The 143,394-nt window shown below is 50.6% G+C and overlaps 2 protein-coding genes across 9 annotated transcripts; both read right to left on the bottom strand.

Annotated features, from left to right (window-relative positions):
• Positions 1 to 9,141: 9,141 nt before the first annotated feature.
• Positions 9,142 to 9,558, bottom strand: LOC138291655 (uncharacterized protein slr1851-like). Its single transcript, XM_069230325.1, has one exon. The coding sequence runs from the start codon at positions 9,556 to 9,558 to the stop codon at positions 9,142 to 9,144; it is 417 nt and encodes a 138-aa protein (XP_069086426.1).
• Positions 9,559 to 10,807: 1,249 nt separating this feature from the next.
• LOC138246648 (zinc finger protein 271-like) lies at positions 10,808 to 66,759 on the bottom strand. Of its 8 annotated transcripts, none has more exons than XM_069201604.1 (4): positions 66,690 to 66,759; positions 54,047 to 54,108; positions 21,324 to 21,472; positions 10,808 to 14,363 (listed from the first exon to the last, which is right to left on the bottom strand). In XM_069201604.1, the coding sequence occupies exon 4, from the start codon at positions 13,936 to 13,938 to the stop codon at positions 12,358 to 12,360; it is 1,581 nt and encodes a 526-aa protein (XP_069057705.1). In that variant the 5' UTR covers positions 13,939 to 14,363; positions 21,324 to 21,472; positions 54,047 to 54,108; positions 66,690 to 66,759; the 3' UTR covers positions 10,808 to 12,357. The 8 variants fall into 8 exon arrangements, with proteins under 8 accessions (XP_069057705.1, XP_069057644.1, XP_069057514.1 ...); XM_069201543.1 differs by having other exon boundaries at positions 54,047 to 54,193; positions 66,690 to 66,748; XM_069201413.1 differs by having other exon boundaries at positions 66,673 to 66,735.
• Between the last annotated feature and the right edge of the window lie 76,635 nt (positions 66,760 to 143,394).

The raw sequence follows: 143,394 nt of genomic DNA on the forward strand, positions 1-143,394 counted from the left end.
AAAAAGAGAAAAAAAGTTTTCAGAACTTTTTGGAAAGACAGAAAAAACTTTTTAAACTTTTAAGAACTTTTTGAAAGTTTTAGAAGTACTTTTCAGCACTTAGAAAAGAGTGAAAAGAGGAAATGCAAAACTTTTTGGCTATGTGTATATACACTGACCTTGTTTTGTATATTTTTCTCTTATGAAAAGTACAATGACAAGAGTGGTAAGTAGTCTCAAAGCACTTATCCCACCGCTGCACAACCAATGTAGGAGGCTGGTCTGGCTTGTAGTGAGTACCAAGGGGTACTTGCACCTTGCACCAGGCCCAGTTATCCCTTATTAGTGTATAGGGTGTCTAGCAGCTTAGGCTGATAGATAATGGTAGCTTAGCAGAGCAGCTCAGGCTGAACTAGGAGACGTGTGAAGCTACTACAGTACCACTTAGTGTCATATGCACAATATCATAAGAAAACACAATACACAGTTATACTAAAAATAAAGGTACTTTATTTTTATGACAATATGCCAAAGTATCTTAGAGTGTACCCTCAGAAAGAGGATAGGAAATATACACAAGATATATATACACAATAGCAAAAATATGCAGTATAGTCTTAGAAAACAGTGCAAACAATGTATAATTACAATAGGATGCAATGGGGAAACATAGGGATAGGGGCAACACAAACCATATACTCCAAAAGTGGAATGTGAACCACGAATGGACCCCAAACCTATGTGACCTTGTAGAGGGTCGCTGGGACTATTAGAAAATAGTGAGAGTTAGAAACATAACCCTCCCCCAGACCCTGAAAAGTGAGTGCAAAGTGCACCAAAGTTCCCCTAAGGACAAAATAGTCGTGTTAGAGGGAAAATGCAAGGAAAACACAAATCAGCAATGCAACAACGATGGATTCCTGTCTGAAGGTACCTGTGGAACAAGGGGACCAAGTCCAAAAGTCACAAGCAGCTCGGAGATGGGCAGATGCCCAAGAAATGCCAGCGGTTGGTGCAAGGAAGCTCTTACTAGGCTGAAGAACTGTGAATACTGCAGGAACGACAAGGGCTAGAGACTTCCCCTTTGGAGGATGGATCCCCCACGCCTTGGAGAGTCGTGCAGAAGTGTTTTCCCGCCGGATGGACGCCAACAAGCCTTGCTACACGCAAATCGTGCGTTTGGCGTTTTTGGACGCTGCTGGGGCCCAGGAGGGACCAGGAGGTCGCAAATTGGACCTGCAGAGAGAGGGGACGTCGAGCAAGACAAGGAGCCCTCACTGAAGCAGGTAGCACCCGGAGAAGTGCCAGAAACAGGCACTACGAGGATGCGTGAAACGGTGCTCGCCGAAGTTGCACAAAGGAGTCCCACGTCGCCGGAGACCAACTTAGAAAGTCGTGCAATGCAGGTTAGAGTGCCGTGGACCCAGGCTTGGCTGTGCACGAAGGATTTCCGCCGGAAGTGCACAGGGGCCGGAGAAGCTTGCAAAGTCGCGGTTCCCAGCAATGCAGCCCAGCGAGGTGAGGCAAGGACTTACCTCCACCAAACTTGGGCTGAAGAGTCACTGGACTGTGGGGGTCACTTGGACGGTGTCGCTGGATTCGAGGGACCTCGCTCGTCGTGCTGAGAGGAGACCCAAGGGACCGGAGATGCAGCTTTTTGGTGCCTGCGGTTGCAGGGGGAAGATTCCGTCGACCCACGGGAGATTTCTTCGGAGCTTCTGGTGCAGAGAGGAGGCAGACTACCCCCACAGCATGCACAAGCAGGAAAACAGTCGAGAAGGCGGCAGGATCAGCGTTACAGAGTTGCAGTAGTCGTCTTTGCTACTATGTTGCAGGTTTGCAGGCTTCCAGCGCGGTCAGCGGTCGATTCCTTATCAGAAGGTGAAGAGGGAGATGCAGAGGAACTCGGCTGAGCTCATGCATTCGTTATCTAAAGTTTCCCCAGAGACAGAGACCCTAAATAGCCAGAAAAGAGGGTTTGGCTACCTAGGAGAGAGGAAAGGCTACTTACACCTGAAGGAGCCTATCACAAGGAGTCTCTGACGTCACCTGGTGGCACTGGCCACTCAGAGCAGTCCAGTGTGCCAGCAGCACCTCTGTTTCCAAGATGGCAGAGGTCTGGAGCACACTGGAGGAGCTCTGGACACCCCCCAGGGGAGGTGCAGGTCAGGGGAGTGGTCACTCCCCTTTCCTTTGTCCAGTTTCACGCCAGAGCAGGGGCTAAGGGGTCCCTGAACCGGTGTAGACTGGCTTATGCAGAATTGGGCACATCTGTGCCCAACAAAGCATTTCCAGAGGCTGGGGGAGGCTACTCCTCCCCTGCCTTCACACCATTTTCCAAAGGGAGAGGGTGTCACACCCTCTCTCAGAGGAAGTTCTTTGTTCTGCCATCCTGGGCCAGGCCTGGCTGGACCCCAGGAGGGCAGCTGCCTGTCTGAGGGGTTGGCAGCAGCAGCAGCTGCAGTGAAACCCCAGGAAGGGCAGTCTGGCAGTACCAGGGTCTGTGCTACAGACCACTGGGATCATGGAATTGTACCAACAATGCCAGGATGGCATAGAGGGGGCAATTCCATGATCATAGACATGTTACATGGCCATATTCGGAGTTACCATGGTGAAGCTACATATAGGTAGTGTCCTATATGTAGTGCACGCGTGTAATGGTGTCCCTGCACTCACAAAGTTCAGTGAATTGGTTCTGAACAATGTGGGGGCACCTTGGCTAGTGCCAGGGTGCCCTCACACTAAGTAACTTTGCACCTAACCTTTACCAGGTAAAGGTTAGACATATAGGTGACTTATAAGTTACTTAAGTGCAGTGTAAAATGGCTGTGAAATAACGTGGACGTTATTTCACTCAGGCTGCAGTGGCAGGCCTGTGTAAGAATTGTCAGAGCTCCCTATGGGTGGCAAAAGAAATGCTGCAGCCCATAGGGATCTCCTGGAACCCCAATACCCTGGGTACCTCAGTACCATATACTAGGGAATTATAAGGGTGTTCCAGTAAGCCAATGTAAATTGGTAAAATTGGTCACTAGCCTGTTAGTGACAATTTGAAAGTAATGAGAGAGCATAACCACTGAGGTTCTGGTTAGCAGAGCCTCAGTGAGACAGTTAGGCACCACACAGGGAACATTTACATGCACACCTATGAGCACTGGGGCCCTGTGTGACAGGGTCCCAGTGACACATACATATAGGCCACAAACCTATGAGCACTGGGGTCCTGACTAGCAGGATCCCAGTGACACATAACAACCATACTGAAAACATGGTGTTTTCACTATGAGCACTGAGGCCTGGCTATCAGGATCCCAGTGAGACAGTGAAAACAGTGACAAACACCCTGACATACACTCACAAACAGGCCAAAAGTGGGGGTAACAAGGCTAGAAAGAGGCTACCTTCTCACATTTATCCACTGGAAAGTTGCCTAAAAGTAAAGCAGTTGCCTAGAAGCCCTGCTTTGCATTGCGTTGCGTTGCTTAGCTCCAAAGGGGCGTTACATGGGTGGTACATGCGTGTTCCCGTGCAACCACCATGCTTTTTGATGCAAAACCCCATCTACCAAAATTGTTTTGATACATTTTTATTGTTTTATTAAAGGTGAAACTATCACAGTAAAGCCTGACACAAAGCCACAGTCCTCAACTGATACCTTCACTAGCACAATCAACGTAGTCGTCATCATTCCGTAGTGGACACAGGGGCTTTGCCACATCAACGTTTTGACGACATGTCAACAACGGTGGTCTCACACCATTTGTTCCCAGTTTTACCACATTTGGCTGGACCGCCCGGGCCTCAAAGACTGTTGTTTCCTGCTGGGAGCACCAGTCCACCCCGCGTTTCCACTGCTACAACATTGGGAGTTTGGAGACTTTCCAGTGCGCTGCAATGTCTCGTTTAGCAACCAGCAGGGCTGTCCCCATGAAGGCACGATCCGCCAAGGTACCCCCAACCCCTTGAGTGCGCCCAGAAGGATCAGTAGCATGGACAGTTCAGTCTCAATATTCAGAACATAGGAGGCCTCAGCTACCACAGTCTCCCAATATTGTGTTATGATTGGACAGGACCACATAATGTGCAAGAAGTCAGCTGGGACCCGCGAGCAGCGAGAACAACGCAGGGCCAGCTGGAAGTCCAGCCTTGAATAACCTGTCAGGAGGGAGGTATGCACAGTGTACGTAGTACGTCTGCACAAGACGAAGCCGTGAGGACATTGTCAATACTCTAGGGGCCATCAGAGCACCCCCCAATCATCATCATCATCATCATCTAGCTCTCTCAGCCACCCCTCCCGAGATCGGAGGGTTGTCGGGGTGTCTGGAGCATGGATCATCAGGGTGCAATACAGTTGGGACACGTTTCCTTTGCCTAAGGTGCCCATCATGACCTTGGTCCCTACTGGGCTGAACTCCAGGATCGATGTGTCCAGTGGAACATATACTCGTAGAGTGTGGCGCAATTGCAGGTATTTGTTAAACTGCGTTCTAGACAAGGGGTATGTCTGTTGGAGCTCTTGAAAAGAAGACCTATGTGTGCCCTTCCAAACCTCTACTAGGAGTGTGATGCCAATGGCATCCCACCGACCTAACCCCCCCAACACCGCTACATGGCTCAGTCAGGTGCCATGCGACAGGGGAGTCTGTTGAGTGAGTTTAGTCTACCATCCAGAGTGTTGGGTCACTGTACAGCCTTGCCATAATGCAGGGAAAACCCAGGGTTAGGAGCTCTAGTTGAAAGGCTGGGTCGGCTCACACACCACTGAGCAAGTCGATATCTATGAGAAGTTGTGAAGCCAGATAACACAAGTATAAATTGGCCATGCCAAGGCCGCCGTTACAAGGGGCACATTGATAGGTCGGGAATGCTAAACGGGGTCACATGTCATCATGCCACAAGCACCTTTTCGTCATAGAATCCATTTCTGTGAACCAGTGTCTGGAAATTATTTGTGAGACATTTTGTGAAAGGTAAAGAAATCTGGGCAATATCATCATTTTATATAGCGCTATCATCCCCATGATGCTCAGTGGGAGTGTCTGCCATTTCTGGAGTCCTCTTTGATCTTGCAAGTGAGGGGTGTAACATTGAGGGACCACATCAGTGTGGGGTTCAGGGCCACTCAGATGCCTAGATACGGGAAACTGAGGCGTTGAATCGGAATTGTGGTTTGCCAGTTTGTGCAGTCCTGCAAGGGCGTTAGTGGGACTAGCACTGACTTGGTCAGATTAACAGTAAGACCCGAGGCCTCTGCAAAGAGACCCAGGAGCTGCAGGCATGGAGGGCCGCTGCTAGCTGGGTCTGCAAAGTACAAGGGGACGTCGTCCGCATAAAGTGCAATGCAGTCTTTCAGTCCAGTGGGCCATGGCCATCCTTTTATTTGCGCATTGCATCTCAGGAGCCTCACCAAGGGTTTGATGGCTAGTGCAAAAAGGAGCGGGGACAGGGGACAACACTGCAGGGTCCGTTGTCTTATATGGAATACAGTGGAGACCACCCCATTAATTTCAACTTGTGTGGATGTAGTGGAGTATCCAGGCCAGGCCATGAAATAAGGGTCCAAATCCCACTCTCTCCAGCACATAGGTCAGGTAACCCCAGTCGACTCTATCAAAGGCTTTTTCAAAGTCTGTGAGGAGTAGCGTGAGCTGGGGTGATGAGATGATGATGAGACAGAGCCACATGGAGTCATCCTAGACAATGTCTTGTACTGGTAGGCACAAAGCCGCATTGGTCTGGGTGAATTAAGGACCAGAGGACACAGCACAGACGAGTAGCTAGGATGGTGGAAAAAAATCGTTATTTCCACGTTGATAAGGGATATGGGTCGATAGGCTGCCAGGAGACTGGCGGGGGAGCGTCTTTTGTATTACTACAATCATAGCCTGATCGAGATGTTATGGTATGTTATGTTATAAAATTTGTAAAGCGCATGGCTACACTAGGGCTTCCCAGGGCTTCCCAGCGCTAACAGACAGCGACCAGACCTCAGCAGTGAAAACGCCAGATCTAAAACAGCCAAGTTTTCAGTGCCTTGCAAAAATTGTATTCATGGCTTACAAGCCGCAGTCTGGATGGAAGGGAGTTCCATAACTTAGCTCCCAAATATGCCATTGTGGCACCACCCCATCTGGCTTTTTTTACTCTGGGTAAGGTTGCCAGGGCTGCTGAGGCCGATCTAAGATCTCTATTAGGCCTGTAGAAGGAGACAAGGTTCTTTAGAAGCGGAGGACCTCTATTGTACAAGGACCTGTGTATACAGCACAAAGCTTTAAAGTTTATGCGCTGTTCCACAGGCAACTAGTGTAACTCAACCAGTCCTGATTTTACAGAGGTGCATCTGGGGATACCTAGGAGAAGGCGGGCTGCTGCATTTTGTACCCGCTGCAGTTTCTTCTTTACGTATAACGGAGAACCAAGGAATAGACCATTGCCATAATCAAGTCTGGAGAGAATAATAGCCTGAATAAGGAGCCTTCTTGCTAGAGATGGGAGAATATTAAAGATCTTCCTCAAAAGTCTCAGTAGGCCAAAACAAGTGGCCGATACATGCCTAGCATGCTTTTCCATTGTTAACAGGGGATCCAGCCATATCCCTAAACTCTTGATATGTTTCTTTCGGGGGGGAGAGATGTTCCTCCAGGGCGTTGGGAAACTTCAATGGCTTTCCTGGACCCGATTCCGGGCCCAAGATCATTAGCTCCGTTGTATCCTTCTATAATTGCAGCCTACTGTCCGTCATCCATCCTGAGACTGCTTGTAGACAGGAGGCCAGTGAGGCGCCTTCCAGAGCAAAGTTTGATGAGACGGAGACCACCAATTGGGTGTCATCTGCGTAAGACTCCAATGATTGTCCAAAAGACTCCACCAGCGTGGCCAGAGGGGCCATATATATGTTAAAGAGTGTAGGGCTAAGCGAAGAGCCCTGTGGTACGCCGCAATTATAGTGGAGTATGTCTGAGAAATGAGAACGGTCAAGGACCTGAAATGATCTGCCCTCTAGAAAGGAGGTAAGCCATGCAAGGGCCGGACCCACAATTCCGCTATGCCTCATCCTTTGACCTAACACCTGATGGTCTACGGTGTCAAAAGCTGCACTCAAGTCAAGCAATATAACAACTGTGGTCCGCCCTGGTCCACGCACTTCCTAGCTTCTTCCATAACTGTGATAAGCACTGTTTCTGTACTCTGGGTGGGGTGAAGGTGGTTGTTTTCGTCTAGAAAGGTGGAGAGTTGAGTGTTGATATGCTTGTCTAAAAATTTAGCCGGAGTGGGCAACAGGGAAATAGGTCTGTAGTTCTTAAGTGCTGCTGCATCCACAGTAGGTTTCTTTAGCAACAGCTTAACTATGGCGGGCTTCCACTGACCGGGAACTACTCCCTGGATATTGATTCATTCAGGATTTCCGTTAAAACCGGGACTATTGCTACGATCCTCGGGCTAGTATCTGAGGGGGGGCTGGATCCAGAGGAGATCCTGACTTAAGTGAATTAAGAAGCTCTGCAACCTGTACCTGGGAAAAAGGGTGAACTGGGAGATCCGGAGGAAAGGAACCAGTTTGTGCTGCCTCCTTGTTAAGGTAAATCGGTGGAAGATGAGTACGTCTCTGCATTTACTGTAGAATTCTATCGTGTAGCTGTGAGGGCCAGAAGCTTTACCCGTAGCCATCGCTGAGATGGCCTCGCCAATCTCACACACTGTGATGCGTTCCACCAGCCTTCATCACTAAGTCGGAGACAGGTGGCGGATTGGCACCTTCCCAACAAGAGGGGTTACCAGTTTGGCTGGTCGACGTGGAGAGGCAGCGTAAAGTGATGAGTAGTAGCCGTCAAAGGCTTGGGCGATAGCAGGTGATGTGCAATGGGAGTGACCCACACCATCAACTACCGCAGGTATGACTCCGCTGGCTAGCGGCAGAGATGCCAGCCAGTACAGCAATTTCTCATTTTTGTCACCTCAACAAAATACCTGTGCCATGGAGGCATGCCAGATCTGTTTTGCTGCTGCAAGGGAGAGGAATCGGATCTCTTCCTGGAGCAGTGTTATTTGTCTCGTGGTGGCGCTGCGTGGTGGGGGAAAGCTATGTTTCCAGGTGAAGGGCGTGGGTCTCAAGTCATGTAATGTGTAGGTGTCTTTCACTTCCACCATTCTCAGGGTTCTCCTGGCATAGCCCCAGTTAGTAGCCTTACATACCGGCCAATTGCACTGTCCCAACATTAGTTCGAAAACATTGTGTGATCTCTTGTTGTACATCGCGGGCGAAGGATTAGTCTTGGAGATGCCAAGCGTTAAGTTGTCACATGGGGCGCCTGGTTGTACAGGAATCGCCGATGCGCAGGAGAATCAGAGAATGATCAGATATCCCCCATAGGAATATCTGAATGTGGGACAAGGAGAGAATATATGAAGCAGGCATGAAGAGCATATCTATACAGGTGTGTGTATGGTGGGCCACATATGTGTGCATGTACTTCCGCTATCTAGGATACCAGAGTCTCCATGCGTCACAGAGACCTAGGTTGGTAACCCATTTGTGGACGATCTGGCGTGCCTCGATAGAGGACTGTTTATATAGGCTTGCATCAATGTATGACAGTTATACAGGCTTGCCTCAGTTTAAGACGCTCTATACAGACTTGCCTCAGTGTAGGATACTCCATACAGGCTTGCCTCAGTGTATGACAGTCTATACAGGCTTGCTTTAACATAGAAGGGTCTTTGCAGGTTTGCTTTAGTGTACGCTGACCTATTCAGGCGTACCTCAGTGCAGGACGGTCTATGCAGGTGTGTCTCGTATAGGAGGGTTTGTGTAGGCTTGTGTCAGGGTATGACAGTCTATACAGGCTGGCCTCAGTGTAAGACGCTCTATACAGGCTGGCCTCAGTGCTGGCTGCTCTATACAGGCTTGCCCCAGTGTAGGACGCACTCTGCAGGCTTGCCTGACTGTAGGCCACTCTATAGAGGCTTGCCTTAGTGTAGGCCCCCAGTGCAGGACCCTCTATACAGGATTGCCTCAGCATAGGACCCTCTATATAGGCTTGCCTCAGTGTAGGACGCTCTATACAGACTTGCCTCAGTGTAGGACCCTCTATACAGGCTTGCCTGCTTCAGTGTAGGACCCTCTATACAGGCTGGCCTCAGTGTAGGACACACCATTCAGGCTGGCCTCAGTGTAGGATACTCTATACAGGCTGGCCTCGTGTAGGCCACTCCATACAGGTTTGCCTCAGTGTAGGACCCTCCATACTGGCTGGCCTTAGTGTAGGATATTCCATACAGGCTAGCCCCAGTGTAGGATACTCTATACAGGCTGGCCTCGGTGTAGGCTACTCCATACAGGCTTGCCTCAGTGTAGGACCCTCCATACATGCTGGCCTTAGTGTAGGATATTCCATACAGGCTGGCCTCAGTGTATGATACTCTATACAGGTTGGCCTCAGTGTAGGCCACTCCATACAGGCTTGCCTCAGTGTAGGACGGTCCATACAGGCTTGCCTCAGTGGAGGATGCTCTATACAGGCTGACCCCAGTGTAGGACACTATACAGGCTTGCCTCGGTGTAGGACGCTCCATACAGACTGGCCTCAGTGTAGGACCCTCTATGCAGGTTTGCCTCAGTGTAGGACGCTCCATACAGGCTTGCCTCAGTGTAGACCGCTCCATACATGCTTGCCTCAGTGTAGGGCGTTCCATAGAGGCTTGCCTCAGTGTAAGACAGTCTATACTGGCTTGCCTCAGCGCAGATCAGTTTGTACAGACTTGACTCAGTGTAGACCAGTTCATACAGGCTTGACTCAGTGTAGACCAGTTTATACAGGCTTGCCTCAGTGTAGGCCAGTTTATAGAGGCTTGCCTCAGCTTAGGCCACTCTATACAGGCTTGCCTCAGTGTAGACCAGTTTTTACAGGCTTGACTCTGTGTAGACCAGTTTATACAGGCTTGCCTCAGTGTAGACCAGTTTATATAGGCTTGCCTCAGTATAGGCCACTCTATACAGGGTAGCCTCAGTGTAGACCAGTTTATAAAGGCTTGACTCGGTGTAGACCAGTTTATGCAGGCTTGACTCGGTGTAGACCAGTTTATACAGGCTTGACTCAGTATACTGCACTCTATTCAGCGTAGCCTCAGTGTAGACCAGTTTATACAGGCTTGCCCCAGAGTAGACCAGTTTATACAGGCTTGACTCAGTGTAGACCAGTTGATACAGGCTTGACTCTGTGTAGACCAGTCTATACTTGCTTGCCTCAGGGCAGAACAGCTTATACAGGCCTGACTCAGTGTAGACCAGTTTACAGAGGCTTACAGGCTCGAGTCGTAGGCCACTCTATACAGGGTAGCCTCAGTGGAGACCAGTTTATGCAGACTTGACTCGGTGTAGACCAGTTTATACAGGCTGGACTCTGTGTAGACCAGTTTATACAAGCTTGACTAGGTGTAGGCCAGTTTATACAGGCTTGACTCAGTGTAGACCAGTTTATACAGGCTTGCCCCAGAGTAGACCAGTTTATACAGGCTTGCCTCAGTGTAGACCAGTTTACACAGGCTTGACTCCGTGTAGACTAGTTTATACAGGCTTGAATAGGTGTAGACCAGTTTATACAGGCTTGCCCCAGAGTAGACCAGTTTATACAGGCTTGCCTCAGTGTAGACCAGTTTATACAGGTTTGACTCGGTGTAGACCAGTTTATACAAGCTTGACTAGGTGTAGGCTGCTCTATACAGACGTGCCTCAAATGCTGGTTCTATGTTAAATCTCTCCTTAATCAACATGATCTCTCACTGGGGGAATGTCTTGGTGGATCCAGAGAACATAGTACAAATATTTTACTGGTTTTAATATTTTATTTCTGGCTATCCCCATGAGCTTGGAGCAAAAAGGGGGCAGTGGAATACAATCAACACCTTAAACTCACACAGTGTTCTGTCACAACAAGTTGCTATTCCCAGTTGTTGAAGGTAACCGCCTGCACTAGTCTTTGTAGCTCACCGTGGCAAAGATGAGGCCTTTCTCACACTGATGGTGTCACCTTCACAGGCAGGACTTCAAAAACAGAGGTCAAGTAATTTCATGATGTTACTAGAGCCACAGCAGGTCTCAACTACATCCTGTATTCAGAGAACTTTTATACATATGAACATTATTGTATACTTTACTATGAGTAACACTAGTGTGGGGTAGAAGCCATCTGATGGGTGAGCTGTCCTCAAGTACGACTGATTCTGCCCCAACTCTATTGCCATTGGAGATGGGAGACTGGCACATCACTGATTCTTCCCCAGCACTGGAGGTGTTTCAAAGGTGGTCCTAACATGTGACGGATTCTTCCCTGCGCTAGTAATTATTTGATTACTGACATCTGACTGAATATGAACCAGCCCCACCATCCTTTCGGAGGCGAGCTGGTCATTCTTTACAGTGTGTGCTCAATCCTCCAATCCTAGTGCCAGAATAATGAACCACCCACGTCAGCTGCTATACCCTCAGCCTGTCTGGACCTTTGAGTCAGCAGCATTCTGAGACCTGCAGGACAGGGTTGGACTTCCAAGTCTGCAAGTGAAACACTACTGGCTAGTAAGGCTGCAATGCCTGGTTTGCACTTGTCATGGGACCTCATGCATATACCTGCCTGGTCCGCAGGCCTGTCAACCTTTCAGCCTAGAGAGAGGCAGTCATACATACAATAAAAGAAACAATATGGAATTAGCAGGACACATCAGACAAGTATTGCTCTATACAGCTCCTTCAACACTGCACTGAACGCTGCATTTACACGGTGTCGTCCGAGCTGTGATCTGAATCACGCCCAGCACAGACGGGCTCAGAGCCAGGTCACTGAAAGAAGGGCACAGGCTTGCATAGGTCTAGAAATTCACTGGCAAAGCAAGTTACTCATTGCTTGTGTCTAGGAGAGGTCAAACAACTGCCCTTCACTGAATAGTAGCTTCAGTAAAAGCAGGAAAGAACAATTTTCTAGGTCTGACAAGCATTTTAATATGTCCTGTTGCAACTGCAGCCTGCTGTTTTAGCCTCCTGGTGTTCAATAATCTGTTTTTAATGAGAGCAAATATCACAGAGTAGAAATGCTGTGTTGGTCATTGGCAAATTTCCATTCTCCACAGACCCTTCCTTTAATTTGCTAGCAAACCTAATTTAACAATGCAACAGAACCCTTGGCCCGTTCACCAGCATCTTTAAATCATTTTAACTTTTCTCTCTTGTGCATGCAGTCTCTGATGCTTTACAAAAAAGGGTTCTGGTTCAGAAAGTTTTTAGGATGTTCAAGGCACTCGGATGGTCTTCCTTCTGAGTGGAGCTGTCGATGCCTTTCAAGAGCTCCAATGGGGCAGAAGCCTTTGTCACATTCTGTATTTTTATAGATTTGTGGGGTCTCTCTTTTTCGTGGTCTTGAGTTGTTGTGGAGAGCAGGAATTGCCAGTGGCACATTGTCCCTGGCCACAGGTCTTACAGGTATAGGGTGCGATCCTTATGTGAACTCGCTGGTGCTTGACAAGAGACTGCGTGTTGCCATAGCTGGAGCAGCATTCCGAGCACTTGTAGGGCTTCTCGCCCGTGTGTCGTCGTAAGTGTCGAATCAGGAAGGAGCTTTTGATGAAGCTCTTCTCACATTCAGTACAGGGATAGGGTTTCTCTCCTGTGTGTAACCTCTTGTGTAAAGCTAATTCTGTAGTCCGGCTGAATCTCTTTCCGCATTCATCACACGGGAAGGGTTTTTCTCCGCTGTGCGTTTTCTGATGCGCTTTCAGCGACGACTGGACAGCAAAGCTTTGATCACATTCACTGCAAGCAAAGGGTTTCTCTCTGGTGTGAGTTCTGCTGTGCTTCAGCATTGTGCATCGGAGGCTGAACCGCTGGCCGCATTCCTCACATGAATACGGCCTCTCCTCGGTGTGCATAAAGTGATGGTTCACAAGCCCCGATTTAGAGGCAAAACACTTCGGACACTCAGTGCACTGATAAGGCTTTTCTCCTGTGTGTATTTTTAGATGTCTAAAGAGACATGAGCGGACACCAAATTTCTTTCCACATTCCTGACAAATATGGGGCCTTTCCCCTGAGTGACGTCTCAGGTGAGTCTGAAGCAGCGCTTTTTCAGTGAAGGCTTTGTCACACTGACTGCAGGGGTACGGCTTAATCTTCATGTGGAGCTTTTGATGCCGTGCCAGGGCCGAGCCGTCATTAAACCTGCGTTCACATGTACTACATGGGTAGGGTTTCACATATGAATGGACTGCCTGGTGTTTTGTAAGATAGTTTTTTTCGGCAAAACATTTCCCACATTGAGAGCACTGATGGGGTTTCTCTCCTGTGTGCAACCGCTGATGTCTTACCAAGGTTGGCTTGTCAGCAAAGTTCTTCCCACATTCACTACACACATATGGTCGTTCCCTTTGATTATGTATTCTTTGGTGCTTTAACAAAACTGAGCGAACATAAAATCTCTTCCCACATTCCTTACACAGATGGGGTTTCACTCCTTTGTGCATCATCTGATGTCGCACAAGCACTGAGCGGACTGTGAACCTTTTCCCACATTCGCCACATTCATATGGTTTCTCTCCTGTATGATTTCTCATATGGACAAGTAGTTCTGAGCTGAGACAGAAACTTTTCTTACATTCACTGCATGCATATGGCTTCTCCCCTTTATGCTTTTTTGTATGTGTTACAAGAACTGCTTTTATGCTGAAATCTTTCCCACATTCAGTACATTTATACGGCTTCTCTCCTGTGTGGTTCCTCATGTGTATAGTTAGTTGCGTATTTCGAGTAAAACTTCGCTCGCATTTATCACACTTGAAAGATTTCTCTCTAGCGTTGACTTCTGCACGAGATATATTATTTTGGCCGATGTCCACATTTTTCTCATGTCTGTTCGATTTCCCATTCTTTTCGGCTGTTGTCCTCGAGTTGGGATTTTTACGGGTACGCATTATTCATTGATTTACAAATCCTGTCACCAAACTCTACTTCAAAGATTTCCCCCCTTAACAAATTCAGATGTTTTATGAGACTAGATTTATAAGAAGATGTTTTTGCACATCCGGGCACTTCTAAGGTTGTTTGAGTGTCTCCTGGACTCACTCTCCGGAGTATTTTCTATTGCTCCGTTCTTCAACTTGGACTAAGCTCTTCATGAACTTCCTGATGTTTTATGATATCTACACTGATGGTGAAAGATTCCTATGTTCATTCTTCAGGTTGAACATTCACTCATATCTGTTTTACAGACGATGGAGGGATCGTCCCTCTTTTGACTGGACACTCCTGTTTCACATGCGACTCTCTGGATAAGAATCCTTTCCTTGGTAGGAGTTCTAGATGAGACATCTTCCGGAATCTGTCATACTTCTGTTTCCTGAAACATTTAAACATTAACATTATTACAAAGCCATATGGGCAAGACAATGATTGTCATTTAATTAATGAGGCATATTGGGTTCAACAATGATCAATCCTGAGCGGAAACGTAATTTATACTGAAAGGTCAGGTTTGCTCATTTCGGTATATACATATATATTTCGCCATCCCACTTCTATCACGTTAAGAGGGAAAATCACATTGTGAACTAGCTTAGGCAAAGCCAACAGGTCTTACATTTCAAAGGTGTTAGCTGACCTTTTGGCTTGGCCAATGCTTCCTGCTGATGTGTCCGCATCATCAAAATGGAGAAAAAGGTTGCTGCTGATGCTGAACAGCAAAAAACTAAATAGAAGAACATGAAATTGGCATGTTCCGGCACGATCACCTGTGCATACTTAGCCATGCATGTGCATACTCAACTCATCCATCGAATCAGCTACGTACCCTAACAACTGGAAACAAACAGGAGTCAAACCCCTCCTCAAGAAGCCCTCCACGACTCCAAAGACCTCAAACACTACAGACCAATCGCCATGCTCCCTTTCCCGGCTAAAGTACTTGAAAAACCTATCATATCTGGAAGACAACAACCTCCTGCACCCAACACAATCTGGATTCCACTTCAATCACAGCACTGAAATGGCGCTGATTGCCGCCGCCGCTGATATCTGAACCCTTCTAAACCAAGGAGAGTCAGCGCCCTCATCCTCCTCAACCTCTCAGTGGCCTTCAACGCAGTCTCCCACCACATCCTACTCCGAAGACCCCACCGGATCAGCATCCAAGGAGACACCCTTAAATGGATTGCCTCCTTCCCCTTGGAATGAAAACGGAGAATCCTCTTCCCTCCAAACACCTCACAACCCAAGGTAATCATCTGTGGAGTTCCACAGGAAGTTTCCCTCATCCCTACTCTCTTCACCAGCTACATGACCCCAGTGGCCAACATTGCAAGAAACCATGGACTAAGCATCATCTCCTATGGAGACAACTTGAAGCTCATCCTCTCGCTCTCCAAAGACCACGCCAAGGCCAACTTTCACCTCTGCATGAACAGCAACGCTGAGTGGATAAAGGACAACTGCCTAAAACCCTACACCAACAAAACTGAAGTCCTGCTACTCGGCAACTCCACCTCTCCTTGGGACGACTCCTGGTGGCGAGCGACCCTAGGACCCCCTCATCCTGACAGAAAACTAAACATGAAAAGCCAGGTTAACGCAGCGGTCTCTGTCTGCTTCCGCACCCTCTGCCTTCTATGCAAGATCTTCAAATGCCCCCCTCTGACACAGGCCCTCGTCACTAGCCCTTTGGACTACAACAACACCCTCAATGCCAGACTCACAACACACCTCATGAAAAGACTCCAGATCATTCAGAACGCACCAGCCAGGGTCATCCTTGACCTCCCAAGAAGAAGATACATATCCCAACACCTCAGGAACCTCCAGTGGCTCCCCGTACACAAACAATGCCAATTCAAGATGCTGACCCTCACCCACAAAGCCCTGCACAGTCAAGGACAGCCTGACTCAACCACCCGCTAAACCTTCACCACCCCCACCAGACACCTTCGCTCAGCATCCCTCACCCTTGCTTGTACACCCCGCATCCGCAGGATCAACTACGGAGGATGCAACATCTCTTACCTGGCAGCAACACCCTTGAACAATCTGCCTATCCACTTAATGTCCTCCACATCCATCCTAGACTGCATACAGCTGACACAGCACCTGGATACCCTCACGGGTGATAAGTGTGCCTAGAAATCTGAATTGACTGATTGATGTAAGGGACATGATTCTAGAGTGGTCATGTTTTTTTAAGCCACTTTATTTAGTTCTTCCATTAGAGACAACATTCACAGCCTGTCAGGCCAAACCTCATAAAAAAAGGAGGCACAAACATCGCTGTCATGTATTTCACACAACAGTATGTAAGGTATCATCAGCTCTCCTCTTCACGCAGAATGTGTAACAGAGATAAGGAAGGGGCCACATTACCACTCGGGGGCTCAAGAATATACATAGGAGCCATCCCACCATTACCCTCCTCCCTCAGAGACTAACTAACTACAGAGACATTTGCCCTATCTGAGTTTACACAGGTCCAGCTTGGAAGTCTCATGGCCATTGTGAGACCCCAACTGATTGGTGCACTTTCTAGTCACTCATTCTGCTGCACAAATAGAGGATTCCTGAGAGGACCCCTTATGTCCTGGGGTCTAGACGGCCTCTCTCAACCAGTCTTGGGTTTTCTGCATTAGACCTTTCAGCTGGACATGCACAGGGCCGCGGTTCACGAAAGGGAATAGATACTGCAGCAGATGTCTAAGCAGCTGTTGGTCGGTTCCACATATCCCAAAAGTAGTAATTTAGCGGAATACTCTATGCGCCCCCTCTGTCTCCAGTTATGTCAGCGACCTCCCCCAATTCGTGGATAACATGGACATCTCCGCTCTAGATGACAAACCTGTGCCTCAGCGTTGTTGTACCTTAAGCAGTCAGACGACTGATCAAGGTGAATGTTGTGTATAAAAAACACTTGGAGAACAATATACCCTATTAATGAATAAACAATGAATGAGTTTATATCTGTCGTTGATTGGAACCCTGGGAGTTTGCACACAGCTGTGTTTCCAGATTGCCGGCTCAATTATACCTCCAAGTTCAGATTTCCACTCCCTATTATATCAGTATAGAGGTTATACAGCCAGGATATCAGGCCCTGTTCTGTAGCGTCTGTGTGAGTAGAGTGAAGTCTAGTGGCTCATCCGGGATGGAGGATCACACTGTACCTGCAGTGAGTCTTAGCCAAGGTAGTCAAGAACGTCCGCCGGCGTCAGTGGTTTTTCCAAACCCCCAGAAAGGACCCATCGTTAGAAAGTAACGGTCCTGGAAGAGTTGGCCCACTTTTAGGAAAGCTGCTTGCGTCTAGCACCCCCCTCCCCCACACCCCTGCATCCAGCATTGGGGCGAGCGCAGGATTATCGAGTAACAATTGCTCTGGAGAGTATCTCTGAGGGAGACCACAGCGTTTGGCCACTGTTCTAAGTGACCAGTCAGTGCACGTAGTGTCTAGATCGAGGGATGAGGATGGGGATGGGAGTGGACACATTAGATCTGAAGGTTTCTGAGCATTTGTGGTCCTCATCTATCAGAAAATGTGTTGATTTACATTAAGGATGAAATCAGTCAATCAATCAAAAAAATGTATAGAGCGCGCTACGTACTCGTTAGGGTCTCAAGGCGTTTGTGGGGGGGGGAGGGGGGGGGGGGGGGGGGGAGGGGGGTTACTGTTCGAACAGCCATGTCTTGAGGTTTTTTCTGAAGAGCAGGAGGTTGACCAGTGAGTTTCACAGCGAGATTGTGCGCCTGAGAATAGCGCCCAGATCCGGAACTTCACAACCACCTTCTGGCCAACGGGTAGGCACGTTACTGAGAAGGGTAACCAGCGGAGGGATCAGTAGCATCTCGATAACAACAACCCTACCTGCTCTGGAGAGCCGCAGAGCTGCTCGCTTGCTTCTCAATGAGAAGGACACAGTTATCTTTCAGGACGCAAGGTTGTTCCCTACGGTCCAGTGATGCTGTTGTGAGAGCAAACATCTCAGATTTGTTCCAGTTAATTAACATGCCAAATCTGGTTCTCTCTTTAATGACAGGTATTAAGTTCACACCGGGGCTTTAACGACTAATAACACGCCATCAGCGCACAGAGGCAGCAGCACAGGCTTGTATGGGGGTGGGACATCTCTGTGTAGATGTTGTTCACGTAGCCAGGTCACCATAGGCTAACATAGCGAGCGTTGAGAGCTCGCAGCTCTGAGTGCCCCTAACGCCGACAATATACAGCTTTGGACAGTTGTGCCAGCCATGTCATCAGTATTAAGAACTCTGCATGACCTAAAACAGCGCTTAACCCCACTTGCATGGCACTAGGAGGCGGAAGAGCCTCTCCAATGAGTCAAACGCCGTCTCTGCGTCCAAACAGATTCCTGGGGCTTTGAACTTGGGGTGCATTCGGTGCATTGCAGCAAACAGTAATCCCAGTTTATTGAAGGTACAAAGCCGGGCTGCTCAGGCACCATCTGTGCCTTCATTAGTATCTTAAGCTTGTTCACTGCTACGCAAGCCAGGACTTTGGGAGGCATGATCTGAGTCCTGAGCAGGGTTGGGGTGGGACCGAAAACGTGCCTGGGCACCAAAATGAAAGTGTCTTCCCTTAATGAATTAGATGGCTAAAAAAACACAAGTGGCTGTTTGCAAATTGGGGCAGTGTTGAAATTGTAAAAACAGGCCGTATAGCTGCTTTGCCAGGTATGGGGGACTCCAGAGATTTGATCTTCCTCCAGGCAATGTCCAATTAAATATCAGGGAAGTCAACTGTGAAAACCAGCCCAGCAGACCACACAATATCAATCAATCAATGAATTAAATGTATACAGCGCGCTATTCACCCGTGAGGGTCTCAAGGCGCTTGGGGGTGGGGGGTCACTGCTGCTCGAAGAGCCAGGTCTTGAGCTGCCTCCGGAAGGCGAGGTGGTCCTGGGTGGTCGTGAGGTGGGCGGGGAGGGAGTTCCACGTCTTGGCTGCCAGGTAGGAGAAGGATTTCCCACCTGCAGTGGTACGGCGGATGCGAGGGACGGCTGCGAGTGCGAGGCTGGTGGAACGAAGTTGACGGGTGGGCGTGTAGAAGGTGAGGCAACGGTTGAGGTATTCGGGGCCCTTGTTGTGGAGGGCTTTGTGTGCGTGGGTGAGGAGCCTGAAGGTGATCCTTTTGTTGATAAGCCCACAAACCGCCAGAAAACTAGCCCACACTGTCTTGTCAAACCAGCCCCTGCAAGCCCGTCCAGTCCGGGTCCTGAGGGTACTTACCAGGTGCTAGGATAGCCGGAGGTATCCCTTCCCCGCCCCCTCTCCCCATTGCCTCAGACTGTTTACCAGAATTGCGCTCACACTACCAGTGGCTCTCTCGAGTTGGCTGGACTCTGACGACCGCCCACCACACCTCTCTTTGAATTTGTGATGTGAAGTATACTGTGCGAGGGGGCATAGTGGGCACTTGTTTACCTTTATGGCCAATCCTAGTGTAATGACTACATGAGTGCACGTGTTACCGAACACACATGTACGTGTGTCACAATGCATGTTCACCAATCAAGGGACAGGAAAACGACGGAGGAAAGGGCAAGGAAATATGGAAAACATAGCTCGCAGAATGTAAGCAGTGGAAGGATACAAGTCATCTAGTACAAAGGATGGTAACGAGGCTGTGCTCTGAGACCAAAGGCGAGGGAATGATTGACAAGAAAGCCCACCAATGATAAGCAAAGGTCTCACTCACAGTCCACTGTAAGAACAGGTATGGTTGTCTACAGTAAGACCTGAAAAATATACAAGTGTTTTGAGAATAGCCTACGTCCACTTAAAACAAAAGAAAAACACAACACATGGGGGGGGCCTCCTCAGATTTTTTCACAATTATTCTATTAAGTGGACAATGTTTAAAGATGTCTAGACTTACTTAAGCATTGCAGTTAAGTTCTGTTACCTTTCTAAAACTGCAATAGATATCTTTCTACTTAAAACAAAGCACTGTTATCTCAATAAATGCTTCTTTTGCCCGAGCCTGGCACCCCCCGCCCCGCCATCACTTGAGACCCCCTTATGGGGCCTGCCCCCCAGTTTGAAGACCCCTGCTCTAAAGTTACAAGTGTTGTACAAGATATGAACTACACTAGAGCTGCGGCTCCAGGTCACCCGGCCCCCCGCTACCATCACTCATCGGGGTCCGCTCAAGACTTCCAGTCCACCCGGACTGAAGGATTCCTTGAGGACGGCGGTTTCCCCCTTAGAGGTGGGGCTCATGGCCGAGTTGAAAGGATTTTATTAGGGGCCTCATTTAGAACTCGCGGACAGGTGACTCCTCACAACGGTGTCGGACACTGAAATCCTATTATTTCCTGTGGGATTTAGATTTCGGGGGGCGGGATATCCATCACTGTTGTGACGGGGTGACCCCTCCCCCAGTTCTAAATCAGGCCATAAGTTTGTGAAGTATAGATCCATGATCTTTTGATAGCCATTGCACCCCGTAAGTCCTACATGTGCTCGTAACTGTGTCCAGGCGCTGTTGAGCAGTGAGTGGCCTCTATCTAGAGAGCTCACGATGCACATGTTGGACGAGTCAGTAGGCGGTTCGTCTCTGCTTGCACATGCCTGCTTCTCTGTTCATCGGAGATGACAAGTGTCCTGGTAACGGGGTCTGATGACAGAGCTGTGGGGGGTTACATCTGCTTTAGTGCTGTGAGCACTAGAGTTCAGGGGTCACAGCAAAGGTTGAACCGTGTTGAGTCGCAGCTCAGAGACCGTCTCAGATGAGAGCAAGGGGCAGGCTGCCGCCTGTATCATCCATGAAGGGAACTGTTCAGTTAGGTAGGTGAGGTTTCAAGCAGTGCTTAATTTGTAAATACAAAGCTGCCGGTGCACAAAGCCCTCCTGTTAAACCCGCGGCTGCTGCAATTCAATGTGCGACCACTGAATACTGAGGCACCGTAATCATCAAGCCATCTCCGGCCTCTTTAATCCATATAAAGCCACTCCCTGCCCCTTCAGCTCACTCTTGCAGCTTTCTGCTTTCTCACTTTGTGACGCTTTTTCGTTTTTCCCTTCCTCCGTCTTTTTCATGTGTATCTTTTGCTCACAGCAAATGCTTGAGGCAGAAGAATAAGCCTTGGCCCTCAAAAATAAGTGCCAGTGCTCAGCACCGGAAACAACAAGCACAAATTAAGCCCTACCTTCAAGGGAAGTACCAGAGAACGCTGGTCCTCGGTACACTAGTGTCTAGATTCATTCAGACCACCGGTGTCTACAAGTTATGGAAACAGCCTTCGGAAGCCATGCAAAAACTACAGGCATCTGTATGAATAAGGAATTTCATGTAGTTACCTACCAAGGTGCGTTTGATGCTTTTACTCTATATAAAGAACTTCTATGTGATCTTTGTATTTGTATTCTCAGATATTTCCGCCGCAGCACTTGTGAACCTGCATGTTTTACGCAGGAGTAACACTGCGCACCAACTGCAGAAAGGCACTTTACCTAAGATGAAAGAAAAACATTCAAGTAAACTTTCCAATAAATTCTGCTTTATTTATTCGTAGTATCGATCACATTATGTTTATTTTCACAATCCAGAAACATTTTGTTCAGTATTTCGTAAACTCACAATAGATATTCCTTCATAAATACAGTAATGAAATACTTAGACCTAATGCATTTCGCACCAATTTCGCTTTATCAGGGGTAAATCTCGAAATCCAAACAACAATCAACCCAAAAACATCTTAAATCTTTTCCTCACTGCTGTTTTACTGCATCATGTTGGGATGTGTAAAAGTCACCTTCACCCCCAGGATAGTGAGTGGCATTACTGTCCTCCTCGACTCTTGATTCAGAGTACACCAAGGAGGACTTTACCATCACTGGGTTAACGCAAAACCATCCATAACCAGAAGTGCACTGTCTCACCCGCCACAAGTCTTGTAAACACCACCAGGTCCCTGCGCCCACAGGAGCCCGTGGGGGGCCTTCCATAACCAAAAGTGCACTGTCTCACCCGCCACAAGTCCTTGTAAACACAACCAGGTCCCTGCGCCCACAGGAGCCCGTGGGGGTCCTTCCATAACCAAAAGTGCACTGTCTCACCCGCCACAAGTCCTTGTTAACACCACCAGGTCCCTGCGCGCACAGGAGCCCATGGGGGTCCTTCCATAACCAGAAGTGTGCTGTCTCAACTCCCCCTGCCCCCACAAGTCCTTGTAAACACCACCAGGTCCCTGTGCCTACACTCGACGCGTGGGGGTCCTTCCATAACCAGAAGTGCACTGTCTCACCCGCCACAAGTCCTTGTAAACACCTCCTGGTCCCTGTGCCCACAGGAGCCCGTGGGGGTCCTTCCATAACCGGAAGTGCACTGACTCACCCGCCACAAACCCTTGTAAACACCACCAGGTCTCTGCGCCCACAGGAGCCCATGGGGGTCCCTCCATAACCAGAAGTGCACTTTATCACCCGCCACAGGTCCTTATAAACACCACCAGGTCCCTGCGCCAACAGGAGCCCATGGGGGTCCTTCCATAACCAGAAGTGCGCTGTCTCAACTCCCCCTGCCCCCACAAGTCCTTGTAAACACCACCAGGTCCCTGTGCCCACAGGAACCCATGTCCTTATAAACACCACCAGGTCCCTGTGCCTACACTCGACGCGTGGGGGTCCTTCTATAACCAGAAGTGCACTGTGTCACCAGCCAAAAGTCCTTATAAACAGCACCAGGTCCCTGTGCCCACAGGAGCCCTCTGGGGGTCCCTCCATAACCAGAAGCTTAGTTACCCGCCAAAAAGGCAGTACTATCGAGTTACACTACCTCACTCGGGTGTCCAGCCCAGACAGATTTTTTCCATAACTAAGAAAACACAGTGGTCCACAGAACCTTCCCAGTGTGCGTGATTTTCTGCGTTCAATAAGTGTTTGATTGACTGAGAATATTTCAATACAAGTGGAGATGCACAACAAGAGATGTTGGGATCAGACCTATTCCTAGATTATATAATGGCATCTTCTCAAATGCATCATTGATGACTTTACTGATTTGGTCACATGAAATCAGCAATGACGTCACTCTTGTAAACCTTTCCAAGATCATGAAATGGTTTTCCAAAGGGAATAATAAATGCTGAGCCCCTAGTGCTCCCAAACCACCTGCAAGGAACTGCTATCCAGGGCCTCAGTGCTCATAGTTTGTGGCCTGTATATGTTCCCTGTGTGGTGCCTAACTGTCTCACTGAGGCTCTGCTAACCAGAACCTCAGTGGTTATGCTCTCTCTGCTTTCCAGATTTGTCACTAACAGGCTAGTGACCAATTTTACCAATTCTGATTGCCACTCTGGAACACCCATATAATTCCCTAGTATATGGTACCTAGGTACCCAGGGTATTGGGGTTCCAGGAGATCCCTATGGGCTGCAGCATTTCTTTTACCACCCATAGGGAGCTCAGACCAATATTACACAGGACTGTCACTGCAGCCTGAGTGGAATAACGTTCACGTTATTTCACAGCCATTTTACACTGCACTTAAGTAACTTATAAGTCACCTATATGTTTAACCCTCACCTAGTGAAGGTTAGGTGCAAAGTTACTTAGTGTGTGGGCACCCTGGCACTAGCCAAGGTGCCCCCACATTGTTCAGGGTAATTTCCCCGGACTTTGTGAGTGCGGGGACACCATTACACCCGTGCACTACATTTAGGTCAATACCTATATTTAGCTTCACAATGGTAACTCCGAATATGGCCATGTAACATGTCTAAGATCATGGAATTGTCCCCCCCATGCCAAATCTGGTATTGGGGTGCCAATCCCATGCATGCGGTTTTCACTGCAGCTCCCGCTGCTGCCAATCCACAGACAGGCGTCTGCCCTCCTGGGGTCTGGACAGCCCAGTCCCAGGAAGGCAGAACAAAGAATTTCCTCAGAGAGAGGGTGTTACACCCTCTCCATTTGGAAATAGGTGTTAAGGGCTGGGAGGAGTAGCCTCCTCCAGCCTCTGGAAATGCTTTGAAGAGCAAAGATGGTGCCCTCTTTGCATAAGCCAGTCTGCACAGTTTCAGGGATCCCCCAGCCCCTGCTCTGGCACGAAACTGGACAAAGGAAAGGGGAGTGACCACTACCTTGTCCATCAACACCCCAGGGGTGGTGCCCAGAGCTCCTCCCGTGTGTCCCAGACCTCTGCCATCTTGAATGCAGAGGTGTGAGGGCACAATGGAGGCCTCTGAGTGGCCAGTGCCAGCAGGTGACGTCAGAGACCCCTCCTGATAGGTGCTTACCTGGTTAGGTGGCCAATCCTCCTCTGAGGGCTATTTAGGGTCTCTCCTGTGGGTTTCTCTTCAGATAACTAATGGAAGAGGTCACCAGGGTTCCTCTGCATCTCTCTCTTCGACTTCTGCCAAGGATTGACCGCTGACTGCTCCGGACACCTTCAAAACTGCAACAAAGTAGCAAGACGACTACCAGCAACATTGTAGCGCCTAATCCTCCTGGCTTTCTCGACCGTTTCCTGGTGGTGCATGCTCTGAGGGCTGTCTACCTTCACCCTGCACTGGAAGCCAAGAAGAAATCTCCTGTGGGTCGACTGAATCTTCTCCCTGCTAACGCAGGCACCAAACTTCTGCATCACTGGTCCTCTGGGTCCCCTCTCATCTTGACGAGCGTGGTCCCTGGAACACAGGAGCTGGATCCAAGTGACTCAGACAGTCCAGTGGTCCTTCTGTCCAGATTTGGTGGAGGTAAGTCCTTGCCTCCCCATGCCAGACAGTAATCCTGTGTGCTGCGTGAACTGCAGCTGCTAGGGCTTCTGTGTACTTTTGCAAGAAATCCTTTGTGCGCAGCATAGCCCAGGTCCCCAGCACTCCGCCCTGCATTGCTCAACTCGCTGAGTTGACCACCGACTTCGTGGGACCCTCTTTTGTAGTGTTGAGACGAACGCTGTGCTCAGATTTCTTGAACGCCTGTTCAAGTGCTTCTGCAGGGGCTGCCTGCTTCTGCGTGGGCTCTGTGTGCTGCTGAGCGCCCCCTCTGTCTCCTCCTCCAAAGGGCGACCTCTTGGTCCTTGCTGGGCCCGGGCAGCACCCATTTTTTTCAACCTTTACAGCTAGCAAAGCTTGTTTGCGGTCTTTCTGCGTGGAAACAACTCTACATCCTCCAGCACGCCGTGGGACATCTTCTGTGGAAAGGAGAAGTTCCTGGCAACTTCCGTTGTTGCAGAATCTTCAGCTTCTTCCACCCGGAGGCAGCCATTTTGCACCTTCATCCGGGGTTTAGTGAGCTCCTGCCCCCCCTGGACACTTCTGTGACTCTTGGACTTGGTCCCCTTCCTTTACAGGTCCTCAGGTCCAGGAATCCGTCTTCAGTGCTTTGCAGTCAGTTGTTGTCTTTGCAGAATCTCCTATCACGACTTTAGTGTGTTTCTGGGGAAGTAGGGTAAATTTACTCCTACTTTTCAGGGTCTTGGGGTGGGGTATGTTGGGCACCCTTAGTGTTTTCTTACACTCCCAGCTACCCTCTACACACTACACAAGGCCTGGGGTCTATTCGTAGTTTGCATTCCACTTTTAGAGTATATGGTTTGTGTTGGCCCTAGGCCTATTGCATCCTATTATATTCTACAGTGTTTGCACTACTTTTCTAACTGTTTACTTACCTGATTTTGGACTGTGTGTATATTTTGTGTATTTTACTTACCTCCTAAGGGAGTATATCCTCTGAGATATTTTGGCACATTGTCACTAAAATAAAGTACCTTTATTTTTAGTAACTCTGAGTATTGTGTTTTCTTATGATATTGTGCTATATGATATAATTGGTATAGTAGGAGCTTTGCATGTTTCCTAGTTCAGCCTAAGCCGCTCTGCTATAGCTACCTCTATCAGCCTAAGCTGCTAGAACACTACTAATCTACTAATAAAGAGATAACTGGACCTGGCACAAGGTGTAAGTACAATAAGGTACCCACTATAAGCTAGGCCAGCCTCCTACAGAGAGAGACAGTAAGAGAGGGAGAGAGAGAAATAGAGAGGGGGAGAGGGAAAGAGAGAGGCGGGGAGGGGGTGAGAGAGAGAGAGAGAGAGACAGGGAGAAAGCGAAAGGGAGAAAGAGAGGGGGAGAGAGGCAGAGAGGGAGCGAGAGACACACACACACAGAGGGAAAGAGAGAGAGAGAGAGAAAGGGGGAGGGAGGGAGGGAGAGAGGCAGAGAAAGACACATAAAGAGGGAGATATCTTCGTGTTGACCCTGCTCTTGTGTTCCTGCGCACAGGATCCGACTGCCTCCCGCTACCTCACTTTGTATTCTCACTCGGCGATGCAGAGAAACAACACAATTACGTGTTCCCTTTAGGACATAAACAGTTCCATTTTCTTAATCTCAATAATAATTTACCTCACCTGCTCCTCCTCAACTTGGTATTGTGCATCTTGGATTTCTTTGGATATAACCTCCCCCCCTGGAGCACAGCTCAGCACCTTCCTTGATACTGAAGTTGGACCTTCATGAATCGTAACCTTTAATGTTTTACCTTTTCCAACAGATTTCGTATTTCAAGGAGCAGCCCTGGCCTCTGTCCTTCAGGTGGAGTTCCTGTTTCTTCTTGTTTACATTTTAATGTCTTTAACTGCCCATCACAAGCTCTCCACATAAATCCTATCCTGTCACACCACAGGCCTCATCTGATCCTCCGGCGTGCTACCACCTCATCCTGCCATTGTCCGTTCTATCGATTGCCGCAAGGTTAAGAGGTTGGGTTCACTGCTTATGTGCACAAGTATGTAACTCAGGAGGTATTGTGTTCCATATTACCACCAGGGTGTCTCAGCAACTCTCTCTCTTTGTATATCTGGGACTAACTAGGCGGTGGCAATGTGGCTTCTGGATATGCAGCAGGCAGGTGACTCACAAGGAGGCTCTCAGCTTCGAACATTTTTATTTATTTATTTATAACATTTATAAAGTGCAACCATCACCAGACCTGGCATCCAGATGCTGAGTAGTAAGATCAGATACTGATTCTGCAGGCATAAAAGAACATGTAAGGAGGCAGAAATGTGCTAAGGAAAAAGCCAGGTCTGTCCTAACCTGTAACAGATCCAAAGACGTTCTAAGAGCCACAGGCACTTTATTCCATAGTTGACCCACCTTAATTATGGAGGCCCGGCCACGTAAGCGCACTTCCCGGAACTTATTTATACAGAAGAGGTTTACGAAGTTCGAGCGAAGGATGGGAGTGTAGCCTCTCAGGCTTCCTCGCACCTGTGCCGGACCCTTGCCTTGTAAAGCCTTGAAGACAATACACATTGCTTTCAAAATAATCCTCTGCTTCATCGGAAGCCAGTGCAGGTCCTTCAAGGCTTTGGACGCAGAGGATCTCTGGGGTCTACTTAGTTCAAGTTTGGCTGCTGCTACCCGGACTCCTAATTATTTACTAACTGAATAATCAGGAGCTCAGGAAAAACTGCATTACAGTCGTCCAGCGTACTTAGTATCACTCTTCGAACAGCAAGAAACTTAGCTTGGGCGGGAAGCAGAAGTGGAAGCTTCCTATGGCACACACTAATGCAAAGAAGATGCCAGCAACTTCCGTAACATCTTTTTCCAGGGACAGCTTATCATCAAAGAGTGCCAAGGTCCAGGACAGTATCTGACGGACCATGAGCTCCGGGTGCAGGTGAGTCCTTCTTTTGGGCTCTGATGGCCTAGCGAGGTGTGGCAGTGAGGGTGTGGCTACTTACAGTCTTCTAGACTATGCCTTTGGGAGGTTCAAAATTAAAGTTCAAACTGCATTGACAAAACCTTGCTGCTTTAATCAACTGTAGGATAATCATGTCACCCACTGTTAATGACTGAAGTGCTTATACAGCTTCCACAGGAATTTAACAAGGAATATTCTTGGCATAATCATTTTCAATCCTTAAGAGAGCACGAGGCCTGGTTGGCCTGGCTTTCCGAAACCTTTCTGATACACAAGGTCCTGTTGCAGTGGTCATAACACTTTCCTTCCATTGGATAAACACAAACTCACATCACGTGAGGTCACATGTTGCATACACCATCTATTCAGTCGTAAGCAAGCATTGGCAGATTTCAGAAGCATTTACAAGGGGCAATCAACGAAGTATGAAGGTACCTTCTTATACAAGACTTACCTAGACATTTCCTCTGGAATGAACCAACCCACATCAAGAGTGCAAAATTAAATATATCCTCCTCTGCTTAGGGATGAAGTGTTCTACACGTTTGTAACTATACTGTTGTGTCGTTCGCGACACACATGGCTTCAATTCACTCACTTATAGTGGTTCGAGAGACTCGTCGTCAGATTTTTCGTAAAGTCCTGCAGAGCTGTCTCCCAAGTTACCAGGGAGATGTGTTTGATGAGCATCTCAGCTGAGGCCCAAAAGATCATGTCTGACCAGTGTGGCCACCAACTTAGCCCCAGCACTACCAGACATATTCATCTGCATTATACTTGGAGCGACCTTTGGGACACTGTTTCTGGTTGGGGTAACAACCATACCTACAGCTTCAGAGATTTTTAAGTTTTAGTTCTAAACATATTGCTTTTAATGTAAATTTGTTTCCACGGGTTTTGTGTGTGTGTGTAGAGGGGGGGATGGGACCCTTTAACTCCCTCATTATCAGATTTTCAAGGCATGCAGACATGGAAGGTATGGATCTTCCACGCATCAAAGTAAGAGCTCCAAAAGCCTTTCCTCGCTTGTGAAACTTTCATATCACCGAGCAAGTTGCAGACACTATGAGTAAACTGTAAAATGACAGATGCAAACTGTCCAGGGTTCTGCGATGAGTCCTTTGTACTAATCAGATGCAAAATAAAATGGAAGCGCTCCTATCTCACGAACATTAATGCGAGTCTTGCAAATGCAAGGAGGGACAGCTGCAGGGTGGAGGGACGGACAGCTGCAGGTGGGAGGGACAGCTGGAGCTGGAGGGGCGGAGCAGAGAAGAGGAGAAGCAGAGAAGAGGAGAAGGATGCAAGGGAAGAGAAGGAGCGAGGGAAGAGGAGGAAGAGAGGGGAGAAGGAGTGTTGTATCTTATGATGGGTCAAATGGACAGCTTTAAGGATGGAATGTACTTGGGAGCTCCATGTGGAATGAGGAGCTTGCATAGCAATCAGTTGCTGCTGTCGCACTCTGGGGTTCAGCTGTAAATGACTTCTCTGGAGATAATAAATCTCAATATATATATAGAATACCCAATCGTGGACGGATTCTTTCAAGGAGTAGCAGAGAAGATGAGCAGAGGAGGGAGGGAGCAGAGTAGAGCAGAGAAGGAGGAGTGAGGGAAGAAGAGGAGCAGAGAAGAGGAGGATGAGATAAAGATCAGATGAGGAGCAGAGGAGAGGAGGGGAAGAGTGTAGGAGGCTGGACTGGCTTGTAGTGAGTACCAAGGGGTACTTGCACCTTGCACCAGGCCCAGTTATCCCTTATTAGTGTAGAAGATGTGTTTCTAGCAGCTTAGGCTGATAGATAATGGTAGCTTAGCAGAGCAGCTTAGGCTGAACTAGGAGACGTGTGAAGCTACTACAGTACCACTTAGTGTCATATGCACAATATCATAAGAAAACACAATACACAGTTATACTAAAAATAAAGGTACTTTATTTTTATGACAATATGCCAAAGTATCTTAGAGTGTACCCTCAGTGAGAGGATAGGAAATATACACAAGATATATATACACAATAGCAAAAATATGCAGTATAGTCTTAGAAAACAGTGCAAACAATGTATAGTTACAATAGGATGCAATGGGGACACATAGGGATAGGGGCAACACAAACCATATACTCCAAAAGTGGAATGCGAACCACGAATGGACCCCAAACCTATGTGACCTTGTAGAGGGTCGCTGGGACTATTAGAAAATAGTGAGAGTTAGAAAATTAGCCCTCCCCAAGACCCTGAAAAGTGAGTGCAAAGTGCACTAAAGTTCCCCAAAAGACTAAGAAGTCGTGATAGAGGAATAATGCAGGAAAGACACAAACCAACAATGCAACAACTGTGGATTTCCAATCTAGGGTACCTGTGGAACAAGGGGACCAAGTCCAAAAGTCACAAGCAAGTCGGAGATGGGCATATGCCCAGGAAATGCCAGCTGTGGGTGCAAAGAAGCTTCTACTGGACAGAAGAAGCTGAGGTTTCTGCAGGAACGAAAAGGGCTAGAGACTTCCCCTTTGGTGGACGGATCCCTCTCGCCGTGGAGAGTCGTGCAGAAGTGTTTTCCCACCGAAAGAACGCCAACAAGCCTTGCTAGCTGCAAATCGTGCGGTTAGCGTTTTTGGACGCTGCTGTGGCCCTGGAGGGACCAGGAGGTCGCAAATTGGACCAGGAGAGAGAGGGGACGTCGAGCAAGACAAGGAGCCCTCTCAGCAGCAGGTAGCACCCGGAGAAGTGCCAGAAACAGGCAGTACGAGGATGCGTGAAACGGTGCTCACCCGAAGTTACACAAAGGAGTCCCACGTCGCCGGAGACCAACTTAGAAAGTCGTGCAATGCAGGTTAGAGTGCCGTGGACCCAGGCTTGGCTGTGCACAAAGGATTTCCGCCGGAAGTGCACAGGGGCCGGAGTAGCTGCAAAAGTCGCGGTTCCCAGCAATGCAGCCCAGCGAGGTGAGGCAAGGACTTACCTCCACCAAACTTGGACTGAAGAGTCACTGGACTGTGGGAGTCACTTGGACAGAGTTGCTGGATTCGAGGGACCTCGCTCGTCGTGCTGAGAGGAGACCCAAGGGACCGGTAATGCAGCTTTTTGGTGCCTGCGGTTGCAGGGGGAAGATTCCGTCGACCCACGGGAGATTTCTTCGGAGCTTCTAGTGCAGAGAGGAGGCAGACTACCCCCACAGCATGCACCACCAGGAAAACAGTCGAGAAGGCGGCAGGATCAGCATTACAGAGTTGCAGTAGTCGTCTTTGCTACTTTGTTGCAGTGTTGCAGGCTTCCAGCGCGGTCAGCAGTCGATTCCTTGGCAGAAGGTGAAGAGAGAGATGCAGAGGAACTCGGATGAGCTCTTGCATTCGTTATCTAAAGTTTCCCCAGAGACAGAGACCCTAAATAGCCAGAAAAGAGGGTTTGGCTACTTAGGAGAGAGGATAGGCTAGCAACACCTGAAGGAGCCTATCACAAGGAGTCTCTGACGTCACCTGGTGGCACTGGCCACTCAGAGCAGTCCAGTGTGCCAGCAGCACCTCTGTTTCCAAGATGGCAGAGGTCTGGAGCACACTGGAGGAGCTCTGGACACCTCCCAGGGGAGGTGCAGGTCAGGGGAGTGGTCACTCCCCTTTCCTTTGTCCAGTTTCGCGCCAGAGCAGGGCTAAGGGGTCCCTGAACCGGTGTAGATTGGCTTATGCAGAATTGGGCACATCTGTGCCCAAGAAAGCATTTCCAGAGGCTGGGGGAGGCTACTCCTCCCCTGCCTTCACACCATTTTCCAAAGGGAGAGGGTGTAACACCCTCTCTCAGAGGAAGTCCTTTGTTCTGCCATCCTGGGACAAGCCTGGCTTGACCCCAGGAGGGCAGAAACCTGTCTGAGGGGTTGGCAGCAGCAGCAGCTGCAGTGAAACCCCAGGAAAGGCAGTTTGGCAGTACCAGGGTCTGTGCTACAGACCACTGGGATCATCGAATTGTGCCAACAATGCCAGGATGGCATAGAGGGGGCAATTCCATGATCTTAGACATGTTACATGGCCATATTCGGAGTTACCATTGTGAAGCTACATATAGGTAGTGACCTATATGTAGTGCACGCGTGTAATGGTGTCCCCGCACTCACAAAGTTCAGGGAATTGGCTCTGAACAATGTGGGGGCACCTTGGCTAGTGCCAGGGTGCCCTCACACTAAGTAACTTTGCACCTAACCTTTACCAGGTAAAGGTTAGACATTTAGGTGACTTATAAGTTACTTAAGTGCAGTGTAAAATGGCTGTGAAATAACGTGGACGTTATTTCACTCAGGCTGCAGTGGCAGGCCTGTGTAAGAATTGTCAGAGCTCCCTATGGGTGGCAAAAGAAATGCTGCAGCCCATATGGATCTCCTGGAACCCCAATACCCTGGGTACCTCAGTACCATATACTAGGGAATTATAAGGGTGTTCCAGTAAGCCAATGTAAATTGGTAAAATTGGTCACTAGCCTGTTAGTGACAATTTGGAAAGAAATGAGAGAGCATAACCACTGAGGTTCTGATTAGCAGAGCCTCAGTGAGACAGTTAGTCACTACACAGGTAACACCTTCAGGCACACTTATGAGCACTGGGGCCCTGGTGAACAGGGTCCCAGTGACACATACAACTAAAACAACCTATATACAGTGAAAAATGGGGGTAACATGCAAGGCAAGATGGTACTTTCCTACAGGGACACCATTACACGCGTGCACTACATATAGGTCACTACCTATATGTAGCTTCACAATGGTAACTCCGAATATGGCCATGTAACATGTCTAACATCATGGAATTGCCCCCTCTATGCCATCCTGGCATTGTTGGCACAATTCGATGATCCCAGTGGTCTGTAGCACAGACCCTGGTACTGCCAAACTGCCTTTCCTGGGGTTTCACTGCAGCTGCTGCTGCTGCCAACCCCTCAGACAGGTTTCTGCCCTCCTGGGGTCAAGCCAGGCTTGTCCCAGGATGGCAGAACAAAGGACTTCCTCTGAGAGAGGGTGTTACACCCTCTCCCTTTGGAAAATGGTGTGAAGGCAGGGGAGGAGTAGCCTCCCCCAGCCTCTGGAAATGCTTTCTTGGGCACAGATGTGCCCAATTCTGCATAAGCCAGTCTACACCGGTTCAGGGGACCCCTTAGCCCTGCTCTGGCGCGAAACTGGACAAAGGAAAGGGGAGTGACCACTCCCCTGACCTGCACCTCCCCTGGGAGGTGTCCAGAGCTCCTCCAGTGTGCTCCAGACCTCTGCCATCTTGGAAACAGAGGTGCTGCTGGCACACTGGACTGCTCTGAGTGGCCAGTGCCACCAGGTGACGTCAGAGACTCCTTGTGATAGGCTCCTTCAGGTGTTGCTAGCCTATCCTCTCTCCTAAGTAGCCAAACCCTCTTTTCTGGCTATTTAGGGTCTCTGTCTCTGGGGAAACTTTAGATAACGAATGCAAGAGCTCATCCGAGTTCCTCTGCATCTCTCTCTTCACCTTCTGCCAAGGAATCGACTGCTGACCGCGCTGGAAGCCTGCAACACTGCAACAAAGTAGCAAAGACGACTACTGCAACTCTGTAACGCTGATCCTGCCGCCTTCTCGACTGTTTTCCTGGTGGTGCATGCTGTGGGGGTAGTCTGCCTCCTCTCTGCACTAGAAGCTCCGAAGAAATCTCCCATGGGTCGACGGTATCTTCCCCCTGCAACCGCAGGCACCAAAAAGCTGCATTACCGGTCCCTTGGGTCTCCTCTCAGCACGACGAGCGAGGTCCCTCGAATCCAGCAACTCTGTCCAAGTGACTCCCACAGTCCAGTGACTCTTCAGTCCAAGTTTGGTGGAGGTAAGTCCTTGCCTCACCTCGCTAGACTGCATTGCTGGGAACCGTGACTTTTGCAGCTACTCCGGCCCCTGTGCACTTCCGGCGGAAATCCTTTGTGCACAGCCAAGCCTGGGTCCACGGCACTCTAACCTGCATTGCACGACTTTCTAAGTTGGTCTCCGGCGACGTGGGACTCCTTTGTGTAACTTCGGGTGAGCACCGTTTCACGCATCCTCGTAGTGCCTGTTTCTGGCACTTCTCCGGGTGCTACCTGCTGCTGAGAGGGCTCCTTGTCTTGCTCGACGTCCCCTCTCTCTCCTGGTCCAATTTGCGTCCTCCTGGTCCCTCCAGGGCCACAGCAGCGTCCAAAAGCGCTAACCGCACGATTTGCAGCTAGCAAGGCTTGTTGGCGTTCTTTCGGCGGGAAAACACTTCTGCACGACTCTCCACGGCGAGAGGGATCCGTCCACCAAAGGGGAAGTCTCTAGCCCTTTTCGTTCCTGCAGAAACCTCAGCTTCTTCTGTCCAGTAGAAGCTTCTTTGCATCCACAGCTGGCATTTCCTGGGCATATGCCCATCTCCGACTTGCTTGTGACTTTTGGACTTGGTCCCCTTGTTCCACAGGTACCCTAGATTGGAAATCCACAGTTGTTGCATTGTTGGTTTGTGTCTTTCCTGCATTATTCCTCTAACACGACTTCTTTATCCTTAGGGGAACTTTAGTGCACTTTGCACTCACTTTTCAGGGTCTTGGGGAGGGCTAATTTTCGAACTCTCACTATTTCCTAAAAGTCCCAGCGACCCTCTACAAGGTCACATAGGTTTGGGGTCCATTCGTGGTTCGCATTCCACTTCTGGAGTATATGGTTTGTGTTGCCCCTATCCCTATGTGTCCCCATTGCATCCTATTGTAACTATACATTGTTTGCACTGTTTTCTAATACTATTACTGCATATTTTGGTATTGTGTACATATATCTTGTGTATATTTGCTATCCTTATACTGAGGGTACACTCTGAGATACTTTGGCATATTGTCATAAAAATAAAGTACCTTTATTTTTAGTATAACTGTGTATTGTGTTTTCTTATGATATTGTGCAAGTGACACTTGTGGTACTGTAGTAGCTTCACACGTCTCCTAGTTCAGCCTAAGCTGCTCTGCTAAGCTACCATTATCTATCAGCCTAAGCTGCTAGACACCCTATACACTAATAAGGGATAACTGGGCCTGGTGCAGGGTGCAAGTACCCCTTGGTACTCACTACAAGCCAGTCCAGCCTCCTACACAGAGGAACTCTGATGAGCTCTTGCATTCGTTATCTAAAGAATTCCCCAAAGCAGAGACCCTAAATAGCCAGAAAAGGAGGTTTGTCTACCAAGGAAGGAGGATAGGCTAGCAACACAGGTAAGAGCGTATCACGAGGAGTCTCTGACGTCACCTGCTGGCCCTGGCCACTCAGAGCAGCCCAGTGTGCCAGCAGCACCTCTGTTTCCAAGATGGCAGAGGTCTGGAGCACACTGGAGGAGCTCTGGCCACCTCCCCTGGGAGGTGCAGGTCAGGGGAGTGGTCACTCCCCTTTCCTTTGTCCAGTTTCGCGCCAGAACAGGGCTGGGGGATCCCTGAACCGGTGTAGACTGGCTTATGCAGAGATGGGCACCATCTGTGCCCATCAAAGCATTTCCAGAGGCTGGGGGAGGCTACTCCTCCCCAGCCCTGACACCTTTTTCCAAAGGGAGAGGGTGTAACACCCTCTCTCTGAGTAAGTCCTTTGTTCTGCCTTCCTGGGCCAATCCTGGCTGGACCACAGGAGGGCAGAAACCTGTCTGAGGGGTTGGCAGCAGCAGCAGCTGCAGTGAAACCCCGGGAAATGTAGTTTGGCAGTACCCGGGTCTGTGCTAGAGACTTGGGGGATCATGGAATTGTCTCCCCAATGCCAGAATGTCTTTGGGGTGACAATTCCATGATCTTAGACATGTTACATGGCCATCATCGGAGTTAACATTGTGACGCTGTACATAGGTAGTGACCTATGTACAGTGCACACGTGTAATGGTGTCCCCGCACTCACAAAGTCTGGGGAATTTGCCCTGAACAATGTGGGGGCACCTTGGCTAGTGCCAGGGTGCCCACACACTAAGTAACTTAGCACCCAACCTTTACCAGGTAAAGGTTAGACATATAGGTGACTTATAAGTTACTTAAGTGCAGTGGTAAATGGCTGTGAAATAACGTGTACGTTATTTCACTCAGGCTGCAGTGGCAGGCCTGTGTAAGAATTGTCAGAGCTCCCTATGGGTGGCAAAAGAAATGCTGCAGCCCATAGGGATCTCCTGGAACCCCAATACCCTGGGTACCTCAGTACCATATACTAGGGAATTATAAGGGTGTTCCAGTATGCCAATGTGAATTGGTGAAATTGGTCACTAGCCTGTTAGTGACAATTTGGAAAGCAAAGAGAGAGCATAACCTCTGAGGTTCTGGTTAGCAGAGCCTCAGTGAGACAGTTAGTCATCACACAGGGAACACATACAGGGCACACTTATGAGCACTGGGGCCCTGGCTGGCAGGTTCCCAGTGACACATACAACTAAAACAACATATATACAGTGAAATATGGGGGTAACATGCCAGGCAAGATGGAACTTTCCTACACAACCCCCCCCCCCCCAACGAAGGACAATAAGACTAGCCATGACCTGATGAGTCTTCATTGTCTAAGTGGAAATATCTGGAGAGTCCATCTGCATTGGAGTGGGTACTCCCAGGTCTATGTTCCACTGTATAGTCCATTCCCTGTAGAGATACGGACCACCTCAACAATTTAGGGTTTTCACCTTTCATTTGTTTTAGCCAAAGTAGAGGTTTGTGGTCTGTCTGAACAATGAAGTGAGTGCCAAACAGGTATGGCCTCAACTTCTTCAGTGCCCAGACCACAGCAAAGGCCTCCCTCTCTATGGCAGACCAACGCTTTTCTCTAGGGGTCAACCTCCTGTTGATAAAAGCAACAGGTTGATCCTGGCCCTCAGAATTGAGTTGTGATAAGACTGCCCCTACCCCTAATTCAGATGCATCAGTTTGAACAATGAATTTCTTGGAGTAACATGGGCTTTTTAGGACAGGTGCAGAGCACATGGCCTGTTTCAGCTCCTCAAAAGCTTTCTGACAGCTAGCTGTCCACAATACCTTTTTAGGCATTTTCTTTGAAGTGAGGTCATTAAGAGGGGCTGTTATGAACCTCCTGTAATACCCAGTGAGGCCTAAGAAGGCTCTCACCTGGGTCTGAGTTGTAGGGGGAACCCAATCTATGATAGTTTGGATTTTCCCCTGAAGTGGTGCAATCTGTTCTCCACCTACCAGGTGTCCCAGATAAACCACTTTCCCCTGCCCTATCTGGCACTTTGAAGCCTTGATAGTGAGGCCTGCCTTTTGCAGGGCCTCCAAAACTTTCCATAGGTGGACCAGGTGATCATCCCAGGTGGAGCTAAAGACAGCTATATCATCTAGATATGCTGCACTAAAAGCCTCCAACCCTTGCAGGACTGTATTCACCAATCTCTGAAAAGTGGCAAGTGCATTTTTCAAACCAAAGGGCATTACTGTGAATTGGTAGTGCCCTCTGTAGGAGGCTGGACTGGCTTGTAGTGAGTACCAAGGGGTACTTGCACCTTGCACCAGGCCCAGTTATCCCTTATTAGTGTATAGGGTGTCTAGCAGCTTAGGCTGATAGATAATGGTAGCTTAGCAGAGCAGCTTAGGCTGAACTAGGAGACGTGTGAAGCTACTACAGTACCACTTAGTGTCATATGCACAATATCATAAGAAAACACAATACACAGTTATACTAAAAATAAAGGTACTTTATTTTTATGACAATATGCCAAAGTATCTTAGAGTGTACCCTCAGTGAGAGGATAGGAAATATACACAAGATATATATACACAATAGCAAAAATATGCAGTATAGTCTTAGAAAACAGTGCAAACAATGTATAGTTACAATAGGATGCAATGGGGAAACATAGGGATAGGGGCAACACAAACCATATACTCCAAAAGTGGAATGTGAACCACGAATGGACCCCAAACCTATGTGACCTTGTAGAGGGTCGCTGGGACTATTAGAAAATAGTGAGAGTTAGAAAAATAACCCTCCCCAAGACCCTGAAAAGTGAGTGCAAAGTGCACCAAAGTTCCCCTAAGGACAAAATAGTCGTGTTAGAGGGAGAATGCAAGGAAAACACAAATCAGCAATGCAACAACGATGGATTCCTGTCTGAAGGTACCTGTGGAACAAGGGGACCAAGTCCAAAAGTCACAAGCAGCTCGGAGATGGGCAGATGCCCAAGAAATGCCAGCGGTTGGTGCAAAGAAGCTCTTACTAGGCTGAAGAACTGTGAATACTGCAGGAACGACAAGGGCTAGAGACTTCCCCTTTGGAGGATGGATCCCCCACGCCTTGGAGAGTCGTGCAGAAGTGTTTTCCCGCCGGATGGACGCCAACAAGCCTTGCTACACGCAAATCGTGCGTTTGGCGTTTTTGGACGCTGCTGGGGCCCAGGAGGGACCAGGAGGTCGCAAATTGGACCTGCAGAGAGAGGGGACGTCGAGCAAGACAAGGAGCCCTCACTGAAGCAGGTAGCACCCGGAGAAGTGCCAGAAACAGGCACTACGAAGATGCGTGAAACGGTGCTCGCCGAAGTTGCACAAAGGAGTCCCACGTCGCCGGAGACCAACTTAGAAAGTCGTGCAATGCAGGTTAGAGTGCCGTGGACCCAGGCTTGGCTGTGCACGAAGGATTTCCGCCGGAAGTGCACAGGGGCCGGAGAAGCTTGCAAAGTCGCGGTTCCCAGCAATGCAGCCCAGCGAGGTGAGGCAAGGACTTACCTCCACCAAACTTGGGCTGAAGAGTCACTGGACTGTGGGGGTCACTTGGACGGTGTCGCTGGATTCGAGGGACCTCGCTCGTCGTGCTGAGAGGAGACCCAAGGGACCGGTAATGCAGCTTTTTGGTGCCTGCGGTAGCAGGGGGAAGATTCCGTCGACCCACGGGAGATTTCTTCGGAGCTTCTGGTGCAGAGAGGAGGCAGACTACCCCCACAGCATGCACAAGCAGGAAAACAGTCGAGAAGGCGGCAGGATCAGCGTTACAGAGTTGCAGTAGTCGTCTTTGCTACTATGTTGCAGGTTTGCAGGCTTCCAGCGCGGTCAGCGGTCGTTTCCTTATCAGAAGGTGAAGAGGGAGATGCAGAGGAACTCGGCTGAGCTCATGCATTCGTTATCTAAAGTTTCCCCAGAGACAGAGACCCTAAATAGCCAGAAAAGAGGGTTTGGCTACCTAGGAGAGAGGAAAGGCTACTAACACCTGAAGGAGCCTATCACAAGGAGTCTCTGACGTCACCTGGTGGCACTGGCCACTCAGAGCAGTCCAGTGTGCCAGCAGCACCTCTGTTTCCAAGATGGCAGAGGTCTGGAGCACACTGGAGGAGCTCTGGACACCTCCCAGGGGAGGTGCAGGTCAGGGGAGTGGTCACTCCCCTTTCCTTTGTCCAGTTTCGCGCCAGAGCAGGGGCTAAGGGGTCCCTGAACCGGTGTAGACTGGCTTATGCAGAATTGGGCACATCTGTGCCCAACAAAGCATTTCCAGAGGCTGGGGGAGGCTACTCCTCCCCTGCCTTCACACCATTTTCCAAAGGGAGAGGGTGTCACACCCTCTCTCAGAGGAAGTTCTTTGTTCTGCCATCCTGGGCCAGGCCTGGCTGGACCCCAGGAGGGCAGCTGCCTGTCTGAGGGGTTGGCAGCAGCAGCAGCTGCAGAGAAACCCCAGGAAGGGCAGTCTGGCAGTACCAGGGCCTGTGCTACAGACCACTGGGATCATGGAATTGTACCAACAATGCCAGGATGGCATAGAGGGGGCAATTCCATGATCATAGACATGTTACATGGCCATATTCGGAGTTACCATGGTGAAGCTACATATAGGTAGTGACCTATATGTAGTGCACGCGTGTAATGGTGTCCCCGCACTCACAAAGTTCAGTGAATTGGCTCTGAACAATGTGGGGGCACCTTGGCTAGTGCCAGGGTGCCCTCACACTAAGTAACTTTGCACCTAACCTTTACCAGGTAAAGGTTAGACATATAGGTGACTTATAAGTTACTTAAGTGCAGTGTAAAATGGCTGTGAAATAACGTGGACGTTATTTCACTCAGGCTGCAGTGGCAGGCCTGTGTAAGAATTGTCAGAGCTCCCTATGGGTGGCAAAAGAAATGCTGCAGCCCATAGGGATCTCCTGGAACCCCAATACCCTGGGTACCTCAGTACCATATACTAGGGAATTATAAGGGTGTTCCAGTAAGCCAATGTAAATTGGTAAAATTGGTCACTAGCCTGTTAGTGACAATTTGAAAGTAATGAGAGAGCATAACCACTGAGGTTCTGGTTAGCAGAGCCTCAGTGAGACAGTTAGGCACCACACAGGGAACATATACATGCACACCTATGAGCACTGGGGCCCTGTGTGACAGGGTCCCAGTGACACATACATATAGGCCACAAACCTATGAGCACTGGGGTCCTGACCAGCAGGATCCCAGTGACACATAACAACCATACTGAAAACATAGTGTTTTCACTATGAGCACTGAGGCCTGGCTATCAGGATCCCAGTGAGACAGTGAAAACAGTGACAAACACCCTGACATACACTCACAAACAGGCCAAAAGTGGGGGTAACAAGGCTAGAAAGAGGCTACCTTCTCACACAACCCCCCCCCAAACGAAGGACAATAAGGCTAACCTTGGCCAGTTGAGACTTTATTGTCTAAGTGGTGATAAGTAGAGAGTAGCTCTGCAATAGACTGGTTACTCCCTTTATCATCCACTATATGGTTACTTCCCTGTGGGGATGTAAACCACCCTGTTTGAAGTTTTTTAGCTAACCAACAATGTGAAGATGTATTTTCAGAGTTTCTATCAGTAAGTTTTAGTTTAGAGCAGTGGGAATTATCCACTGAACCTATTTGTAATGATGGAAATGCCAGACAGGGATGCTGTCTCAGTAAAGCCATAGCTGGGCAAAAACTTTGTCCATTTGGCTGGAAGAGAGAACAGGGATGCTGTTTCTCTTGAGTTGGAGCAGGGCAGGGATGCTGTCCTATGAGCTCCACACTAGGGCAGGGATGCTGTCCTAAGTGTTGTGAGGTAGTGCAGGGTTTATGCACTAAAGTTTCTCTGGGAGGGTTGGAGGGATGCTCCATGTTAACTAAAATGGTGCTGTTTTTCTCACCAATGTTAGTTATCCCACAGAGAGGTACTTCCACCTCAGGGAGTCCAGCTTTGCCAGCTGATGATTCCCTTGGAACAGGTGCCACCCCAGGAGAGGTTTCTCCCACCACAGGAATGGTATCCTGAATGGTAGGGTGGTTAGGGGATACTGTGATACCCTTTTTACCTGTTGATGGAGAGGGATCCTGAGTTTTCAGGCCTTCTCTCCTTTGCTTTTTCATTTCACTTGAAATGAGAGGGAACAATTCCTCAGGGATGCCCAGCATGGCTGCATGGGCATAAAACTCTACATCAGCCCAACCTGAGGCCTCTAGGTCATTACCTAAGAGACAGTCTACAGGTAAGCTAGGTGATACTACCACCTGCTTAGGGCCAGTAACTCCACCCCAACTAAACTGAATTATAGCTAAGGGAAGAAACTTAGTGGAGTTATGGACATCAATAATCTTATACTGTTGTCCAATGATGTGTTGTTCAGGAGGCACTAGGTTTTCAGTCACCAAAGTGAAACTGGCACCTGTGTCCCTGTAGGCCAAGGCCTCAACACCATTTATTGAAACTGTCTGCCTGTACTTATCCATTGTAAGGGGACAAGCAGCCAGTGTGGCAAGGCCAATGCCACTAGGTGTGACAGAAACTGTCTTGGGACTGATTACATCAGTTTCCACTATGGACCCATAAGTGAACCCAACTACACCCTTTGCTTGACTGTTGCCAGCAGTCCCACCACTAGTACCACTACTGCTAGGGGCACTAGAGCTTGATGTATTAGTGGTGGTAGGCTCAGGGGGTTTACCTGGACAGGACTTATCCCCTGGCCTATGGCCTCTGTTTTTACACACAAAGCACCAGGGCTTTTTAATGTGTGCAGGTTGGGAAGAAGAGGAAGAATTTGTTTTATCCCCATCCTCTGAAGAGTGTTTAAGATTTGAAGTGGGATCTTTGGTTTTACCCTTATCCCCATGCTTATCTTGAGATTTTTCACCATCTTTCTTCTTATTGCCATCTTTGTCACCCCCTGTATGAACTTTTCTGTTCACCCTTGTTCTGACCCATTTGTCTGCCTTCTTTCCCAATTCTTGGGGAGAGGTCAGATCAGAGTCTACCAGGTACTGGTGCAACAAATCAGACACACAATTATTAAGTATATGCTCTCTCAGGATTGTGTTATACAGGCTTTCATAATCAGTAACTTTACTGCCATGTAACCACCCCTCCAAGGCCTTCACTGAATGGTCAATGAAATCAACCCAGTCTTGTGAAGACTCCTTTTTGGTCTCTCTGAACTTTATCCTGTATTGTTCAGTGGTTAAGCCATAACCATCCAGGAGTGCATTCTTAAGAACTGTAAAATTATTGGCATCATTTTCTTTCACAGTAAGGAGTCTATCCCTACCCTTTCCACTAAATGATAGCCATAGGATAGCAGCCCACTGCTTTTGAGGGACATCCTGTACAGCACAGGCCCTCTCAAGTGCAGCAAACCACTTGTTAATGTCATCCCCCTCCTTATAAGGGGGAACTATCTTGTGCAGATTCCTGGAATCATGCTCTTTTGCAGGATGACTATGGGGAATACTGCTGCTGCCACCATGGGTATCTAAACCCAACTTCTGTCTTTCCTTCTCTAATTCTAAAGACTGTCTATCCAAATCCAGCTGTTGCTTCTTGAGCTTCAGTCTGGTTTGTTCCACTCTCAATCTATTGAGCTCCCTTTCTAACAATCTGTCATCAGGGTGGGTGGGAGGGACATTTCTAGATACAGAGGTATGATGGGAATGAACAGAAGGAGACCTGTCCCTTACAGAGGGCACCCTAACAGCTTGGCTACCAGTATAATGTGAGAGCACACCATCAGTATGGTGTGATTCAACCTCTGTACCAACTATGCTAGACTGTCTAGTAATGGGCAGGCTGAGAAGTTTCTTTCCTGAACCTTTTCCTGGGGGAGTCCCTGGATCAGATTGAGAACCATTAGCTACTTTTTCTACAGATTGGGCACTTATGGCCTTATCCTGTACTCTAAGCATGTTAATTAACAGTTCTAAGGAAGGATTCTTCCCTACACTCAAACCTCTCTCTATGCAGAGACTCCTTGCTCCTTTCCAGCTAAGGTGATCATATGCAATTTTGGACAGTTCAACTTTTTGGCCTGTGCCAGACATTTTTTAGAGAGAGTTAAAGTGATAGACAAAGAGAAAAAAGTTTTCAGAACTTTTTGGAAAGACAGAAAAAAACTTTTTAAACTTTTAAGAACTTTTTGAAAGTTTAGAAGTACTTTTCAGCACTTAGAAAAGAGTGAAAAGAGGAAATGCAAAACTTTTTGGCTATGTGTATATACACTGACCTTGTTTTGTATATTTTTCTCTTATGAAAAGTACAATGACAAGAGTGGTAAGTAGTCTCAAGCACTTATCCCACCACTGCACAACCAATGTAGGAGGCTGGACTGGCTTGTAGTGAGTACCAAGGGGTACTTGCACCTTGCACCAGGCCCAGTTATCCCTTATTAGTGTATAGGGTGTCTAGCAGCTTAGGCTGATAGATAATGGTAGCTTAGCAGAGCAGCTTAGGCTGAACTAGGAGACGTGTGAAGCTACTACAGTACCACTTAGTGTCATATGCACAATATCATAAGAAAACACAATACACAGTTATACTAAAAATAAAGGTACTTTATTTTTATGACAATATGCCAAAGTATCTTAGAGTGTACCCTCAGTGAGAGGATAGGAAATATACACAAGATATATATACACAATAGCAAAAATATGCAGTATAGTCTTAGAAAACAGTGCAAACAATGTATAGTTACAATAGGATGCAATGGGGAAACATAGGGATAGGGGCAACACAAACCATATACTCCAAAAGTGGAATGTGAACCACGAATGGACCCCAAACCTATGTGACCTTGTAGAGGGTCGCTGGGACTATTAGAAAATAGTGAGAGTTAGAAAAATAACCCTCCCCAAGACCCTGAAAAGTGAGTGCAAAGTGCACCAAAGTTCCCCTAAGGACAAAATAGTCGTGTTAGAGGGAGAATGCAAGGAAAACACAAATCAGCAATGCAACAACGATGGATTCCTGTCTGAAGGTACCTGTGGAACAAGGGGACCAAGTCCAAAAGTCACAAGCAGCTCGGAGATGGGCAGATGCCCAAGAAATGCCAGCGGTTGGTGCAAAGAAGCTCTTACTAGGCTGAAGAACTGTGAATACTGCAGGAACGACAAGGGCTAGAGACTTCCCCTTTGGAGGATGGATCCCCCACGCCTTGGAGAGTCGTGCAGAAGTGTTTTCCCGCCGGATGGACGCCAACAAGCCTTGCTACACGCAAATCGTGCGTTTGGCGTTTTTGGACGCTGCTGGGGCCCAGGAGGGACCAGGAGGTCGCAAATTGGACCTGCAGAGAGAGGGGACGTCGAGCAAGACAAGGAGCCCTCACTGAAGCAGGTAGCACCCGGAGAAGTGCCAGAAACAGGCACTACGAAGATGCGTGAAACGGTGCTCGCCGAAGTTGCACAAAGGAGTCCCACGTCGCCGGAGACCAACTTAGAAAGTCGTGCAATGCAGGTTAGAGTGCCGTGGACCCAGGCTTGGCTGTGCACGAAGGATTTCCGCCGGAAGTGCACAGGGGCCGGAGAAGCTTGCAAAGTCGCGGTTCCCAGCAATGCAGCCCAGCGAGGTGAGGCAAGGACTTACCTCCACCAAACTTGGGCTGAAGAGTCACTGGACTGTGGGGGTCACTTGGACGGTGTCGCTGGATTCGAGGGACCTCGCTCGTCGTGCTGAGAGGAGACCCAAGGGACCGGTAATGCAGCTTTTTGGTGCCTGCGGTAGCAGGGGGAAGATTCCGTCGACCCACGGGAGATTTCTTCGGAGCTTCTGGTGCAGAGAGGAGGCAGACTACCCCCACAGCATGCACAAGCAGGAAAACAGTCGAGAAGGCGGCAGGATCAGCGTTACAGAGTTGCAGTAGTCGTCTTTGCTACTATGTTGCAGGTTTGCAGGCTTCCAGCGCGGTCAGCGGTCGTTTCCTTATCAGAAGGTGAAGAGGGAGATGCAGAGGAACTCGGCTGAGCTCATGCATTCGTTATCTAAAGTTTCCCCAGAGACAGAGACCCTAAATAGCCAGAAAAGAGGGTTTGGCTACCTAGGAGAGAGGAAAGGCTACTAACACCTGAAGGAGCCTATCACAAGGAGTCTCTGACGTCACCTGGTGGCACTGGCCACTCAGAGCAGTCCAGTGTGCCAGCAGCACCTCTGTTTCCAAGATGGCAGAGGTCTGGAGCACACTGGAGGAGCTCTGGACACCTCCCAGGGGAGGTGCAGGTCAGGGGAGTGGTCACTCCCCTTTCCTTTGTCCAGTTTCGCGCCAGAGCAGGGGCTAAGGGGTCCCTGAACCGGTGTAGACTGGCTTATGCAGAATTGGGCACATCTGTGCCCAACAAAGCATTTCCAGAGGCTGGGGGAGGCTACTCCTCCCCTGCCTTCACACCATTTTCCAAAGGGAGAGGGTGTCACACCCTCTCTCAGAGGAAGTTCTTTGTTCTGCCATCCTGGGCCAGGCCTGGCTGGACCCCAGGAGGGCAGCTGCCTGTCTGAGGGGTTGGCAGCAGCAGCAGCTGCAGAGAAACCCCAGGAAGGGCAGTCTGGCAGTACCAGGGCCTGTGCTACAGACCACTGGGATCATGGAATTGTACCAACAATGCCAGGATGGCATAGAGGGGGCAATTCCATGATCATAGACATGTTACATGGCCATATTCGGAGTTACCATGGTGAAGCTACATATAGGTAGTGACCTATATGTAGTGCACGCGTGTAATGGTGTCCCCGCACTCACAAAGTTCAGTGAATTGGCTCTGAACAATGTGGGGGCACCTTGGCTAGTGCCAGGGTGCCCTCACACTAAGTAACTTTGCACCTAACCTTTACCAGGTAAAGGTTAGACATATAGGTGACTTATAAGTTACTTAAGTGCAGTGTAAAATGGCTGTGAAATAACGTGGACGTTATTTCACTCAGGCTGCAGTGGCAGGCCTGTGTAAGAATTGTCAGAGCTCCCTATGGGTGGCAAAAGAAATGCTGCAGCCCATAGGGATCTCCTGGAACCCCAATACCCTGGGTACCTCAGTACCATATACTAGGGAATTATAAGGGTGTTCCAGTAAGCCAATGTAAATTGGTAAAATTGGTCACTAGCCTGTTAGTGACAATTTGAAAGTAATGAGAGAGCATAACCACTGAGGTTCTGGTTAGCAGAGCCTCAGTGAGACAGTTAGGCACCACACAGGGAACATATACATGCACACCTATGAGCACTGGGGCCCTGTGTGACAGGGTCCCAGTGACACATACATATAGGCCACAAACCTATGAGCACTGGGGTCCTGACCAGCAGGATCCCAGTGACACATAACAACCATACTGAAAACATAGTGTTTTCACTATGAGCACTGAGGCCTGGCTATCAGGATCCCAGTGAGACAGTGAAAACAGTGACAAACACCCTGACATACACTCACAAACAGGCCAAAAGTGGGGGTAACAAGGCTAGAAAGAGGCTACCTTCTCACACCCTCCAATAGTCGAAAATGCAGTTTTTGCTTTAGCATCCTCTGATAACTTGATCTGCCAATACCCTGCAGTCAAATCAAAGGTGCTTAGATACTTGGCAGATGCCAGTGTATCTATGAGCTCATCTGCCCTGGGTATAGGGTGAGCATCAGTTTTAGTTACCTGGTTGAGACCTTTGTAATCTACACAAAAACTCATTTCCTTTTTTCCATCTTTAGAGTGAGGCTTTGGCACAAGTACCACAGGAGAGGCCCATGGACTTTCAGAGTGCTCAACCACTCCCAGTTCAAGCATTTTCTGAACTTCTTGTTTTATGCAGTCCCTGACATGGTCAGGCTGCGTATAGATCTTACTTTTGACAGGCAGGCTGTCTCCAGTATCTATAGTGTGCTCACACCGAGAAGTGGTGCCTGGCACAGTAGAAAAGAGTTCAGAAAAATGACCCAGGAGATTTATGCAGTGGTCTTTCTGCTTAGCAGTAAGACAATCTGCCAAAACTACACCTTCCACTAGAGCATCTTGTTCTGTGGAAGAGAAGAGATCAGGGAGAGGGTCACTCTCTTCTTCCTGTCCTTCATCTGTTGCCATGAGCAGGGTGAGATCAGCCCTGTCATAGTAGGTTTTCAGGCGATTGACATGGAGCACCCTAAGGGGACTCCTGGCAGTGCCTAAGTCAACCAAGTTGGATGGCTTCTCCCTTCTTTTCAACAATAATGTGAGGTCCACTCCATTTGTCTTGGAGTGCTCTTGGGGCAACAGGCTCTGGGACTCACACTTTCTGCCCTGGTTGGTACTGAATCAAAACAGCCTTCTGGTCATGCCATTGCTTTTGGAGCTCTTGGCTGGCCTGAAGGTTTTTACTGGCCTTTTTCATATACTCAGCCATTCTGGATCTTAGGCCAAGTACATAGTCCACTATGTCTTGCTTAGGAGCTTTTAAAGGTTGTTCCCAACCTTCCTTTACAAGTGTTAGAGGACCTCTTACAGGGTGTGCAAATAGGAGTTCAAAGGGGCTGAACCCCACTCCTTTTTGGGGTACCTCCCTGTAAGCAAAAAGGAGGCAAGGTAACAGGACATCCCATCTCCTCCTGAGTTTTTCAGGGAGTCCCATAATCATACCTTTGAGAGTTTTATTAAACCTCTCTACCAGTCCATTTGTTTGTGGATGATAAGGTGTGGTGAATTTGTATGTTACACCACATTCCTTCCACATGGCCTTTAAGTATGCAGACATAAAGTTGCTACCCCTGTCTGATACTACCTCTTTTGGGAAACCCACCCTGGAAAAGATTCCCAGGAGGGCCTTTGCCACTGCAGGTGCTGTAGTGGTCCTAAGAGGAATCGCTTCAGGATATCTTGTGGCATGGTCCACTACCACCAAGATAAACCTATTGCCTGAAGCAGTAGGAGGGTCAAGGGGGCCAACTATGTCAACCCCTACCCTTTCAAAGGGAACCCCAACCACAGGCAGTGGAATAAGGGGAGCCTTTGGGGTGCCACCAGTCTTGCCACTGGCTTGACAGGTGACACAGGACTTACAAAAATCTTTTACAAAATTCGTTTGTGTCCTCTGACATCCTAGGCCAATGAAACAAGGGGACAAGCTTTTCCCATGTTTTAATTTGCCCTAGATGTCCAGCCAAGGGAATGTCGTGAGCTAGAGTTAGGAGGAACTCTCTGTATTGCAGGGGAATGACCAATCTCCTGGCTGCTCCAGGTTTTGGGTCCCTTGCCTCTGTATACAAGAGGTTGTCCTCCCAGTAAACTCTGTGTGAGTCACTGACATCCCCATTTTGCTGTTTGACAGCTTGCTGTCTTAGACCCTCTAGTGTGGGACAGGTCTGCTGTGCCACACTCAGCACCTCCCTGGCAGGCCCCCCTCCACCCAAAAGCTCAGCAGTGTCTGCTTTCAGCTCCTCTGGTGAAGGTTCTGCACAGGGTGGAAAATCGTCTTCCTCAGAAATTGAATCCACTGTAGAGGGAGGGATAGTAGGTAGGGATTTACCTTTACTAACCCTAGCTTTAGGGAGCACTTGGTCCATTGTTCCAGGATCCAAGTCACCCTGTCCTTTTTGCTTTTTGGCCTGAGCCCTGGTTAAAGCAAAAATATGCCCAGGAATTCCCAGCATTGCTGCATGAGCCTCCAACTCCACTTCTGCCCAAGCTGATGTCTCTAAATCGTTCCCTAGTAGACAGTCTTCAGGTAAATCTGAGGCAACCACAACTTTCTTTGGACCAGTAACCTCCCCCCCCCCCCCCCCCCCCCAGTTGAGATTTACAACAGCCATGGGGTGGCTAAGAGTGTTGTTATGAGCATCAGTCCCTTGGTACTGGTGACCAAGTAGGTGTTGTTCAGGGTGTACCAGTTTCTCTATTACCATGGTAACACTGGCACCTGTGTCCCTGTAGGCCTGAACCTCAACACCATTTATTAGGGGAAGTTTCTTGTACTTATCCATATTAAGGGGACAAGCAACCAAGGTGGCCAAATCAATGGCACCTTCAGAGACTAGCACAGCCTCTGTGGTCTCTCTAACAAGACCAACCCCAGCTAAATTACCAATAGTGAGCCCAGCTACTCCCTTGGATTGGCTATTAGTAGGTTTGCTCCCACCACCACTGCTTTTACTAGGGGCACTAGGTGTAGCAGTAGGGGTTGTAGTGGTAGGAGGCTTGGTGCTTTTCTTTGGACAACTGGAATCAGTTGTCCAACAGTCTTTTACTTTACATAAATAGCACCATGGTTTCTTTACTTGATTAGAAGAGGATTTGGACCCACCACCCCGACCAGAGTGTTTTTGTGGGCCTGATGAAGACTCATTTTTAGATTTGTCCCCACCCTTGTCAGAAGACTTACCATCCTTCTTCTTGCCATCCTTGTCACCCACTGTATGAACTTTTCTGTTCACTCTTGTTCTGACCCATTTGTCTGCCTTCTTTCCCAATTCTTGGGGAGAAGTCAGATCTGAGTCCACTAGATATTGGTGTAACAAATCAGACGTACAGTTATTCAGAATATGCTCTCTCAGGATCAGATTATACAGGCTTTCATAGTCAGAAACGTTACTGCCATGTAACCACCCCTCCAAGGCCTTCACTGAATAGTCAACAAAGTCTACCCAGTCTTGTGAGGACTCTTTTCTGGTTTCTCTGAACTTAATCCTGTATTGTTCAGTGGTTAAGCCAAATCCATCCAAGAGTGCATCCTTCAAAACAGTAAAATTATTGGCATCACTTTCCTTAACAGTAAGGAGCCTATCCCTACCCTTTCCACTGAAAGATAGCCATAGGATAGCAGCCCACTGCCTTTGAGGGACCCCTTGTACAACACAGGCCCTCTCAAGTGCAGCAAACCACTTGTTAATGTCATCCCCCTCCTTGTAAGGGGGAACTATCTTATGCAGATTCTTAGAATCGTGCTCTTTTACAGGATTACTATCTGTAATACTGCTGCTGCCACCATGGGGTCCATACCCCAACTTCTGCCTTTCTTTTTCTAAGTCTAAAGTTTCCCTGTCTAGAGCCAGCTGTTGCTGTTTAAGCTTCAGCCTGGTCTCTTCCACTCTCAATCTATTGAGCTCCCTTTCTAACATTCTGTCATCAGGGTGGGTGGGTTGGGCATGCTTTGACACAGAAGCATGATGTGAAATAACAGAAGGAGACCTGTCCCTAACAGTTGGCACCGTAACAACCTGGCCTAAAGGAATGCCATCCCTACTGTGATGAGAGCTCACATTAGTACCAGCTATGCTAGGGGGTCTGCTAAGGGGCAGGTTGGAAAGAATACCATCTAACATTCTTACTGGGGCTACCACAGAATCAGAGTGTGAACCATCTGCTAACTTCTCACCAGATGTACCAGCTAAGGCCTTATCATTTTCAATGAGCATGTTAACAATTCTCTAGAGGGATTCTTCCCTACCCCTAACCCTCTATCAATGCAGAGACTCCTTGCACCTTTCCAGTTAAGGTGGTCATAAGCTGTGCTGGCCAGATCAAGAGTAAGACCTGTACCAGACATGATAGGAAAAGGTTTAAGGGACAGAAAAAGAAGGAAAAAGTTTTAGGACTTTTTAAGGAAACAGAAAAAAACTTTTTAGAAACTTTTTGAACGTTTTAGAGGTACTTTTCAGCACTTAGCAATAGAGTAAGAGAAGAAAAGCAAAACTTTTTGGTTAGGTGTACATACACTGAACTTGTTTTGTATATTTTTCCCTTATGAAAAGTACAAAATGACAAAGTGGTAAGTAGTTGCAAGTACTTATCCCACCGCTGCACGACCAATGTAGGAGGCTGGCCTGGTTTGTAGTGGGTACCAAGGGGTACTTACACTCTGCACCAGGACCAGTTATCCCTTATTAGTGTAGAAGAGGTGTTCTACCAGCTTACGCTGATAGAAAAGGTAGCTTAGCAGAGCAGCTTAGGCTGAACTAGGAGACATGCAAAGCTCCTACTATACCACTGGTGTCATATGCACAATATCATAAGAAAATACAATACACAGATATACTAAAAATAAAGGTACTTTATTTTTATGACAATATGCCAAAAATATCTCAGTGAGCACCCTCAGTATGAGGATAGCAAATATACACAAGATATATGTACACAGTACCAAAAATATGCAGTAATAGCAAAAGGAAGTAATGCAAGCAGTGTATAGTTACAATAGATTGCAATAGGAGCACATAGGTGTAGGGGCAACACAAACCATATACTCCAAAAGTGGAATGCGAATAACATATGGGCCCTAAACCTATGTGAGCTTGTAGAGGGTCGCTGGGACTGTAAGAAAACAGTGAGAGTTAGAAAAATAGCCCACCCCAAGACCCTGAAAAGTAGGTGTAAAGTACACCTATATTCCCCAGAGAGCACAGAAGTCGTGGTAGGGGGATTCTGCAAGGAAGACCAACACCAGCAATGCAACAAAGGTGGATTTCCGGACGAGAGTACCTGTGGAACAAGGGGACCAAGTCCAAGAGTCGCGACAAAGTCGAGATTGGGCAGATGCCCAGGAAATGCCAGCTGAGGATGCAAAGAAGCTGCCACCGGATGGTAGAAGCTGTGGATTCTGCAAGAACGAAGAGGACTAGGAACTTCCCCTTTGGAGCAGGGATGTCCCACGTCGTGAAGAAGCTTGCAGAGGTGTTCCCACGCAGAAAGACCGCAAACAAGCCTTGCTAGCTGCAAGGGTCGCGATTAGGGTTTTTGGATGCTGCTGTGGCCCAGGAGGGACCAGGATGTCGCCAATTGCGTGAGGAGACAGAGGAGGCGCCCAGCAAGACAGGGAGCCCTCACAGGAGCAGGCAGCACCCGCAGAAGTGCCGAAACAGGCACTACGAAGAAGAGTGAACCAGAGCTCACCCAAAGTCACAAAAGGAGATCCCACGATGCCGGAGGACAACTCAGGAGGTTGTGCACTGCAGGTTAGAGTGTCGGGACCCAGGCTTGGCTGTGCACAAAGGAAATCCTGGAAGAGTGCACAGGAGCCGGAGCAGCTGCAAATCACGCAGTACCCAGCAATGCAGTCTAGCGTGGGGAGGCAAGGACTTACCTCCACCAAACTTGGACTGAAGAGTCACTGGACTGTGGGAGTCACTTGGACAGAGTTGCTGAGTTCCAGGGACCACGCTCGTCATGCTGAGAGGGGACCCAGAGGACCGGTGATGCAGTCTTTTGTTGCCTGCGGTTGCAGGGGGAAGATTCTGCGACCCACAGGCGATTTCTTCAGAGCTTCTAGTGCAGAGAGGAGGCAGACTACCCCCACAGCATGCACCACCAGGAAAACAGTAAAGAAGGCGGCAGGATCAGCGATACAAGGTTGCAGTAGTCGTCTTTGCTACTTTGTTGCGGTTTTGCAGGCGTCCTGAGCAGTCAGTGGTCAATTCCTTGGCAGAAGGTGAAGAGAGAGATGCAGAGGAACTCTGATGAGCTCTTGCATTCGTTATCTAAAGAATTCCACAAAGCAGAGACCCTAAATAGCCAGAAAAGGAGGTTTGGCTACCTAGGAAGGAGGATAGGCTAGCAACACAGGTAAGAGCCTATCAGGAGGAGTCTCTGATGTCACCTGCTGGCACTGGCCACTCAGAGCAGTCCAGTGTGCCACAAACACCTCTGTTCCACGATGGCAGAGGTCTGGGACACACTGGCGGAGTTCTGGGCACCTACCCTGGGAGGTGCAGGTCATGGGAGTGGTCACTCCCCTTTCCTTTGTCCAGTTTCGGGCCAGAGCAGGGCTGGGGGATCCCTGAACCGGTGTAGACTGGCTTATGCAGAGATGGGCACCATCTGTGCCCATCAAAGCATTTCCAGAGGCTGGGGGAGGCTACTCCTCCCCAGCCCTGACACCTATTTCCAAAGGGAGAGGGTGTTACACCCTCTCTCAGAGGAAGTCCTTTGTTCTGCCTTCCTGGGCCAGGGCTGCCTGGACCCCAGTAGGGTAGAATCCTGTCTGAGGGGTAGGCAGCAGCTGCAGTGAAACCCCGGGAAAGGTAGTTTGGCAGTACCCGGGTCTGTGTTAGAGACTCGGGAAAACATAGAATTGTCTCCCCAATTCCAGAATGGCATTGGGGTGACAACTCCATGATCTTAGACATGTTACATGGCCATGTTCGGAGTTACCATTGTGACGCTGTACATAGGTAGTGACCTATGTACAGTGCACGCATGTAATGGTGTCCCCGCACTCACAAAGTCCGGGGAATTTGCCCTGAACAATGTGGGGACACCTTGGCTAGTGCCAGGGTGCCCACACACTAAGTAACTTAGCACCCAACCTTTACCAGGTGGAGATTAGACATATAGGTGACTTATAAGTTACTTAAGTGCAGTGGTAAATGGCTGTGAAATAACGTGGAAGTTATTTCACTCAGGCTGCAGTGGCAGGCCTGTGTAAGAATTGTCTGAGCTCCCTATGGGTGGCAAAATAAATGCTGCAGCCCATAGGGATCTCATGGAACCCCAATACCCTGGGTACCTAGGTACCATATACAAGGGAATTATAAGGGTGTTCCAGTGTGCCAATTAGAATTTGTAAAATTTGTCACTAGCCACCGTGACAATTTTAGAAAGCAGAGAGAGTAAACACTGAGGTTCTGGTTAGCAGAGCCTCAGTGAGACAGTTAGGCACCACACAGGGAACACATACAGGGCACATACTATGAGCACTGGGGTCCTGGCTAGGAGCATCCCAGTGACACATAACAAACATACTGAAAGCATAGGGTTTTCACTATGAGCACTGGGCCCTGACTAGCAGGATCCCAGTGAGACAGTGAAAACACCCTGACATACACTCACAAACAGGCCAAAAGTGGGGGTAACAAGGCTAGAAAGGGGCTACCTTCCTACACCATCTCATGACAGATGAGGACCCGAACCCACCACCGTCCAGGGGGCTGGTGGATGTCAGGGTGAGGAGGAGGGAGACCTTCATGGAGGGCACTTAGTGAGGACAAGAAAGAAGGAAAAACGCCAAGAGAAGGTCTAAGTGAAGATCTGAGCATCTGAGGGTCCCAGCCCATCACTTCTCCCAGAACAACAAGGGGTGTGGGGGGCAACCTACCATGAGCCGCTGCCAGAGGGCTCGTCTACTAGGACTAGATCGGGTTTACAGTGTGGGGACGTGAGAGCAGGAAATCACAAACACGGATAGGGACACGGTAAATCTCCATTATTGGTGGTTTTTCTACTTTGGCTGCACTTACCTGGTTAATACTTTATTTTTTCTCTCTCCCGGTGAACCACTGGCATGGAGGAGGAGAAGCACCTGCGAGGAAGAGGAAATCGAGGACTTTGTTAGGACTTCTGCGTGGACTTTGGGATCCCAAGCGGGAAAAAGGGTCGTCCTGAGTCTAAAGACAATATAAACACTGTTAAAATGCTACATGAAACACTGCATTATTATAACACCCCCTCACACTGCCCCAGGGTGGGTGTAAGCACAACTGCAGCCATAAACTCCAGAGACAGATTACTACAACCCTCTAACAGGAGGCGGGAGGCCCCTCCCAACTTGTGACACGGAACCTGCTGTTAAAGTCTTTGGCGAGTCAGACTTGTCACCTTCGAAGGCTTTACTTACAGGGTGCCTGTGATTTTACAAATGAAAACAGACTTTACAACCACAAACATCTGTGTACATCAGGCCCAAGGTTCATAGTTTTTTTTTTTACAAGTTTCCAATCCGCTGAGTAAGGGCTTTCCTCTCAATACACTCAGCTGTGGGGCCTGGTGAGGGCGCTAAGTGTTCACTCACCTGAGGGGGGCCCTTTATCACAGGGCCACCCCTCTCTTGTTACACTGTAGTGACACTGGTCTGCTCACCAGGGCCACGAGTGCTCACCAGTTGTACCTAGGTCTGCTCACCAGGGCCACGTGTGCTCACCAGGTGTACACCAGGGCCACGTGTGCTCACCAGGTGTACCTAGGTCTGCTCCCCAGGGCCACGTGTGCTCATCAGGTGTACCTAGGTCTGCGCGTGCTCACCAGATGTACCTAAGTCTGCTCACCAGGGCCATGGATGCTCACCAGGTGTACCTAGGTCTGCTCACCAGGGCCAGGTGTCCTCACCAGGTGTACCTAGGTCTGCTCCCCAGGGCCACGTGTGCTCACCAGGTGTACCTAGGTCTGCTCACCAGGGCCACGCGTGCTCACCAGGTGTACCTAGGTCTGCTCACCAGGGCCACGCGTGCTCACCAGGTGTACCTAGGTCTGCTCACCAGGGCCACGTGTGCTCACCAGGCGTACCTAGGTCTGCTCCCCAGGGCCAGGCGTGCTAACCAGGTGTACCTAGGTCTTCTCACCAGGGCCACGTGTGCTCACCAGGTGTACCTAGGTCTGCTCCCCAGGGCCACGTGTGCTCACCAGGTGTACCTAGGTCTGCTCCCCAGGGCCAGATGTGCTCACCAGGGCCACGCATGCTCACCAGGTGTACCTAGGTCTGCTCCCCAGGGCCACATGTGCTCACCAGGTGTACCTAGGTCTGCTCCTCAGGGCCACGCATGCTCACCAGGTGTACCTAGGTCTGCTCACCAGGGCCACGCGTGCTCACCAGGTGTACCTAGGTCTGCTCCCAGGACCAGGCGTGCTCACTAGGTGTCCTCCCCAGAGCCACATGTGCTCACCAGGTGTACCTAGGTCTGCTCCCCATGGCCAGGCGTGCTCACCAGGTGTACCGAGGTCTGCCACAAGGGTCACGCATGTTAACCAGGTGTACCTACGTCTGCTCCCTAGGGCCACCCGTGCTCACCAGGTGTACCTAGGTCTGCTCCCCAGGGCCACGTGTGCTCATCAGGTGTACCTAGGTTTGCACACCAGGGCTACGCGTGCTCACCAGAGGTACCTAAGTCTGCTCACCAGGGCCATGGATGCTCACCAGGTGTACCTAGGTCTGCTCACCAGGGCCAGGTGTCCTCACCAGGTGTACCTAGGTCTGCTCACCAGGGCCACGTGTGCTCACCAGGTGTACCTAGGTCTGCTCACCAGGGCCACGTGTGCTCACCAGGTGTACCTAGGTCTGCTCACCAGGGCCGCGTGTGCTCATCAGGTGTACCTAGGTCTGCTCACCAGGGCCACGAGTGCTATTCAGGTGTACCTAGGTCTGCTCACCAGGGCCGCGTGTGCTCATCAGGTGTACCTAGGTCTGCTCACCAGGACCACATGTGCTCACCAGGTGTACCTAGGTCTGCTCCCCAGGGCCAGGCGTGCTAACCAGGTGTACCTAGGTCTGCTCCCCAGGGCCACGTGTGCTCACCAGGTGTACCTAGGTCTGCTCCCCAGGGCCACACGTGCACACCAGGTGTACCTAGGTCTGCTCACCAGGGCCACATGTGCTCACCAGGTGTACCTAGGTCTGCTCCCCAGGGCCACGCGTCCTCACCAGGTGTACCTAGTTCTGCTCACCATGGCCACACGTGCTCACTAGGTGTACCGAGGCCACACGTGCTCACTAGGTGTACCGAGGCCACACGTGCACACCAGGTGTACCTAGGTCTGCTCACCAGGGCCACATGTGCTCACCAGGTGTACCTAGGTCTGCTCCCCAGGGCCACGCATCCTCACCAGGTGTTCCTAGGTCTGCTCACCAAGGCCACGCATGCTCCCCAGGTGTACTGATGTCTGCTCACCTGGGCCAAGTGTGCTCACCAGGTCTACCTAGGTCTGCTCACCAGGGCCACGCGTGCTCAACAGGTGTACCTAGGTCTGCTCACCGGGGCCATACGTGCTCACCAGGTGTACTGATGTCTGCTCACCTGGGCCAAGTGTACTCACCAGGTCTACCTAGGTCTGCTCACCAGGGCCACGTGTGCTCACCAGATGTACCCAAGTCTGCTCACCAGGGCCACACGTGCTCACCAGGTGTACCAAGGTCTGCTTACCGGGGCCATACATGCTCACCGGGGCCACACGTACTCACCAGGTGTACCTACGTCTGCTCCCCAGGGCCAGGTGTGCTCACCAGGTGTACCTAGGTCTGCTCCCCAGGGCCGCGTGTGCTTATCAGGTGTACCTAAATCTGCTCACCAGGGCAATGGATGCTCACCAGGTGTACCTAGGTCTGCTCACCAGGGCCACTTGTGCTCACCAGGTGTACCTAGGTCTGCTCACCAGGGCCACGCGTGCTCACCAGGTGTACCTAGGTCTGCTCACCAGGGCCACGCGTGCTCACCAGGTGTCCTTCCCAGAGCCACGCGTGCTCACCAGGTGTACCTAGGTCTGCTCACCAGGGCCACGTGTGCTCACCAGGCGTACCTAGGTCTGCTCCCCAGGGCCAGGCGTGCTCACCAGGTGTACCTAGGTCTGCTCACCAGGGCCACACATGTTCACCAGGTGTACCTAGGTCTGCTCACCAGGGCCACGCATGCTCACCAGGTGTACCTAGGTCTGCTCACCAGGGCCACGCGTGCTCACCAGGTGTACCTAGGTTTGCCCACGCGGCCAGGTGTTCTCCCCAGGGGTATCTTTGTCCACTCCCCAGGGCCATGCGTGCTCACCAGGTGTACCTAGGTCTGCTCACCAGGGCAACGCGTGCTCACCAGGTGTACCTAGGTCTGCTCCCCAGGGCCACGCGTGCTCACCAGGTGTACCTAGGTCTGCTCCCCAAGACCACGCATGCTCACCAGGTGTAACCAGGTCTGCTCACCAGGGCCAGGCGTGCTCACCAAGTGTACCTAGGTCTGCTCACCAGGGCCAGGCGTGGTCACCAGGTGTTCTGAGGTCTGCTCACCAGGGCCACACGTGGTCACCAGGTGTACCGAGGTCTGGTCACCAGGTGTACCGAGGTCTGCTCACCAGGGCCACGCGTGGTCACCAGGTGTACCGAGGTCTGCTCACCAGGGCCACACGTACTCACCAGGTGTACCGAGGTCTGCTCACCAGGGCCATGCATGCTCACCAGGTGTACCGTCTGCTCACCAGGGCCACGCGTGCTCACCAGGTGAACCTAGGTCTGCTCCCTAGGGCCAGGCGTGCTCACCAGGTGTACCTTGGTCTGCTCACCAGGGCCACGTGTGCTCACCAGGTGTATCTAGGTCTACTCCCCCGGGCCACATGTGCTCACCAGGTGTAGCTAGGTCTGCTCACCAGGGCTAGGTCTGCTCACCAGGGCCAGGCGTGCTCACCAGTTGTACCTAGGTATGCTCACCAAGTGTACCTAGGTCAGCTCACCAGGGCCACGTGTGCTCACCAGGTGTACCTAGGTCTACTCCTCAGGGCCAGGCGTGCTCCCCAGGGGTAGCTAGGTCTGCCCACCACGGCCACACGTGTTCACCAGGTGTGCCTAGGTCTGCTCCCCAGGGCCAGATGTGCTCACCAGGGCCACGCATGCTCACCAGGTGTGCCTAGGTCTGCTCCCCAGGGCCACATGTGCTCACCAGGTGTACCTAGGTCTGCTCATCAGGGCCACGCATGCTCACCAGGTGCACCTAGGTCTGCTCCCAGGGCAACGCGTGCTCACTAGGTGTCCTCCTCAGAGCCACACGGGCTCACCAGGTGTTCTCCCCAAGGGTATCTTTGTCCACTCCCCAGGGCCATGCGTGCTCACCAGGTGTACCTAGGTCTGCTCACCAGGGCAACGCGTGCTCACCAGGAGTACCTAGGTCTGCTCCCCAGGGCCACTGTGCTCACCAGGTGTACCTAGGTCTGCTCCCCAAGACCACGCATGCTCACCAGGTTTACCTAGGTCTGCTCACCAGGGCCACGTGAGCTCACCAGGTGTACCTAGGACTGCTCTCCAGGGCCACGCATGCTCACCGGGTGTACCTAGGTCTGCTCCCTAGGGCCAGGCGTGCTCACCAGGTGTAACCAGGTCTGCTCACCAGGGCCAGGCGTACTCACCAAGTGTACCTAGGTCTGCTCACCAGGGCCCCGCGTGCTCAATAGGTGTGTAGGAAAGTACCATCTTGCCTGGCATGTTACCCCCATTTTTCACTGTATATATGTTGTTTTAGTTGTATGTGTCACTGGGACCCTGTGCTCATAAGTGTGCCCTGAATGTGTTACTTGTGTTATGACTAACTGTCTCACTGAGGCTCTGGTATCCAGAACCTCAGTGGTTATGCTCTCTCATTTCTTTCAAATTGTAACTAACAGGCTAGTGACCAATTTTACCAATTTACATTGGCATACTGGAACACCCTTATAATTCCCTAGTATATGGTACTGAGGTACCCAGGGTATTGGGGGTTCCAGGAGATCCCTATGGGCTGCAGCATTTCTTTTGCCACCCATAGGGAGCTCTGACAATTCTTACACAGGCCTGCCACTGCAGCCTGAGTGAAATAACGTCCACGTATTTAGGCTTTTTAGGGTCTCTGTCTCTGGGGAAACTTTAGATAACGAATGCATGAGCTCAGCCGAGTTCCTCTGCATCTCTCTCTTCACCTTCTGATAAGGAATCGACCGCTGACCGCGCTGGAAGCCTGCAAACCTGCAACATAGTAGCAAAGACGACTACTGCAACTCTGTAACGCTGATCCTGCCGCCTTCGACTGTTTTCCTGCTTGTGCATGCTGTGGGGGTAGTCTGCCTCCTCTCTGCACCAGAAGCTCCGAAGAAATCTCCCGTGGGTCGACGGAATCTTCCCCCTGCAACCGCAGGCACCAAAAAGCTGCATTACCGGTCCCTTGGGTCTCCTCTCAGCACGACGAGCGAGGTCCCTCGAATCCAGCGACGCTGTCCAAGTGACCCCCACAGTTCAGTGACTCTTCAGCCCAAGTTTGGTGGAGGTAAGTCCTTGCCTCACCTCGCTGGGCTGCATTGCTGGGAACCGCGACTTTGCAAGCTACTCCGGCCCCTGTGCACTTCCGGCGGAAATCCTTCGTGCACAGCCAAGCCTGGGTCCACGGCACTCTAACCTGCATTGCACGACTTTCTAAGTTGGTCTCCGGCGACGTGGGACTCCTTTGTGCAACTTCGGCGAGCACCGTTTCACGCATCCTCGTAGTGCCTGTTTCTGGCACTTCTCCGGGTGCTACCTGCTTCAGTGAGGGCTCTTTGTCTTGCTCGACGTCCCCTCTCTCTGCAGGTCCAATTTGCGACCTCCTGGTCCCTCCTGGGCCCCAGCAGCGTCCAAAAACGCCAAACGCACGATTTGCGTGTAGCAAGGCTTGTTGGCGTCCTTCCGGCGGGAAAACACTTCTGCACGACTCTCCAAGGCGAGAGGGATCCGTCCACCAAAGGGGAAGTCTCTAGCCCTTTTCGTTCCTGCAGAAACCTCAGCTTCTTCTGTCCAGTCGAAGCTTCTTTGCACCCGCAGCTGGCATTTCCTGGGCATCTGCCCATCTCCGACTTGCTTGTGACTTTTGGACTTGGTCCCCTTGTTCCACAGGTACCCTAGATTGGAAATCCACAGTTGTTGCATTGCTGGTTTGTGTCTTTCCTGCATTATTCCTCTAACACGACTATTTTGTCCTTAGGGGAACTGTAGTGCACTTTCCACTCACTTTTCAGGGTCTTGGGGAGGGTTATTTTTCTAACTCTCACTATTTTCTAATAGTCCCAGCGACCCTCTACAAGGTCACATAGGTTTGGGGTCCATTCGTGGTTCGCATTCCACTTTTGGAGTATATGGTTTGTGTTGCCCCTATCCCTATGTTTCCCCATTGCATCCTATTGTAACTATACATTGTTTGCACTGTTTTCTAAGACTATACTGCATATTTTTGCTATTGTGTATATATATCTTGTGTATATTTCCTATCCTCTCACTGAGGGTACACTCTAAGATACTTTGGCATATTGTCATAAAAATAAAGTACCTTTATTTTTAGTATAACTGTGTATTGTGTTTTCTTATGATATTGTGCATATGACACTAAGTGGTACTGTAGTAGCTTCACACGTCTCCTAGTTCAGCCTAAGCTGCTCTGCTAAGCTACCATTATCTATCAGCCTAAGCTGCTAGACACCCTATACACTAATAAGGGATAACTGGGCCTGGTGCAAGGTGCAAGTACCCCTTGGTACTCACTACAAGCCAGTCAGGCCTCCTACAGTCTGTCCCCCTCAAGTTCCCGCAATGTCAGTCTGTCCCCCTCAAGTTCCCGCAATGTCAGTCTGACCCCCTCACGCTCCTTCTACAATGTCAGCACACTCACAGTCATGCTCTCTGCGGCCCTGTCCCCTAGATGGTCCAGCATGCAGCTACTTGATGTGTCGTTACTGGGATCTCCCGGGGAAAGGCTGCCAGACATGCACTGCATTGGTTACGACATACAGTATAAGTACTCATACAAGTACAGCGTGTGGAAAAGTTTGAGAGGTCATTAACCCCATTAACCACCAGAGCTGTCACAGGTGCATTAACCCCCAGAGCTGCCACAGGTGCATTAACCCCCAGAGCTGCCACAGATGCATTAACCCCCAGAGCCGCCACAGGTGCATTAACCCCCAGAGCCGCCACAGGTGCATTAACCCCCAGAGCCGCCACAGGTGCATTAACCCCCAGAGCCGCCACAGGTGCATTAAACCCCAGAGCCGCCACAGGTGCATTAACCCCCAGAGACGCCACAGGTGCATCAACCCCCAGAGCCGCCACAGGTGCATCAACCCCCAGAGCCGCCACAGGTGCATCAACCCCCAGAGCCGCCACAGGTGCATCAACCCCCAGAGCCGCCACAGGTGCATCAACCCCATTAACCGCCCAGAGCTGTCACAGGTGGAAAAAAAACCAGAGCTGTCACAGATGCATTAACCCTTGGAGCTGCCACAGGTGTATTAACCCCCAGAGACGTCACAGATGCATTAACCCCATTAACTCCCCAGAGCTGTCACAGGTGAATTAACCCCCAGAGCCGTCACAGGTGCATTAACCCCCAGAGCCGCCACAGGTGCATTAACCCTCAGAGCTGTCACAGGTGCATTAACTCCCCGGAGCCGCCACAGGTGCATCCACCCCCAGAGCTGCCACATGTGCATTAACCCCCAGAGCCGCCACAGGTGCATTAACCCCCAGAGCCGCCACAGGTGCATTAACTCCAGAGACGCCACAGGTGCATTAACCCCCAGAGCCGCCACAGGTGCATTAACCCCCAGAGCTGCCACAGGTGCATTAACCCCCAGAGCCGCCACATGTGCATCAACCCCCAGAGCCGCCACAGGTGCATTAACCCCCAGAGCTGTCACAGGTGCATTAACCCCCAGAGCCGCCACATGTGCATCAACCCCCAGAGCCGCCACAGGTGCATCAACCCCCAGAGCCGTCACAGATGCATTAACCCCATTAACTCCCCAGAGCTGTCACAGGTGCATTAACCCCCAGAGCTGTCACAGGTGCATTAACCGCCAGAGCCACCACAGGTGCATTAACCGCCAGAGCCGCCACAGGTGCATCAACCCCCAGAGCCGTCACAGGTGCATCAACCCCCAGAGCCGTCACAGATGCATTAACCCCCAGAGCCGTCACAGGTGCATTAACCGCCAGAGCCACCACAGGTGCATTAACCGCCAGAGCCGCCACAGGTGCATCAACCCCCAGAGCCGTCACAGGTGCATCAACCCCCAGAGCCGTCACAGATGCATTAACCCCCAGAGCCGTCACAGATGCATTAACCCCATTAACTCCCCAGAGCTGTCACAGGTGCATTAACCCCCAGAGCCGCCACAGGCGCATCAACCCCCAGAGCCGCCACAGGCGCATCAACCCCCAGAGCCGCCACAGGTGCATCAACCCCCAGAGCCGCCACAGGTGCATCAACCCCCAGAGCCGCCACAGGTGCATCAACCCCCAGAGCCGCCACAGGTGCATCAACCCCCAGAGCCGCCACAGGTGCATCAACCCCCAGAGCCGCCACAGATGCATCAACCCCCAGAGCCGCCACAGATGCATCAACCCCCAGAGCCGCCACAGATGCATCAACCCCCAGAGCCGCCACAGATGCATCAACCCCCAGAGCCGTCACAGATGCATTAACCCCATTAACTCCCCAGAGCTGTCACAGGTGCATTAACCCTCAGAGCCGCCACAGGTGCATTAACCCTCAGAGCCGCCACAGATGCATCAACCCCCAGAGCCGTCACAGATGCATTAACCCCATTAACTCCCCAGAGCTGTCACAGGTGCATTAACCCTCAGAGCCGTCACAGGTGCATTAACCCTCAGAGCTGCCACAGGTGCATTAACCCCCAGAGCTGTCACAGGTGAATTAACCCCCAGAGCTGTCACAGGTGAATTAACCCCCAGAGCTGCCACAGGTGCATTAACCCCCAGAGACGCCACAGGTGCATTAACCCCCAGAGACGCCACAGGTGCATTAACCCCCAGAGCTGTCACAGATGCATTAACCCCCAGAGCCGTCACAGATGCATTAACCCCATTAACTCCCCAGAGCTGTCACAGGTGCATTAACCCCCAGAGCCGCCACAGGCGCATCAACCCCCAGAGCCGCCACAGGTGCATCAACCCCCAGAGCCGCCACAGGTGCATCAACCCCCAGAGCCGCCACAGGTGCATCAACCCCCAGAGCCGCCACAGGTGCATCAACCCCCAGAGCCGCCACAGGTGCATCAACCCCCAGAGCCGCCACAGATGCATCAACCCCCAGAGCCGCCACAGATGCATCAACCCCCAGAGCCGTCACAGATGCATTAACCCCATTAACTCCCCAGAGCTGTCACAGGTGCATTAACCCTCAGAGCCGCCACAGGTGCATTAACCCTCAGAGCCGCCACAGATGCATCAACCCCCAGAGCCGTCACAGATGCATTAACCCCATTAACTCCCCAGAGCTGTCACAGGTGCATTAACCCTCAGAGCCGTCACAGGTGCATTAACCCTCAGAGCTGCCACAGGTGCATTAACCCCCAGAGCTGTCACAGGTGCATTAAGCCCCGGAGCTGTCACAGGTGCATTAAGCCCCGGAGCTGTCACAGGTGAATTAACCCCCAGAGCTGCCACAGGTGCATTAACCCCCAGAGACGCCACAGGTGCATTAACCCCCAGAGACGCCACAGGTGCATTAACCCCCAGAGACGCCACAGGTGCATTAACCCCCAGAGACGCCACAGGTGCATTAACCCACAGAGACGCCACAGGTGCATCAACCCCCAGAGCCGTCACAGATGCATTAACCCCATTAACTCCCCAGAGCTGCCACAGGTGCATTAACCCCCAGAGCTGTCACAGGTGCATTAACCCCCAGAGCTGTCACAGGTGCATTAACTCCCCAGAGCTGTCACAGGTGCATTAACTCCCCAGAGCTGTCACAGGTGCATTAACTCCCCAGAGCTGCCACAGGTGCATTAACTCCCCAGAGCTGCCACAAGTGCATTAACTCCCCAGAGCTGCCACAAGTGCATTAACTCCTGTAGGAGGCTGGACTGGCTTGTAGTGAGTACCAAGGGGTACTTGCACCTTGCACGAGGCCCAGTTATCCCTTATTAGTGTATAGGGTGTCTAGCAGCTTAGGCTGATAGATAATGGTAGCTTAGCAGAGCAGCTTAGGCTGAACTAGGAGACGTGTGAAGCTACTACAGTACCACTTAGTGTCATATGCACAATATCATAAGAAAACACAATACACAGTTATACTAAAAATAAAGGTACTTTATTTTTATGACAATATGCCAAAGTATCTTAGAGTGTACCCTCAGTGAGAGGATAGGAAATATACACAAGATATATATACACAATAGCAAAAATATGCAGTATAGTCTTAGAAAACAGTGCAAACAATGTATAGTTACAATAGGATGCAATGGGGAAACATAGGGATAGGGGCAACACAAACCATATACTCCAGAAGTGGAATGCGAACCACGAATGAACCCCAAACCTATGTGACCTTGTAGAGGGTCGCTGGGACTATTAGAAAATAGTGAGAGTTAGCAAAATAACCCTCCCCAAGACCCTGAAAAGTGAGTGCAAAGTGCACTAAAGTTCCCCTAAGGACAAAATAGTCGTGTTAGAGGGAAAATGCAAGGAAAACACAAATCAGCAATGCAACAACGATGGATTCCTGACTGAGGGTACCTGTGGAACAAGGGGACCAAGTCCAAAAGTCACAAGCAGCTCGGAGATGGGCAGATGCCCAAGAAATGCCAGCGGTTGGTGCAAAGAAGCTCTTACTAGGCTGAAGAACTGTGAATACTGCAGGAACGACAAGGGCTAGAGACTTCCCCTTTGGAGGATGGATCCCCCACGCCTTGGAGAGTCGTGCAGAAGTGTTTTCCCGCCGGATGGACGCCAACAAGCCTTGCTACACGCAAATCGTGCGTTTGGCGTTTTTGGACGCTGCTGGGGCCCAGGAGGGACCAGGAGGTCGCAAATTGGACCTGCAGAGAGAGGGGACGTCGAGCAAGACAAAGAGCCCTCACTGAAGCAGGTAGCACCCGGAGAAGTGCCAGAAACAGGCACTCCGAGGATGCGTGAAACGGTGCTCGCCGAAGTTGCACAAAGGAGTCCCACGTCGCCGGAGACCAACTTAGAAAGTCGTGCAATGCAGGTTAGAGTGCCGTGGACCCAGGCTTGGCTGTGCACGAAGGATTTCCGCCGGAAGCGCACAGGGGCCGGAGTAGCTTGCAAAGTCGCGGTTCCCAGCAATGCAGCCCAGCGAGGTGAGGCAAGGACTTACCTCCACCAAACTTGGGCTGAAGAGTCACTGGACTGTGGGGGTCACTTGGACGGTGTCGCTGGATTCGAGGGACCTCGCTCGTCGTGCTGAGAGGAGACCCAAGGGACCGGTAATGCAGCTTTTTGGTGCCTGCGGTTGCAGGGGGAAGATTCCGTCGACCCACGGGAGATTTCTTCGGAGCTTCTGGTGCAGAGAGGAGGCGGACTACCCCCACAGCATGCACAAGCAGGAAAACAGTCGAGAAGGCGGCAGGATCAGCGTTACAGAGTTGCAGTAGTCGTCTTTGCTACTATGTTGCAGGTTTGCAGGCTTCCAGCGCGGTCAGCGGTCGATTCCTTATCAGAAGGTGAAGAGGGAGATGCAGAGGAACTCGGCTGATCTCATGCATTCGTTATCTAAAGTTTCCCCAGAGACAGAGACCCTAAATAGCCAGAAAAGAGGGTTTGGCTACCTAGGAGAGAGGAAAGGCTACTAACACCTGAAGGAGCCTATCAGCAGGAGTCTCTGAAGTCACCTGGTGGCACTGGCCACTCAGAGCAGTCCAGTGTGCCAGCAGCACCTCTGTTTCCAAGATGGCAGAGGTCTGGAGCACACTGGAGGAGCTCTGGACACCTCCCAGGGGAGGTGCAGGTCAGGGGAGTGGTCACTCCCCTTTCCTTTGTCCAGTTTCGCGCCAGAGCAGGGGCTAAGGGGTCCCTGAACCGGTGTAGACTGGCTTATGCAGAATTGGGCACATCTGTGCCCAACAAAGCATTTCCAGAGGCTGGGGGAGGCTACTCCTCCCCTGCCTTCACACCATTTTCCAAAGGGAGAGGGTGTCACACCCTCTCTCAGAGAAAGTTCTTTGTTCTGCCATCCTGGGCCAGGCCTGGCTGGACCCCAGGAGGGCAGCTGCCTGTCTGAGGGGTTGGCAGCAGCAGCAGCTGCAGAGAAACCCCAGGAAGGGCAGTCTTGCAGTACCAGGGTCTGTGCTACAGACCACTGGGATCATGGAATGGTCCCAACAATGCCAGGATGGCATAGAGGGGGCAATTCCATGATCATAGACATGTTACATGGCCATATTCGGAGTTACCATGGTGAAGCTACATATACATACTACAGAGCCGCCACAGGTGCATTAACCTCCAGAGCCGCCACAGGTGCATTAACCCCCCCGGAGCTGTCACAGGTGCATTAACCCCCAGAGCCGTCACAGGTGCATTAACCCCCAGAGCTGCCACAGGTGCATTAACCCTCAGAGCTGTCACAGGTGCACTAACCCTCGCAGGCGCCTAACCTGGCATCAACGTCTGTCCGGATGTGCCTTACACTTCTTCTGTGGGCCTTTTAGAAGGCGGACCGGAAGTACGGCTCCTCTGCCAGCCGTTAAGATGGCGGACCGGAAGTGAACCTCTCTTGCCTGCTGTTAGGATGGCGGACAGGAAGTGCTGCGCTTCTGCCAGCCGTTAAGATGGCGGACCGGAAGTGAACCTCTCTTGCCAGCCGTTAAAATGGCGGACCGGAAGTGCACTTCTTGTGCCAGCCATTTGGACCCCTAGAGAAGTGTTTGGGTTTTAACCTTTGACTTTCGGTATCAGAGCCGGTCGCGCTCCATTTTTCGGCGGGAGAGAGGGAGGGCGGGCAACAAGGGGGTGTGGGGCCTGGTGAGGAGGGGGTCTTCTGGGGGGCTGGAGCGGAGGGGGCTTTGTGGGGGGCTGGTGAGCCGGGGTAGGGGGTTAGTAAGGACGGGGTGGGGGGGCCTAGTACAAAGGAGGGGGGGGGGCGAATGAGAAGGAGAGTAGGGGGCCAGGGGGGGTGAGGGGGCCAGGGGGGGTGGGGTCTTCTGGGGGGCTGGTGAGCCGGGGTAGGGGGTTAGTAAGGACGGGGTGGGGGGGCCTAGTACAAAGGAGGGGGGGGGGCGAATGAGGAGGAGAGTAGGGGGCCAGGGGGGGTGGGGTCTTCTGGGGGGCTGGTGAGCCGGGGTAGGGGGTTAGTAAGGACGGGGTGGGGGGGCCTAGTACAAAGGAGGGGGGGGGGCGAATGAGGAGGAGAGTAGGGGGCCAGGGGGGGTGGGGTCTTCTGGGGGCTGGTGAGCCGGGGTAGGGGGTTAGTAAGGACGGGGTGGGGGGGCCTGCATCTCCTACCGCCCCCCCACTTTCATGCTATTGAAACCCAGAGGAGAGGCTGAGCACCCCGACATACTCCGGACCCGAGTATTTGTGGACAGCGCCCCCAAACCTCGCCCGCTCTTGGCAGCACGAACAGGCTCTGGGTGAAGACCTGCACCCCGTCTCCATGGCTGCCAGGCTTCCCTCTGCACGCGTGACATCCTGCCCTGGCCCAGTAGTATCCTTTGAGCTCCAGGACGTGTCCCCCTGGTTTAAAATGGAAAAAATAAAACTACAAGTCCCAGAATTCAAAGGAAAAACCTGGACTGGAGCAAGACCTGAGACATGTGGCACAGCTGTAGAGCATAGGTGATACATCCTGGCATTTGCATCAGTCAATCATTGCATTTGTAGAGCGTGCTACTCACCCTTGAGGGTCTCAAGGCGCTTGGGGGGGGGGGGGAGGCTGCTACTGCTCGAACAGCCGGGTCTTGAGGAGTCTCCTGAGGGTCAGTAGGTCCTTAGTCAGACACTGTGGGGCAGGGGTCTTCAAACTGGTAGCGAGCCCCTCTAGGTGGGCCTCGTGATCCCAGTAGGGTGCCAGGATATGGTCAAAGGAAGCATTATGCAGATAACAGTGCTTTAATTTGAGCAGAACATAATTTAGTGCATTTAAAAAATGTTAACAGAATTTAAGTGCAATATTTAAATACGTCTTAAACATTACAAACTTGATTATTTATTTTTTTTTTCTTTCCCACTGTTGTGGGGGAGCACAGCATTGAAATGTTTGAAAAACACTGCTGTGGGGCATTGACTAATGGGGGGGCCCATGGGCACAGGAGAAGAGGACCAAAGGTGCGCCTACATCCCAGAGCACCCAGGTCTACTACCTACCTGTTTGTTGTCCCCGACCTGCCTCCTAGCCAGGTCCTGCGGTCTGTTTGTCACAGGGTCAACCTCCCCATAGAAAACCATTGGGCACCTGGCGCCTTACTGCACCTGGCTGCCCCAGTGCCGCCCAGTGTGTCCTGTTGGTGTTCATGTGGTTCTGATCTGTGCCCCCACCCTGAGATTGGCTTCGTAAGTCATTGTTAACTCTGCGTTTGCTGAACATTGATTTTCCTCCAAAGCATTATATTGAGAGAACTCTGAAAATTGCACAGTCTATTTCTGAAACTGCAAAGAATTTATGCCTAAAAGTCTACTTACCTAATTACGAAGTTCTTGGGTTTGAGACATATATAAAATAATTATCTTTCTAACTTGGTCTCGGATTTATTCATTGAGTGTCTCGTTTATTGCATCTGTGAGTACAACAAATGCTTAGTACTACCCTCTGATAAGCCTAACTGCTCGCCTACACTGCCACAAAATAGAGCATTTGTCCTACTTACATTTTCCTCTGCATTACCAATTGGGGATCCACTGGACTCTGCGCAGTGTACTTCTTTCTAGTGCTCTGTATATAGAGTTAGCTTCCTACAATTCACATTACACTTTGCACATGTTGAGACATGAGAAGACATTTGTTGGGGAGCAGAGGGAACTATATGTTCTGCACTTCTCCCTTCTCTAAATCAGACTCACCTAACAGATATAAAAGGACTGCACATTGTGTTTATTGAGTGTGAATACTTTTAATACTCTATTCGAGGTCTAATCCGTTTAGCACTTCCTGAGTAAGCTCTGACTTCACGCTCTTTCATCTTTTGAGAGACAATTATAGAAAATGAACAACTCCAGTATAGAAATGAAATTAAATATTCTTAAAGCTCTGAAACACTAATGATACATATCAGTATCTATGACATATACTGCCTAGTAACCACCTACTGGATTTGGTCCAGTGGGTAAGTTTTACTAATGAAAGTATGATATTTGACATCTAATCTGAACGTGATCACTTTACCCAAGTATAATCGAAACACACACTATTCTAAAGATGGGCTAAGTCCACGACACAGTGACATTTCACAGTGGTGGTCTACTCGATTAGCTAGAGACGTGGGACCAAGAGACACTTTTTTAGGTCTTGCCTGCAGGCACCATGCATGTCCGGTCACTATGCAACGATCTATTGTGTTTGGGGAAAAAAAAAACTAAAAAGGGTCTTTTAGCCTGCCCATCACTTACCATTTGCTGGTAGCATTATACTCTTCTTTGCTGTCCCCTAATTCCGCACGGGTGTGTGTATAATTCATGTGTGGAAAATGCATTTTGCAAACATACATATCATTTGCACATCACCAAGTAATGTTTTCTGATTTGTTTTCATCCTATTAAAATCTTAGTTTCCATCTTAAAGAATTACAATGTGCTTTCCTAACTACTGAAATGTATTGCAAAATATTTGTAGAGGTCATTTACAAGCAATTTGAATGTGGCTTAGAATAAAAACCTCTGATATCCTGCAAGTTTTCATTTTACACTTGTACAGCACAGTTCACTTTACATAATACTTTAACTTTGCAGTTTGAGAACGAAAAGTAAACAGAAATCTCAAGGATAAAATAAACAGCAAACTGTAAGAAGACCTAAACTGACATTTGACCTCTGTCTTTGAACACAGAGCAAACGTGACAAGAACAAAAGTTTAAGGCAACTTTGTTGCTCATTCACATTCTAAATGAATACAACGCCTGTTCTTTGTCGGCTCGACAGAATAGGCCAGTAGGCCCTAAAAATAGCTTGCCCTGGTAAAATATTACTCCCCATATCAAGTGGATGAGTACATTTCTCAAGGCTTGTAGACTGATAAGCATGATTTATTGCTCCTGCATAGAGAAGAAATGTTAGGCCAATGAGCACACAGTATCTATGTAGAGGAGCAACCCTGTGTCCCCGGTCTAGTGTTTGGGTTTATATCTGTTCATATACTGGGGCTGTTCAATAAAATGAGGAGTGTTCCCTGAAATGAAGGTTGACAGTACAACAGCTGAAGCATTGCAGAGGTAGCAAAGCTTGTATGGGCAAGATATTCCACTGCCGTCATTTGGGCAGTGGAATGCGCGCAGATTACAACCGCCGGGATTGGCAGGCTGGTGGCAGCCTGGCGGTGTTGGAGGTCCGACTGTGGCGGCTCCGCTACGGTCGTAATACGGCAGTCCCACCGCCAGCCTGTTGGTGGTGGGACTGCCACCATGAGACTCGTAATGATTAGGAATTGGCACAAGAAACAACAAGCATTGGCAAGGATTAGTGAAAAATAGTTAGAACCCTAGGGAAGACAAAACCGTATACTAAAATAGTGGAATGCGAAGTGCAGTCCCCCACCCAAGGATACAAAGTCGTTAGAGGGAAGCTGGAAGAACTAGGGACCCCAAAAGGTGAGTACCTAAGTGACCCCCCACCGACCAGGAGAGCAGAGGTAAGTACCTGGTCTTTCCAAGGACTTACAAGAGGACTTAGGAAAAGGATTGTGCAAGAACAGGACCAGATTAGAAGAACCCAAAGGTGGATTCTGGAAGGACCTGCAATAAAAGGGGACAGAGTCCAGTCCACAATGTAGTGTCCAGTGGGGGTAGGAGCCACTACCCACCCTTCTGTGGATGGAGATCTGTGTCGATGGGGGAAGGAGATGACCAACTGTGAAGCCCAGGAGCTGAAGGGAAGTCTTTGGAGTGGTGCAGGTGGTGAGCCACATCGGTCGTCGGGTCGTAGATGGTCAGTGGTTTAGGAGAACCACCAACAAGCCTTGGCAAATGCAAGAAGAAACGTAAGAAGTGTTGCAAGACTGAAGAGGACAGCAAGGTCCAGGGTAATCAACCCTTGGAGGAGAGTCTGGGCTGATCCTCAGTAGTTGGGAGATCCAGCAGAAGCAGTCGCAGCCCCCACAGGTAACCCACTGGCAGCAGGCACAGTAAGTTCCAGTGAGGCTCAACCAGCACACCTGTAGAGGAGTCCCACGTCGCTGGAGCAGCAGAGAGGAGACTGTTCTTGGTAGGATGAAGTGCTGGAGGCCGGGGCTACTCGGAGCCTGAAGATCCTTTGGAGCAGGAGACAACAAGCATTGGTTGCTGCAAGAGTCGCTGTGGGCAAGGGGACTGTCCTGCAAAGAGAGGCAAGGGCTCACTATCTCCCAAGTTGGACAGCAGACCGAGAGGACAAGGGGACTACTGCAGACCACCACCACCTGTAATGTAGGATCCACACGGTTCCAGAGGAGAGCAGATTCAGGCAGCCATACATCATTGCTGTAGGTGCCTGCAGATGCAGGGGAGTGACTCCTTCACTCCAAGGGAGATTTCCTCTTGATTCTTGGTGCTTGCTGAAGTCTTACCGACCCCAGAGGATGCACAGCCAGGGAAATGTTGAAGTTGCTGTTAAGAGCTGAAGAAACAATATTATTGCAGGACAAGGTCGTCTCGGGAGTTGCAGTCTTGTCGGTTTTCGAAGAGTGCAGGTGTGGTTCCAGTGGCTATAAGTTGACCTAAACGATGCAGGGAGTCCTGGTGGAGTCTTGCAAATCATATCTGGGGACCGACCTGCAAGGGAGCCCCTAATTAGCCTCAAAATGGGGTTAGGTCACTTGCCTGGCCACTCAGATGCTCCCAGGGGCCTCTGCACATCTTGGTTTCAAGATGACAGAATTGAGTGGCCACCTGGAGGAGCTCTGGCCACCACCCCTGGGTTGGTGGTAGACAGGGGAGTGGTCACTCCACTTTCCTTTGTCCTTTTCACACTAGGGCAAGGACCAGGGGTCCCTTGACTGGTGCAAACCGGTTTATGCAAGGAGGGCACCAAATGCGCCATTCAAGGCAAACTGGTGGCTTGGGGAAGCTACCCCTCCCAAGCCTTGTAACACCGTTTTCCAAGGGAGAGGGTGTTGCCTCCCTCTCCCGCTGGAAATCCTTTGTTCTGCATTGCCTTACTTGAGCTGATCAAGCAGCAGGAGGGCAGAAACCTGTCTGAGGTGTAGCAGCAGTGTGGGCTCCCCGGAAAACCCTGGAAGACTAGTAGGAGCAATACTGGGGGGTCCTCTAAGGAGCCCCCAGAGTGCATCGAATCATGCAACCAATGCTGGCAACAGTATTGGGGTATGGTTCTGACATGTTTGATACCAAACATGCCCAGGTTTGGAGTTACTATTATGTAGCTGCAGGGGTGTGGAATTTATTAAAATATCTACTTGTCCAGGGGACAGGTTGCTTCTCAAATCTACTTGTCCTGTAAAAAGATCTACTTGTCCCTTTGGTGCCATGTAGTGTGGCGCCAAATTATGGCAGCAATCTCATTATGTAAGAGCTCTGATAATAGCCTCTCTGATTATGCCAGGGCTACTACCACAGTAGGGCTTGAATACTTGCAGTTTCAATCCCTACTGTAGCAATTTCCTTATTTTGCCACCTTTCTGAAGAGCTGCATACTGGGGCTGGAGGAAGCAGTAAGCAATAGTTCCAGGGCTGGAATGCCTTTGAGTCTGCAGACCTACTAACCTGCATGTTTTAAAGATTTTCACCAGCTTCTCTCTAATATTTTCCCATAATAAGAAAGGTTGGACATTTACTCCTGACGACAATGGCAGAATTAGAACTTCTTCCAGGGTTGGGAAGAAAGTTGTTGGAGGGAAAATGAACTTGCAAATGCTCAACAGATTTTCACATGAGCAAATCTACACATGCGTATTTACCCATGTTAAAATTCACAAATATTTTATAGGGGTACGAAATATACCATGGGTGCACTTTTGTGACTTTCTTCAAGAATTTGGGGCCACATGTAGGTAGGTTCAGATTTGCGACCCGCAAATTGCGAGTCAGATCGACTCGCAATTTGCGAGTCGCAAATCCGAATGTAGGATGGTGTCCCTGACACCATCTGTGATTCGCAAGGGCTTCGCAAATGCCCACCTCATGAATAATCATGAGGTGGGTCGCAATTTGCGACCCCCTTGCGAATGGCAGCCCTCACAGGGATGGTGGCCTGCTGGAGACAGCAGACCACCATGTCTGTGACTGCTTTTCAATAAAGCAGTTTTTTTTTTTTTTTTTTTTTTTTTAAATGCAGCCTGTTTTCCTTAAAGGAAAACGAGATGCATTACAAAAACGAAAAATGAAATGTTTTCGTTTAATTTTTTCAGAGCAGGCACACTGCCTGCTCTGAATTTTTTTTTACAGTGACATTCACAATGGGGAAGGGGTCCCATTGGGACCCCTTCCCTTTTGCGAAAGTGTTAGCACCCATTTGAAATGGGTGCAAACTGCGATTGGTTTGCGCCCGCGTTCGCAAAACAATCCTACATTGCACTGCGAGTCACAATTAGGAAGGGAACACCCCTTCCTAATTGCGAGTCGCAAACCCGTATTGCGATTCGGTAACCAGGTTACCGAATCGCAAAACTGGGTTTGTGCATCGCAATGTGCTTTTTGCACGTCGCAAACAACAAAAGTTGCTGTTTGCGACATGCAAAAAGCTACCTACATGTGGGTCTTGGTCCCTAATTAGGTCTGGTGTTAACAAAGACATTTTGTTTTTATTATACTTCTATTTCTCTCTCTTTCGGCTGGCTTTACTGTGAGTGATCGCATTCTGCTCTTCCACAAGGAGCATACTGGCACACAAAGTAGTAGGAACTACAGTGGCAATCAGTGACGTAACGAAACTGGAGGGTGCCCCTTTGCAAAGAACATGGAGGAGCCCCCTCTCCAGACTCACTCAGGGCAGGTGCTGTGCTGAAGGGGCCTCTGGAGGGCGGCTGCGGGGCCTTTGTTATGCCACTGGTGGCAACGTGTGCTTTTAGAGTTCAAAAACGTTTTGGGGGGGGGGGTTTGCCAGGGTTTGCTACAATGTTGAGGGCCTGGTAGCTCCCACAACAATAAAGTGTTACAAAAGCCATGTCAAAACAAGACACGCATTGATGAAACTAAAAGACTAATAAAAATATGTCCGATCAGTTGGCTTTGTCAGTGTCTGTTTATTTTCATGCTTCCCATAATCGTGTTGAAAATGGTTACACTGATTTTCCATTAGAAATATTTTTGGGAAATACTAGCATGCATCAACACATTTTACTAAATGACACTTCATTTGCATCTAAGCAGAGAGCATTCTGGAAGCATTATACTTAGCCTCATAGCCTAAACTTTTCAAACGTGTATACACGTTTTTTTTTTTTTTTGTACTGGAACCAACGTCAGTAGTGAAGTGTGACCTTAAAACATTTATTTACAGCACTCACCCTAATAATGAAGGCTTTCAAATAATGAACCATAAATACAAGTTCGAACAGCATTATCTTTTGGAAACACATTACCTCAACTGCAGAGAGTTCCACTCTCTGTAAACAGGCAGCCAAAGGGTTTGTGCTGCAGAGGGTTGGGCCTACTTGTCCCAAGGACAAAGTAAACATAAAAACTTGTTGCCCTTGACCCCAAACAAGATGTCTTGGGCGATAGGAATTCCACATCCCTGAGCTGAGTGAATTCCACATCCCTGAGCTGAGTGACCTGTGTCCAGTACACGGGTAAAATGGCTTCCCCACACTTAAAAAGTCCAGTGCAATGGACTGCACTGCAGAGGTGCCCTCACACACAGGGACCTGCACCCTTCTCTCTGGGCTCAGAGGGCCTCTGTTAGGGGTGATCTACAGTGACCTGGTGCAGCGACCTGTAGTGAAAGAGTGCATGCACCTTTTCAGGCAGGCTGTAATGGCTGGCATGCAGACACATTTTGCATAGGCTCTCATGGGTGGCACTATACATGCTGCAGCCCATGGAGAACCCCTGGTGGCCCAATGCCCTGGATGCCTAAGTACCATAGACTAGGGACTTATAAGGGGGCACCAGTATGCGAACTGTAGAATGTACAGAAGTCCTAGGCAACCAAATTTAGAAGGAGGGAGCACAATCACTGGGGTCCAGGTTAGCAGGATCCCAGTGAAAACAGCCTAAGCATACTGATTGCAGGCAAAAAGTATGGGCAACCATGCCAAAAAGAGGGTACTTTCCTATACATGCAACTTCCATTGCTCTTCCATGCAAACTCCCAACTCCCCCTCCCCACCCCCACTATTCTCTGCAGATTTTGACATACCCAACCAAAGAACTGTTCTGCAGAGAGGCTGGAGAGGTCTGTATTCCCACCCCTCCCATGCTAGATTACCCCAACTTGAAATTGATGTCAACTTTTAGAGCACCAGTATGCCAACAGTGCTGCTGCTCGATGCGAATTACCTGTGTTGCAAGAATTGGGTCTATGAGGCGAGCATGCACTGTTGCCTGGAGTGGGGGTCGCGATTCCATTTCAGTGCCCCATATTCCATTGGTAGGTGGCCACTGAAGCCGACTGCCCGCCTAAATGAGATCCTTTTCGGTGGATGTTGTCCATTCTTGGACCAGTGTTTCCTCCTCCAAGTAGACTATGGCAGGCGCCAGAGGGTGCATAGAGGCTGGGGTCTCCGTTTTGTTGGTACCATCCGAGATGGTGAGCCTTGTTCACTCCTCTTTCGTGGCAATGTGTCCGCCCCCTTTCAAATCTGAGGATTGCGTGAGGGAGTGTGCAACCAAATTGAACTGTTGCCGCCTGGAGGCTCTACATCTCCTGGTTGATTTTTGCTCCCTAAGTTGTTGGAGTGGCTGGGACCAATGGTGGGTATCTCCTCAACGGAAGGGCAGGGAGTCGGCTATCCTCTTCACTTTCCTGTTTGTCTGTTGTGCCCTCTACTCTAGCCACTCCCAGGCTTCCTCTGGGGTTTGGAAAAAGTGAGCTTTCCCTTGGAAGATTACTTCCAAATTAGCCGGGAAGAGGAGCATATATTGCAACTGGAGTGTTCACAGCTTGGCTTTCACCTCATCAAACATGTAACGTTGTCCCTGGACTTACCTGGTGTAGTCGGGGATCATTTATACCAACAAGTTTTCATGGCACACCTCTTTCAATCGCCTGGACCCGGATAGGCTTAAATCCCAGTCTTGCTAATTTAGGATCCACGCTATCACTGGCCTCGGTGGAGTCCCGGGGGTGGTTTGTTACTCAGCGCTCGATGGGCAAGCTCGATCACAAAGCATGATGAGCATTTGTCCTTTGGAATCACTTGTGTGAGCCAGTATCTCAGGAACTTGATTGTGCTAGAGCCTTCTCGCCCTGTTTTCAGCATCTGCAAGGCACCATACCACATCTTTTTTGACTGATCGAGCCTCTACGATCTCTTTGTGGAGGGTGTGAATCGTGTCTCCCACATCTGATATCCTTGTTTCAGTGATTGTCACTCTAGCTGCAATATTCCGTAGATCTTGCCGGAGGAGGGACACTTCCATTCTGCCTTCACCGATCCCACCGTCCAGAGCCACCGAGATGATTCTATGGCCTGCATCAGGGCGACATTATCTGGGATCGGCTTTGCAGGTGTCTGATCATCGTCCCCCACGACTGGGGAGACCATCCTGGCATATCTGTCTAGTTTCCCCTGGCGAGAGGGGCACCGGTCCTTGTCTTTAGTCATGGCTGCCTGGGCGTGCCAAGTGCGGCCTGAGGTTGGGGGTTCCAGTCTGCTCGGGGAGGGCTCTGCCGGTATACCTCTCCAGAATCCTCCTGCCTCTCCATCAGTTGAGTTTTCTTAGACATACTGGTGGCGGGGGGAGATCCCGGCACCAGTGCTTTGGAGCAGCAGCCCACTATTGTGTCTGGAATGCCCGCGGTGCAGCGAGGGGCCCCCTGACTGGGCTTGGGGTGATTCTCTGTTCAGTGGAGACCGGCAGGAAGATTGAGGTCTGCAGTCCAAGCCTGGCCTGTATGTTGGGCCAGCTAGCCTATTGTCTCCCACCTTTCCGATGCTGTCTGCCTCAGGTGAAGTTCAAGATGTGCCAATTTTTAAGGGGGGTGAAGTTGAGGACCCTCACAAGCCCCACACACAGCCCCTCATCCACCTCGCCAGGGCCCATGGACCAAGTCACCGCAGCTCCGCTCCCTCCTCTAGATTGGTGTCCCCTCCAGGGACAATAACCGCCTCTCCACCCCTAGAGGGAGCCCCAGTGCCATTTGCACGGTGTGGAGACAGGCTGACTTAGGGGAGGGGGAACGAGATCTCCTCTGTCAGCGGGCCACCATCCAAGGCCCTGCTGGTTGGGTGAAGAGGGAAGGAGGCCCCCGGAAGGTAGATGTGTGGGCAGGCCCCCTGTCATTGGATACGCCACCTCACCAGCTCTGCTTTTGGTGCTTGGCCTCCTTCACCGCACCTTCCGCCTGTTCCCCCGGCATCCGGTTCAGACTCCTATGTCTGCTCCCCGTGGCACTGCTCGGTCTTCCGTGCTGCTGGTGGCTCAGCTGTAGGTGTCCGCTGCTAGGTCTGTGGCACTGTCATTTGTCCACACCGATGCCTGGCCAGTAACCAGCACTGTATGCTTTCAGCAGCAGCCCCCAGACGCCGCCTGCATCTCGGCCGAGGCGGCGCAGTGGTCACAGCTGGAAGGAAGGGGCTGCCATTCACGCAGTGCCACAGGCCTCACTCGCCGTGGCTGCCTCCTCCTTTATACAGGATCCGCCCCAGATCGGAGCTTCGTCACGGCACCTATGCCAATGCTGAGTGTCACACTGCTCTCAGCGGCAGGGGAGACAGCTCCGTTCCCTGCCTAACCACAGGATCATGCAGGATACATTTGAGGCCCATGTCGGAGCTCCTCAGAGAGCATCCATCCTCGCCACCATCTTAGTAACGTCCCCAAGACAGATTTAAAAAACATTCTATGTCAGGACAAGAGGCTTTGATTATGCTTGTTCAAAGCTGTGCTACCCCCACTGATGCTACATCCACAATCACTTTATAATAGACATAAAAGTCGATTTGGAGGACCAGTCCGCTGCTTTCATAATATCCTCCGATCAGGAACCTAAAGAAAAGGTTTTGGATGCTATAGCCTCTCGAGCTGGATGTGCCCCTAAAAATGGAAACATCACTGCCAGCCTTGGATGACAACCAGCGCATCCAGCTAGCCAAAGTAGCAGACATCACTGGTCTGAAAGTTTGTTGTAACGCAATAAGGGGTATATTTATAGTCACCTAGCTCCTCCTTGTGTCACATTAACGTCATTACGTCATTACACCATGGTGGCGGTAGGGGGGCGCTAAGGGGTGCAGGGGAAATGGTGCTGCAGTCAGTGCAGTGCCACTTTCCATAAATCTGCCCAGTGTATCTGACCACCAGGATCAACCTGAAATTCACCGGTGGCAACCTCATAAGCCTTAATGCATTGAACTACACACAACTCAGGGTTGTTATAAAAAACTGGGTAAGAGATCATCCTAGTATTAGATTTGGTCCTCCTGGAAATGGAAAAAAATACCCCCTCTGAGGAAAACACCAGAAGGGTCTAAAACTCGAACGTCTGATCCCCTTTTGCAAGATATCAAGCACAATAACAAGGTCAATTTGGCAGATCACTGCTTGCGTGAAAGATATTTGTTATCAGGCCAACAACTCAGGGAAATGAAGACCACGTTAATGTCCCACAAAGACGTATACCTGGCTTGGGAAGGTTTACACAAGCATATACCCCTCATGAGCTTGCATACAATAGGATGTTCACCCACAGGCTTGCCATTAACTAGAATATGTCCCGCAGAAATGGCCAATCTGTAATTGTTAATAGACCTATAAGCCATGCCGGAGTCCGCCAAGGACATCTGAAAATTAATCACGAGCAAACATCTGACCCAGAGGGATCGGAATCCCTTTCTTCATGCCAATCAACCCTTCTTCGCCATGCTGAAGCACATCGTTTATGGGTACTTGAAGCCCTTGCCTGGTCGATGTAAGCCAGTTGAGAAATACCTGGCATTTTCCATCTCCTCCTGAAACCCTCCAGGCCACCAATCTGAGCAGTTCTGAAATGATTAAGGGATGTGGAAGACCCACTGGGTCCAGCAATAGGGTCTGACAAGATGGAAAAAGGAGAGGAATGACACACAACATCTCCAGCGCCATAGGAAACCATGGTTGCACCCTCCAGAGAGGAGTCAAGAGAATGATCTCCGCCTTCTGACGCCTCACTTGAGAGAAGACTCTGGGGATCATGCTGAATGGGGGAAGGCATAGCCCATATGGGATGAACAATCCTGAAGGAAGACGTCTGTTGCTATCAATTCCGGATCTGGATGCCAACCGAAGAACCAAGGCATTCGCCAGTTGAGGCGCGGGGCAAACAGATCCATCAATTGAGTTTGAAGAAAAACCTTGGATGAAGCCTCCAATTGCTGAAGTCCCGGGGGATGATGGGAGTGCCAATTTGCCACTGACTTCTTCTCCCCAGGGATATATTCCGCTATGACTGAAATCCAACGTTGAAGGCAGAAGTGCCAAAATCCTTGGGTATCCCCTCCAGCATCTGAGATTTCATCCCTCCTAGTCTGTTGACATACTAAACGGCTTAGATATTGTCTATCCTCAGCAATATGCACCAATCTGTCCAAGAGAGAGAAAGACTCCTGATGGTGACGAAACCCGCCAGAAGTTTCAGGCAGTTGATATGAAGTTAGAGCTCAGTCTCCGACCAACAACCCTGGTGGAGAGGGTCCCACATCTAGCTCCCCAGCCCCATCGGGTGGCATCCGGTTCTAGTACGAAGTCCAGGGAGCTGCCAAAAATCGCTCTGCCATTCCAGGCATCCATGTGGCTAGCCATCAATTCATTTCCATCTTGATCTCTGCTGAGAGGCGAACTTAGTCTGAGAATGACAAATCCTTCTGAAGGTGTTGTACTATGAAACTCTGCAGGACCCTGTAGTGGAGGGGACCAGGAAACATTGACTGGATTCACAAAGCTCGGAGGCCCACAATCTGTGCTACCGATCCCAACAAGATTGTAGGGCTGCGTAAAGCACATCTCAACATCTACTTGTTATCCTGGGCTTTCTGGGATGAAAGAATCAATTGTATAACACAAAATTTATCTGAAATCCCCAAAATTCCACCTTTTGGGAGGGGATCTGGCAGGATTTCGGTTGGTTGATGACAAACCCCAAATCCTGAAGGAGTTGGATTTTCCAGGACAAATGGACCAGAAGAATAAGGTTGTCAAAGTAGGTAATTACCCTTATACCCTTGGCTCGAAGTGTCTTCACAATGGGCTGCATAAGTTAGGTGAAGCACCATGGAGCTGAGGAAAGGCTGACGGGAAGGACCTTGAACTCCTAGCAATGACCTAGCCAATAAAATTTAAGGAATCGCCGGTGAGGGGGCGAAAATGGGGATAGTCAATTACGCGTCTATGAAGTCCAGACGGACCATTAAGTCACCATTTATGTCGCACAGTATGTCTGAAGGAGGTAAATACCTGTTGGAAATGGCCCTTTTTGCAGAGTTATCCAAAACATTTTGCTTCTGACCTGGTTTTGATCCTGTGCCGAATTTAGTTTTTGCTGACTTAGGTCTCTGGGTACTTTACCACTTGTAACCAGTGATAAAGTGCAAGTGCTCTCTGTCTAAATTGTACTGGTAATTGGTTTACCCATGATTGTCATATTTTATGTTCTAGCAAGTCTTTAGTAAAGTGCAATATACAGGGAGTGCAGAATTATTAGGCAAATGAGTATTTTGACCACATCATCCTCTTTATGCATGTTGTCTTACTCCAAGCTGTATAGGCTCGAAAGCCTACTACCAATTAAGCATATTAGGTGATGTGCATCTCTGTAATGAGAAGGGGTGTGGTCTAATGACATCAACACCCTATATCAGGTGTGCATAATTATTAGGCAACTTCCTTTCCTTTGGCAAAATGGGTCAAAAGAAGGACTTGACAGGCTCAGAAAAGTCAAAAATAGTGAGATATCTTGCAGAGGGATGCAGCACTCTTAAAATTGCAAAGCTTCTTAAGCGTGATCATCGAACAATCAAGCGTTTCATTCAAAATAGTCAACAGGGTCGCAAGAAGCGTGTGGAAAAACCAAGGCGCAAAATAACTGCCCATGAACTGAGAAAAGTCAAGCGTGCAGCTGCCACGATGCCACTTGCCACCAGTTTGGCCATATTTCAGAGCTGCAACATCACTGGAGTGCCCAAATGCACAAGGTGTGCAATACTCAGAGACATGGCCAAGGTAAGAAAGGCTGAAAGACGACCACCACTGAACAAGACACACAAGCTGAAACGTCAAGACTGGGCCAAGAAATATCTCAAGACTGATTTTTCTAAGGTTTTATGGACTGATGAAATGAGAGTGAGTCTTGATGGGCCAGATGGATGGGCCCGTGGCTGGATTGGTAAAGGGCAGAGAGCTCCAGTCCGACTCAGACGCCAGCAAGGTGGAGGTGGAGTACTGGTTTGGGCTGGTATCATCAAAGATGAGCTTGTGGGGCCTTTTCGGGTTGAGGATGGAGTCAAGCTCAACTCCCAGTCCTACTGCCAGTTCCTGGAAGACACCTTCTTCAAGCAGTGGTACAGGAAGAAGTCTGCATCCTTCAAGAAAAACATGATTTTCATGCAGGACAATGCTCCATCACACGCGTCCAAGTACTCCACAGCGTGGCTGGCAAGAAAGGGTATAAAAGAAGGAAATCTAATGACATGGCCTCCTTGTTCACCTGATCTGAACCCCATTGAGAACCTGTGGTCCATCATCAAATGTGAGATTTACAAGGAGGGAAAACAGTACACCTCTCTGAACAGTGTCTGGGAGGCTGTGGTTGCTGCTGCACGCAATGTTGATGGTGAACAGATCAAAACACTGACAGAATCCATGGATGGCAGGCTTTTGAGTGTCCTTGCAAAGAAAGGTGGCTATATTGGTCACTGATTTGTTTTTGTTTTGTTTTTGAATGTCAGAAATGTATATTTGTGAATGTTGAGATGTTATATTGGTTTCACTGGTAATAATAAATAATTGAAATGGGTATATATTTTTTCTTTGTTAAGTTGCCTAATAATTATGCACAGTAATAGTCACCTGCACACACAGATATCCCCCTAACATAGCTAAAACTAAAAACAAACTAAAAACTACTTCCAAAAATATTCAGCTTTGATATTGATGAGTTTTTTGGGTTCATTGAGAACATGGTTGTTGTTCAATAATAAAATTAATCCTCAAAAATACAACTTGCCTAATAATTCTGCACTCCCTGTATGTGCACAGGGTCTGTAAATCAGATGCTACTAGTGTCCAGCAGCACTGATTGTTCCACCTTCTCTTTTACGACATAGTTAGACCCAAGACAGCCCCATGGGCAGGGTGCAGTGTATTTAAAAAATTACAGGTCTCTACAGGTTCCTATTTCAACTACCCATAGGTTGACACTTCATCTTTAAATAAGACATACTCAATCACCATGACTATATTACTAACATTATGTTAAACTACTTTTATACCATGATAATTTCTAAATATAATTTTTTATAAAGAAATTAATGAAAGAGCATTTTTAAAGTCTCCAAAGGTTTTGTATTTAAACCAACTGCATACCGGACTATTATGTATCCCGATCGGCATACATTGCAGTTTCTCTTAATATGGCCGCCGTCGTCCTAATTTCGTTTGCCCTTCATTTATTTTTATGACTGAGACTTAAATGAAGCGTGGACAGTCCGTTGTCAGTTTCAACTGGACTGCCTCACGTGACGCGGAAGAACGTTTTCTCTGCGTCGCATTAACCTAGTTATAAGCCCCATACTCCTGGTTACCATATTTTCGGGAAGAGCACGCCAGGGTAGATGACACCAACGGTGGACGGCACATATGAAGTAAGTGGCCCCCCCTCGGCCAACCCCCCCACCCCGCTATCATACCGGTAATTCTACGATCTCCGGTATGTACACGGGAGAGTCCAGCATTTGAGGGACACATAGACGGAGACTACAACCTTTCGATGCTAATAAGTTTGGGTGGATTGGGGGCCTAGACTCCTCTGATACTGGTGATTACTACATTAGTTATGCACTCAGCCATAATTTCTGGATGTATATTTCAGATCTATCCAGATACTGGTGACTAATACTTGGTTTTCGATGCACTCAGTCATAATTCCTGGATGTCATTTACAGATCCAATCAGGTAAAAGGTTCCTACAATTTTGAGTGGGTTACCCAGCTACATATTGTCTAATCAACCGGCATGCCAATTGAGTGATCCATAACAGGAGGTTGGACATGAGAAAGAAAAAGAGTTTTCACTAAATCAATAGTGTAGATTGGTGAACCCTTCATTTGTCTATATTGGTTGAGACATAATAAGATTCACTTCATTAAATGAATGTGTTATGTTTTATCTTTTTTGACTAGTAGTGACCGCTTGTGGCACGCTCTCTTCCCAAGGGCCCCCCCCAATGATGAGGGATGGTAAGCATATGATTCTGCCTTTTTAATATAACGGGTCACCCACCCTCTGTCACACCGGATCACCACGGGTGTTTTGATTATTAACCGTGTATATTGATTGCATTTTGTTTTCTAGGGCGACCTGTTTTGTTCGTTGATTTTTGACAGTTTACTAGAATGGAAGTGACTGTACGTTATTAATAAATACACAAAGTAGTTTTGTATTTATTTCACATTTACTTTCTCTTAACTGAGTGGAGAAGTTTTTTCGTTGGTCCTGAAGAAGCGTCATGGGATCTGTATAGACCACTGTACGCGAAACATGTTGACCATATCTTAGGGGATAGGTGTAGGAGGTGGACTGGCTTGTAGTGAGTACCAAGGGGTACTTGCACCTTGCACCAGGCCCAGTTATCCCTTATTAGTGTATAGGGTGTCTAGCAGCTTAGGCTGATAGATAATGGTAGCTTAGCAAAGCAGCTCAGGCTGAACTAGGAGACGTGTGAAGCTACTACAGTACCACTTAGTGTCATATGCACAATATCATAAGAAAACACAATACACAGTTATACTAAAAATAAAGGTACTTTATTTTTATGACAATATGCCAAAGTATCTTAGAGTGTACCCTCAGTGAGAGGATAGGAAATATACACAAGATATATATACACAATAGCAAAAATATGCAGTATAGTCTTAGAAAACAGTGCAAACAATGTATAGTTACAATAGGATGCAATGGGGAAACATAGGGATAGGGGCAACACAAACCATATACTCCAGAAGTGGAATGCGAACCACGAATGGACCCCAAACCTATGTGACCTTCTAGAGGGTCGCTGGGACTATTAGAAAATAGTGAGAGTTAGCAAAATAACCCTCCCCAAGACCCTGAAAAGTGAGTGCAAAGTGCACCAAAGTTCCCCTAAGGACAAAATAGTCGTGTTAGAGGGAAAATGCAAGGAAAACACAAATCAGCAATGCAACAACGATGGATTCCTGACTGAGGGTACCTGTGGAACAAGGGGACCAAGTCCAAAAGTCACAAGCAACTCGGAGATGGGCAGATGCCCAAGAAATGCCAGCGGTTGGTGCAAAGAAGCTCTTACTAGGCTGAAGAACTGTGAATACTGCAGGAACGACAAGGGCTAGAGACTTCCCCTTTGGAGGATGGATCCCCCACGCCTTGGAGAGTCGTGCAGAAGTGTTTTCCCGCCGGATGGACGCCAACAAGCCTTGCTACACGCAAATCGTGCGTTTGGCGTTTTTGGACGCTTCTGGGGCCCAGGAGGGACCAGGAGGTCGCAAATTGGACCTGCAGAGAGAGGGGACGTCGAGCAAGACAAAGAGCCCTCACTGAAGCAGGTAGCACCCGGAGAAGTGCCAGAAACAGGCACTACGAGGATGCGTGAAACGGTGCTCGCCGAAGTTGCACAAAGGAGTCCCACGTCGCCGGAGACCAACTTAGAAAGTCGTGCAATGCAGGTTAGAGTGCCGTGGACCCAGGCTTGGCTGTGCACGAAGGATTTCCGCCGGAAGTGCACAGGGGCCGGAGTAGCTTGCAAAGTCGCGGTTCCCAGCAATGCAGCCCAGCGAGGTGAGGCAAGGACTTACCTCCACCAAACTTGGGCTGAAGAGTCACTGGACTGTGGGGGTCACTTGGACGGTGTCGCTGGATTCGAGGGACCTCGCTCGTCGTGCTGAGAGGAGACCCAAGGGACCGGTAATGCAGCTTTTTGGTGCCTGCGGTTGCAGGGGGAAGATTCCGTCGACCCACGGGAGATTTCTTCGGAGCTTCTGGTGCAGAGAGGAGGCAGACTACCCCCAGAGCATGCACAAGCAGGAAAACAGTCGAGAAGGCGGCAGGATCAGCGTTACAGAGTTGCAGTAGTCGTCTTTGCTACTATGTTGCAGGTTTGCAGGCTTCCAGCGCGGTCAGCGGTCGATTCCTTATCAGAAGGTGAAGAGGGAGATGCAGAGGAACTCGGCTGAGCTCATGCATTCGTTATCTGAAGTTTCCCCAGAGACAGAGACCCTAAATAGCCAGAAAAGAGGGTTTGGCTACCTAGGAGAGAGGAAAGGCTACTAACACCTGAAGGAGCCTATCACAAGGAGTCTCTGACGTCACCTGGGGGCACTGGCCACTCAGAGCAGTCCAGTGTGCCAGCAGCACCTCTGTTTCCAAGATGGCAGAGGTCTGGAGCACACTGGAGGAGCTCTGGACACCTCCCAGGGGAGGTGCAGGTCAGGGGAGTGGTCACTCCCCTTTCCTTTGTCCAGTTTCGCGCCAGAGTAGGGGCTAAGGGGTCCCTGAACCGGTGTAGACTGGCTTATGCAGAATTGGGCACATCTGTTCCCAACAAAGCATTTCCAGAGGCTGGGGGAGGCTACTCCTCCCCTGCCTTCACACCATTTTCCAAAGGGAGAGGGTGTCACACCCTCTCTCAGAGGAAGTTCTTTGTTCTGCCATCCTGGGCCAGGCCTGGCTGGACCCCAGGAGGGCAGCTGCCTGTCTGAGGGGTTGGCAGCAGCAGCAGCTGCAGAGAAACCCCAGGAAGGGCAGTCTGGCAGTACCAGGGTCTGTGCTACAGACCACTGGGATCATGGAATTGTACCAACAATGCCAGGATGGCATAGAGGGGGCAATTCCATGATCATAGACATGTTACATGGCCATATTCGGAGTTACCATGGTGAAGCTACATATAGGTAGTGACCTATATGTAGTGCACGCGTGTAATGGTGTCCCCGCACTCACAAAGTTCAGTGAATTGGCTCTGAACAATGTGGGGGCACCTTGGCTAGTGCCAGGGTGCCCTCACACTAAGTAACTTTGCACCTAACCTTTACCAGGTAAAGGTTAGACATATAGGTGACTTATAAGTTACTTAAGTGCAGTGTAAAATGGCTGTGAAATAACGTGGACGTTATTTCACTCAGGCTGCAGTGGCAGGCCTGTGTAAGATTTGTCAGAGCTCCCTATGGGTGGCAAAAGAAATGCTGCAGCCCATAGGGATCTCCTGGGACCCCAATACCCTGGGTACCTCAGTACCATATACTAGGGAATTATAAGGGTGTTCCAGTAAGCCAATGTAAATTGGTAAAAATGGTCACTAGCCTGTCAGTGACAATTTGGAAAGAAATGAGAGAGCATAACCACTGAGGTTCTGATTAGCAGAGCCTCAGTGAGACAGTTAGTCACTACACAGGTAACACATTCAGGCACACTTATGAGCACTGGGGCCCTGGGTTACCAGGGTCCCAGTGACACATACAACTAAAACAACATATATACAGTGAAAAATGGGGGTAACATGCCAGGCAAGATGGTACTTTCCTACAATAGGTGATAATCTCCCATATCCCAACGTTGAGTCAGAAAGTGGTTGAGCATGAACTCTCATTTTCCACTTTCCTTCTGTTTTTAATCTTGGTCGTAGCCTCTTCTCTCTGACACATTAAATAGTGCTGTTTCATGTGGGGCCAAGAATCAATTTTAACTTATTACTCTCCTGCTAGTATCAGTGCCTGACCTTTGTAACTCTCTAGTGAGTGTTTACTAATACGGCAGTCACCACTTTTTTATTTTATAAAAAGATCTCCAGCAAACAGCCCCCTAACGGGGAGCCCATCAGATATTGCAGTGCCAGTCTGACGAGGAGCAACCCGATGATGAAGCATGACATCCATTAGGATGTGTGAGGGCTCTTGCTCCTGAACATTAATGTTCCCTTAGATTGAGATATTTGGAACGGTGTACTTATTTAGTGTGTGATTAGTCTAATTTGGGAGACTGTACACTGGACCATCAACCTCCCAGTCCCTCCTATTGTCAGTATTTAAAAGGTAGGACATGTGCTGGTGTGTTTTACATGTCCTGACAGTGAAATACTGTGAACTTTGTTTTTCACTATTGCAAGGCCTATCTCTCCCACAAGTTAACACGGAAATTGCCTTGAAATAACTTTCAAGTGTAATTTTCCATTGGGAGCAGACAAAGAGTTTGGGATCTCTGAACTCACAATTTAAAAATACATATTTTGGTGAAGCTGGTTTTCAAATTGTAAGTTTGAAAATGTCACTTTTAGAAAGTGCAAAAAGTACAGATGATGGACGGAATGCTGAACAATGCAAATATTCACCCCCAGTCACAAAGATCAGGGTTTAATCCATCATTTTTTTGCTCACCACCAGCCTGGCTGATGAAGGGTGATACCCTGAAACCGGTCCCAGGCTGCTTGTTTCCAGTCCAGGGGGGACCTGGAATGGCAGTATGGGCTGGACTGTTCCCATGGGGAGCAGGGCCAAGACTGATTTGCACATGGCTAGGTCCAAACTGGAATGGCATGGGTAGCAAAAACCAATGGATTTAGGCCAAGATCTCTGTACTGGGGGTGAATGTTTGACATTGTTCAGCATTCCGTCCGTCATTTGTTCTTTTTGCGCTTTTAGAAAGTGGGCATTTTCTTGCTTAACCATTCTGCCCCTCTGCCTGCCTGTGGAATACACTTCTGGGTCAGGATGACAGTTGGGTTGTTTGTGAATTCACTCTAAACAGTCACACATAGGGAGCTGAGGTGTGTCCTGCATTTCCTGGGCTAGAGTGGTGGGAGGAGCTGACACTTGCACCTGAATAGGGCTGTGTCTGTCTTTACACAAAGCAGTCTGCAACCCTCCTGAGTGTGTCTGTGGCCAGGGGAGGAAAGGCAGGGTCTTGTGCACTACAAACACTTTCCTTTGAATTTTGCCTACTTCAAAGACAAAAATGAATATAAGTTCTGTACCTCTGAGACCACAACTTTAGAATCCTTCTGGACTGAGGAAATTCTGCCAGGAAGAAGAGCTGGATGCCGTAGGAGGTACTGCCACTCTGCGTGTTGCTTTGTTGTGCTATCTGCCTGTGTGTTGCTTCTGTCCTAGGAGTGAAAGGACTGGACTTGGCTTTCTACATCCTGCTTCCAAAATTTCTCCAGAGTTTGACCTGAGCTTGCTTCCTGTTAAGAAGTCTCAGGGACATCAAAGACTTCACCTGCCAGCACCCTGGCTCTCAAAGCTGATCCTCTCACTCACCAAGGACTCCGCCACCGCCAAAACCAACTTCCACGATGGAATAAAGGCCATCGCCAACTGGATGGAGAGCAGCCCCCTGAAATTGAACATAGATCCTCATCCTCTGCTCCAACCGCTCCGCATGGGAAGACTCCCAGTTGCCGGACACCCTAGGAACCGCACCAAAGACGCACGCAACTTAAGATTCATCCCAGACTCATCGCTCACCATGACCCAGCAAGTCAATGCCGTCTCATCTTCCTGCTTCAATACCCTCTGCATGCTCCACAATATCTTCAGGTGGATCCCCACCGAAACCAGAAGGATGGTCACCCAGGCCCTCACCAGCAACAGACCGGACTTTGGCAACGCTGTCAATGCGGGAACTATGGCCAAGCTCCAGAAAAAGCTGCAACGTATACAGGACACCTTCGCACGTCTCATCCTCCACATACCACGCTGTAACCACATCTCAGCTCACCTGAGAGATCTACACTGGCTCCCCGTCAACAAGAGGATCACCTTCAAACTCCTCACCCATGCTCACAAAGCACTCCAAAACGCCGGCCCTGCTTACCTCAACAAGCGACTCACCTTTTACACTCCCAACCGTCAACTCCGCTCCACCAACCTCGCCCTCGCCACCATCCCTTGCATCCACTGAACGGATCGTTCTCCCACCTTGTCGCCAAGACCTGGAACTCCCTCCCCGTCCACCTACGACAGATCCAGGGCCTGCTGACCTTCAGGAAACGCCTCAAGACCTGGCTGTTCGAGCAGTAGCACGCCCCCCCCAGCTCCTCGAGACTCTAGCGGGTGAGTAGCGCGCTCTACAAATGACTGATTGATTGATTGACAAATGACTGATTGATTGAAACTAGTACATCAGCTTTCAGAATTACTTCGGGACCGGTGCCGATCTCCAACCCCGTACTGCTACCTGCACTGAGTGCAATGACCGAGACCGACGCTGCAGGCGCTACAACGCCTCCAAAGTCCTACCACAGCATGAATCCCAAGTGCCGTGTCACCGACGTCCAAGACACCTGACTCCGCTGCAGAACTTGTGGGCCCACGGTGTGATCGCAACACCACAAAGTCGATGCCTCATGTCTTGACCTGCTGGATTCATTGATCCTGCCATGTCGTGCGGAACCAACGCCTCAACTCCTGCGCCACATCACCTCCCCTGTAACCATAGGGAACCGACGCCTCACCTCCTGAGTCTAGCAGTAAGGAATCAATGACTTACCTACCCGGTGGTAGTAAGGAACCGATGCCGCACTGACTCCAGCGACGCCTCACCTCTCTGACTTCGTGCAACAGCTTTGTTTCCCCATCATTTTCAAGGTACTGTAACCGGGGTCTACACAACTTTGTGCCGGCTGTGCTCCCTCACAGGTGGCACCTGACTGTTGGAAGCAAGTCCGTTTTGATAGCCCCAGTTGGAGTTATTGTGTTTCTAAGTGCTATGCTACATGTAATCTTTGAAAATGTGTATCTTTACTTGTGTATTTTGGATCTTTGTCATTTTGGTCTTGTTTTACTCAGATAAATATTGGTTATTTTTCTAAACTGTTGGAGTACTTTTGTGGTGTTTTCACTGTGTTACTGTGTTTGTGCGTACAAATACTTTACACATTGCTTCTGAGATAAGCCTGACTGCTTGTGCCAAGCTACCAAGTGGATGAGCAGATGTTATCTTAGCTGTGTGACTCCCTTGCCCTGACTTGAGTGAGGGTGGTGGACAGCTTGTAAACCACTTGCCTGATGTTTGATCTTTCCAGCTTCCGTGGCAGAAATGATCACATTGGGTACCCTGGTAGAAACCTCGGCTTGAAAATCGAGCTCTATATCATCCAGTCGTGCGAAAAAGGGTAATACGAAATACCTTTTGTGAGGATAGGTGCGCCTTGTCTAAGGCATTAGGGCCCATATTTATACTTTTTTAGACCCACATTTGCATCATTTGTTGACGCTAAAGCAGCGCAAACTTACAAAATACAATTATATAAATAAGGGGCTGTATGTCACAGCAAACTTGGCTAAATCCTTAATGAAGGACCCCCCAAAGAGGAGGTCCTGTGCAACCACTACTGTCTCCGAAGAAGCAAGATCATTTAGCTTTGGGTGTATTCGCATCAGTATGGAGCATCGTCTTTCAGTGTAAATAGCCATGCGGGCATACCCCAAATGGCAAACAGCACGTTGTGCTCATCTAGTCACGATATCCGGGTCTATGGATACACCGGACTCTTTAGCCTGAAAACCCAATTTGAATATCTTTGTGAGGTTGCCTAAAATGTCCAGAATCTTGTCCTGATGTGAACGCCAAACCCTGTCTAGACCTTTTTTGGGGTCTTCATCCCATTTTTTCATAAAATTAAGCATGGTGGGGTCCACCTCAGGCGTCCCTGAAACTTTACTAGCAAGGTCCAGTGTAGGACATTCTGAGCCCAGTCTCGTCCAGACTTCCTTATCAAAACTTTGAGGTCACTCACTCACCCCTGGGGAGGGGACCAGCTAGAGGACCAAGGGTAGATGACATCAGCTGGATTAAAGGTTAGGACCTTAGGGGGGTTTGGAATTGGATCAGAATGACAACCAGAATGTCTCCTCTTACTAGGACCAGGGGTGTCTTCCTGCTCACTATCACTTGAGTCCTGTGAGAAAGAATCACTTTCAGTAGGGTAAGACCTTTTAAAGAAATCATCCGAGTTACGAACCTGCATTTGAGGAAAGCTGTAACAATGATCCTCCAACAGTTGTTCAAACGCTTCAGAATGAGTCCATCGTTTAGCCTTGGCCTTTCTTCAGTAGGTTTAATAGCCGGGTCAGTAGTATCCTATGTAGGGGCGGGGAAAGCCAACCCTGCTGTCCCCATGGCCCTGACCAGGGCTTTGTTCACTGATACCTGGATGCAAGTATCCAGGGCCTCATCTAGGTTTTCCTCGAAGGAGGCCTGCATGTCCTGGTCATTTAAATCCTCCTCAAAAGGATCATATTGGTGCATATTACAGGGTAGAGAGATAAAGGCACCAGAACTGTAATCAAATCAAGGTAGCAAAGCTACAGTCAAGGGGAGTGCCTACCCCGGCAGGCGAAGACAGAGAAAACATAAGATGTGGAGAGACATGCCTGCTGCAGCGCTCGAGGCAGAGCCTATGCAAATATAACTACCCTCCGACACCTCATGGTGTGAAGGAAGCACCAGACAAGCACAATTAATGTGGCCACTAGGAGTGCCATTGTACGCTGCTCAGTTCTCTGCTGTCGCATTGAAACTAAGGCCCATATTTATACTTTTTTAGCACCACATTTGCGTCATTTTTTGATGCAAAATCGGCGCAAACATACAAAATACAATTGCATTTTGTACGTTTGTGCCGCATTTGCATAAAAAGCGTTGCAAATGCGGCGCTAAAAAAGTATAAATATGAGCCCAAGTGCGGGGGCTGCGTGCAGGCGCGTGAGTGCTTGTAGTCCCAAGTGAATAAACAGAGGACTGCGGCTGTCAAGATGCGACAGCCACGCTCTGCTCACGCTCCACTTGCTGAAGAGCCCGCAAAAAGGATCGTAAGCTCAGGAGGCTGTAAGTGCTCCCGTAAAAGGGAAAGAAAAGTTATTACTGAGCACAGTGGTAATGTGCTCTCTATCTGGCAGCGGTGCAGATACAAATAACAATGGTGGTAAACCGAGCATACGCTGCGCAGCAAGCAGCACAGCCGAATGATGCCATCAGAATAGCAAACGAACCGTAGAACACACACTTAATATTTACAATAAATAGGAAGCATAAGGGCACTTAACTGGCTGCAAAGCAGGAAAAAAATGGTGACATAGGTCCTTGAGGGTCCGTGTGGTTGGTGATTGGATTCTATGTCAGGACCGGAGGCTCAGATTATTCTTCTCTTTCCATGCTCTTTATTTTAACAGCAGCCAATGAAAACCATGGAAAACAAAAAAACTACATATCCCACATACCGATATGTCACGTGATAACCATAGAGGAGGAAGCCTATAAAGTGTTGCTTCACACCCAATCACTCCTCTTTCTTTGCTGCTTCGCAGCCAGTTAAGTGATTCTTTGATTTATTACATATGAGATTGTATTTAACTTTGTGTGTGTTTGGGAGCGGTTTTTCCCTCCCTAAAAGCGGCCACTCGGCTCGTTTTCACTTTTGTGGAGTGGGAGCAGGGGAGCGAGGACTCGCGCGTCTCCTCGCAGTCCTCTTTTAATGGGCGGTATAAATTTAATAACGCGCTCTCAGTGCCAGCCTCATGCCTTCCAGAGCCCGTGCAGCAGCCTTTACTAGCGCGCATCTCTTGCCGGCTCCAGAAAGTTGTTTGCTCTATTTACTCTGCCCCGGGGGGCCTAATTATCAAGCGCTCGTGGTTAGAGCGTCTTTGACACAAGGCAAGCTTTAGTTTTGTTCAAATATAAAGATAATTACTCGCTCGTTCTCTAGAGCGTTTTTTCCTCTGAATTGGAGTTTACATTTTACAGCTCCTAGACTGGGGCATTTATTGGCTTAATTGCAAAGCAAATCACACCGGCTCAGCTCCCCATCTACACCCCAGTGCCTGTACTCTGGGGTTGCAATAAATTATCCATTCGGGCTGGGCCTGCACTAAAGGTGTTTCTGACCACAGGGCAGCTCCCTCCACACCCTAAACAACGAAATTTGTTTGCCCCGTTTTGCTATCATTACTACTGCTCCTTTGGGGCTCATCTGCTGTATAACAGTATGGTTGGCTATGAAGACCAAGCCAATGATGGATATTATCTGGATGAACCAGCTGGTTCCTTTGAACAGGACTTAGTGTATACTCTTGACGCAGGAGTGCATCATACTGTTAATCAAGCTTTGGCTCAAGTTATTAAGCCCATTAAGCACCATCTTTTGGGTTTTGCAGAACATCAAGGTTGGGTAGCCCAGTCGGGCATTCAACCCATCATGGAACCTCCCCTTCCGGTGAACACCCAAGCATCTAACCAAAGTACTAATCCGCATTCTGCGGACTTTGAAAGTCTTATTAGAAATATGGCAAGGGAGCATGATTACAATTCGGGATCACAAAAGAAAGCTGTAAGTGACCCAGTTTTTTCTTCTTCTGAACACTCCTCCGAGCAGGGAGATGATCCCCCTCGCAAGCGCAAGAAGGAGGCTCATCATCAGGAAGCACATACCCCTAGGGTCCTGACATTCGAGCCGGAAGACATTGTGCATCCCAGGTCTTCGCTTTGGTTACCACCTCCTGAAGTGGCGGATTATGTGGAATCCCACATTAGACATAGCTTTGATAAGGAGGTTCACTCCAGGCTGCGGTCTGAATGCCCCAGGCCGGATTTCCCCTCCAAGGTGACTGAGACCCCCGAACTAGACCCTACTCTGGTCACTTTCCTCAAAAAATCTACAAAGGACCCAAAGAAGGGTATAGATCGCACCTGGTGTGGATGTCAGGATAAGCTGTTGGACGTCTCCGGTCCATTAACGAAGATTTTAGAGTTGGCTTTTCAGGCCAAGGAGTCAGGTGAGCCCATCAACCCTGACATTCTAGTGAGTTGGGCCCAACGAGCGCGTTGTTTCCTGGGCAATGCCAATTGCGCAATATCTTCGGAGCGGCGCCGATCAGTGTTGATGAAGTTAGACCCCAAATTGGCAGATCTAGCTACCTCTGAATCAGGCCCTGTGGCCCAGGGTTTGCTGTTTGGTTCTCCTTTCATAAAGGAACTTTCGAAATTTGTTTCAACCTAGGCCAGTTTGGACAAGGCCCAGGGTTCAATCAGAAGGGAGCTACGTCCACTTTTTAGAGGGGCCGGACGCTACAGAGGGCGTGCCTTCGGCCGCTTCAACCAACAAGGCCCTCAGCGTGGTTACTACCATCAAGGAAGAGGCGGTTTTCAGGAGTACGACTCCTCCTCTTCAACCTTCTATCCATCAAGACCAAGATCTGGTCGGGGCAGGTTCCGCAGAGGGAGATCTAAAGGCCATCAATCTTTCTCCCAGGAGTCGGAAGCCACAGGTGAGATTGATCGCAAGTTCAGATGTAATGTTGGGGGGCAGAACTCAGAAAATTCTGCAAGCATGGGGTCTGATTTCTTCAGATGCGTGTGTTTTAGAGACTGTTCAGGGGTTCAAACTAGAATTTTACGAGTCCCCTTCTCAGATGTGTCCTCCTCGGCCAACATGTTTTTCCCTTCAAGAACACGGTCTCATTTCCACAGAAATATCTGCCCTGATAACAAAAGGTGCCGTCATCAAGGTACCGCATCACCCTTCTGGGTTTATCAGTCCAGTGTTTCTAGTGGACAAGAAAGGGGGCGGGTCTCACCTGGTTCTAAACTTAAAATACTTCAACGGTTTTTTACTGTATCATCATTTCAAGATGGAGGGCATTCATTTGTTGAGAGACATACTCCAAGAGGGAGACTGGATAGTCCATTTAGATTTGAATAACACTTACCTGACCATTCCTATTTTTCCTCTGCATCGGAGATTTCTTCAGTTCCAATGGGAAGGCGAGTATTACGAGTACAAAGTTCTCCCCTTTGGCCTGTTTTCTGCCCCCTGGTGTTTCACGAAGGTGATGCGTCCAGTTGTGGAGTTCCTTCGTTCTCAAGGGGTCCGTCTAATAATTTATCTAGACGATATCCTTATCATGGCCCAAAATCAAGATCTACTGGCTTCTCATCTGGAGTGCACGGTGACTCTGCTTCAGAGCCTGGGTTTTATAATCAATGCCCAGAAGTCCATTCTGATTCCCTCACAGCAGATGGATTTTCTGGGTTTTCAGATAGACTCAGTCCGATTTCTATTGGTACTTCCCCCCGGGAAGATTCATTCGATCAAGAGAGAGTTGAGGTCTCTATTATCCAAACAGACTGTATGATTGAGGGCGATTGCCCGCATGGTGGGCCTACTCTCTTCTTCGGTTCAAGCGATTTTTCCGGGTCCTCTACACTACTGAGCCCTTCAGCGTTTAAAGATCTCCCATCTACAAAAGGGTCTCAGTTATGCGGACCAGGTTCTACTCTTCGAGGAATCTCATGCAGAGATGAATTGGTGGTTAGAACATATGGAAGCCTGGAACGGCAGTGCTATTTTCAGCTCGTACCCGAATGTAGTGATAGAGTCCGATGCCAGTCGTTGAGGCTGGGGAGCCCGTTGCGGATCAGTTTCCATGGGAGGCAGTTGGTCCAACACGGAGCTGCACCTCCACATAAATTGTTTGGAGCTCCTAGCCGGCTCATTTGCGATCAAGAGTCTCTCCCCTCTCAGGGAGAACTGTTGTGTTCTTCTACGGATGGACAATATCTCGGCGGTGAGATATGTCAACAAGTTGGGGAGACCTCGTTCCTGCATTTTAGCTGAGATAGCCAAGGAATTTTGGCACTTTTGCCTTCAGCACAGGATTTCAGTTGTCGCGGAGTACCTCCCAGGGGCCAGCAACATGGTGGCAGACTGGAACTCGCGACACCTGAGAGATTACAGCAATTGGAGACTCCATCCCAGGGTTTTCCGGGCACACTCTGCTCGGTGGGGTCCCTTCTTGATAGACTTGTTTGCATCTCGCCTCAATCGGCAGACCAAGCGTTTTTTCAGTTGGAGGCCGGATCCGGAAGCAACGAGCACGGATGCCTTCCTTCAGAACTGGTATCAAGAACAGAGTTACGCCTTTCCCCCCTTTTGAATGATACCCAGGGTATTGGCACAGATCAGATGTCAGCAAGCGGAGCTGATTCTGGTGACACCTCTTTGGAGGTCTCAGGCTTGGTTTCCGTTGGCAATGGAGTTGAGTTCCGATCATCCGATCCTGCTTCCCTTCCTAGAGAATCTTCTCCAAGACCCTCTGGTTCTTCTACATCCATTGATCCTGTCGGGTCAGCTATCTCTGGTGGCTTGGTGTCTTTTAGAGAAAGATGGAGTATCCCAGGGCTTTCGCAGGAGTCTTCCGATTTCATTGCAGGTTCCTGGTCCTCCAGTACTCACAAGAGATACGCTTCGGCTTGGAAGCGCTGGAGTTCTTGGTGTGGTGCTAGGGGTGCAGATCCTTCTTCAGCAGATTGCTGTCTGGTCCTGAATTTTCTATCTTCCTTAGCAGCATCAGGTCCAGCTTACCGATCTATTAATAATTATCGGTCTGCTATTTCTGCCGGACATTTGCCTATTGAGCGCAAACCTATTGGAGAGTTTCCCATTGTTTGTAAATTAATGAGAGGTATCAGACTGGCTAATCCTCCTCGCCCTCGTTACTCTTCCCTTTGGGATGTGAACATTGTTCTTCGATTTTTAGAATCTTGGCCTTCCAATAGATTTTTGTCTAGGAAACAACTTTCAGCAAAGCTCACTATGTTGTTATGTTTAATTTCATGTAAGAGAGTATCAGATGTTAGAGCTCTGGATTTGGCTGGGAGAGAGTACAGTGTCTTAGAGCTTATGAGTTAAGTACAGAAGAGTTTCGTTCTGATATGGGGTGTCAACTGCTCATTTCCTTGGTTAAGCCTTATCATCCTGTTTAATCAGCAACCCTCGCTAGATGGATGCGTTGGTTATTGAATGAAGGAGGTATTGATTTTTCTACATTTGTTGCTCACTCTTCCAGAGGTGCTATGGCTTCAAAGTCTTTTGTTTTGGGTTCTCGTTTAGAGGACATTCTAGGGGAAGCAGACTGGTCTTCTCCTTCGACTTTTAAAACTTTTTATTGTAAACCTATTGTGGACATTGCATCGGTGGTGGTGAATCATCTTTGAACAAGCATAATCTGAGCCTCCGGTCCTGACATAGAATAACAAAATTTCTAGCATTCGCGTTAAGAATTTTTCAATTCTATTAAGGACACAGAGGCGATGGACTTGGGGTTCATGGGTGATGTTGGTTTTTCATATTTTTACTGTTATTGGAAGCTGTTAATTTACGCAGTCAAGAGAGAGAAGCATAATCTGTGCTTCCGATCCTGACATAAAATGAAACATTTTCTAGCTTATACAAAAATAATCTTCAATTCTATCTCTCTCGTTACTGCGTAAAACAAACAGCAGCAAATTACAACATTATAAGAAAAAAACGACATGACCCAGGAGCCTCTAGTCCATCAGTAGTCACATGCTCCAATCGCCATAAACATTCCCTTGTGAGAAATAGCACCTCCATTTTATAATCCTCTTTCTTTGCAATTGAGCTGAAAAATAGGGGAGACTCTAGGGGCCTGCTGAAAGGCCACCGGGTGCATTGAATGGGTGAGGAGGGTTACGTGAGAAACTCCAAGGGTTGTGAAAGTGCGAAATAAGAAAACTCAAGGGATTTAAGCCCTGGGACCTTCCGGGAGTCTCACCAGTGGGGGATCTTTTGGGAAATGGCGGCCTGATGCCCTTCCCCTCCCTGCAGAGAGACAATTGTATAAGCTCTAACCAATACCTAAAATATTCCCAGCTACGACATGTTTGACTGGCAGACGGCCTGGGTGCGCCTGACTTGCCCAAATACGTCCCCCTCGATGGAAGGCTGCTCATGGAGGAACTTCAGTCAATCTCCTTTACTTTCAAAAATATTTTTAATAATATGCCTGACACACTGGTCAAACCTAGAGCCCGCTGTGGGGAGGAACTAGGGGGAGAGCCCGAGGACATTGACTGGGAGGCTGCTCTGATGCACCCACAAGAGGTAGCTATAAAATCCTGGCTGCGTTTGATTCAGCTCAAGATCTGCATAGTCGCATGGGAAGAGCTGCCTCCTCAAACTGCCTAAGATGTGAGGATCTCGTGGTACGTCTATACACATGCTTTGGAGTTGCCCAATTATTCAAGAATACTGGCACAGGGTGGTGGGAGAGGTCTGTAAGGTGTTAGGGGAACACATTTGCCTCAACCCTAACTACATCTTGTTGTGAACCTCTGGGGATGTGGACATTCCCAGGACAAAACTCCTCTTTTGTAATTTAGGGCTGGTGGAGGCCTAATGAGATGCGGCTCAACGTTGTGGTGCCCCAAAGGTCCCACCAGTGGGAGAGTGGAGAACAGGGATAGACCTCTTTATGGTGGTGGAAAAGGTGACATATAAGAGTAGAGGTTGCTCGCACACATTTTTCAAGGTGTGGGGAGGTTGGTTGAAATATTATTAAATATAACTTCCAGACACGGATAATGAGGATGTTACCTGATCTCCCTTGCAAACATGTAATCCTGTCATGTGGTTTCATGTTGTTTTTTTCTATTTTAATTTGTTGAGGTAGTTTTATGCTGACCTTGTGCAGGGGGAGACCAGTGAGTACCCACCTCTTTTGGTGTAAGGTGTGTGTTCATCACCATTTCTGCTGTTTGTTTAATGCAACCAAAAAACAACAATATATATTTTTTTTAAATAGGGGAGACTTAAACTTTCCAGAATTAACTATGTCCAACAGAAAAGAACTTCTTCCACTCTTCAGTTGAAGAAAACAAAACCACTGATACTTCCACTGAAGTTAGTTGCCCTGACACCTATACAAGGATCCCACTGAGAATCAGCTCACCTCATGTGCGATTCTGATCATTCCCTGTGAAAAAAAAGAGATCACAAGCCATAATAACCATACAGATGGCTGATATATGTGCAATAAAAGTTACAAACAGGGTGGGAAATTCAATATAGCAATACAGAAGAAATATATAAGAAATGTACTTACATCTTACGTAGATACATAGATCAGAATCCAGTCAGGGTGGGATAATCCTCGCCTCCGTGTCCTTAATAGAACTGAACATTCTTATTGCCTCAGCTAGAATTTTTTTAATTCTATGTCAGAACCGGAAGCTACGATTATGCTTCTTTAAAGCTGTGCTATCGCCACTGACTCCACATTCACAATCCACAATCGATTTATAGTAAAAAGATTTAAAGATGGACTCCAATGACCAGTCCGCTGCCTTCAAAAGATCCTCTAGTCGTGAACCCAAGACAAAAGACTGAGGCCCATATTTACAAGCGACCTCCGCCGCTGGTGTGTCACTTTTTGTGACCACTGCCCACCGATATCTACAAGGCCACGCAAAGCCACTTTGCGTGGCTTTACATGGCCTTGTAGATATGGAGTAAAGCAACGCAGCGCAAGTCGGTCTGTTGCCTTACTTTGTGTCAGGGAGGCGTGCCATGGTTGTTGTGTGGGTGTTCCCACGCAACACCCATGGATTGTGATGTATTCGCAGATTTACTAAGTTTTGTAAACCTGGTAATGTGTCAAAAGCCTACGCCTCCCCAGGGGTGGCATAAGAGTGACGCAATGGGGAGAAATATCTTTATTTTTCCCCATATTTTCCTCTTTCATGTGTGCTGCAATCTGCAGCACACATGAAGGAGGAAATTGCCTCCATTAATTGTTTTTGTGCAGGAAGGTGTCCCATCCTGCACAAAAACAAGCATCCCCACAATGCAGGCACCCTTGCACCATGGTGCAAGGCTGCCTGAGTTGGCGCATGGCAGCAATTTGTGCACAGGCGCAGGGGGAGAGGACAGAAATGCGCCCTATCTTGTGGATAAGGTGAATTTCTGCTCTTTCCCGGTGGCGCAACAAGGCATTTGCTGCACCACCCTGTGCCATGGGCCTTGTAAATATGGCCCTTAGAGGCCATCGCTCCTCTGGCTGAGTGCACACCAAAAACAACCAATGCATCCATCTAGCCAACATAGCTACTGCCACAGGTCTATGCGGGTTTTGTAAAGCAAGTACTTGCCTCGGGCTAGTCAGAAATTCACTAGTGGGGGCTTCGTAAGCTTTAAGGCACTGCAATAGACATGGTTTTGCATTATTGGAAAAAGCTAGGTAATAAACCATCCTGATATTACATTTTGGGGGTCATTCTGAGGCGGGAGCCGCCCGCCTGGAGGGAACCGCCAGAATACAGCTGCGCGGTCAAAAGACCGCCGCGGGTATTCTGGGTTTCCCACTGGGCTGGCGGGCGACCGCCAAAAGGCCGCCCGCCAGCCCAGTGGGAAACACCCCTCCATGAGGATGCCGGCTCCGAATGGAGCCGGCGGAGTGGAGGATGTGCGACGGGTGCAGCAGCACCCGTCGCAAATTTCAGTGTCTGCTAAGCAGACACTGAAATTCAGGGTGGGGCCCTCTTACGGGGGCCCCTGCAGTGCCCATGCCCAGGGGCCCCACGACACCCCATACCGCCATCCTGTTCCTGGCGGGCGAACCGCCAGGAACAGGATGGCGGTATGGGGTGTCTGAATCCCCATGGCGGCGCAGCAAGCTGCGCCGCCATGGAGGATTCAGCAGGACAGCGGAAAACCGGCCGGACACCGCCGGTTTTCCTATTCTGACCGCGGCCATACCGCCGTGGTCAGAATGCCCTGCGGAGCACCGCCAGCCTGTTGGCGGTGCTCCCGCCGACCCTGGTCAGAATCACCCCCTTTGTCCTTCTAGAGATGATAAAGGAAACCACGTCCGGGAAGAAAACTGACAGAAAGATCTAGGGCCCGAACATCAGATACTGTCTTACATGAGATCAGGCACAGTAACATGGTCAGTTTGGCTGAAAGTTGTTTTTGGGAAAGATATTTATTTTCATGCCAACTGTTTAGAAAATTCAGGACAATATTAACATCCTACAAAGAAGAATATTTGGCTTGAGAAGAATTGTATATGTGAATACCCATCATGAGTTTGCACACTATAGGATGTTCACCAACAGGCTTGCCACCAATAGGTGAATATCCAGAAGAAATGGCAATCGGTAATTATTAATGGATCTATAAACCAAACCTGAAGCTGCCAAAGAATAAAGAAAATTATTCACCAGACTGATATCTGTCCCAGAGGGATCAGAGTGTTGTTTGTTAGACCAATGGATCCATCATTTCCAGGCGGACGCAAAGCATTTAGGGTTACCTGAAGCCCAAGCCTGGTTGGTGTAGTTGGAAGCTTGTGAAGAAATGCCTGGCACCTGCCAAATACTACCAAAACTCTCCAGGCCACCAGCCGAAGCTGTTCCGAAAGGATTAACGGATGAGGAAGGCCCACTGGGTCCAGCACTAGGTTCCAGCTAAATGGAACCAAGAGAGCATTGTCACAGGACAATTCCAGGGCTATGAAGAACCATGGCTGAGCCCTCCAAAGAGGAGCTTGAGAATGACTTCTGCCTTCTGTTGGCACACTTGCGCTAGAACTCTAGGAATCATACTGAATGGAGGGAAAGCATACCCCAGATGATGGGACCAATTCTGTAGGAAGGTATATGTCGCTGTTGCTTCTGGATCAGGACGGCAACTGAAAAATTAAGCGGTCTGTCGATTGAGGCGAGAGGCAAACAGATCTACTGAGCAAGGACCCCACTTACGATTGAGATAGAAGAACACCTTTGGATGGAGTCTCCAATCGTTGAAGTGGCGGAGCTAACAGGAGTTAATCTCCCCTAGAATATACTCTGCTATGACCTAAATTCATTTGGATTCCTGCTGAGAAGATCTCTTGCTCTCGTAGGGAAAAAGATAGTTCTCAAGGAGGGCAAAGTTGGACTGGAGTGTTGTAGAAGTCTGGAGGTAGAAGTGTAAAAAATATTTGGTAATCTCCGCCAACATATGAGATTTCATATCACTCAGTTTGTTGACATATTGAAGTGGTTGTCCATCCTGAGGAATACACAACAGTCCGTTCATGCAGGAGATAGACTCTTGATTGCGAAGGAGCCTGCTAGAAGCTCCAGACAATTGATATGGAGTTGAAGATTGTTTTCTGACCAATGACCCCCAGTGAACAGGGCTGGCATCCAATTCCAAAATGATGTCTGAAGAGCTGCCGAAGATCGCCCTGCCATTCTAGGCATCCATGTGTTTGAACCACCAAGTCACCGCCATCTTGGCCTCCTCAGAGGCGCACTTAGTCTGAGTAAGAAGGGCCGTTCAGCAGTTGTTGAATTTTGAGTCTCTACAGAGCCCTGTATTGTAGAGGTCCTGGGAAGATGGCCTGGATAAAGGAAGCCAGGAGACCCATAATTTGAGTGATAGATCTCAATAATATTGTAGGGCTGCGCAACAAAGACCTCAATTCTTTCTTGATGTTCCGAATCTTTTGATTTGGGAGAATGAATTAGGCCAACACTTCGTCTATTAGGAACCCAATGTAGGAGGCTGGCCTGGCTTGTAGTGGGTACTTACACTCTGTACCAGGTCCAGTTATCCCTTATTAGTGTAGAAGAGGTGTTTCTAGCAGCTTAGGCTGATAGAAGGTAGCTATAGCAGAGCAGCTTAGGCTGAACTAGGAGACATGCAAAGCTCCTACTATACCACTGGTGTCATATGCACAATATCATAAGAAAACACAATACACAGATATACTTAAAATAAAGGTACTTTATTTTTATGACAATATGCCAAAAGTATCCCAGTGAGTACCCTCAGTATGAGGATGCCAAATATACACAAGATATATGTACACAATTCAAAAAATATGCAGTAATAGCAAAAGGAAGTAATGCAAGCAATGTAAAGTTACAGTAGATTGCAATAGGAGCACATAGGTATAGGGGCAACACAAACCATATACTCCAAAAGTGGAATGCGAACCACAAATGGACCCCAAACCTATGTGAGCTTGTAGAGGGCCGCTGGGACTGTAAGAAAACAGTGAGGGTTAGAAAAATAGCCCACCCCAAGACCCTGAAAAGTAGGTGTAAAGTGCACCTATAACCCCCAGAGAGCACAGAAGTCGTGATAGGGGGTTTCTGCAAGGAAGACCAACACCAGCAACGTAACAACAGTGGATTTCCAGACCTGAGTACCTGTGAAACAAGGTGACCAAGTCCAAGAGTCACGAGAATGTCGAGAGTGGGCAGATGCCCAGGAAATGCCAGCTGAGGGTGCAAAGAAGCTGCCACCGGATGGTAGAAGCTGTGGATTCTGCAAGAACGAAGAGGACTAGGAACTTCCCCTTTGGAGGATGGATGTCCCACGTCGTGAAGAAGCTTGCAGAGGTGGTCCCACGCAGAAAGACCGCAAACGAGCCTTGCTAGCTGCAAGGGTCACGGTTAGGGTTTTTGGATGCTGCTGTGGCCCAGGAGGGACCAGGATGTCGCCACCAGAATGAGGAGACAGAGGGGACGCCCAGCAAGTCAGGGAGCCCTCACAGAAGCAGGCCGCACCCGCAGAAGTACCGGAACAGGCACTTGGAAGAGGAGTGAACCGGAGTCCACCCGAAGACACAAAAGGGAGTCCCACGACACTGGAGGACAACTCAGAAGGTTGTGCACTGCAGGTTAGAGTGTCGGGGGCCCAGGCTTGGCTGTGCACAAAGGAAATCCTGGAAGAGTGCACAGGAGCCGGAGTAGCTGCAAATCACGCAGTACCCAGCAATGCAGTCTAGCGTGGGGAGGCAAGGACTTACCTCCACCAAACTTGGACGGAAGAGTCACTATATACTGGGAGTCACTTGGACAGAGTTGCTGAGTTCCAGGGACCATGCTCATCATGCTGAGAGGGGACCCAGAGGGCCGGTGATGCAGTCTTTTTGTTGCCTGCGGTTGCAGGGGGAAGATTCCGTCGTCCCACTGGAGATTTCTTCAGAGCTCCTGGCGCAGAGAGGAGGCAGGCTACCCCCAGAGCATGCACCACCAGGAAACAGTCGAGAAGGCGGCAGGAGAAGCGATACAAGGTTGCAGTAGTCGTCTTTGCTACTTTGTTGTGGTTTTGCAGGCGTCCTGAGCAGTCAGCGGTCGATCCTTTGGCAGAAGGTGAAGAGAGAGATGCAGAGGAACTCTGGTGAGCTCTTGCATTCGGTATCTGAAGAATTCCCCAAAGCAGAGACCCTAAATAGCCAGAAAAGGAGGTTTGGCTACCTAGGAAGGAGGATAGGCTAGTAACACAGGTAAGAGCCTATCAGAAGGAGTCTCTGACGTCACCTGATGGAACTGGCCACTCAGAGCAGTCCAGTGTGCCAGCAGCACCTCTGTTTCCAAGATGGCAGAGGTCTGGAGCACACTGGAGGAGCTTTTCGCACTCCCCTTTCCTTTGTCCAGTTTCACGGCAGAGCAGGGCTGGGGGATCCCTGAACCGGTGTAGACTGGCTTATGCAGAGATGGGCTACTCCTCCCCAGCCCTGACACCTTTTTCCTCAGAGAGAGGGTGCAACACCCTCTCTCTGAGGAAGTCCTTTGTTCTGCCTTCCTGGGCCAGGCCTGGCTGGACCCCAGGAGGGAGAAACCTGTCTGAGGGGCTGGCAGCAGCTGCAGTGAAACCCCGGGAAAGGTAGTTTGGCAGTACCCGGGTCTGTGCTAGAGACTCGGGGGATCATGAAATTGTCTCCCCAATGCCAGAATGGCATTGGGGTGACAATTCCATGATCTTAGACATGTTACATGGCCATGTTCGGAGTTACCATTGTGACGCTATACATAGGTAGTGACCTATGTATAGTGCACACGTGAAATGGTGTCCCCGCACTCACAAAGTTCGGGGAATTTGCCCTGAACAATGTGGGGGCACCTCGGCTAGTGCCAGGGTGCCCACACACTAAGTAACTTAGCACCCAACCTTCACCAGGTGAAGGTTAGACATATAGGTGACTTATAAGTTACTTAAGTGCAGTGGTAAATGGCTGTGAAATAACGTGGACGTTATTTCACTCAGGCTGCAGTGGCAGGCCTGTGTAAGAATTGTCAGAGCTCCCTATGGGTGGCAAAAGAAATGCTGCAGCCCATAGGGATCTCCTGGAACCCCAATACCCTGGGTGCCTCAGTACCATATACTAGGGAATTATAAGGGTGTTCCAGTATGCCAATGTGAATTGGTGAAATTGGTCACTAGCCTGTTAATGACAATTTAGAAAGCAGAGAGAGCATAACCACTGAGGTTCTGGTTAGCAGAGCCTCAGTGAGACAGTTAGTCATCACACAAGGAACACATACAGGGCACACTTATGAGCACTGGGGCCCTGGCTGGCAGGGTCGCAGTGACACATACACTAAAACAACATGTATACAGTGAAATATGGGGGTAACATGCCAGGAAAGATGGTACTTTCCTACACAACCCCCTCCCCCAAACGAAGGACAATAAGACTAGCCATGACCTGATGAGTCTTCATTGTCTAAGTGGAAATATCTGGAGAGTCCATCTGCATTGGAGTGGGTACTCCCAGGTCTATGTTCCACTGTATAGTCCATTCCCTGTAGAGATATATGGACCACCTCAACAATTTAGGGTTTTCACCTTTCATTTGTTTTTAGCCAAAGTAGAGGTTTGTGGTCTGTCTGAACAATGAAGTGAGTGCCAAACAGGTATGGCCTCAACTTCTTCAGTGGCCAGACCACAGAAAAGGCCTCCTTCTCTATGGCAGACCAACGCTTTTCTCTAGGGGTCAACGTCCTGCTGATAAAAGCAACAGGTTGATCCTGGCCCTCAGAATTGAGTTGTGATAAGACTGCCCCTACCCCTAATTCAGATGCATCAGTTTGGACAATGAATTTCTTGGAGTAACATGGGCTTTTTAGGACAGGTGCAGTGCAAATGGCCTGTTTCAGCCCCTCAAAAGCTTTCTGACAGCTAGCTGTCCACAATACCTTTTTAGGAATTTTCTTGGAAGTGAGATCATTAAGTGGGGCTGCAATAGAGCCATAGTTCTTAATGAACCTTCTGTAATACCCAGTGAGGCCTAAGAAGGCTCTCACTTGGGTCTGAGTTGTAGGCGGAACCCAATCCATGATTGTCTGGATTTTCCCCTGAAGTGGTGCAATCTGTTCTCCACCTACCAGGTGTCCCAGATAAACCACTTTCCCCTGCCCTATCTGGCACTTTGAAGCCTTGATAGTGAGGCCTGCCTTCTGCAGGGCCTCCAAAACTTTCCACAGGTGGACCAGGTGATCATCCCAGGTGGAGCTAAAGACAGCTATATCATCCAGATATGCTGCACTAAAAGCCTCTAACCCTTGCAGGACTGTATTCACCAACCTCTGAAAAGTGGCAGGTGCATTTTTCAAACCAAAGGGCATTACTGTGAATTGGTAGTGCCCTCCAATAGTAGAAAATACAGTTTTTGCTTTAGCATCCTCTGATAACTTGATCTGCCAATACCCTGAAGTCAAATCAAAGGTGCTTAGATACTTGGCAGATGCCAGTGTATCTATGAGCTCATCTGCCCTGGGTATAGGGTGAGTATCAGTTTTAGTTACCTGGTTGAGACCTCTGTAATCTACACAAAACCTCATTTCCCTTTTTCCATCTTTGAAGTGAGGCTTTGTCACAAGCACCACAGGAGAGTCCCATGGGCTTTCAGAATGTTCAACCACTCCCAGTTCAAGCATTTTCTGAACTTCTTGTTTTATGTAGTCCCTGACATGGTCAGGCTGCCTATAGATCTTACTTTTGACAGGCATGCTGTCTCCAGTATCTATAGTGTGTTCACACCACGAAGTGGTGCCTGGCACGGTAGGAAAGAGTTCCGAAAACCGGCCTAGGAGATTTATGCAGTTGTCTTTCTGCTCAGCAGTAAGACAGTCTGCCAAAACTACACCTTCCACTAGAGCATCTTGTTCTGTGGAAGAGAAGAGATCAGGGAGAGGGTCACTCTCTTCTTCCTGTCCTTCATCTGTTGCCATGAGCAGGGTGAGATCAGCCCTGTCATAGTAGGGTTTTAGGCGATTGACATGAAGCACCCTAAGGGGACTCCTGGCAGTGCCTAAGTCAACCAAGTAGGTGACTTCTCCCTTCTTTTTAACAATAATGTGGGGTCCACTCCATTTGTCTTGGAGTGCTCTTGGGGCCACAGGCTCCAATACCCACACCTTCTGTCCTGGTTGGTACTGAATCAGAACAGCCTTCTGGTCATGCCATTGCTTTTGGAGCTCTTGGCTGGCCTGAAGGTTTTTACTGGCCTTTTTCATGTACTCAGCCATTCTGGATCTTAGGCCGAGTACATAGTCCACTATGTCTTGCTTGGGAGCTTTTAAAGGTTGTTCCCAACCCTCCTTCACAAGTGTTAGAGGACCTCTTACAGGGTGTCCAAATAGGAGTTCAAAAGGGCTGAAGCCCACTCCTTTCTGGGGTACCTCCCTGTAAGCAAAAAGGAGGCAAGGTAATAGGACATCCCATCTCCTCCTGAGTTTCTCAGGGAGTCCCATTATCATTCCTTTGAGAGTTTTATTAAACCTTTCTACCAGTCCATTTGTTTGTGGATGATAAGGTGTGGTGAATTTGTATGTTACACCACATTCCTTCCACATGGCCTTTAAGTATGCAGACATAAAGTTACTACCTCTGTCTGATACTACCTCTTTTGGGAAACGCACTCTGGAAAAGATTCCTGGGAGGGCTTTTGCCACTGCAGGAGCTGAAGTGGTCCTTAGAGGAATTGCTTCAGGATATATTGTGGCATGGTCCACTACCACCAAGATAAACCTATTGCCTGAAGCAGTAGGAGGGTCATGGGTTCCAACTTTGTCAACCCCTACCCTTTCAAATGGAACTCCAACCACAGGCAGTGGAATAAGGGGAGCCTTTGGGGTGCCACCAGTCTTGCCACTGGCTTGACAGGTCACACAGGACTTACAAAAGTCTTTTGTGTCCTCTGACATCCTAGGCCAGTGAAACAGAGGGACAAGCCTTTCTAATGTTTTAATCTGACCCAAATGTCCAGCCAAGGGAATGTCGTGTGCCAGAGTTAGGAGGAACTCTCTGTACTGCAGGGGAATGACCAATCTCCTGGCTGCTCCATGTTGTGGATCCCTTGCCTCTGTGCCCAAGAGGTTGTCCTCCCAGTAAACTCTATGTGAGTCACTGACATCCCCATTTTGCTGTTTGACAGCTTGCTGTCTTAGACCCTCTAATGTGGGACAGGTTTGCTGTGCCACACTCAGCTCCTCCCTGGCAGGTCCCCCTCCACCCAAAAGCTCAGCAGTGTCTGCTGCCAGCTCCTCTGGTGAAGGTTCTGCACAGGGGGGGAATTCTTCTTCCTCAGAAGTCAAATCATCTGTAGAGGGAGGGATAGTTGGTAGGGATTTACCCTTACTAACCCTAGCTTTAGGGAGCACTTGGTCCATTGTTCCAGGATCCAAGTCACCCTGTCCTTTTTGCTTTTTGGCCTGAGCCCTTGTCAAAGCAAAAATATGCCCAGGAATGCCCAGCATTGCTGCATGAGCCTCCAACTCCACTTCTGCCCAAGCTGATGTCTCTAAATCGTTCCGTAATAGACAGTCTACAGGTAAATCTGAGGCAACCACAACTTTCTTTGGACCAATAACCCCCCCCCCCAGTTGAGATTCACAACATCCATGGGGTGGCTAAGAGTGTTGTTATGAGCGTCTGTCACTTGGTACTGCTGACCAAGTACGTGTTGTTCAGGGACTGAGGTAGACTGGGGTGGTGTGGGGGGAGTGCAGTATATTGGAGTGTGAAGGGGTAGATTGAAGTGGAATAGGGTAGAATGGAGTGGATTTGAGTGGGATGATAGGAGTCAAGTGGGGTAGACTCAGGTGGAAAAGAGTACATTAGAGCGCAGTGGAGTGGGGTAGACTGGATTTCAGTAGAGTGGGACACATTGGAATGGATTGGGGTGCACTGGAGTGGGGCAGATTGGAATGATTGGGGTAGAATGGGGTGGATTTGGGTAGATTGAAATGAGGGAGCTTGTGGTGGAGTAGAATAGATAAGAGTGGACTGATGTGGGGTGGATTGTAGTGGGGTAGATTGGAGAGGAGTGGAGTAGATTGGAGCGAAGTGGGGTAGAGAAGTTGGGTAGAGTGGGGCAGATCGAGGTAGATTGGGGTGCAGTGGGGAAGACAGGAGTGAGTTTGAGTAGGGTAGATTGGATTAGAGTGGGGCAGATTAGAGTGGAGTGGGGTAGTTTGGAGTGCAGTTGGGTAGATTTGAGTGCAATAGGATAAACTGGGTTATAGTGGGGTGGGGCAGATTGGATGGGAGTCAAGCGGAGGAAATTGCGACTGGAGTGGAGTAAATTGAAGTGTGGTAGACTGGAGTGGGGTATATTGGATTTGAGTGGAGTGGGACAGATTGGAATGGATTAGGGTAGATTGGAGTGGATTTGGGTAGACTGGAATGGGGAGATTGTGGTGGAGTGGAATAGGTAAGCGTGGACTGGAATGAGGTGAATTGGAAAGGGGCAGATTGAGGTGGATTGAAGAGGGGTAGAGTGGAGTGTGGTGGAGTGGGGAAGATCAAAGTAGATTGGGGTGCAGCGGGGTGGAGTGGGGCAGATTGAGGTTGATTAGAGTGGGATAGATTAGAGTAAGGTGGGGTAGGGTAGATTAGAGTGGGGTAGATTGGAGTGGGGTAGATTCAAGAGGAGTGGGCTAGAATGGGGTAGAGTAGGGTGGAGTGGGGTAGACTGAAGTAGACTGGGGTATTGTGGAGCGGAGGTAGATTGGAGTGGAGTGGGGTTGACTAGGGTAGAGTAGAGTGAAGCAGAGTGGGGTAGATAGGAGTGGGATAGGCTGGGGTAGGCCGGTAGGGTAAAGTGGGGGTAGATTGGAGTGGAGTGGGGTTGACTGGGGTAGAGTGAAGCAGAGTGGGGTAGACTGGAGCAAGGTAGGGTAGATTGGAGTGTGATAGATTCAAAAGGAGTGGGCTAGCATGGGGTAAAGTCAGGTGGAGTGGGGTAGACTGCAGTAGACTGGGGTATTGTAGATTGGAGTGGAGTGGGGTAGAGTGAAGCAGAGTGGGGTAGATTGGAATAGGGTAGACTGGAGCAAGGTGGGGTAGGGTAGATTGGAGTGGGGTGGGGTTGACTGGGGTAGAGTAGAGTGAATCAAAGTGGGGTAGATTGGAGCGGGGTAGATTGGAGTGGGGTAGACTGTAGCAAGGTGGGGTAGGGTAGATTTGAGTGGGGGTAGATTGGAGTGGGGTGGGGTTAACTGGGGTAGAGTAGAGTGAAGCAGAATGGGGTAGACTGGAGTGGGGTAGACTCAAGAGGAGTGGGCTAGAATGGGGTAAAGTAGGGTGGAATGGGGTAGACTGGAGTAGACTGGGGTATTGTGGGTGAGGTAGATTGGAGTGGAGTGGGGTTGACTGGGTTAGAGTGAAGCAGAGTGGGGTAGATTGGGGTGGGGTAGATTGAAGTGGGGTAGGCTGGAGCAAGGTGGGGTAGGGTAGATTGGAGTGGGGTACACTGGAGCAAGGTGGGGTAGGGTAGATTGGAGTGGGGTAGACTGGAGTGGGGTAGATTTAAGAGGAGTGGCCTTGAATAGGGTAGAGTAGGGTGGAGTGGGGTAGACAGGAGTAGACTGGGTTATTGTAGAGTGGAGTGGGGTTGACTGGGGTAGATTGAAGCAGAGTGGGGTAGACTGGAGTAAGGTGGGGCAGGGTAGATTGGAGTCGGGTAGATTGGAGTGGGGTACATTGGAGAGGGGTAGATTCAAGAGGAGTAGGCTAGAATCAGGTAAAGTCAGGTGGAGTGGAGGAGACTGGAGTAGACTGGGGTATTGTGGGGTAGGAATGGAGTGGGGTTGACTGGGGTAGAGTAGAGTGAAGTAGAGTGAAGCAGAGTGGGGTAGATAGGAGTGGGATAGAATGGGGTAGGCCGGTAGGGTAAAGTGGGTGTAGATTGGAGTGAGGTGGGGTTGACTGGGGTAGAGTGAAGCAGAGTGGGGTAGATTGGAGTAGGATAGACTGGAGTAAGGTGAGGTAGGGTAGATTAGAGTGGGGTAGATTCAACAGGAGCGTGCTAGAATGGAGTAAAGTCGGTGGTGTGGGGTAGACTTGAGTATTGTGGAGTGGGCGTAGATTGGAGTGGAGCGGGGTTGACTGGGGTAGAGTAGAGTGAAGCAGAGTGTGGTAGATAGGAGTGGGATAGGCTGGGGTAGGCCGGTAGGGTGATGTAGGATAGATAGGTGTGGGATGGACTGGGGTAGGCAGGTAGGGTGAAGTGGGGTAGATAGGAGTGGGATAGACTGGGGTAGGCCGGTAGGGTGAAGTAGGGTAGATAGGACTGGGATAGACTGTAGTAGGCCGGTAGGGTGAAGTGGGGTAGATGGGAGTGGGATAGACTGGGGTAGGCTGGTAGGGTGAAGTAGGGTAGATAGGAATGGGATAGACTGAGGCAGGCCGGTAGGGTGAAGTAGGATAGATAGGAGTGGGATAGACTGAGGCAGGCGGGTAGGGTGAAGTGGGGTAGATAGGATGGGATAGACTGGGGTAGGCCGGTAGGGTGAAGTAGGGTAGATAGGAGTGGGATAGACTGGGGTAGGCCAGTAGGGTAGATAGGAGTGGGATAGACTGGGGTAGGCCGGTAGGGTGAAGTGGGGTAGATAGGAGTAGGATAGACAGGGGTAGAGCGGTAGGGTGAAGTGGGGTAGATAGGAGTGGGATAGACTGGGGTAGGCCGGTAGGGTGAAGTTTGGGTAGGTAGGAGTGGGATAGACTGAGGCAGGCCGGTAGAGTAAAGTGGGGTAGATAGGAGTGGGATAGACTGAGGTAGGCCGGTAGGGTGAAGTGGGATAGATAGGAGTGGGATAGACTGGGGTAGGCCGGTAGGGTGAAGTAGGATGGTTAGGAGTAGGATAGACTGGGGTAGGCCGGTAGGGTAAAGTAGGATAGATAGGAGTGGGATAGACTGAGGTAGGCCGGTAAGGTGAAGTAGGATAGATAGGAGTGGGATAGACTGGGGTAGGCCGGTAGGGTGAAGTGGGGTAGATAGGGGTGGGATAGACTGGGGTAGGCCGGTAGAGTAAAGTGGGGTAGATAGGAGTGGGATAGACTGAGGCAGGCAGGTAGGGTGAAGTAGGATAGATAGGAGTGGGATAGACTGGGGTAGGCAGTAGGGTGAAGTAGGACAGATAGGAGTGGGATAGACTTCGGTAGGCCGTTAGGGTGAAGTGGGGTAGATAGGAGTGGGATAGACTGGGGTAGGCCGGTAGGGTGATGTGGGGTAGATAGGAGTGGGATAGACTGGGGTAGGCCGGTAGGGTGAAGTTTGGGTAGGTAGGAGTGGGATAGACTGAGGCAGACAGGTAGGGTGAAGTAGGATAGATAGGAGTGGGATAGACTGGGGTAGGCAGTAGGGTGAAGTAGGATAGATAGGAGTGGGATAGACTTGGGTAGGCCGTTAGGGTGAAGTGGGGTAGATAGGAGTGGTATAGACTGGGGAAGGCCTTTGGGGAAAGTGGGGTAGATAGGAGTGGGATAGACTGGGGTAGGCCGGTAGGGTAAAGTAGGATAGATAGGAGTGGGATAGACTGAGGTAGGCCGGTAGGGTGAAGTGGGGTAGATAGGAGTGGGATAGACTGGGGTAGGCCGGTAGGGTGAAGTGGGGTAGATAGGAGTGGGATAGACTGGGGTAGGCCGGTAGGGTGAAGTAGGATAGATAGGAGTGGGATAGACTGAGGTAGGCCGGTAGGGTAAAGTGGGGTAGATAGGAGTGGGATAGACTGAGGCAGGCAGTTAGGGTGAAGTGGGGTAGATAGGAGTGGGATAGACTGGGATAGGCAGGTAGGGTGAAGTAGGATATATAGGAGTGGGATAGACTGGGGTAGGCCGTTAGGGTGAAGTGGGGTAGATAGGAGTGGGATAGACTGGGGTAGGCCGGTAGGGTGGAGTGGGGTAGATAGGAGTGGGATAGACTGAGGCAGGCCGGTAGGGTGAAGTAGGATAGATAGGAGTGGGATAGACTGAGGTAGGCCGGTAGGGTGAAGTAGGATAGATAGGAGTGGGATAGACTGGGGTAGGCCAGTAGGGTGAAGTGGGGTAGATAGGGGTGGGATAGACTGGGGTAGGCCGGTAGGGTGAAGTGGGGTAGATAGGAGTGGGATAGACTGAGGCAGACAGGTAGGGTGAAGTAGGATAGATAGGAGTGGGATAGACTGGGGTAGGCAGTAGGGTGAAGTAGGATAGATAGGAGTGGGATAGACTTGGGTAGGCCGTTAGGGTGTAGTGGGGTAGATAGGAGTGGTATAGACTGGGGAAGGCCTTTGGGGAAAGTGGGGTAGATAGGAGTGGGATAGACTGGGGTAGGCCGGTAGGGTAAAGTAGGATAGATAGGAGTGGGATAGACTGAGGTAGGCCGGTAGGGTGAAGTGGGGTAGATAGGAGTGGGATAGACTGGGGTAGGCCGGTAGGGTGAAGTGGGGTAGATAGGAGTGGGATAGACTGGGGTAGGCCGGTAGGGTGAAGTAGGATAGATAGGAGTGGGATAGACTGAGGTAGGCCGGTAGGGTAAAGTGGGGTAGATAGGAGTGGGATAGACTGAGGCAGGCAGTTAGGGTGAAGTGGGGTAGATAGGAGTGGGATAGACTGGGATAGGCAGGTAGGGTGAAGTAGGATATATAGGAGTGGGATAGACTGGGGTAGGCCGTTAGGGTGAAGTGGGGTAGATAGGAGTGGGATAGACTGGGGTAGGCCGGTAGGGTGGAGTGGGGTAGATAGGAGTGGGATAGACTGAGGCAGGCCGGTAGGGTGAAGTAGGATAGATAGGAGTGGGATAGACTGGGGTAGGCCGGTAGGGTGAAGTGGGGTAGATAGGAGTGGGATAGACTGGGGTAGGCCGGTAGGGTGATGTGGTGTAGATAGGAGTGGGATAGACTGGGGTAGGCCGTTAGGGTGAAGTGGGGTAGATAGGAGTGGGATAGACTGGGGTAGGCCGGTAGGGTAAAGTGGGGTAGATAGGAGTGGGATAGACTGAGGTAGGCCGGTAGGGTGAAGTTTGGGTAGATAGGAGTGGGATAGACTGGGGTAGGCCGGTAGGGGGAAGTGGGGTAGATAGGAGTGGGATAGACTGGGGTAGGCCGGTAGGGTGAAGTAGGATAGATAGGAGTGGGATAGGCTGGGGTAGGCTGGTAGGGTGAAGTAGGGTAGATAGGAGTGGGATAGACTGAGGCAGGCTGGTAGGGTAAAGTAGGATAGATAGGAGTGGGATAGACTGAGGCAGGCCGGTAGGGTGAAGTGGGGTAGATGGGAGTGGGATAGACTGAGGCAGGCCGGTAGAGTAAAGTGGGGTTGATAGGAGTGGGATAGACTGGGGTAAGCCGGTAGGGTGAAGTGGGGTAGATAGGAGTGGGATAGACTGGGGTAGGCCAGTAGGGTGAAGTAGGATAGATAGGAGTAGGATAGACTGGGGTAGGCCGGTAGGGTAAAGTAGGATAGATAGGAGTGGGATAGACTGAGGTAGGCCGGTAGGGTGAAGTAGGATAGATAGGAGTGGGATAGACTGGGGTAGGCCGGTAGGGTGAAGTGGGGTAGATAGGGGTGGGATAGACTGGGGTAGGCCGGTAGAGTAAAGTGGGGTAGATAGGAGTGGGATAGACTGAGGCAGACAGGTAGGGTGAAGTAGGATAGATAGGAGTGGGATAGACTGGGGTAGGCAGTAGGGTGAAGTAGGATAGATAGGAGTGGGATAGACTGGGGTAGGCCGGTAGGGTGAAGTGGGGTAGATAGGAGTGGGATAGACTGGGGTAGGCCGGTAGAGTGAAGTGGGGTAGATAGGAGTGGGATAGACTGGGATAGGCCGGTAGGGTGAAGTAGGATAGATAGGAGTGGGATAGACTGGGGTAGGCCGGTAGGGTGAAGTAGGATAGAAAGGGGTGGGATAGACTGAGGTAGGCCGGTAGGATAAAGTGGGGTAGATAGGAGTGGGATAGACTAAGGCAGGCCGTTAGGGTGAAGTGGGGTAGAAAGGAGTGGGATAGACTGGGATAGGCAGGTAGGGTGAAGTAGGATATATAGGAGTGGGATAGACTGAGGCAGGCCGGTAGGGTGAAGTGGGGTAGATAGGGGTGGGATAGACTGGGGTAGGCTGGTAGGGTGAAGTGGGGTAGATAGGAGTGGGATAGACTGAGGCAGGCCGGTAGGGTGAAGTAGGATAGATAGGAGTGGGATAGACTGGGGTAGGCCGGTAGGGTGATATGGGGTAGATAGGAGTGGGATAGACTGAGGCAGGCTGGTAGGGTGAAGTTGGGTAGATGGGAGTGGGATAGACTGAGGCAGGCTGGTAGGGTGAAGTGGGGTAGATGGGAGTGGGATAGACTGAGGTAGGCCGGTAGAGTAAAGTGGGGTTGATAGGAGTGGGATAGACTGGGGTAAGCCGGTAGGGTGAAGTGGGGTAGATAGGAGTGGGATAGACTGGGGTAGGCCGGTAGGGTGAAGTAGGATGGTTAGGAGTAGGATAGACTGGGGTAGGCCGGTAGGGTGAAGTAGGATGGTTAGGAGTAGGATAGACTGGGGTAGGCCGGTAGGGTAAAGTAGGATAGATAGGAGTGGGATAGACTGAGGTAGGCCGGTAGGGTGAAGTAGGATAGATAGGAGTGGGATAGACTGGGGTAGGCCAGTAGGGTGAAGTGGGGTAGATAGGGGTGGGATAGACTGGGGTAGGCCGGTAGGGTGAAGTGGGGTAGATAGGAGTGGGATAGACTGAGGCAGACAGGTAGGGTGAAGTAGGATAGATAGGAGTGGGATAGACTGGGGTAGGCAGTAGGGTGAAGTAGGATAGATAGGAGTGGGATAGACTTGGGTAGGCCGTTAGGGTGAAGTGGGGTAGATAGGAGTGGGATAGACTGGGGAAGGCCTTTGGGGAAAGTGGGGTAGATAGGAGTGGGATAGACTGGGGTAGGCCGGTAGGGTAAAGTAGGATAGATAGGAGTGGGATAGACTGAGGTAGGCAGGTAGGGTGAAGTGGGGTAGATAGGAGTGGGATAGACTGGGGTAGGCCGGTAGGGTGAAGTGGGGTAGATAGGAGTGGGATAGACTGGGGTAGGCCGGTAGGGTGAAGTAGGATAGATAGGAGTGGGATAGACTGAGGTAGGCCGGTAGGGTAAAGTGGGGTAGATAGGAGTGGGATAGACTGAGGCAGGCAGTTAGGGTGAAGTGGGGTAGATAGGAGTGGGATAGACTGGGATAGGCAGGTAGGGTGAAGTAGGATATATAGGAGTGGGATAGACTGGGGTAGGCCGTTAGGGTGAAGGGGGGTAGATAGGAGTGGGATAGACTGGGGTAGGCCGGTAGGGTGGAGTGGGGCAGATAGGAGTGGGATAGACTGAGGCAGGCCGGTAGGGTGAAGTAGGATAGATAGGAGTGGGATAGACTGGGCTAGGCCGGTAGGGTGAAGTGGGGTAGATAGGAGAGGGATAGACTGGGGTAGGCAGGTAGGGTGATGTGGGGTAGATAGGAGTGGGATAGACTGGGGTAGGCCGTTAGGGTGAAGTGGGGTAGATAGGAGTGGGATAGACTGGGGTAGGCCGGTAGGGTAAAGTGGGGTAGATAGGAGTGGGATAGACTGAGGTAGGCCGGTAGGGTGAAGTTTGGGTAGATAGGAGTGGGATAGACTGGGGTAGGCCGGTAGGGGGAAGTGGGGTAGATAGGAGTGGGATAGACTGGGGTAGGCCGGTAGGGTGAACTAGGATAGATAGGAGTGGGATAGGCTGGGGTAGGCTGGTAGGGTGAAGTAGGGTAGATAGGAGTGGGATAGACTGAGGCAGGCTGGTAGGGTAAAGTAGGATAGATAGAAGTGGGATAGACTGAGGCAGGCCGGTAGGGTGAAGTGGGGTAGATAGGAGTGGGATAGACTGAGGCAGGCCGGTAGAGTAAAGTGGGGTTGATAGGAGTGGGATAGACTGGGGTAAGCCGGTAGGGTGAAGTGGGGTAGATAGGAGTGGGATAGACTGGGGTAGGCCAGTAGGGTGAAGTAGGATAGATAGGAGTAGGATAGACTGGGGTAGGCCGGTAGGGTAAAGTAGGATAGATAGGAGTGGGATAGACTGAGGTAGGCCGGTAGGGTGAAGTAGGATAGATAGGAGTGGGATAGACTGGGGTAGGCCGGTAGGGTGAAGTGGGGTAGATAGGGGTGGGATAGACTGGGGTAGGCCGGTAGAGTAAAGTGGGGTAGATAGGAGTGGGATAGACTGAGGCAGACAGGTAGGGTGAAGTAGGATAGATAGGAGTGGGATAGACTGGGGTAGGCAGTAGGGTGAAGTAGGATAGATAGGAGTGGGATAGACTTGGGTAGGCCGTTAGGGTGAAGTGGGGTAGATAGGAGTGGGATAGACTGGGGAAGGCCTTTGGGGAAAGTGGGGTAGATAGGAGTGGGATAGACTGGGGTAGGCCGGTAGGGTAAAGTAGGATAGATAGGAGTGGGATAGACTGAGGTAGGCCGGTAGGGTGAAGTGGGTTAGATAGGAGTGGGATAGACTGGGGTAGGCCGGTAGGGTGAAGTGGGGTAGATAGGAGTGGGATAGACTGGGGTAGGCCGGTAGGGTGAAGTAGGATAGATAGGAGTGGGATAGACTGAGGTAGGCAGTGAAGTAGGGTGAAGTAGGGTAGATAGGAGTGGGATAGACTGAGGCAGGCTGGTAGGGTAAAGTAGGATAGATAGGAGTGGGATAGACTGAGGCAGGCCGGTAGGGTGAAGTGGGGTAGATAGGGGTGGGATAGACTGGGGTAGGCCGGTAGGGTGAAGTGGGGTAGATAGGAGTGGGATAGACTGAGGCAGGCCGGTAGGGTGAAGTAGGATAGATAGGAGTGGGATAGACTGGGGTAGGCCGGTAGGGTGATGTGGGGTAGATAGGAGTGGGATAGACTGAGGTAGGCCGGTAGGGTGAAGTTTGGGTAGGTAGGAGTGGGATAGACTGAGGCAGGCTGGTAGGGTGAAGTGGGGTAGATGGGAGTGGGATAGACTGAGGCAGGCCGGTAGAGTAAAGTGGGGTAGATAGGAGTGGGATAGACAGGGGTAGGCCGGTAGGGTGAAGTGGGGTGGATAGGAGTGGGATAGACTGGGGTAGGCCGGTAGGGTGAAGTGGGGTAGATAGGGGTGGGATAGACTGGGGTAGGCCGGTAGGGTGAAGTAGGATAGATAGGAGTGGGATAGACTGAGGTATGCCGGTAGGGTAAAGTGGGGTAGATAGGAGTGGGATAGACTGAGGCAGGCAGTTAGGGTGAAGTGGGGTAGATAGGAGTGGGATAGACTGGGATAGGCAGGTAGGGTGAAGTAGGATATATAGGAGTGGGATAGACTGGGGTAGGCCGTTAGGGTGAAGTGGGGTAGATAGGAGTGGGATAGACTAGGGTAGGCCGGTAGGGTGGAGTGGGGTAGATAGGAGTGGGATAGACTGAGGCAGGCCGGTAGGGTGAAGTAGGATAGATAGGAGTGGGATAGACTGGGGTAGGCCGTTAGGGTGAAGTGGGGTAGATAGGAGTGGGATAGACTGGGGTAGGCCGGTAGGGTAAAGTGAGGTAGATAGGAGTGGGATAGACTGAGGTAGGCCGGTAGGGTGAAGTTTGGGTAGATAGGAGTGGGATAGACTGGGGTAGGCCGGTAGGGGAAAGTGGAGTAGATAGGAGTGGGATAGACTGGGGTAGGCCGGTAGGGTGAAGTAGGATAGATAGGAGTGGGATAGGCTGGGGTAGGCTGGTAGGGTGAAGTAGGGTAGATAGGAGTGGGATAGACTGAGGCAGGCTGGTAGGGTAAAGTAGGATAGATAGGAGTGGGATAGACTGAGGCAGGCCGGTAGGGTGAAGTGGGGTAGATAGGGGTGGGATAGACTGGGGTAGGCCGGTAGGGTGAAGTGGGGTAGATAGGAGTGGGATAGACCGAGGCAGGCCGGTAGGGTGAAGTAGGATAGATAGGAGTGGGATAGACTGGGGTAGGCCGGTAGGGTGATGTGGGGTAGATAGGAGTGGGATAGACTGAGGTAGGCCGGTAGGGTGAAGTTTGGGTAGGTAGGAGTGGGATAGAATGAGGCAGGCTGGTAGGGTGAAGTGGGGTAGATGGGAGTGGGATAGACTGAGGCAGGCCGGTAGAGTAAAGTGGGGTAGATAGGAGTGGGATAGACAGGGGTAGGCCGGTAGGGTGAAGTGGGGTGGATAGGAGTGGGATAGACTGGGGTAGGCCGGTAGGGTGAAGTGGGGTAGATAGGGGTGGGATAGACTGGGGTAGGCCGGTAGGGTGAAGTAGGATAGATAGGAGTGGGATAGACTGGGGTAGGCCGGTAGGGTGAAGTGGGGTAGATAGGAGAGGGATAGACTGGGGTAGGCCGGTAGGGTGAAGTAGGATAGATAGGAGTGGGATAGACTGGGGTAGGCAGTAGGGTGAAGTAGGGTAGATAGGAGTGGGATAGACTTGGGTAGGCCGTTAGGGTGAAGTAGGATAGATAGGAGTGGGATAGACTGGGGAAGGCCTTTAGGGGAAGTGGGGTAGATAGGAGTGGGATAGACTGGGGTAGGCAGTAGGGTGAAGTAGGGTAGATAGGAGTGGGATAGACTTGGGTAGGCCGTTAGGGTGAAGTAGGATAGATAGGAGTGGGATAGACTGGGGAAGACCTTTGGGGGAAGTGGGGTAGATAGGAGTGGGATAGACTGGGGTAGGCCGGTAGGGTGAAGTAGGATAGATAGGAGTGGGATAGACTGAGGCAGGCCGGTAGGGTGAAGTAGGGTAGATAGGAATGGGATAGGCTGGGGTAGGCCGGTAGGGTGAAGTGAGGTAGATAGGAGTGGGATAGACTGAGGTAGTCCGGTAGGGTGAAGTGGGGTAGATAGGAGTGGGATAGACTGGGGTAGGCCGGTAGGGTGAAGTAGGATAGATAGGAGTGGGATAGACTGGGGTAGGCCGGTAGGGTGAAGTGGGGTAGATAGGAGTGGGATAGACTGGGGCAGGCCGGTAGGGTGAAGTAGGGTAGATAGGAGTGGGATAGACTGGGGTAGGCCGGTAGGGTGAAGTGAGGTAGATAGGAGTGGGATAGACTGGGGTAGTCCGGTAGGGTGAAGTGGGGTAGATAGGAGTGGGATAGACTGGGGTAGGCCGGTAGGGTGAAGTAGGATAGATAGGAGTGGGATAGACTGAGGTAGGCCGGTAGGGTAAAGTGGGGTAGATAGGAGTGGGATAGACTGAGGCAGGCAGTTAGGGTGAAGTGGGGTAGATAGGAGTGGGATAGACTGGGATAGGCAGGTAGGGTGAAGTAGGATATATAGGAGTGGGATAGACTGGGGTAGGCCGTTAGGGTGAAGTGGGGTAGATAGGAGTGGGATAGACTGGGGTAGGCCGGTAGGGTGGAGTGGGGTAGATAGGAGTGGGATAGACTGAGGCAGGCCGGTAGGGTGAAGTGGGGTAGATGGGAGTGGGATAGACTGAGGCAGGCCGGTAGAGTAAAGTGGGGTTGATAGGAGTGGGATAGACTGGGGTAAGCCGGTAGGGTGAAGTGGGGTAGATAGGAGTGGGATAGACTGGGGTAGGCCAGTAGGGTGAAGTAGGATAGATAGGAGTAGGATAGACTGGGGTAGGCCGGTAGGGTAAAGTAGGATAGATAGGAGTGGGATAGACTGAGGTAGGCCGGTAGGGTGAAGTAGGATAGATAGGAGTGGGATAGACTGGGGTAGGCCGGTAGGGTGAAGTGGGGTAGATAGGGGTGGGATAGACTGGGGTAGGCCGGTAGAGTAAAGTGGGGTAGATAGGAGTGGGATAGACTGAGGCAGACAGGTAGGGTGAAGTAGGATAGATAGGAGTGGGATAGACTGGGGTAGGCAGTAGGGTGAAGTAGGATAGATAGGAGTGGGATAGACTGGGGTAGGCCGGTAGGGTGAAGTGGGGTAGATAGGAGTGGGATAGACTGGGGTAGGCCGGTAGGGTGAAGTGGGGTAGATAGGAGTGGGATAGACTGGGATAGGCCGGTAGGGTGAAGTAGGATAGATAGGAGTGGGATAGACTGGGGTAGGCCGGTAGGGTGAAGTAGGATAGAAAGGGGTGGGATAGACTGAGGTAGGCCGGTAGGATAAAGTGGGGTAGATAGGAGTGGGATAGACTAAGGCAGGCCGTTAGGGTGAAGTGGGGTAGAAAGGAGTGGGATAGACTGGGATAGGCAGGTAGGGTGAAGTAGGATATATAGGAGTGGGATAGACTGAGGCAGGCCGGTAGGGTGAAGTGGGGTAGATAGGGGTGGGATAGACTGGGGTAGGCTGGTAGGGTGAAGTGGGGTAGATAGGAGTGGGATAGACTGAGGCAGGCCGGTAGGGTGAAGTAGGATAGATAGGAGTGGGATAGACTGGGGTAGGCCGGTAGGGTGATATGGGGTAGATAGGAGTGGGATAGACTGAGGCAGGCTGGTAGGGTGAAGTTGGGTAGATGGGAGTGGGATAGACTGAGGCAGGCTGGTAGGGTGAAGTGGGGTAGATGGGAGTGGGATAGACTGAGGTAGGCCGGTAGAGTAAAGTGGGGTTGATAGGAGTGGGATAGACTGGGGTAAGCCGGTAGGGTGAAGTGGGGTAGATAGGAGTGGGATAGACTGGGGTAGGCCGGTAGGGTGAAGTAGGATGGTTAGGAGTAGGATAGACTGGGGTAGGCCGGTAGGGTGAAGTAGGATGGTTAGGAGTAGGATAGACTGGGGTAGGCCGGTAGGGTAAAGTAGGATAGATAGGAGTGGGATAGACTGAGGTAGGCCGGTAGGGTGAAGTAGGATAGATAGGAGTGGGATAGACTGGGGTAGGCCAGTAGGGTGAAGTGGGGTAGATAGGGGTGGGATAGACTGGGGTAGGCCGGTAGGGTGAAGTGGGGTAGATAGGAGTGGGATAGACTGAGGCAGACAGGTAGGGTGAAGTAGGATAGATAGGAGTGGGATAGACTGGGGTAGGCAGTAGGGTGAAGTAGGATAGATAGGAGTGGGATAGACTTGGGTAGGCCGTTAGGGTGAAGTGGGGTAGATAGGAGTGGGATAGACTGGGGAAGGCCTTTGGGGAAAGTGGGGTAGATAGGAGTGGGATAGACTGGGGTAGGCCGGTAGGGTAAAGTAGGATAGATAGGAGTGGGATAGACTGAGGTAGGCAGGTAGGGTGAAGTGGGGTAGATAGGAGTGGGATAGACTGGGGTAGGCCGGTAGGGTGAAGTGGGGTAGATAGGAGTGGGATAGACTGGGGTAGGCCGGTAGGGTGAAGTAGGATAGATAGGAGTGGGATAGACTGAGGTAGGCCGGTAGGGTAAAGTGGGGTAGATAGGAGTGGGATAGACTGAGGCAGGCAGTTAGGGTGAAGTGGGGTAGATAGGAGTGGGATAGACTGGGATAGGCAGGTAGGGTGAAGTAGGATATATAGGAGTGGGATAGACTGGGGTAGGCCGTTAGGGTGAAGGGGGGTAGATAGGAGTGGGATAGACTGGGGTAGGCCGGTAGGGTGGAGTGGGGCAGATAGGAGTGGGATAGACTGAGGCAGGCCGGTAGGGTGAAGTAGGATAGATAGGAGTGGGATAGACTGGGCTAGGCCGGTAGGGTGAAGTGGGGTAGATAGGAGAGGGATAGACTGGGGTAGGCAGGTAGGGTGATGTGGGGTAGATAGGAGTGGGATAGACTGGGGTAGGCCGTTAGGGTGAAGTGGGGTAGATAGGAGTGGGATAGACTGGGGTAGGCCGGTAGGGTAAAGTGGGGTAGATAGGAGTGGGATAGACTGAGGTAGGCCGGTAGGGTGAAGTTTGGGTAGATAGGAGTGGGATAGACTGGGGTAGGCCGGTAGGGGGAAGTGGGGTAGATAGGAGTGGGATAGACTGGGGTAGGCCGGTAGGGTGAACTAGGATAGATAGGAGTGGGATAGGCTGGGGTAGGCTGGTAGGGTGAAGTAGGGTAGATAGGAGTGGGATAGACTGAGGCAGGCTGGTAGGGTAAAGTAGGATAGATAGAAGTGGGATAGACTGAGGCAGGCCGGTAGGGTGAAGTGGGGTAGATAGGAGTGGGATAGACTGAGGCAGGCCGGTAGAGTAAAGTGGGGTTGATAGGAGTGGGATAGACTGGGGTAAGCCGGTAGGGTGAAGTGGGGTAGATAGGAGTGGGATAGACTGGGGTAGGCCAGTAGGGTGAAGTAGGATAGATAGGAGTAGGATAGACTGGGGTAGGCCGGTAGGGTAAAGTAGGATAGATAGGAGTGGGATAGACTGAGGTAGGCCGGTAGGGTGAAGTAGGATAGATAGGAGTGGGATAGACTGGGGTAGGCCGGTAGGGTGAAGTGGGGTAGATAGGGGTGGGATAGACTGGGGTAGGCCGGTAGAGTAAAGTGGGGTAGATAGGAGTGGGATAGACTGAGGCAGACAGGTAGGGTGAAGTAGGATAGATAGGAGTGGGATAGACTGGGGTAGGCAGTAGGGTGAAGTAGGATAGATAGGAGTGGGATAGACTTGGGTAGGCCGTTAGGGTGAAGTGGGGTAGATAGGAGTGGGATAGACTGGGGAAGGCCTTTGGGGAAAGTGGGGTAGATAGGAGTGGGATAGACTGGGGTAGGCCGGTAGGGTAAAGTAGGATAGATAGGAGTGGGATAGACTGAGGTAGGCCGGTAGGGTGAAGTGGGTTAGATAGGAGTGGGATAGACTGGGGTAGGCCGGTAGGGTGAAGTGGGGTAGATAGGAGTGGGATAGACTGGGGTAGGCCGGTAGGGTGAAGTAGGATAGATAGGAGTGGGATAGACTGAGGTAGGCAGTGAAGTAGGGTGAAGTAGGGTAGATAGGAGTGGGATAGACTGAGGCAGGCTGGTAGGGTAAAGTAGGATAGATAGGAGTGGGATAGACTGAGGCAGGCCGGTAGGGTGAAGTGGGGTAGATAGGGGTGGGATAGACTGGGGTAGGCCGGTAGGGTGAAGTGGGGTAGATAGGAGTGGGATAGACTGAGGCAGGCCGGTAGGGTGAAGTAGGATAGATAGGAGTGGGATAGACTGGGGTAGGCCGGTAGGGTGATGTGGGGTAGATAGGAGTGGGATAGACTGAGGTAGGCCGGTAGGGTGAAGTTTGGGTAGGTAGGAGTGGGATAGACTGAGGCAGGCTGGTAGGGTGAAGTGGGGTAGATGGGAGTGGGATAGACTGAGGCAGGCCGGTAGAGTAAAGTGGGGTAGATAGGAGTGGGATAGACAGGGGTAGGCCGGTAGGGTGAAGTGGGGTGGATAGGAGTGGGATAGACTGGGGTAGGCCGGTAGGGTGAAGTGGGGTAGATAGGGGTGGGATAGACTGGGGTAGGCCGGTAGGGTGAAGTAGGATAGATAGGAGTGGGATAGACTGAGGTATGCCGGTAGGGTAAAGTGGGGTAGATAGGAGTGGGATAGACTGAGGCAGGCAGTTAGGGTGAAGTGGGGTAGATAGGAGTGGGATAGACTGGGATAGGCAGGTAGGGTGAAGTAGGATATATAGGAGTGGGATAGACTGGGGTAGGCCGTTAGGGTGAAGTGGGGTAGATAGGAGTGGGATAGACTAGGGTAGGCCGGTAGGGTGGAGTGGGGTAGATAGGAGTGGGATAGACTGAGGCAGGCCGGTAGGGTGAAGTAGGATAGATAGGAGTGGGATAGACTGGGGTAGGCCGTTAGGGTGAAGTGGGGTAGATAGGAGTGGGATAGACTGGGGTAGGCCGGTAGGGTAAAGTGAGGTAGATAGGAGTGGGATAGACTGAGGTAGGCCGGTAGGGTGAAGTTTGGGTAGATAGGAGTGGGATAGACTGGGGTAGGCCGGTAGGGGGAAGTGGAGTAGATAGGAGTGGGATAGACTGGGGTAGGCCGGTAGGGTGAAGTAGGATAGATAGGAGTGGGATAGGCTGGGGTAGGCTGGTAGGGTGAAGTAGGGTAGATAGGAGTGGGATAGACTGAGGCAGGCTGGTAGGGTAAAGTAGGATAGATAGGAGTGGGATAGACTGAGGCAGGCCGGTAGGGTGAAGTGGGGTAGATAGGGGTGGGATAGACTGGGGTAGGCCGGTAGGGTGAAGTGGGGTAGATAGGAGTGGGATAGACTGAGGCAGGCCGGTAGGGTGAAGTAGGATAGATAGGAGTGGGATAGACTGGGGTAGGCCGGTAGGGTGATGTGGGGTAGATAGGAGTGGGATAGACTGAGGTAGGCCGGTAGGGGGAAGTTTGGGTAGGTAGGAGTGGGATAGAATGAGGCAGGCTGGTAGGGTGAAGTGGGGTAGATGGGAGTGGGATAGACTGAGGCAGGCCGGTAGAGTAAAGTGGGGTAGATAGGAGTGGGATAGACAGGGGTAGGCCGGTAGGGTGAAGTGGGGTGGATAGGAGTGGGATAGACTGGGGTAGGCCGGTAGGGTGAAGTGGGGTAGATAGGGGTGGGATAGACTGGGGTAGGCCGGTAGGGTGAAGTAGGATAGATAGGAGTGGGATAGACTGGGGTAGGCCGGTAGGGTGAAGTGGGGTAGATAGGAGAGGGATAGACTGGGGTAGGCCGGTAGGGTGAAGTAGGATAGATAGGAGTGGGATAGACTGGGGTAGGCAGTAGGGTGAAGTAGGGTAGATAGGAGTGGGATAGACTTGGGTAGGCCGTTAGGGTGAAGTAGGATAGATAGGAGTGGGATAGACTGGGGAAGGCCTTTAGGGGAAGTGGGGTAGATAGGAGTGGGATAGACTGGGGTAGGCAGTAGGGTGAAGTAGGGTAGATAGGAGTGGGATAGACTTGGGTAGGCCGTTAGGGTGAAGTAGGATAGATAGGAGTGGGATAGACTGGGGAAGACCTTTGGGGGAAGTGGGGTAGATAGGAGTGGGATAGACTGGGGTAGGCCGGTAGGGTGAAGTAGGATAGATAGGAGTGGGATAGACTGAGGCAGGCCGGTAGGGTGAAGTAGGGTAGATAGGAATGGGATAGGCTGGGGTAGGCCGGTAGGGTGAAGTGAGGTAGATAGGAGTGGGATAGACTGAGGTAGTCCGGTAGGGTGAAGTGGGGTAGATAGGAGTGGGATAGACTGGGGTAGGCCGGTAGGGTGAAGTAGGATAGATAGGAGTGGGATAGACTGGGGTAGGCCGGTAGGGTGAAGTGGGGTAGATAGGAGTGGGATAGACTGGGGCAGGCCGGTAGGGTGAAGTAGGGTAGATAGGAGTGGGATAGACTGGGGTAGGCCGGTAGGGTGAAGTGAGGTAGATAGGAGTGGGATAGACTGGGGTAGTCCGGTAGGGTGAAGTGGGGTAGATAGGAGTGGGATAGACTGGGGTAGGCCGGTAGGGTGAAGTAGGATAGATAGGAGTGGGATAGACTGGGGTAGGCCGGTATGGTGAAGTGGGGTAGATAGGAGTGGGATAGACTGGGGTAGGCTGGTAGGGTGAAGTGGGGTAGATAGGGGTGGGATAGACTGGGGTAGGCCGGTAGGGCGAAGTAGGATAGATAGGAGTGGGATAGACTGAGGTAGGCCGGTAGGGTAAAGTAGGGTAGATAGGAGTTGGATAAACTGAGGCAGGCAGTTAGGGTGAAGTGGGGTAGATAGGAGTGGGATAGACTGGGGTAGGCCGTTAGGGTGAAGTGGGGTAGATAGGAGTGGGATAGACTGGGGTAGGCCGGTAGGGTGGAGTGGGGTAGATAGGAGTGGGATAGACTGAGGCAGGCCGGTAGGGTGAAGTAGGATAGATAGGAGTGGGATAGACTGGGGTAGGCCGGTAGGGTGAAGTGGGGTAGATAGGAGAGGGATAGACTGGGGTAGGCCGGTAGGGTGATGTGGGGTAGATAGGAGTGGGATAGACTGGGGTAGGCCGTTAGGGTGAAGTGGGGTAGATAGGAGTGGGATAGACTGGGGTAGGCCGGTAGGGTAAAGTGGGGTAGATAGGAGTGGGATAGACTGAGGTAGGCCGGTAGGGTGAAGTTTGGGTAGATAGGAGTGGGATAGACTGGGGTAGGCCGGTAGGGGGAAGTGGAGTAGATAGGAGTGGGATAGACTGGGGTAGGCCGGTAGGGTGAAGTAGGATAGATAGGAGTGGGATAGGCTGGGGTAGGCTGGTAGGGTGAAGTAGGATAGATAGGAGTGGGATAGACTGAGGCAGGCTGGTAGGGTAAAGTAGGATAGATAGGAGTGGGATAGACTGAGGCAGGCCGGTAGGGTGAAGTGGGGTAGATAGGGGTGGGATAGACTGGGGTAGGCCGGTAGGGTGAAGTGGGGTAGATAGGAGTGGGATAGACTGAGGCAGGCCGGTAGGGTGAAGTAGGATAGATAGGAGTGGGATAGACTGGGGTAGGCCGGTAGGGTGATGTGGGTTAGATAGGAGTGGGATAGACTGAGGTAGGCCGGTAGGGTGAAGTTTGGGTAGGTAGGAGTGGGATAGAATGAGGCAGGCTGGTAGGGTGAAGTGGGGTAGATGGGAGTGGGATAGACTGAGGCAGGCCGGTAGAGTAAAGTGGGGTAGATAGGAGTGGGATAGACAGGGGTAGGCCGGTAGGGTGAAGTGGGGTGGATAGGAGTGGGATAGACTGGGGTAGGCCGGTAGGGTGAAGTGGGGTAGATAGGGGTGGGATAGACTGGGGTAGGCCGGTAGGGTGAAGTAGGATAGATAGGAGTGGGATAGACTGGGGTAGGCCGGTAGGGTGAAGTGGGGTAGATAGGAGAGGGATAGACTGGGGTAGGCCGGTAGGGTGAAGTAGGATAGATAGGAGTGGGATAGACTGGGGTAGGCAGTAGGGTGAAGTAGGGTAGATAGGAGTGGGATAGACTTGGGTAGGCCGTTAGGGTGAAGTAGGATAGATAGGAGTGGGATAGACTGGGGAAGGCCTTTAGGGGAAGTGGGGTAGATAGGAGTGGGATAGACTGGGGTAGGCAGTAGGGTGAAGTAGGGTAGATAGGAGTGGGATAGACTTGGGTAGGCCGTTAGGGTGAAGTAGGATAGATAGGAGTGGGATAGACTGGGGAAGACCTTTGGGGGAAGTGGGGTAGATAGGAGTGGGATAGACTGGGGTAGGCCGGTAGGGTGAAGTAGGATAGATAGGAGTGGGATAGACTGAGGCAGGCCGGTAGGGTGAAGTAGGGTAGATAGGAATGGGATAGACTGGGGTAGGCCGGTAGGGTGAAGTGAGGTAGATAGGAGTGGGATAGACGGAGGTAGTCCGGTAGGGTGAAGTGGGGTAGATAGGAGTGGGATAGACTGGGGTAGGCCGGTAGGGTGAAGTAGGATAGATAGGAGTGGGATAGACTGGGGTAGGCCGGTAGGGTGAAGTGGGGTAGATAGGAGTGGGATAGACTGGGGCAGGCCGGTAGGGTGAAGTAGGGTAGATAGGAGTGGGATAGACTGGGGTAGGCCGGTAGGGTGAAGTGAGGTAGATAGGAGTGGGATAGACTGGGGTAGTCCGGTAGGGTGAAGTGGGGTAGATAGGAGTGGGATAGACTGGGGTAGGCCGGTAGGGTGAAGTAGGATAGATAGGAGTGGGATAGACTGGGGTAGGCCGGTATGGTGAAGTGGGGTAGATAGGAGTGGGATAGACTGGGGTAGGCTGGTAGGGTGAAGTGGGGTAGATAGGGGTGGGATAGACTGGGGTAGGCCGGTAGGGCGAAGTAGGATAGATAGGAGTGGGATAGACTGAGGTAGGCCGGTAGGGTAAAGTAGGGTAGATAGGAGTTGGATAAACTGAGGCAGGCAGTTAGGGTGAAGTGGGGTAGATAGGAGTGGGATAGACTGGGATAGGCAGGTAGGGTGAAGTAGGATATATAGGAGTGGGATAGACTGGGGTAGGCCGTTAGGGTGAAGTGGGGTAGATAGGAGTGGGATAGACTGGGGTAGGCCGGTAGGGTGGAGTGGGGTAGATAGGAGTGGGATAGACTGAGGCAGGCCGGTAGGGTGAAGTAGGATAGATAGGAGTGGGATAGACTGGGGTAGGCCGGTAGGGTGAAGTGGGGTAGATAGGAGAGGGATAGACTGGGGTAGGCCGGTAGGGTGATGTGGGGTAGATAGGAGTGGGATAGACTGAGGTAGGCCGTTAGGGTGAAGTGGGGTAGATAGGAGTGGGATAGACTGGGGTAGGCCGGTAGGGTAAAGTGGGGTAGATAGGAGTGGGATAGACTGAGGTAGGCCGGTAGGGTGAAGTTTGGGTAGATAGGAGTGGGATAGACTGGGGTAGGCCGGTATGTGGAAGTGGAGTAGATAGGAGTGGGATAGACTGGGGTAGGCCGGTAGGGTGAAGTAGGATAGATAGGAGTGGGATAGGCTGGGGTAGGCTGAAGTAGGGTAGATAGGAGTGGGATAGACTGAGGCAGGCTGGTAGGGTAAAGTAGGATAGATAGGAGTGGGATAGACTGAGGCAGGCCGGTAGGGTGAAGTGGGGTAGATAGGGGTGGGATAGACTGGGGTAGGCCGGTAGGGTGAAGTGGGGTAGATAGGAGTGGGATAGACTGAGGCAGGCCGGTAGGGTGAAGTAGGATAGATAGGAGTGGGATAGACTGGGGTAGGCCGGTAGGGTAATGTGGGGTAGATAGGAGTGGGATAGACTGAGGTAGGCCGGTAGGGTGAAGTTTGGGTAGGTAGGAGTGGGATAGACTGAGGCAGGCTGGTACGGTGAAGTGGGGTAGATGGGAGTGGGATAGACTGAGGCAGGCCGGTAGAGTTAAGTGGGGTAGATAGGAGTGGGATAGACAGGGGTAGGCCGGTAGGGTGAAGTGGGGTGGATAGGAGTGGGATAGACTGGGGTAGGCCGGTAGGGTGAAGTAGGAAAAATAGGAGTGGGATAGACTGGGGTAGGCAGTAGGGTGAAGTAGGGTAGATAGGAGTGGGATAGACTTGGGTAGGCCGTTAGGGTGAAGTAGGATAGATAGGAGTGGGATAGACTGGGGAAGGCCTTTAGGGGAAGTGGGGTAGATAGGAGTGGGATAGACTGGGGTAGGCAGTAGGGTGAAGTAGGGTAGATAGGAGTGGGATAGACTTGGGTAGGCCGTTAGGGTGAAGTAGGATAGATAGGAGTGGGATAGACTGGGGAAGACCTTTGGGGGAAGTGGGGTAGATAGGAGTGGGATAGACTGGGGTAGGCCGGTAGGGTGAAGTAGGATAGATAGGAGTGGGATAGACTGAGGCAGGCCGGTAGGGTGAAGTAGGGTAGATAGGAGTGGGATAGACTGGGGTAGGCCGGTAGGGTGAAGTGAGGTAGATAGGAGTGGGATAGACTGGGGTAGTCCGGTAGGGTGAAGTGGGGTAGATAGGAGTGGGATAGACTGGGGTAGGCCGGTAGGGTGAAGTAGGATAGATAGGAGTGGGATAGACTGGGGTAGGCCGTTAGGGTGAAGTGGGGTAGATAGGAGTGGAATAGACTGGGGTAGGCTGGTAGGGTGAAGTGGGGTAGATAGGAGTGGGATAGACTGGGGTAGGCTGGTAGGGTGGAGTGGGGTTGATCAAGGTGGAGCGGAGCTGTGGTCTGTAGGCTGCATCTCTTGCATCTAAGTGCACATGAACACAAGGCACCTGAAAGTGCTTTCGGTGGAATACTTATGAGAATGAGGATTTAGGCACAGGTTTTAAGGAGAAATGGAGTATTTGCTGAGCTGCACAAAACTGAAGCGATTTAAACAGACACATACTTTTCATTCGCCGAGAAGAGGTGGAATACATGAGACCGAGGACACAGATTATAAGGAGAAATGGATTAAATGCAGCGCTGGCTGCCCAAAATTGAGGTATGTTAAAAAGCCACATACTTTGTGTTTGAAAAGGCACAGATGTGACCAAAATGTTTATGATGCTTAGTGGCAGCCTGGCCTGAAGCAGGTGACTGCACTGCGTCTCTGGGGAGACTATGGGAGTCCAAGTACGTGTTCCATGGACACATACTTTGTATGCGTACAGAAGAGGCGTGGCCTCCAAACACATACAGACACACAGACTATTTTAATAGTCAGTGCCATTTGTCTGGTGCTATAAAAGGAAGTGCTGAATTGCAAAACAAATTAAGACAACAAGCAAACGAACCTGGGGGGCGGAAGTTAAATGCAACCCAGATGGGTAGCATGGAAGTGGAAATGATGGCAGAAAAATAAAAAAATAAAGTACCCTGAAATACAGCACGAGGAGCAGGAGGACACTAATCACATGAAGTCAATTAGTACTTGGTCCATGCTCTGGAGAAATAAAAGTAAGAGTTCTGTGCCATAAGCTGGCAAAGTAGGAGGCAGCCAAAAGAACAACAGCTAAACCAACAAATGGTAAGTAATGGACGGGCTCCAAGCCTTTTGCTGTTTACAATACCCCTCGCAGGAACAGTGCATGCATGCTGGTAGGCGAGACCTAAAAACAGCATGGATGATTTGTTGCAGTCTCATGTTTCATTTTTAGCAGAACATAGTTTAAGAACTGGGCTTGCATCATTAGATCTCAAGCTCAATGCATGTTCAACATGGGCTCTTTGAAGGTTTTAAACTTTAATAGGGGACAGACGGAAGCCACTATCCTATATAATTTTCTAGCACTCGCTGTGCACTGGAACCAAGCTACACCCGACTGAAGAGCCCATCGGGGCTAAACTGGCCTTAGGTTGCACAGCTCGATGATGATGCATGCCACTTTTTGGTGGGTGAGGGCTTGTTCCAACAATCTAATGCTTCCATTGACCTGATGGGGACCGGTTACCTAATACAGTAACCCAGCCCCTCATTCCTGAATGGTGCACTTTTATGTTAACTGATATTTTCAGGAGTGTGTACCGGATATTAATTATTCTCAGTCCTTCTTATTTTTAAACTGTTTTACAGTCCCAATGCAGAGCTCACTACAAACCAATGTCTTGTATGTTCCTTCTTTTTCCATACATAAGACACCCAACTCAATCCTTGTGGCTCACTGACCTTTCTCGCCTCTGCCAGATGCCTTGGCTCTCGCTCTATTTAACCCATCCATGTGCCTGGATTCTCTATGACCCCTGTAATGAATCACCAATTTATAAACATAAGAAAATGAACTCATCACCTCACTGGTACTCAGTAAGACAGACTGGTCTACTGGTGGGTTAACTCACTGGTACTCAGTAAGACAGACTGATTTACTGGTGTGTCAACTCACGGGTACTCAGTAAAACAGACTGATCTACTGGTGGGTCAACTCACTGGTACTCAGTAACAGACTGATCTACTGGTGGGTCAACTCGCTGGTACTCAGTAAGACAGACTGATCTACTGGAGGGTTAACTTACTGGTACTCAGTAAGAAAGACTGATCTACTGGAGGGTCTCCCTGAGCTCTCTTCTCTCCTACTAGAGAAGGTTCTGAACTTTGCTACCAGAACCTTTATAACCTCACAAAACACAGTCACCTCAGTTTCTGGTCAACAAGATGGCTGGATTTCTAACAGAAACTGGGTTCTCTGAGCAGCAAAACTGCTCACTGGCACTGAAGTCTGTACATCAATTATAGCCTGATTACCTTTCTCACTTTCGTCCCCAAGGTCTACGAATCAAAACTGTCCAAATTACAAATACTTCCTCTCATTGCAGCTCCTGAGACCACTGCACTGAACTCCCTTCCCCGACTTTTGTTAGGGCGCCCTTCACTTCAGGACTTTGATGTCCTAAACCACCAGCAAACCTGTTGGACTATAAACAGATGAGTCTGATTTGGTTTTCTGACCTATAATGGGTTCATCACACAACTCCTTCAGTGACATTGGGAATAGTACTGGGGGCGCAGGTAGGCGAGTCATGGGGTAAAAGTGGGAGATCTAGCGAGCACCTTCGAGTGACAAGCAGGGTAGGCCCAGCTTAAGCAGCAGACACCAGAAGCAAAGCAGGATGTCAAGTGAGGCGAGCACACGCCCACCTCCGGCAGCGACCACACGCCCACCTCCGGCAGCGACCACACGCCCACCTCCGGCAGCGACCACAACACTCCCAGGCAATTAACATTGTATCCCCTTCTCTCAACCAGGTTCTTGCTTTAGAGACACTCACGCCTCATCACCCATCTCCTCTCCGGTGCCACAACTATCCTTTCTGTTTTTAGCTGGTTGTTGATGCAGTGCCATTAACATACAGAGTTGGGAGATACTGAAACTCTGCTTCAGGTGTGGTTTTCAATATAAACACAAGGTACGTTTCCACAGACAAAGCGGTTGGGTGAGCATTTCAGCTTGGGGAAAAGAAGTCAAAAATGCAGAAAACGGTAAGGAAAGGGTCCAAAAAACCCACTGCAAGAGAACCAGAAGACAAGTAAAGCAGTAAAATAAAAAAGCATTGACAAAGCCAACAGGTCCGCCTAAACAAGAGTTATTGGCTTGGCAATGTTTTCCCCCAAATTGTACACTAGTGTGGCTGCTGTTCAGCAGGGTTAAAGGTTAGTGGAGTGGGGTAGAGTGGAGAGGGTAGACTGGTATTGTTACGTGGGGTAGATAATAGTGGGGTGGGTTGGACTGGAATGGGGTGGTGTAAGAGGCTGGCTCTCTATATAGTGTGCAGAAATGACATGCACTGTGCAGAGAGTCCGAGCGACCCCACCTTGGTATCCAGAGGTAAAAATTAGACCACCCAATGCTCTGTTTTTGTGGTAGTGTGGGCGAGCAGTTAGACCAATCCAGGAGATGTGCTAAGCATTTGCTGTGCTCACAGTATCAATAAATATGGACACACAGTCTGAAGAATAACTTGAGACCACTTTACAAAAATACTTCAGATTTCGATATAATTTTTAAGACCAAGATCTTCATTAACAGGTAAGTACTTCTTTAGTTATGATTTTTCAAAGTTTAGAAAATGTTCTGTTTCTGTGTGTAATTACGCACCATAGGAGTCAATAGTAAATACTTTATTCTCACAAGTATCACCTTTTGTTTCTAGGTCAAAGTCGTCAAGATGTCCCGTGGGCCAGTCGAGAAGTTCAGGAGGCCCCTGGTTTTGGCAGGAGGAGCAGCTGAAAGTCCTGAAATTGGTGAACAACAGAGGAGGGGACCATTTGGAAACACACTGCACAGGTGGACTTAAAGGCAAATTTGGCGGTTCCTCTTGGAGTGTGGAGGTTGCAAGGGGTTAGGGACCTCTAGAGCACAGCTGGTTTGTCGATGCAGGGGCCAGGGATGCCGTGTGCAGCATAGCTATGTCAGGCAGGAGTTATGCATCTTAGGGTTCTTGGAGCCAGGAGCAGGTCACCGGAAGGTTGATTGCTGGTCAGCAGGGCAACTCTTGGGGTGGTTCTTGGGTGTCCTGAAGGCCCTCGACTGGTGCTTGCTTCTGGGCTTTTGAGAGGCCGGAGTGGACTTTCCATCTGGGTGTGTGTAGGAAAGTACCATCTTGCCTGGCATGTTACCCCCATATTTCACTGTATGTATGTTGTTTTAGCCCTTGTGTCACTGGGATCCTGCCAGGCAGGACCCCAGTCCTCATAGTATATGCCCTGTATGTGTTCCATGTGTGGTGCCTAACTGTATCACTGAGGCTCTGCTAACCAGAACCTCAGTATTTATGCTCTCTCTGCTTTCTAAGTTTGTCACTGCAGGCTAGTGACTAAATTTACCAATTCTCATTGGCACACTGATACACCCATATAATTCCCTTGTATATGGTACTTAGGTACCCAGGGAATTGGGGTTCCAGGAGATCCCTATAGGCTGCAGCATTTCTTTTGCCACCCATAGGGAGCTCCAACAATTCTTACACAGGCCTGCCACTGCAGCCTGAGTGAAAATATCGTCCACGTTATTTCACAGCCATTTTTCACTGCACATAAGTAACTTATAAGTCACCTATATGTCTAACCTTCACCTGGTGAAGGTTGGGTGCCAAGTTACTTAGGCCCTCATTCTGACCCTGGCGGTCGGTGATAAAGCGGCGGCCAAGCCGCCAACAGGCCGGCGGTCTAAAATATGCAATTCTGACCCTGGCGGGAACCGCCAACACAGCCCGCCAACTTAACACTCCGCCCGCCACAGCGGTACAAACAAACAGCGCGGCGGTTCCCGCCAACAGCCAGGCGCAGACAATGTACCGCCCACCCTATTACGACCCACCAATCTGCCACCTTTTCCGGGGCGGGAGCACCGCCGATAAGAACACGGCGGAAACAGACTACGAACGGGAAAACGCTCACCTCTACGCACTCCACGCGAGATTCCGGCAGTATGGAACCAGAGTTGCAGGTCATCCCCGCACTCCTATTCCTGCTCATATACCAGGAGCACGCCCGGCGGCGCGGAAGACATCGGTGAGTACTGCACCTACGACACAGGGGAGGGAAAAGATTACCGGCACACACCCACCCACCCACACCCACTACAACACACACATCAATGCATTCCCACAGATCACTGTCACAACCCACAAACCACCCCCCTCCGAAATAATGCAAAGACCAAAAGAAGAGATCATAAACGGGCAGATATATTGAAATATGTACACCAGTAATCCCAATAAATAAATAAACTATGTACAAAATATATACAGCTACTAAATGTAGTCCAACCACTGTCCGTGGATCACAGGCGTCCTGTGCAAAGGGGCAAGGCCCAGTCCCACGACAAGAACTCCACGGAGAGAACACTGCAGGGGCATCAGAAAGAAAATAGGACAGGCACCTCAGGGGGAAGGGAAGGGGGGGCACCTCAGCCACTTGAGTACACGACGCCAGATCCACGAGGGGACTCCATGACCACTGGGCCATCCTGGGGAGAGCAAAGCCACAGTCCAAACAGTCCATACAGTGGGTGGCCTGCCCACTGGGCCATCCTGGGGAGAGCAAAGCCACAGTCCAAACAGTCCATACAGTGGGTGGCCTGCCCACTGGGCCATCCTGGGGAGAGCCAAGCCACAGTCCATACAGTCCATACAGTGGGTGGCCTGCCCACTGGCCCATCCTGGGGAGAGCAAAGCCACAGTCCATACAGTCCATACAGTGGGTGGCCTGCCCACTGGGCCATCCTGGGGAGAGCAAAGCCACAGTCCAAACAGTCCATACAGTGGGTGGCCTGCCCACTGGGCCATCCTGGGGAGAGCAAAGCCACAGTCCAAACAGTCCATACAGTGGGTGGCCTGCCCACTGGGCCATCCTGGGGAGAGCCAAGCCACAGTCCATACAGTCCATACAGTGGGTGGCCTGCCCACTGGGCCATCCTGGGGAGAGCAAAGCCACAGTCCATACAGTCCATAACAGACCCCACTGCCACTGGAGGAGGCAAGTTGGCCAGAGGACATCCTGCAGCCCTGCCCGAGATAGATCCTGCCCTGCCACGTCTGCCAAAGGGCCAGCGGTTCTTGCCTTGAAGGGCCCAGTTCAGCGGTTCCTGAGACGGCGGGGCCCAGTTCAGCGGTCCTTGCCCTGAAGGGCCCAGTTAAGCGGTTCTTGAGACGGCGGGGCCCAGCGGAGCGGTGCTTGAGACGGCGGGGCCCAGTTCAGCGGTCCTTGCCTTGAAGGGCCCAGTTCAGCGGTTCTTGAGACGGCGGGGCCCAGTTCAGCGCTCCTTGCCTTGAAGGGCCCAGTTCAGCGGTTCTTGAGACGGCGGGGCCCAGTTCAGCGCTCCTTGCCTTGAAGGGCCCAGTTCAGCGGTTCTTGAGACGGCAGGGCCCAGTTCAGCGGTTCTTGAGACGGCGGGGCCCAGTTCAGCGGTCCTTGCCCTGAAGGGCCCAGTTCAGCGGTTCTTGAGACGGCGGGGCCCAGTTCAGCGGTCCTTGCCTTGAAGGGCCCAGTTCAGCGGTTCTTGAGACGGCGGGGCCCAGTTCAGCGGTTCTTGAGACGGCGGGGCCCAGTTCAGCGGTCCTTGCCCTGAAGGGCCCAGTTCAGCGGTTCTTGAGACGGCGGGGCCCAGTTCAGCGGTTCTTGAGACGGCGGGGCCCAGTTCAGCGGTCCTTGCCTTGAAGGGCCCAGTTCAGCGGTTCTTGAGACGGCGGGGCCCAGTTCAGCGCTCCTTGCCTTGAAGGGCCCAGTTCAGCGGTTCTTGAGACGGCGGGGCCCAGTTCAGCGGTCCTTGCCTTGAAGGGCCCAGTTCAGCGGTTCTTGAGACGGCGGGGCCCAGTTCAGCGGTTCTTGAGACGGCGGGGCCCAGTTCAGCGGTTCTTGAGACGGCGGGGCCCAGTTCAGCGGTCCTTGCCTTGAAGGGCCCAGTTCAGCGGTTCTTGAGACGGCGGGGCCCAGTTCAGCGGTCCTTGCCTTGAAGGGCCCAGTTCAGCGGTTCTTGAGACGGCGGGGCCCAGTTCAGCGCTCCTTGCCTTGAAGGGCCCAGTTCAGCGGTTCTTGAGACGGCGGGGCCCAGTTCAGCGGTCCTTGCCTTGAAGGGCCCAGTTCAGCGGTTCTTGAGACGGCGGGGCCCAGTTCAGCGGTTCTTGAGACGGCGGGGCCCAGTTCAGCGCTCCTTGCCTTGAAGGGCCCAGTTCAGCGGTTCTTGAGACGGCGGGCCCAGTTCAGCGGTCCTTGCCTTGAAGGGCCCAGTTCAGCGGTTCTTGAGACGGCGGGGCCCAGTTCAGCGGTTCTTGAGACGGCGGGGCCCAGTTCAGCGGTCCTTGCCCTGAAGGGCCCAGTTCAGCGGTTCTTGAGACGGCGGGGCCCAGTTCAGCGGTTCTTGAGACGGCGGGGCCCAGTTCAGCGGTCCTTGCCTTGAAGGGCCCAGTTCAGCGGTTCTTGAGACGGCGGGGCCCAGTTCAGCGCTCCTTGCCTTGAAGGGCCCAGTTCAGCGGTTCTTGAGACGGCGGGGCCCAGTTCAGCGGTCCTTGCCTTGAAGGGCCCAGTTCAGCGGTTCTTGAGACGGCGGGGCCCAGTTCAGCGGTCCTTGCCTTGAAGGGCCCAGTTCAGCGGTTCTTGAGACGGCGGGGCCCAGTTCAGCGGTCCTTGCCTTGAAGGGCCCAGTTCAGCGGTTCTTGAGACGGCGGACGGTCTATGGCCAACTGCTAATTGCCTGGTGGTGCCCTCCTGGGCAGCGGGGATGGTGCTCCTTCACTGCCCACCTGGGCTGTGGGTGGTGGGGCCCTCCTGGCCAGCTGGGCTGGGTCCTCCCTGGGCAGCGGCTATGGGGGTGGTGGGCTCTCCCGGGGCAGCTGTGCCGGTTCCTCCCGGGGCAGCGGCTATGGGGGTTGTGGGCTCCTCCTGGGCAGCAGGCCTGCTGCCTGACCTCTCCGACTTGCTGCCCTTGCCCTCCTTAGTCGTCGGCCTGTGGCCCTTTCCTCCCTTTGGAGCTGTGGCTGGTGACTGTCTCTGGGTGGTGTCCGGGGGGGATGTAGAAGGCGGGCTCCTGCGGCGCCCCTTCCGCTCCTCTTCCCAGGGGGTGGGCTGGCTGTCCCCTTGCTGCTGGGCGAAGATCCAGACATGCGGGCTGGCGGGCTCCAATACCCCTGCACCCTTGTCAAGGGGGCTGCAGGGCTGGTGGTGGCTGAGGTGCTCTTCTTACCCCGACGAGAAGGAGGTGGGGGCTCAGGGTCAGGAAAGAAGTTAGTAGTGGCGAGGAAGAGCTTCTTGGGACAATGGAGAGTGGTAGGTACAGTGGGAATGGGAGTGGAGGGAGAGGATGTGGTTGTAGGTGAGTCACGTTTGCTGTCTTTGGGTGCAGGTGCAGGAGGGATAGGCTGTCGTGAGGTGGATGGCTGTTGGGTGGGTGGGTGGCTGCGTTTGTGTGGTGTGGAAGAGGGGGTGACAGACACAGTGGGAGAGGACACAGGGGACGTGTAAATGGCAGTGGGGGTGGTGACTGCACGTGTGCGGACTGGAGTGGAGGGTGTGCTGGTGATGGAAACACTGGCTGATGGTGAGGTGAATGGAGGTGTGAGTGTAGACGTCACAGGGAGGGAGGAGGGAGACGAGGAGGTGGGGGTCACAGAGGTGGTAGTGACTGTTGGCATGTCTGCATCGGAATGTTGCGTGTGTGAATGTCTGCGTGATCTGTGGTGCTTATGTTTGGATGAGCTTCTCTTGGGTGTTGAGGTGTGTGCAGGCTGGTCTGATGGTGTGGGTGGGACAGGCAGAGGAACAGGAGACTGGGAGGAGGGAGTTAGTAGAGGCAGGCAGGAGACAGGGACAATGGCTGCCGTCAGTGCTGAGGCCAGAGCCTGGAACGATCGCTGATGGGCAGCCTGACCCGAATGAATGCCCTCCAGGTACGCATTGCTGCGATGAACCTCCCTCTCCACCCCCTGGATGGCATTCAAAAGGGTAGTCTGCCCAACAATGAGCGTTCGGAGGAGGTTAATGACCTCCTCACTGAGGGCAGCGGGGGTAACAGGGGCAGGGCCTGAGGTGCCTGGGGCGAAGGAGATGCCCGGCTTCCTGGCAGAGCGGGCACGGGGCGAACGCGGAGGGGCTGCTGGGAGGGCGGAGATGGTGCGCTGGGTGGCGGCTGTACCTGTAATGGCGGGGGGCACGGATGGTGCCACCCCCGCAAGGGAGCCCCCTTCCGAGGACGTGTCCGTGTCGCTGCAGGGTCCAGTCGTCCCCGTCGTGGAGCTCCCCTCGCCCTCCGTCTCACTGGTCCAGTCTGACTCTGTGGCATGGCCCTCCTGGGCCATGTGAGATGCAGCTCCCTCCTGCCCCGATGCCACTTCCCCTCCGCCTGATGATGCTGATGCACACAAGCACAGAAAGACAAACAAAAAGGGGGGGGGAGAGAGAAATAAAGGGATATTGAGTACATGGATCTCCGGTACAGTTAGCGGACATGACAGACACAGATGCCCCCTGCACTAAGTTGCGCACTTGGGGTCCGCTACGCATTCCGTGGAACATGCCCTACACGCCTAGAGTTGACAACTGCACCCATGGATGACACGGCCCAGGGATGGCTGTACTGACAAACTACTGAGGGTGGTGGCTGGGGACACAGGGGCTTACGGGGGTGCCCAGCCTACAGATATCGCCCTGGCCTAGGGGGACCCCCAGCCCTCCTCCCCCAACCAGACACCTCCACTGCGCGACAACAGAGTAGATAATGCTTGTACTCACCCCCTTGTGTCTGCTGTGCTGCCCTCACGCGCCCATCCAATTCAGGGTAGGCCACCGCCAGGATCCGGAACATCAGGGGGCTCAGTTGACGGCAGGCACCCCGCCTACGTTGGGAGGCCATCCCCAGCAGAGACTCGGCGGTCTTCTTGGTCCCGCGGCGGATGTCCTCCCACCTCTTGCGGCAGTGGGTGCCCCGTCGATGGTGGACCCCCAGGGTCCGGACTTCCTTGGCGATGGCACGCCAAATCCCGATCTTCTCATGGGCGCGGACCTATGTGACACGTACAGGGAGGGAGAAATACCACGTTCAAGTTTGTCTGCATTTTCCTTTCCAGTGGCCCAGCGCCCCCCATCCCCGCCAGGCCCCCCGCCATGACCCCCGCCAGGCCCAACATGCCCCCCATCCCCGCCAGGCCCCCCGCCAGGCCCCCCGCCAGGCCCAACATGCCCCCCATCCCCGCCAGGCCCCCCGCCAGGCCCAACATGCCCCCCATCCCCGCCATGCCCCCCGCCAGGCCCAACATGCCCCCCATCCCCGCCATGCCCCCCGCCAGGCCCCCCGCCAGGCCCAACATGCCCCCCATCCCCGCCAGGCCCCCCGCCAGGCCCCCAAGCCAGCCAGTGGCCCCAAATCCATATTGAATTAAACTCACTTGTTGGTCTGGAGGACCGTAGAGTAGCGCATACTGGGGGAGGACCCCATCCACAAGTTTCTCCAACTCCTCTCCAGTGAAGGCAGGGGCCCTTTCCCCAGGTGCAGCAGCCATTGTCCCTTCCAGACCGAGGTCACAGCAACACTTGCAGTATAGGTCCTCTCCTGTGAAAGTTCAAGTCGCAAGTGGATAAGTAGATAGAAAATGGCGGTCACGTCCGCGGCGGTGCGTACCGCGGCGGTGCGTCCCGCCACCGCCGGCGCCCTTCGCCATTGGCTCCTGAAACCCATAGGCTTCAATGTTAACCAATGCGGCTTGGCGCCGCGGTCTTGGCCCGCCGCCCGCCGCGGTGTGCCACGCCAGCGCATTGACCTCACATCCCATTGTCACACTTCACAGGTCAGGCAGCCGCCATTTCCAGGGCCCACATGGCTCAATTTCAACTGCGTCACACAGGCCTAGGCCTTGCTTAGCCACTCAGACACGCCATTCACTGCATAGAGAATCGTTTACTGTGCTAGCTGTGAGTACGTACCTGTGGGTTGCTTGACTGTGTGCTCCATGTTGTCCTTCCTAGGCACCGTCCGCTGGGTTGGGCGAGGAGACGGATGAATCCTCCCGTGTACCGACCGCTGGTGGACCTGTCGACAATGGAAGAACGCCACATTATCCTGACCTACCGTCTTAACCGTGCCACTATCCATGAACTGTGTGCCCAGCTGGAGCCCGACCTGATGTCCCCCATCCGCCAACCCACAGGGATTCCCCCTCTGGTGCAGGTCATGTCAGTACTCCATTTCTTGGCAAGTGGGTCATTTCAGACAACCGTGGGAATTGCTTCTGGGATGTCTCAGCCCATGTTTTCGAAGGTGTTATCCAGAGTGTTGTCTGCCCTGATGAAATCCGTGAGGAGCTACATCATTTTCCCTGAGGTGGGCGAATTGGCTACAGTGAAGGGTGATTTCTACGCCCTTGGACATATTCCCAACGTAATTGGTGCCATTGATGGGACCCATGTGGCTTTGGTTCCCCCAAGAGACAGGGAGCAGGTGTACAGGAACAGAAAAAATTACCATTCAATGAACATCCAGGTGGTGTGTTTGGCTGACCAGTACATCTCGCATGTAAATGCCAAATTCCCTGGGTCAGTGCATGACGCCTACATCCTCAGGAATAGCAACATCCCTTACGTGATGGAACAGCTACAGAGACACCGTGTATGGCTAGTGGGGGACTCTGGGTACCCCAACCTGTCGTGGCTACTGACCCCAGTAAGGAATCCCCGGACCAGGGCAGAGGAACGGTACAATGAGGCCCATGGGCGTACTAGGAGGGTGATCGAACGCACCTTTGGCCTCCTAAAGGCCAGGTTTAGGTGCCTGCATATGACAGGTGGATCCCTAATGTACTCACCTAAGAAGGTGTGTCACATCATCGTGGCCTGCTGCATGCTTCACAACCTGGCTTTGCGCCGCCAGGTGCCTTTCCTGCAGGAGGATGGTCGAGACGGTGGTGTTGTGGCAGCGGTGGAACCTGAGGAGAGTGACGAGGAGGAAGACGACGGGGCTGAAACAGACAACAGGGACAGAATCATTGAACAGTACTTCCAATAGGACACAGGTAACATTTCAAAGATAATTTAGTAAATGTTAACTACTCTCCAGCATCTCTGCTGCCTGTCTATTTGCCCCAGTGTATGATGACTGAGTTTTGGCTTTTCCCTCCCTATTTCAGATCTGGGGTCCCCACTACGAGTCCTGTGCTTCGTTTCCCCATGGACTACAGCTTTGTGGCAGCTGTTTGTTGACTTCACCATGTACAAGGACATATTTGCACTGTCATGTCAATTACAATCTATTGAAATCACAGCCAGACTCCAGATATTTTGGTGCAAAATAGGTGTTTATTTAAGTGCTCAAAATGGGATGGGTGGTTTCAAGTGGGTGGGGGCTATGGTGAAGGAATGTCCATGGCAGAGTCCAGAGTAACAGTCACACAGGTGCATTGTCCAGAGGCCTGTGGAGAGATGGAGCATGGGCAGTTCAAGGATGGACAGGGTGACAATGTGGGACAGTGGGATGACATCAGGTGGTATCCATTGCTGGCGGGGGTCTTGACATCCTACTCTGTCTTCTTGCGAGATCTCAGGGCCCTCTTGCGGGGTGGTTCTTCTCCTGCAGGAGGTGGGGGTCTGGTGGGCTGCTGCTGTGCGGGGGCCTCCTGTCCACTAGCGCCGGCGGAGGTGGTTGGCTGTTCTTGGTCCAGGCTAGTGGCAGGGGCCCTTGGGTGTTGTTGAGTGTCCGCCCTGTTGTTGACGAGGTCCTGCAGCAGCCCTACCATGGTAACCAGGGTGGTGTTGATGGCTCTGATGTCCTCCCTGTACCCCCGATAGTGTTCCTCCTGCAGTACCTGGATCTCCTGGAACCGGGCCAGTACCGTCGCCATCGTCTCCTGGGAGCAGT

The sequence above is a fragment of the Pleurodeles waltl genome, chromosome 1_1 (assembly GCF_031143425.1).
Source record: "Pleurodeles waltl isolate 20211129_DDA chromosome 1_1, aPleWal1.hap1.20221129, whole genome shotgun sequence".
Taxonomy (NCBI): domain Eukaryota; kingdom Metazoa; phylum Chordata; class Amphibia; order Caudata; family Salamandridae; genus Pleurodeles; species Pleurodeles waltl.

Excerpts from the sequence above, each read along its gene's own strand:
- LOC138291655 (XM_069230325.1), bottom strand. The coding sequence starts at position 9,558 with ATGGAGCGTCCTACACCGAGGCAAGCCTGTATAGTGTCCTACACTGGG.
- LOC138246648 (XM_069201604.1), bottom strand. The coding sequence starts at position 13,938 with ATGCGTACCCGTAAAAATCCCAACTCGAGGACAACAGCCGAAAAGAAT.